The sequence below is a fragment of the Lepidochelys kempii genome, chromosome 6 (assembly GCF_965140285.1).
Source record: "Lepidochelys kempii isolate rLepKem1 chromosome 6, rLepKem1.hap1, whole genome shotgun sequence".
Classification (NCBI taxonomy): Eukaryota; Metazoa; Chordata; order Testudines; family Cheloniidae; genus Lepidochelys; species Lepidochelys kempii.
Window position 1 is genome coordinate 83,998,954 of NC_136385.1, and position 128,307 is coordinate 84,127,260.

Below are 128,307 nucleotides of genomic sequence, written 5' to 3' on the forward strand. Positions count from 1 at the left end.
AATTTTTCAACTACCTTCTTTTGTAACATTAATTTTGTTCAAAGGGAAATCCTTTTCTGATACCAGTGAATTCTTAGAAATCCCCACACAAGTAATGCATTTCATCTACTCCTTAAAACATGAGTACAAAGTAGTACAGGAAAACAAATGCATCATTTAGTGCCATTTTATCCATAGGAAATATTGGAAATAAAAATCAACATATGCACTCTTTCATTTTCTCAACTCAGCAGTCTGTCTAATACAGGGGCAGGCAAACTTTTTGGCCTGAGGGCACATCGGGTTTTGGAAATTGTATGGAGGGCCGGTTAGGGGAAGCTGTGCCCCCACCCCCTATCTGCCCCCCCGACAGGCCCCCCCAGGACTCCTGCCCCATCCACACACACCCTGTCCCCTGACCGCCCCCGGAACCCCTGCACCTGACTGCCCCCCACTTCCCCATCCAACCCCCCCCACTTCCTGACTGCCCCTCTGGGACACCTGCCCCCATTCAACCTCTCACCCCACCAGCTCCCTGTCCTCTGACTGCTCCAACCCCATCCACACCCCCGCCCCCTGACCACCATCCCAAACTCCCCTGCCCTCTATCCAACCCCCTCCCCCCCCCGCTCCCTGCCACCTTACTGCACAGCACAGCACAGAGCACCGGTGGCTGGCAGTGCTACAGCCGCACGGCCCAGAGTGTTGCCCGGCCGCCCAGGGCGGTGTAGTGTAGTAAATTGCTCTCCGTAACTGCTACCCATAGCACACTCCTACACGGAGCAGTTTAGTACACTACACTGGCAGCATGGCGCGCTGAGGCTGCGGGGGAGGAGGAACAGTGGGGGAGGGACCAGGAGCTCAGGGGCCGGGCAGGAGGGTCCCACGGGTCGGATGCGGCCTGCGAGCAGTAGTTTGCCCACCTCTGGTCTAGTACCGGTAACTACTGGCACTCCCCATCTTAAAAAAAAACTCTGTTTCATTCCAATTTTTATACTAACCTCATCCGAAGTGAGGGATAGCTCAGTGGTTTGAGCACTGGCCTGCTAAACCCAGGCTTGTGAGTTCAATCCTTGAGGGGACGACTTAGGGATCTGGGGCAAAATTTGGGGATTGGTCCTGCTCTGAGCAGGGGGTTGGACTAGATGACCTCATGAGGTCCCTTCCAACCCTGATATTCTATGTTTCTACTTAGGCGCCTAAAGTATATGAGCACCAGTAGTGCATAGAGCAACATGACTAACATCTGTTATAAAAAGAAAAGGAGGACTTGTGGCACCTTAGAGACTAACCAATTTATTTGAGCATAAGCTTTCGTGAGCTACAGCTCACTTCATCGGATGCATACTATGGAAAATACATCCGATGAAATGCATCCGATGAAGTGAGCTGTAGCTCACGAAAGCTTATGCTCAAATAAATTGATTAGTCTCTAAGGTGCCACAAGTCCTCCTTTTCTTTTTGTGAATACAGACTAACACGGCTGTTACTCTGGAACATCTGTTATGTGTATCTCATCCTTGCTCTCATTCTCTATCCAGAGGGGAAATTGCACGTGCAGGTTTTGTTTGTTCGTCTGTTTTTAATAAATTATATCTATGCTGTGCTATGTGTTTATACTAGTGAAGATTAGTGAAAACGAGGTCAAAGTAGTACATCTGGCACCTGGAATGGAAGGGAGTGAGTTCTGAGGTAGTTCTTAATTCCTGTGGGAGTTTGTTCCAAAATCTTGGGCCAGCCTTTAAGAAAGCTCCATTTCCTGCACAGGTGAGCTTTGCCCTTCTGGTGAAATACTTGAGTGCTTGAGAAGCAATGTTGTTGACCACATATTTCATCCCAGCTCTTTTGGCAATTTCTTAGCTATCCTGAGCACCTTGAGGAAAAAAGGACCAACATCTTGAATGGACACACTATTCTATAGGAAGACAGTGTAATGAGCAGAGGATAACTCAGGCTCACTGTAGCCCAGATTGCTGAGGCTATGTGCTTCTGCATCCAACAGTAACTGGAGTGTCCTGATAGCTGAGGGTTTCATGCAGAAGTAGATGTGGTTGTGTTCAAGCCAGGACGTGTATAATGGAGCCTGGGTGATGTGGCTGACAAAGAGCATTATCCGTGAATGCTGTTATGTGAGCACTTAGCATCAGCAAGGAATCCAGGAGTACTCCTAAACTGTGGACTGAACTGACCAATTGTGGGTGTGTATATTCAGAGGACACTGCACTGTTACTGCAAAATGCCTTCCATTGTCAAGCAGCACAAACTCTGCTGTTTGCTTGGGTTCAGTGTCAAATGTATGGGCTTGAATCTGGTTAAGACTGTTTTCAATTTTAATATGTGCCAGGTGGCTTTTCTTACGGATTTCAAAGTTTGTTCAATATTTAAAGCACAGTTTAGGCAGATTTAGTTCCATTTCACATGTTCTGGAGTTATGTATTGCTCCATGTGTGATTCACATTGTCATTTTTTTCTGGTTAACTTGGGTTAACCAAGTTAACCAAGCTTTCACAACCAAATTTACCATTCCTTATAATTACCACCCCTTTTTGCAGGCCAAATTGAGTCTGATTACCCTCTGCTACACCTCTTCAATTTTTGCAAAGTCCTTTCCACAGTGCAGTGACTAGTACTGTATAAAGCATTATAGTTGTGCTTCCACTTGTTACATCCACTGCTCTCATACCTTTTTATCTCTCATGCAACCTTATAAATTCTGATTTCTCTTTGGTTGCTCACTGGGATTAATAGAAATCAACCATATGGGATATCTTATTGTGTCATCTGTTCTCTCCTTAACTTGTTTCTCTCGCTTGTAAAATAATAATAATAATAATTAATAATAAACAACGTTTCAAAAAGGGAGAATGTTTAAATCTTTAGACATGGGACATATTGTCAAATACTCAGTAAAATTCATTTGCTATCTTCCAAGCATCTAGAGGCTCCTTAAAGCTTTGCTGTATGTACTTCGTCATTTGCTACTTGAGCAGTGCATATATTTTATTATTAAATAAAGCTTTAATATATTTCTAAATAAATGTATAGTTCCCGCACAACACACACAGTTTGATTTTCATGTTTGATACATTCCATACCTCATATTTTGTGTCAGCATCAAAACAAAGTACAATAGAGTCTCAGAATTACAAACATGTCAGGAATGGAGGTCGTTCATAACTCTGAAATGTTCATGACTGAACAAAATGTTATGGTTCTTTCAAAAGTTTATAACTGAACATTGACTTAATACAGCTTTCAGTCTTTACTATGCAGAAGAAAAATGCAGCTTTTAACCATCTTAACTTAAATGAAACAAGCACTGAAACAGTTTTCTTACCTTGTCAAATCTTTTTTTAAACTTTTCCTTTATATTTTTTTTAGTAGTTTATGTTTAGCACAGTACTGTACAGTATTTGCTTTTTGTTTGTTTGTTTTCGTGACTGTTGCTACCTGATTGTGTACTTCCAGCTCCAAAGGACCGGTCAATTCGTAACACTGGTGTTCATAACACTGAGATTCTACTGTATTTCACTGGGGCATCTCTTTGTGAAAATTCCTACAGCATTCACTGGTCCTTTCTACCATCACTGGAATATTACATGTTCCTGTTAAGTGGCCTTTCTCCAAAAGAGATCAGCAGTAGAAAAGGAATGCAAGAGATCATGCAGGAAAATCTTTAGCAGGACTGTCTCCTCTGTCATTCTAGGGGCCATTGAGGTTAAGAGAAAGCACAAGCTCCTTGGCAAAGTCAGTCAGTTTTCATCCAGTGACCTTGTCCTTTACAGTCTCAAAGCCCTTTATGTAAAAGACAGATTTGGGCCATGTGTGGATCAGACCCTGAGACTTTAAACCAAGTATCCCAGCACTTTTGATGCTGCTAATTATGCTGATGCTGAGTGGCAGCTGAGGCTCAGTAGATGGTAGAGCACTGTCTTACCTCCTTGCTCAGCTTCCTTTTTTGCACTTCCCACATAGTTGCTCCTGCTGTCTTACTAAAGAAGTAAGTATCCTAGTCTTGCTAAAGAAGAGTCAAAGACGTTCTGTGAGACACTTATTTAAAAGAGAGCCAGAGAAATAGTTGCATCTACGACTGTGTTTTCTGAATCAGAACTTTCCAGAAGGTGAGAGAGTGGTGCTGATGGACAGCTCCAGCTTATTGCACAGTAACAAGTCTGGTTTTGCTGTCTCAGAGGATTGGGAAACCATCATTGGGGTTTACTTGCTCACGCTAGGTAAGTGAAAAGCAAATTCAGGCTGTGTTTCAAATTTTATTTTCTGTTCTTTGCTCTGAAGAGAGATGTGCAGTCGGCTCATCATGAGTGTGGAAAATCGGAATACCTGTGTCTTCTCCAGGGTAAAGTTGAATCTTATGTATGTTTAGAAATTGCAGTTACTTAAAAACAAAGGAAATGGACTTTACTTACCATAATGCTTGTATATTTGTTATGCAAAGACTAATTCACAGTTTGACACTGATCGTTTATTTACTTTTTGTTGCTGCTGCTGCAGCTGTTATACTTTGTTGAAGATATTTCAGGTTAATTTATCATTATAAAAATCCAGCTAAAAATAAATGAGAAATTGGTAGCTTTCAGAAAGAGTCTAGATTTAAAACATGAATTGAATAATGTAAAATGGAAACTGGAATTGGGGTAGGGTGGGAAATGAAAAGTGAAGACCAGTTCTCTACATACATGCCCTTTATAGCATAGTACTACACCATCCTAAGGAATTCACAACGATACAATCAACATTTCTTTCTTTCCCTTAGAATTAGAAGATGTCAACTCCAGGAATTGTTCCACATTATTTGTAACAATCTGAGTAGATTATCAAAAACATCTGCTCTTTTTTGTCCAAAATACAAACCGCAAACTTACAACGCTGTTAAAAGGAAAAAGATCTTTGTTTATTGTTATAGATATGAATCAAATATTTTTGATACTGAAAGCCCTACTACTAAAGCTGAATTAAGTAGTTTTTACATTCTGTTTCAATTATATATAATAAATGATAGCTATGTGCATGAATGGTTTCATAAAATAGCAAACACAAACCTACTTTAATTCATGGAGTGAGTGAAAATCACAGCAAATTTAACAGGATTTTGAGACTATGAATAATACACAGGACAACTCCCTGTCTCCTTCCTTCATATACTGAATGAAGAAATCTATTCATAGTCTTTAGACATACATTTTTTTATCAAATTAGTTTACTTTTATATTTTAACTTCACATGGTCTATAATAGTGAATTGGAATTGTAGGATATTGTCTAACTCGTGAAAAAAATACTTTCACATCTGGAATATGTGTGAAGCCATTTTTTCCATCATGCCTCCCCCGGGCCAAATATGACTGAGTTGGACTCGAAATAACCTTGAGAAGGCCTTTTAGAATCTTAATTAACTTTGACCAGCCCTGTTTTGATTCTGGAGACTCTATGCCTATAACTTATGTTCCCTAGAGCTGCTTCTACCTAGCCTAGCCATGTTTACTTTTTTACTGTAGTCTGTTTTCATGACCAAGGTTTGTGTCGAGGCTATTAATATGGCTTCACTGGTTTCCTTAAACAGAGTCATGCTAGGGACATGATCTCTAAAGAAGTTTATTAATTTTTGAAGTCCAAAACTGGAACAGTTTTGACAGTCACTTGATCGGGTTTGGGAGAATCATACTTTGGCCATTATTCTTTAATACACTTTGCAAGCAACAGCAAACAGACAATTTCCAGTTTATGGAAGCCAGTATCTTCTGCAAAAATACATAATACATGCCTAAAGATTTGGATTTAACTGCCAGCTGATAATGAGGCAAGACTAAAAATATACCCTTCCTAAAACCCCAACAGTTTCAGACACGGCTAGAATATGGTATATAGAATCATAGAATCACAGAATAACAGAGTTGGAAGGGACCTCTGGAGGCCATCTAGTCCAACCCCCTGCCCAGAGCAGGACCAATCCCAACTAAATCATCCCAGCCAGGGCTTTGTCAAGCCTGACCTTAAAAACTTCTAAGGAAGGGGATTCCACCACCTCTCTAGGTAACGCATTCCAGTGTTTCACCACCCTCCTAGTGAAAAAGTTTTTCCTAATATCCAACCTAAACCTCCCCCACTGCAACTTGAGATCATTACTCCTTGTCCTGTCATCTGCTATCACTGAGAATAGTCTAGAGCCATCCTCTTTGGAACCCCCTTTCAGGTAGTTGAAAGGAGCTATCAAATCCCCCCTCATTCTTCTCTTCCGTAGACTAAACAATCCCAGTTCCCTTAGCCTCTCCTCATAATTCATGTGTTCCAGTCCCCTAATCATTTTTGTTGCCCTTCACTGGACTCTCTCCAATTTCTCCACATCCTTCTTGTAGTGTGGGGCCCAAAACTGGACACAGTACTCCAGATGAGGCCTCACCAGTGTCGAATAGAGGGGGACAATCATGTCCCTCGATCTGCTGGCAATGCCCCTACTTATACACCCCAAAATGCCTTTGGCCTTCTTGGCAACAAGGGCACACTGTTGACTCATATCCAGCTTCTCGTCCACTGTCACCCCTAGGTCCTTCCCTGCAGAACTGCTGCCTAGCCATTCTGTCCTAGTCTGTAGCGGTGCATTGGATTCTTCCGTCCTAAGTGCAGAACTCTGCACTTGTCCTTGTTGAACCTCATCAGATTTCTTTTGGCCTAATCCTCCAATTTGTCTAGGTCCCTCTGTATCCTATCCCTACCCTCCAGAAATGGGTCACCAGAAATCATGTGGGGTTACCCATTATTTCTGGACTGCAAAGAGCTGAGAAGTTGACCCCCTTTTCTCATATAAACAACCACCTCTCAAAGTTGCAATATATTTTGAGATTCTCATGGAACATTCCAGGTGTTGTGCAATAGCAATTCTGGCTGTGGGTCAGAGTGTAAAAACCTGTTCTGTGTATTCAAAAGCCCAATTCATTTTGGTCAAACTTCTAGAAACCCTTTTCTCTTTGTATTTTGGGAGAGTGACGGTCCATTCTAGATGTTTCAGCCTGATGGAAAGGCTTCTTGTGCTGTTTCTAGATTCCTCATAAACTGATTAAAGTGGCTTTGATTCTTTCATTGAGGTTAGATATGTGGAAAGCCCATTCGGGGTATTTTGCAGTGCTGAGTCTCCAGGTAGTTCCAGGTTATGGAAAGCCCATTAAGTACTGGAAACTCCTCTCTGAGTATTTCATTGTTACAAAAGAGCTGTTTTAGTAGCAGTGAATTCTCTGCCCCAAAACGGCAGAAATCAGAAAGACAATGGCAGTTTTCTGATTTTTTTCTGTTCCTTAATTCCTGGGCAAGGTCTGATCAACTGCTATTTTGTATGTGAACCTGAAAAACAGGCGCTTTTGTGAAATGTCCAATGTAATATAAACTATTCAGATCTGTTCCAGCTTCATTCAAAAATATTCTTATGAAAATATGTTATGTACAATGGTCACATGTATTACTGGTGAGATGTGTGCACTACTGGAAAATCCTGACAGGACAGCGGTCTTAGGGAGATTATCCCAGTCTCTCCATATTCAGTCAACTTGTCTTTTGAATGTTCATCACAAATTGTGAATTAATTAGGAGATTATTTGCAATGAAAGTTTAATTTTAATAATGGCAACCACCTGAGGCTCTCTATGCTCTTGTCGGACTTCTGAGATTTCCTCCCATTATTGCTCAATATATTTGTCTAACTTCTTCTGTCACAGCCATCATCCTGTAGTTCAAAATTGATGGGGCTCCAAGACAGTGTCAGTCAATGCCACAACTTATGGAAAGTGGCGAGCCAATGGCATGACCCATTTTGTCCTGCAAAAGAGGAAGTGCAAAATACCAATTAGTATTTTTCTTTCAAATTGTTCTCCAGTTGTCCTACAGCACTGACTTTAATTGCATAGGTTGGCTTTCTTGGCTTGGCAACGGAGGGGTGATCTTCATCATGTACAACCAACGACATTCCCTGGACCCTCAGGACTATCTCACCTTCAATCTTGCTGTCTCAGATGCAGGCATTTCCCTCTTCGGCTATTCAAGGGGCATTCTAGAGCTGTTTAATGTTCTTAGAGATGATGGCTTTCTAATCACTTCAGTATGGACATGCAAGGTAACTGCATTATTTACAATTCCAGATTCTTAATCTTTTTCTGAATACTTAGACCCTAATTTAGTAACAGGAGAATGTACAGATTCCTGTGACATTGGGTTTGTTTTAGTCTTTCTCCTGGATTTTTCCCCTGCAAAAAAAAAAGTAATCGTTTTCAATTGCTGTCCTTAAGTTGTTTCTGTGCATGCAAGATCAAACACAGCCTAGAATTGAAAGTGTGAATAAATATTAAAGAGAACTCTTTCAGAATACTTAGTAGAAACATATTCAATATTAATAAATGTCATGTTTTTTCTGTGTTCTCTACCTTTGAAATATGCCCTTTATACCAAGAGTTTGGATTTTTTTTCTTCTTCTCTCCACTCTTTCCTTGTCAGGTGGATGGATTTATAATACTCTTTTTTGGTCTAATCAGTATTAATACCCTGACAGCCATCAGTGTCATCAGATACATTAAAGGATGCCAGCTCCACCAAGGTATGTCTGCTTTCTTTGCCAAACATCAAATCACTACCTCAAAGGTATTTTATTAAATGTGTTGACAATATTATACACTTGAAATCTTTAAAATCAAGCCAAAGAATTAGATTGAAAATATACAAACAATTGTCTATTTTACTTTACTAAAACTCATGTTTCCAGTATAATTAGAGGTGCACTTGTGAATACAATACTAAGCTTTGTTCTTTTACGAAAATCTAAATATTTGTCCCACTCCCAAAAAACACTTTTTATAGGACCTATGGTAGCAACTGATATATTAAGGTCGCCTAACACTTCCCATTAAAAAAAAATTTCAAACCACTTTTAAGAGCTCTTGTGCCTCTGTTTTGAAACAGGAATCCGAAATTTGCCAGGGAGATAGTTCTGGCGTCAGAGACTTCTTGCTGTGTCTATGAAAACCTGTTCAAATTTGGCCAAGTTATAAGCTGTTTAAAAATCTTCATTTACCTAAGATTAATACAATTTATTGTAGGCTTGCTGCTGAAATCTCTGAACATTCCCTACACTACACTTCCCCCCCCCCAGTGGTACTGAGCATGCTCCCCAGTGACTCCCTGAATCATTCTGAAGCAGCTCCCCTGAGCTGAAACTCCAGATGGGGGACACACAATATTCCTCCAACCCTTGCAACCCTGAGCTGGGAGTCACCATCCCATGAGTTCTTGACTCACCTCTTCTACTGACCAGTGTTACTAATTCTGTGTCCTTCAGAATCCTTATTTATTGAGCTAGGTCTCCTACTCCAGTGCAAGGTTATAGAAGCTGTCAATAAAAAGAATCCAGGTCTCTAATATATCATATACAAGTCTTATCAAGTTTGCTGCCTGGCTTATCAGACAGTGTGCAGTATGCTTGGTGTCTGTAAAATGGGGCTACTCGTTCAGTCCGTTGTGTGTTGTGTTGTCCTCCTAGTGGCTTGTCCACATAGGACACCAGCCTACTCATGTTGCCATCTATTGTAGATAGTCTTTTAGCTCAAGTGGTAGAGGTCTGAACGGCAGTGCTGCTAGGTCCAGAGTTCAAATTGTGCTGATCTGTGGTTGCGATGAAGAGATCCTATGACAGAGTATGTCAAGTGCATAACAGAATGTTCTTTTAAAAACTTGGGAAATTATATATATATATTTTTGTATATTGAAAGACTGTTGTTAGAGTTGCAAAGTCAAACATTGTAAAGTTAGAATATTACTACTTTCATAACATAGTTTAAACATAGGGCTTTTGGGTATGTAATTATATTGCACTATACCTGTGCATGATGTTTTACAAATGCAGAATACAATGTGGAGTTTGATTCTAATCCCATTGACGTTAGTGTAAGCTATGAGTTAGTAACTGTATTGATTTCAGTCCAGTTTATAGCAGCGTGAAATCAGAATCTGAACCCCTAGTCTCTGCTCCTGAGAGTGTACAGGCTAATTTGAGAGTGTGATGGTTCTCAGGGTACCCAGAATTGAGAGTCACCTTGTTACTCCCTGCCTCTAGCAAAAGGGAGTCTGTCTTGTGGTAGCTGGGTCTCCGCTCTCTGATGCTGCCAGCCCTTCAGCCACTCAAACATTCTCCTCTGGCCTAATACCATCCCTTTCTTCGCCTTACAGGTTAACAATAGGTGCACCCTCTGACATTCTGTACTTTGGGGGAGCACCCTGTAACCCCCATGTTCCTCATTTATATATGATTGTGATCTTGCATATAAAGCAGGCTGTGTGAGGTATCAGGGAAAAGGTTATGATCTGCTGAAAGTGATTTTTCTATCCATATATGTATATTGTTAATGCATATGAAGTTATGAGAATCGTGTTGCATGGTGGTCACTAAAATATGCTGTAAGTTGGGGAGTCCGCCAGATATTAGTTCCCCAGAGGCAACAGCAAGGAAAGTAACCAGTGCCTGGGCGGGGTATCAAACAACTCATCAAGAGCCATTGTCCAGCCAGGGAGTTATAATTCAATGACTCATCTGCATGAGGCCACACCAGGGGAATTGCTCAACCTTGCCTAGAGACTCTCTAATGCCTACCAGGCATTCCTGGACTTGTGTGTTCCCCAAGCACATGAAACTGGGGGTATAAAACCGAACAGAGCAGGCCCATGCTTCACCTTTCTCCTGCCCCCACCCATGCTGCAAGCAACAAGTCACTAGAAGACTTAAGCAGAGGAGACTGGCCCAGGTTTCAAGGGTGAAATCTGCATACTATGAACTGCAATATCAAGTGGGGTGAGAAAAACTGCTTAAGCTAGATCTTGGCCAGTCTAATAGGGTGGAGAGTTTAGACTGCATGCTTATAATTTATTTTATTTTGGTAACTAACTCTGACTTTTTGCCTATCACTTAAAATCTATCTTTTTGTAGTCAATAAATTTGTTTTACTGTTTATCTTTACCAGTGAGTTTGTATGAAGTGTGTAGCAAAACTGCTCAGGTTTACAAAGGCTTGTGTATGTCCACTTTCCATTGACGAAGTGGTGAACCAATTAATAAATTTGCAGTGCTCATTTTGAGCAGTGCAAGATGGTATATTCCTGGGGTACAGTGCTGGGAGCTGGGGGGATCTGGCTGATGCCTTTTCCTGTGTGATTCGTGAGTGGGTCTGGGAGCATTCATGCAATCTAGCTGGGTATGGGGCTCCACGTGTGGTTGTGCTAAGTGATAACAGCACCTGGGGAGGGTCACTAGCAAGACATTGTCAGAGACAGCCCAGGCCGGAGAGAGTTCAGGGGTGCACAGCAGTGCCACAGTCCCAGACTGCACCCCGGGGATCCCGTCACGCACCCCAATCCCTGAATCCCTTTGAATCATTCCCCTGTGATATCCAGCCTCTGTAGCCCACATACTGGTATGGTAAAAGATAGGAATAATATTGCAGAAACACAAGAAACCTATAGTACCAAGTCTATAAGAGATTAGCGTAAGCAGTTAGCATAACAGAAAGGCCCAATAGCCATAGTAGAAGTACACTGTTTAATAGAATTAGCATAAATACATAAGCCAGCAGTGTCCTTAAGTCACAAGATGGTGTAAGATATTGTTTTGCTTGTTTTGCAATATTCAGAAGTGCTGAAACTAAGCATAAAGTTACTGATTGATAACTGCAAGAAGTCAGTCAGTACCAGTTCGGGGTATTTTTGGAGGGAAAAACATCAGCAGATTTTCAACCATAGGTAACCATAGTAACCAACTGACATATGCTAATAAGCTTAAATGAATGAATATACTAACCTATAGGATAAGACAGCACAACATTATGAGGGTGAGGAAGTTGTGATATGGTAAAAGAGGGAGGAACCTCTCATGTATATGCATGATGAACATCAAGACCTATAAAACATCCAGTTATGGGTTAGGCCACTGGAATTGACCCTTGACTCAGACTGGGATTTGTCTCAACCTTCGAGTCCTCCCCAAGGATAGAGTGAGTATGCATATGTGATGGTGCTGGGCATTATTACATTCCTGTATCACTTCACCTTATTTGTTTGGATTGTTTTACTTAAAGACTAGTTATAGTAATTATAAACATTTTACAATTTCAAAAGGCCTTCCCTGAGTTTGGGTGTTGTGGCCATTGCCGTACACATAGGGGCTTCCAACTAAAATGTAATTCAAATAATACTGGGCCCGATCTTGGGAAAAGAACCTATCAAACCTCAAAGTGTTAATTGGGGTTTATAAGTAATCGATATAACAATACATAATCAATATATCAGACAACACCCTGAGACTGGCTACTCACAGAAATTCCAGATACCATCTATCCAGAGCTGCTGTGTACCCCAGTTTTATCTTTAGCCACGACTTCTCTAAACTAAACTGCACTTGTGAGCACTTACAATAAAACAAATGTTTTAAAACAAAGGATTATTTAAGAAAGAATAAAGATTTAACTAGAAATGAGAGAAAGATGGAAACAACTGATGACAACACAAAACAAAATCATAAAACTTGAACTTGGATCTACACTTATCAATAGTTACCTTGTCTATGTAATAAAATAGGTTTTCCTGAAAAAGCTCAGTCTTTTGCAGAGCTGGCTGGGTTAACAAGGAGCAGGGCCCAAACATCAGGAAAGCAACACAAGGTTCATAAAACCTCCAAAAAGTGGATCCAGAGTGCTTCTCCCTTCTCTGTGCTATACTGAAAACAGCCTTTACTTTCTAATTACAGCCAAGGCAAAACTCTGTCTGTTGTAACATTCCTTTTTCACCTCAAGGAGGCTTCATTTGTTTGGTGGTGCCTATGATGGTTTTCCATTGATAGTTTTGGGAGGGAGCAAAGCTGGTCAGTTGAGTCTTGCATTAGCTCGCCACCTAATTAGGGAGGAGTGACAACTCCCTCTTGCTTACATGGGCCATCCCCTAGGCCAGGGGTGGGCAAACTTTTTGGCCCTACGGCCACATCTGGGAATAGAAATTGTATGGCAGGCCATGAATGCTCACAAAATTGGGGTTGGGGAAGGGGGTGAAGGCTCTGGTTGGGGGTGTGGGCTCTGGGCTGGGGCCAGAAATGAAGAGTTCAGGGTGCGGGAGGGGCCTCCAGCTGGGGAGGAGCGGGGGTGGAGGTGAGGGCGCCAGCTGTGGGTGCAACTGGAGATGAAGAGTTTGGGATGTATGAGGGTGCTCCAGGTTGGGATTGAGGGGTTCAGAGGGCAGGAGCAGGATCAGGGCTGGGGCAGGGGTGCAGGCTTCGGCTGGGATTGCGGGCGCGGGGGATGAGGGGTTTGGGCTGCAGGAGGAGGATCAGGGCTGGGATTGAGGGGGTCAGAGGGCAGGAGGAGGATCAGGGGTGCAGGCTCCATGCAGCGCTTACCTCCAGCAGCTCCTGAAAGCAGTAGCATGTCCCTTCTCTGGCTCCTATGCAGAAGCACAGCCAAGTGGCTCTGCACACTGCCCCATCCGCAGGCACCACTCCTGCAGCTCCCATTGGCTGCAGTTCCTGGCAAATGGGAGCTGCGGGGTTGGCACTTGGGATGGAGGCAGAGTGCAGAGCGGAGTCTCCTGGCTGCCCCTATGCATAAGATCTGGGGGGGGGGGGGCGCATGCTGTTGCTTCCAGGAGCTGAATGGAGCTACCCCCAGCCCTGCTCCCTTGCTGGAGCTGGGCCATGCCACTGCTTCCGGGAGCTGTGTGGAGTAGCCCCTGACCCTGCTCTCCAGAAGGAGTGCCAGAGTGAGGCAAGCCCCAGACCCCACTCCCCAGCAGGAGCTCAGGGTTGGATTAAAATGGCTGGCAGGCCGGATCCAGCCCACAGGCCGTAGTTTGCCTACCCCTACCCTAGGCACATCAACTCCTGGTCATAAATTTCTACTCCAAGTCCATAAAGCATACTTTCAACATAAACCCATTATTCCTTCGATGTTAGCTATACACACATCTTGAAAAGATTTGAGTCTTGACAAATAATGAGCTTTCTGTAGACACCTCATATGACATCCCTTATGGATAAATACCCTGCAAGATATGTGTTTGTCAGGTCTGAGGTGAAACCTGTTCACAAAGAACAGAGGACCCATTGCCAAGGTGCCTCTCTGTCACACAGGGTTACCAAGGAAACCATGGAAAGCACACAAGAGAACAGATGGAGACATAAAACTAGGAGAAAGATGTAAAGCTTTTAGGGAAAGATGTGAGGGAGGAACATTACACGATCATCCATTACCAAAGGAAGTAATGAAGAAGAGGACTCTTTCTTTCAAATAGAGTCAAGCAGTTTTCTGATACTTTCCTGCCAGAGTTAGGAGCCTGAGTTCGTCCTCATCACCGCCACAAGAAGGTTCCTATTCAATATATGACAAAGACAGTATGTCCTTCATTTTCAAAAGAAAAGGGTCCTCAAGTAGTCAATGATACTGATAACACCTGGAAATGAAGCCAAATCTCTCTTTTGTCAAGCAAGTTCCCAGAAAATTTCTCCTAAATGCTATGCTGGCATGAGTTAAAATTCACTGGTTGCTACCAGCCAACCTCACCACCTAACAAGTATACCAGATTTAAATATATCAAAAGGTACTGTTGCCCAGTGGGCTAATTTGCCTTTGTCATATTCACTGCTACTGTAGCCAGTGGGCAAGCTTGCCTTTATTATATTTACTGTTTTACATTATATTTAGCAGTAATGCAAGAAACTTACAGGCCTGTATCCTGTAAGACATTAACTTCAGCAAGTTAACATAAGGCTTGAGGCCTATGAACTTTGGACAGATAAACGGTCTAACAAAAAACCCCAGATATTTGGGGAGCCAAAAACAGAGTTTAAGGGGAAGTTCTGACTATAGGTACATGAGATACATCTAAGGGTAGCCTGCTTACTTCCCTATATATCTTTTCTTATAACTACCTTATTTTCTTATGGGTTTGATTATTTGTTTTATTATAATAGATTTACAGGTTTACATTAGAGTATATTTTAACACAAGGAACCTGCAGGCCACATGCTGTATGTTACCTAAGGCAAAGTTAGCATACATATGTTTGGGATCTTTCACCTAGATACATGGTAATGAGCTAAAGCATAAGGTCCATGTGTGGCTGCAACCTTTAACATAGAAGATGCGTTAAAGCAGGTTGGCACAGGGGCTTTCCTAAGTGCATACCCTTTTAAACTTAACAGGTACATCACATCTTGGAACTTGGAAAGAACCGAAATAACCAATTAGGACAAAAATAACAAACGTGATACCTAATCACAAAAGGGCCATGGTAACAAACTGACGTATGTGATGATAAGTTGAGATCATTGATATACTAACCTATAGGAAAAAGACACTCCAACATTAGTAAGGTAAGGGCATACAAATAAGGAAAAGGGAGCAAATCCCCTCTTGAATATGCATCAAACATAGCAGTGCTAGTGTAACATATAAAAGTGGCATCCCAGCCTAGGGCGGTAGAAGAGAGAGATGTAGTCCTTGGGAGGTGCCAGAATGACGGGTATGGGTGATGGTGATGAGGAAGATGATGGCTACATTTCAGGTTGTGCTACAAGAGATGGTGTGAGTATATGGGTGTGCAGGTGTATATTCTGTAGTATATCTATCTACCTTACTGACTTGGGGTGTTTGTGCTAAATGTATTAATAAACTACATTTGTAAATATAAAAGAGTTCCTATAGTGTGAGTGTTACAACTGTGCACATCAGGGTTCCCAACTATCTCGGGGGAAGAACCTGGCAACCCTTTCAAAGTGATAACTGGGGATTCTTAAGTAATCAATATAATTAATACGTATTCTACAGATCAGGCAACAGTATTAAGAAGTAAATCTTTGCAAGTTCAGTCAGAAAATTCCTTTTTACTTATTTATTTGTAAAGCAAAGGAAACAAATATTTGTAAATGTTTATTGTAAATTTACCCCCACATTAAGCCCTCTTTATACTGTCAAAGCAATGTAGAGGGGCTTCAGTGTAAATGGGAATATGGACCTAAATTTCCTCTAAACTGAGAGGCCGTGTGGCCGTGCAGCAGGATATAAGAGCCACACAAGTGCACAGGTGTCTCTCCCCCAGCCCTTGCCGGAACTGCCATGGTTGGGGAGAGGCGCCTCTTCCCCGGCCCCGCCGGAACTGTCGCGGCCTCTCTCCCTGCTGCAGCCTTGGGGCAGCCTGCACCCCAAACCCCTCATCCCCAGCCCCACCCCAGAGCCCACACTCCCACCCCTCTGAATCCCAAACCTCTTCCCTCCCATCTTGAGCCTCCTCCCACACTCCAAACCCCTCGGCCCCACTCCTGCCAGACATCACCTCCATATTGGTGCACATAACAAAATTCATTCTGTACACAGATGTAAAAAATTAGAGGGAACATTGATCTGAACTATTGTATTTACAAAAAAGGCGGTAACAGTATTTCATTAATGGAACTGCTCTTTTTCATATAATCTATTAAGTGAAGAAATATTTCCGTCAGCTCTTAACATTTGTTAGATTGCACAATTCAATATACCTATTTTCTTACAACATTAATTTTTTTAAACATTTTCTCTTCTAAAATTCAGGTGTAGCTGCAAACAATCTTTCTTGTTAATCTATTTTGGAGATCAAATTTGTTATCTTTATCTTTTACTTACAGCTCACAAAATTGATAGAAAAAATATTACATTAACCATGATTGTGATATGGGCAACTGCTCTTTTCTGGGCCAGTGCACCACTTCTAGGGTGGGGTAGCTATACAGGTGAGTGTTCATTTCTACAGAATTACCTATATGGAGAAAAATCTTATCCAGCATCTGTGTCCATTAAAAACAGTAGTAATCATTGTGCAATTCTGCAGAATATTACTGGACAGTGTAAGAGTGAGTAACCTAGATAATACTGAAACCAATAGTTACTTTATTTCCTGCATGCTACATTCCTTTGATAGTTGAGTAATGTGATTGATGAATGGCAAAGCAAGGAATTAATATACATTTCTGTACATAATATTCTATACATAAAGACAGAAATGTCTGAATCTCATTTGCAAGAAGTCCCGTCTAGAACACTCTGGTAGTTTAAACTTAATTTATGCTTACTTTAAGGCCTTGTTACACTGTTAGAGTGGAGTAAATACAGCCTTCACGTAAATGAGAATTTTGTTTTACAAACAATTTGTCAATTGTAGAAAATAACATTTTCTGTACATCTTAAATGGGGAATCAATTTTGTTTTAAATAGGTGATATAGAAGTGATGAGAAATGCAGATTTTTCTTGTATAAACCTCTCTAAAGACTTTGTAAAGTGCACATCAGTTAATACAATCCATAACTGTTTCGGATAAATGGATTTGTTCATACTTAATCTGTTCAATTTTTCCAGACCACAAATATGGAACATGTGAAATAGACTGGATCAAGGCAACATTTTCTGTTGTCTATAAGTCCTATGTGATTGGAGTCTTTATATTTGGCTTCTTTATTCCTGTCTCCGTCATGGTTTTCTGTTACGTGTCCATAATAAAGACTGTTAAATCAAGTCACAAGACCACAAGAGGTAAAAAAATTAGCCAAAGGCAGCGGCTCATGAAACGAAATATTACTCAGGTAACGGACAATTCTTTGCCTACAATATAGCAGGTTATATACATATATGTAATTTAACTCTTAGAACAATGCTAGATTTGAGAGAAAAGAAAATGAAAATCCCTTTAGTTATCCCTGGAACAAGCACACCACCGATATTGCAAAATTTCCCCCATGTTTCCTTACCAGCGTACCCTAAGCATTTTAGAGATGAGAGGACAGTTTGGTCTCATTGCTCATTCCATCTTCAGCCATCCTCCTGAGCCTGCCAATAAGGATATTAATAAGCACCAGTTGTGATGTGGAGTCCTGTCTGTGACCTGAATTGAAACCCACCACCTCATTTCATCTAGACTATTGAACACCCCTGGTCCCCACTGAGTCAGGTCAGTTTTGAACTGGTGACCTAGAGGAAAGGTGGCTTATTACTAAACCCGCTAACCCATCTGATCCCTTACATTTGTAATGTTTGTAAATGACACAAATGACATAAGGTCTTCCTTATCTTATATATTAAAAAATAAATACACTTGGACTGAGTTTGAGATGGAAATAGAAGAAAGATTTGTTGAAAATCTCTGGGTAAGGATAAAAGGGGTAAAAAACGAGGGTGATGTCATGGTAGGGGTCTACTACAGTCCACCTCACCAGGAAGAAGAGGTGGATGATGCTTTTTTAAAACAACGAACAAAATCATCCCAAGCACAGGACTTGGCGGTGATGGGGGACTTCAACTATCCAGATTTCTGTTGGGGAAGTAATACAGCAAGGCACAAATTATCCAACACGTACTTGGATTGTATTGGAGACAATATTTTATTTCAGAAGGTGGAACTACTAGGGCAGAGGCTGTTTTAGATTTGATTTTAACAAATAGGGAGGAACTAGTTGAGAATTTAAAAGTGCAAGGCAACTTAGGTGAAACTGATCATGGAATGGTAGAGTTCATGATTCGAAGGAATGGCAGGAGAGAAAACAGCACAATAAAGATAATGGATTTCAATAAGGCAGACTTAAGCAAACTCAATGAGTTGGTAGGTAAGATCCCATCAGAAACAAGTCAGAGGGGGGAAAAGTTCAAGAGCGCTGGCAGTTTTTCAAAGACATTATTAGGGGCACAAGAGCAGACTATGCCACTGCATAGGAAAGACAGGAAGTATGGCAAGAGACCACTTTGGCTTAATCAGGAAATCTTCAATTATCTGAAACTCAAAAAGTGTCCTACAAAAAGTGGAAACTAGGTCAAATTACAAAGGATGAATATAAACAAATAACAGAGGTATGTAGGGTCAAAATTAGAAAGGCCAAAGCACAAAACGATTAAACTATCTAGAGATATAAAGGGTAGCAAGAAAACATTCTACAAACACACTAGAAGCAAGAAGATGACCAAGGACAGGTAGGCCCATTACTAAATGAAGGGGGGGAAACAATAACAGAAAATAGGGAAATGGCAGACGTGCTAAATGACGTTTTTATATCAGTTTTTCACCAAAAATGTTAGTGGTAATTGGACATTTACCATAGGGAATGCCAGTGAAAATGAGGTAAGATCAGAAGCTAAAATAGGGAAAGAACAAGTTAAAAATTACTTAGACCAGATAGATGTCTTAAAGTCACTATGGCATGATTAAATACATCCTAGAATACTCAAGGAGCTGATTGAGGAGATATCTGAGCCATTAGCGATTATCTTCGAAAAGTCATGGAAGACGGGAGACATTCCAGAAGACTGGAAAAGGGCAAATATAGTGCCAATCTATAAAGAGGGAAATAAGGACAACCCGGGGAATTATAGGCCAGTCAGCTTAACTTCAGTACCTGGAAAGATAATGGAGCAAATAATTAAGCAATCAATTTGCAAACACCTAGAAGATAATAATATAAGTAACAGCATGGATTTGTCAAGAACAAATCATTCAGACTAACCTAATTGCTTTCTTTGACAGTGTAATATGCCTTGTGGATAGGGAGGAAGCAGTAGATGTGGTATATTTTGACTTTACTAAGACTTTTGATACTCTCTCGCATGGCCGCCTCATAAATAAACTATGGAAATACAACCTAGATGAAGCTACTATAAGATGGCTGCATAATGATTGGGAAACCATTCCCAAGAGTAGTTATCAGTAGTTCCCAGTCAAGCTGGAAGGGCATATCCAGTGGGGTACGTCAGAGATCGGTCCTGGGTCCAGTTCTGTTCAATAACTTCATCAATGATTTACGTAATAGCATAGAGAGGACACTTATAAAGTTTGCAGACGATACTAAGCTGGGAAGGGTTGCAAGTGCTTTGGAGGATAGGATTAAAATTCAAAATGATCTGGAGAAACTGGAGAAATGGTCTGAAGTAAATAGGATGAAATTACATAAGGACAAATGCAAAGTACTCCACTTAGGAAGGAATAATCATTGCACACATACAAAATGAAAAATGACTGTCTAGGAAGGAGTACTGCAGAAAGGGTTCTAGGGGTCATAATAGATCACAAGCAAAAAAAGCAAACATCATTCTGGGCCATATTAGCAGGAGTGTTGTAAGCAAGGCATGAGATGTAATTCTTTCACTCTACTTCGCACTGATTAGGTCTGAACTGGAGTATTGTGTCTAGTTCTGGGTGCCCATTTCAGGAAAGATGTGGACAAATTAGAGAAAGTCTGGAGAAGAGCAACAAAAATTATTAAAGATTTAGGAAACAAGACCTATGAGGAAAGATACAAAAAACTGGGTTTGTTTAGTCTGGAAAAGAGAAGACTGAGAGGAGACATAACAGTTTTCAAGTACATAAAAGGTGGTTACAAGTAGGAGGGAGAAAAATTGTTCTTCTTAACTTCTGAGGATAGAACAAGAAGCGATAGGCTTAAATTGCAGCAAGGGGATTTAGGTTGGACATTAGGAAAAACTTCCTAACTGTATTCAGCCTAAATTTTCCTTCACTAAAGTGTGATACCATTATTCCTATTGTTTGGACCCTTCAACAACCCTATCCATAGTAAACCCCTTGAACCATGAGCTATCATGGTCTTAATGTTCTTCAAATACTTTTAAATGATTATATTCCTCTCCCTCCTCTATCCTGAATCATAATTTTAACCAAACTACAGTAAGCACATTAAGGGTATCGGAGCTAAGATAGCTTTGATCCAGCTTGCTCAAATGACAGGAGCAGTGAAGCCATGGGAGCATGGATAACAACATGGAATAGATGACTGAGTACCTCCCCAAAGTCCTGGGTGGGGCTATACAGCCCGTGCTTCTGCAGTTTCACTGCTGCTATTTGAGCTAGCTAGATCAAAGCTAGCTTGGGTATAGCTACGTATGCTGCACTCCCATCTCGGACGTCTGCATAGCCATACCCTGAAATGCACGGAACAATCCTTTAACTGCATGAGGATAAACTGGATGGTTTAATGTGTCTCTAATCTCTGATTCCCCATATGAAGGACAGCCATTATCTCTTCTTTTGATCTATACCATAATTAAGGCTGCGAGTTTGTCAAGGAAGTCACAGCCGGTGTGGCTGGTGCCGGAGCTCCCTGAGCAGTTCGGGCAGCCCCCTGGGCCAGTCGTACCTGCCACTGCTGGGGCAGTCTCAGATCACTGCCCCTCTCCCCCAGCAGCAGGAGGAGTTTGGGTGGGGGAGCTGGAGGTTGGGGTATGGGAGGGGCAGCTCTTACCTTGAGGGGGTTCCCCGGAAGCGGCAACATGTCCTTTCCTCAGCTCCTAGCTCCACACGCTGCCTCTGCCCACAGGTACTGCCCCCCACAGCTCCCAGTGGCCGTTGTTCCTGGCCAATGGGAGTTGCAGGGCTAGCAGTGCGCGGCACGGAGCGAGGAGCTTAGGGAGGGACATGTCACTGCTTCCAAGAAGCCGGGTAGGGAGCCTACCAACCCCCACCCCCACCCCCACCTCCGTAGCACCAGCATGGGTCCCGGATGGCTCGCACCTGCAGTGCCCCCGGGACCACCCCTTTGAACACTTGCGGTGCGCACCAGACCACCCCTGCAATGCCTGTAACCCCCGTGCATCTAGGGCACCACCCCAGCACTTGGGGCACCCCCCAGGCCATCCCCCAAGCATGCACAGTCGTCCCCCCAACCCAGTCCCCATGAGCACTGCCAATTTAGTCAGGGGTATAGTACAAGTTGTGGACAGGTCACATGAATTTTTGTTTACTGCCTGTGACCTGTCCATGACTTTTACTAAAAATACCCATGACTAAAATGTAGCCTTAACTATGACCTATTCTTTTCTTAAGATACTACACAGAGTGTTTCAAATAGGAACCAGCCAGATAGTCCAGCGTGTAGTTGCAGCTATAGAAGCAGACAAAGCAGGGATAGTTGCACTGGTTGGAGGGATTAAAATGGGGTTCCTCCCTTCTCTCAGCACCACCTTGGACCCAGAACTGTTCAAGGGAGATCTCGCACATGCTCTGTGGGCACCAGGATCCAGCTGGTGCCTCCCTGACTCCAGGTGACCTTGAGGAAAAAGTGCAGTGGAACCAGTCAAAGACTCCAATGGATAGGAGCAGAAGCAGCCAAAGCAGGGACTTCTGGTCATTCAGAGTCATTTCTGGTTTAAATTAGACTTTTCAATGTTTTTTGTACTTGATTAAAGATTTGCTCTCCTCTTATAACCACCATATTGCATGTTAATGTATCTCCTGAAACATTCCTTAAATGACAGCAAAATTTGCTGGCCGTACAACATTACTGGCAACAACAAAAGGTCTCCACTGTAAAATTTTGTTTTACTATTTCCAGTCCTGTAGGATAAATCATTTTGATTATGAAATATAGTACATTTAAACAAAATAGCTTGTACATTTGAGTATTCACATTGGCCTACCAAAATCAATGTACTTTATAAGAGTGTCAATGGTGTTCTATCTAACTGATGCATACAGTGCAAATTATTCTGATGGAAGCTTTTCCTTATTCACTGGAGTTAAAACTTAAATTGTCCTCCTTTTCCAAACCCATTTTCCAGCCATCAGAATATGAATGAATGACCAAAATTATAGTCCCAGTGTGTTTGAAGGAGACCCAGACTCTCTTCCATAGCTTCTTAATTGATTCTATTTAGCTGCGAGAAAGTGAGGAAGACTTTTCCTTTAATTTTGGTAGATAATGGCTAGAGCTTTGTGAAAATGACTTTTGGGTGAGTAGCTCTTTTAGTAGTTACAAAATGCAGACGCTCTTCCAAAAGCTGAAGTAGTTCTAGAATCGTGACATTAGAAATGTGGTGTTTACAGTTTTGATGATCTCATGTTATTTTTCCTTCTCAGGTGTCATTTGTAATTTGTTTTGCCTTTTTCCTGGCATGGTCTCCTTATGCAGTAATCTCTATGTGGTCAGCATGTGGGTTTCAAGTGCCAGCACTCACCAATGTCCTAGCCAGCCTTTTTGCCAAATCTGCCAGTTTTTACAACCCACTCATCTACATGGGAATGAGCTCTAAATTCCGTAAGGACGTCAGAAACCTTTTCCAGTGTCTCAACCGAGACAAGGATTCAGCCCTACAAATGCCAGTACAGATGTTCAATCAAAGAAATGAGGCAGCTATCCTCCTAAAACCACAGAGAGAGTTTGCGTCCAAAGTTCCTGAGGCTGAAACACCAGGCTTAGACATGGATTCAGTGCCCAGAGACAATCCAAACCCTGCATTTTGTTCTCCTGTTTCTAATCAACTTACCACTTTTGGAGTAAAAACAATTCAAAGGAAACAAAGTGGATCTGGCTGATTTTGATCTGGAGAAGGTGAAATAAGGACTATTTTTTTCTCTGAAGATTAGATTGCCACAGCAAACAACCATTGTCTCTTGTCCTCATCAGTCTGCTAATATTTCACAGATGTTTACGAGTGTTCTCATGTACAATTTCCCAATGACTATAAAAAGCATAGCAAAACTTAGAATTGGTTCACGGAGATTAGTTTTTGCCTATTTTCTCTTTTTAAAATTAAATTAGCACATTACTAAAATGAAGGTATTTGTTTATTTCTGACAAATTGTGCATATCAATGTATGCGTCCTGTACATGGACCCAACTCTATTTCTATTTTACTCTATTTCCCTATATAGCTTGATTACATACTGGTCCAAAATCCAGGCTCTTATTGTATACAGTCTAAGGCTTTGTATACGCTTACCGGGGTTCAACGCGCAGCGATCAATGCATCAATGGTCAATTTAGCAGGTCTAGTGAAGACCCGCTAAATTTACCGCAAATCACTCTCCCGTCGACTCCTGTACTCCACCTGAACAAGAGGCAAAAAGGGAGTCTACGGGAGAGCATTTCCAGTCGACATTGCGTAGTGTGGACCCCGCGGTAAGTAGATCTAAGTACGTCAACTGCAGCTACATTATTCACATAGCTGAAGTTGCATAACTTTTATTGATCTCCCCCTGTAGTGTAGACAAGACCTAAGACTAGTGCTAAAGAAGCCCAGCTATGCTAGTGACCAGTGACAGTTCCAGTGTCTCCCAAACTGCCACAGCTCTATGCACGCTTTGTACCACTCCACAAGAGGGAGATTTTCAGCGGAATAAAGCATATTTTACTAGCCTCACTGGTCAGGGACATTCCTTCTTAGGTAGTTTGTTACCTGGTGCACAACAAGAATTTTCCTAAGGAGGAGGCCCAGAGCTGTCCCTCCACGGCCCTGCATGCAACCCCACATATGCCTCCCTCCATCACCTCTGCACACAGATCTGTGCTCTCCACCCTTCACCCAGTCCTGTGGTCTCCCCATCCTGCGCCCAGCCCTGAGCTCTCTTACCCAAAGAGGCAGACAGGCTGAAGAGCACCATCACTACCAAGGGCCAAGTAGTTTTGCAAGCCCCAGACCCTCACCTCTTCCTGCATTTCCACTTGCCCAGGAAGTACCAAAAGCCTGGATCCTATCCTCCCACCCTTCTGGGGACTACAGTTCCCTGGTGCCCCTGCTCTGCTTCTCCCTAGAAATGGCGGTGTCTGGTGCCCATAGTGACAGAAGGACTGCAAAGGTAGGGGGCCAAGCAGGAACACAGGGTTGTAATGCCACTTAGCGTCGTGATGGAGGGGCAGCTGGGCCAAATTTCCAGCTCCAGTCAGGGGCCAAGAGAGGAGGTTGGGCCCTCTGCCCCCCATCCTTGATGCACCCCTACTTGCTATTTTAAATATGTCAAAGCTAATCTCAGTTTCCATTTCTGGACAAGTAAGCTTTGAGCCCTATCATTGCAAAGATAAAGTAATTTATATTGAAAGTGTAAACCAACTGCTTGGGTTGAAACTTTGTCATTAAGTTTTCCTAAAAACCTCTACCTGTTGCAGACATTCCTGCCTCAGCCTTTGGGGTCCATGATCCATACAAGGGCCATGATCACTCTGATTATTTATTATTATTATTATTATTATTTTATTTGGAGGAGAACATGAGAGCAGTTTCACAGACTAATTAATTGAGCTACCTTCTCTGCTACTGTACAGCCAATTTGCGCCCCTCTGGTGGGGGAGCAGCACATTAGTATGAGAAGCAAATTGGCTTGGAATGCATCACTTATTTTATTATTTAGTGAGAGAGATGGGCGAGGGTTGTGGGGGGACAATAGGCTACAGGGGGAGCCAAAGGGAAGAGAGAGAAGCAGCAGTAGTGGAGGTGGGGAGGAAACAAGTGCAGACAGAGTGTACCGGGGGGAACTGCAAGAGAATGGACAACGGCAAACAGGTTGTAGAAAGAAAAGGAGATGCTTTTTTTTTTCCCCAGGGAGAAGAGACAATATTAGACACAGGCAGAAATGAAGGGGTGAGAATTGGGATAGAGATTATTAGAATTTTCAGATGAAGGAAATAAAAATAATGGCTGAGGAAATGCATTCCCATATTTGTTAGTTTGAATTTCTGTTGTAGTGAGGTTTTTCCCTAGCATTTTGCATACAGATAATCTAGTTGTGTAGCCACAGTAGAGTTTGCCATTGTTGGCACAAACAGCAGGTAAATGACTGATGTGTCACTAAAATTACAATATCCTTCATGGGAGAACCTTTCTCCTATGGAATGAGAAAAAGACCCTATTCTCCTGGAATTAAGCACAGGCTATTTAACAAGCCTTTTAAAAAAGAAGGAAAAAAAAACACATACCCTCATCCTAGAACAATGCATCTACTATACGCTTGTTTTTCAGCAAATGTTTTGAGATGACATTGAACAGCTTAGTAGCTGGGTGTTCTGCTCTAAAGATCATGCTGTGAATTGTTTCAGAACAGAGCTATTTTGGCTACACTGGTTAAATTATCATTTTTTAAATATACTTCAGATCTTAAAATATGTAGCTGAAGACTTTTTTGTTTAAGGAAAAGCAAGGTAACCTCCGAAAGCAAAACATGCTTCATTTCTACAGACTGAACAAAGAGTGCTAGCCTTATCTGTTTTCATACATTGGTCTGCAGCCTTAGCGAACTAATGTATTTCACTTAAATTCAAAACCAACATTGCTAGGACACAGAAGAAAAGCTTTTGCTTTACGAAAATATTTTTGCAACAATCAGGTGTCTGAATGGGCTTCCTGTTGGACTTGCTTTCATGAGATGAATGATGATGTTGTGAACTGGAGGTGACCTCTTGATAGAATTCATTTTAAACAGGCTTGTACTAACACAGTGGCATGGTCCATAATGCGGAAATCTGCTTTATCTGTGTATGTTAAATGAAGCCATTGGATTAACTGAATTCTTCTTCGAGTGATTGCTCATGTGTATTCCACAATAGGAGTGCATGCTCACCACGTGCACCGGTGCTGGAAGTTTTTCCCCTAGCAGTACCCGTAGGGGGGAAGTGCCCCACGCGACCCCTGGAGTGGCGCCTGCCTGGCGCGGTATAAGGGGAGCTCTGTGCTCCCACCACCCTCCGTTCCTTCTTGCTGCCAAACTACTCTGTTCCAGCTTTGCTGTCGCTCGTCCCCAGATCCGTTGGTTCGTTCAGTGTTAGTACCTGTAGTTAGTTAGCTGTTTAGTTAGTCAGTGAGCCCAGGCCAGGGCATGCCCCGCATCCCGGGATTTAAGTTGCGTGGCTCTTGTAGGCGTTCTATGCCAAGAAGTGACCTGCCCGCAGACTGTTTGCGCTGTTCAGGAGAGACCCATATCAGCGAAGGGTGCAAGATTTGCAAGTCGTTTAAGCCTCCGACCAAAAGAGAAAGGGACATTAGGCTCCAGGCCATCCTGATGGAGTTGGCACTGACCCTGACTCCAGCACGCTGCTCCGAACCAGTACCCAGCACCACGGCATCAGTGCACGGCGACTCTCTGGTGCTATCGACCAATTGGCACCATTCCCTGTCCACGGGGCATGCCAAGAGGGCCACAAAGACTCCCACTTTGCAGCAGCAGTGAGGGAAGTCTGGGACAGAGGCTAGACCCATGTTGGGCAGTCCTCGATCCCCACCGGGCCCCAGGCCTCCAACTCATGTTGAGTGGAGTAGCCCGGCCCCTTCGGAACAGGCCTCTCTGGATGTCCAGGTGCCATCCACACCTGAAGCCCTCCAGGCGGCCTGGGACGTTATGTCCATGCCGGTGCCTGGAGCGCCACCAATGTTGGCCTCACACTCCAGAGGCAAGTTGCCTCTGGGATCTCCGCAGTCGCCTCTGGCCTGGTACCAGTCTCGGACGAGGGAACATTCCCGATGCATTCACTGTCCAGTGACCATTGGGGGCAGAGTCCATGTGGGGGCAGAGTCCAGAGTCCACCCTCGACACTGACCAGACTGTCTGGCCTCTCTCAGCACTGCTCGTCCTCAAGGAGCGAATATTGATGGGACCGCAGCAGGTGTCGCCAACAGTCCTTGTCTCGTAGTGGGTACCGCAGTCGGTCACAGCACAGTTGTCGACGCCATTCCCGCTCGAACTCCCACTCCAAGTCTCCGCCAAGACACCGCAGCCCCGGGCATCGATTGCTGGTGTCTCGCCATCGCAGGTCCACCCATCGAGGCCATTTGCAAAGCGGCTGTTACCGTCAGTACAGGTCCTCCACGTCGAGATCGCTGTCCCATGGCCAATGTAGATCCTGACAATGCCGCTCCTCCCGGTCCAGTGACAGGGGAAGAGTATCTTTGCGAGCAGGCTGGCTAATGTAGTGAGGAGGGTTTTAAACTAGGTTCACTGGGGGAAGGAGACCAAAGCCCTGAGGTGAGTGGGAAAGCGGGATACCGGGAGGAAGCACAGGCAGGAATGTCTGTGAGGGGAGGGCTCCTGCCTCATACTGAGAATGAGGGGCGATCAGCAGGTTATCTCAAGTGCTTATATACAAATGCACAAAGCCTTGGAAACAAGCAGGGAGAACTGGAGGTCCTGGTGATGTCAAGGAATTATGATGTGATTGGAATAACAGAGACTTGGTGGGATAACTCACATGACTGGAGTACTGTCATGGATGGTTATAAACTGTTCAGGAAGGACAGGCAGGGCAGAAAAGGTGGGGGAGTAGCACTGTATGTAAGGGAGCAGTATGACTGCTCAGAGCTCCGGTACGAAACTGCAGAAAAACCTGAGTGTCTCTGGATTAAGTTTAGAAGTGTGAGCAACAAGAGTGATGTAGTGGTGGGAGTCTGCTATAGACCACCGGACCAGGGGGATGAGGTGGATGAGGCTTTCTTCCGGCAGCTCGCAGAAGCTACTAGATAGCACGCCCTGGTTCTCATGGGTGACTTTAATTTTCCTGATATCTGCTGGGAGAGCAATACAGCAGTGCATAGACAATCCAGGAAGTTTTTGGAAAGCGTAGGGGACAATTTCCTGATGCAAGTGCTAGAGGAGCCAACTAGGGGGGGAGCTTTTCTTGACCTGCTGCTCACAAACCAGGAAGAATTAGTCGGGGAAGCAAAAGTGGATGGGAATCTGGGAGGCAGTGACCATGAGTTGGTTGAGTTCAGGATCCTGACACAGGGAAGAAAGGTAAGCAGCAGGATACGGACCCTGGACTTCAGGAAAGCAGACTTCGACTCCCTCAGGGAACAGATGGGTAGGATCCCCTGGGGGACTAACATGAAGGGGAAAGGAGTCCAGGAGAGCTGGCAGTATTTCAAGGAATCCCTGTTGAGGTTACAGGGACAAACCATCCCGATGTGTCGAAAGAATAGTAAATATGGCAGGCGACCAGCTTGGCTTAACGGTGAAATCCTAGTGGATCTTAAACATAAAAAAGAAGCTTACAAGGAGTGCAAGGTTGGACATATGACCAGGGAAGAGTACAAAAATATTGCTCGGGCATGTAGGGATGAAATCAGGAGGGCCAAATCGCACCTGGAGCTGCAGCTAGCGAGAGATGTCAAGAGTAACAAGAAGGGTTTCTTCAGGTATGTTGGCAACAAGAAGAAAGCCAAGGAAAGTGTGGGCCCCTTAATGAATGAGGGAGGCAACCTAGTGACAGAGGATGTGGAAAAAGCTAATGTACTCAATGCTTTTTTTCCCTCTGTCTTCACAAACAAGGTCAGCTCCCAGACTGTTGCGCTGGGCATCACAACATGGGGAATAGATGGCCAGCCCTCTGTGGAGAAAGAGGTGGTTAGGGACTATTTAGAAAAGCTGGACGTGCACAAGTCCATGGGGCCGGACGAGTTGCATCCGAGAGTGCTAAAGGAATTGGCGGCTGTGATTGCAGAGCCATTGGCCATTATCTTTGAAAACTCGTGGCGAACGGGTGAAGTCCCAGATGACTGGAAAAAGGCTAATGCAGTGCCAATCTTTAAAAAAGGGAAGAAGGAGGATCCTGGGAACTACAGGCCAGTCAGCCTCACCTCAGTCCCCGGAAAAATCGTGGTGCAGGTCCTCAAAGAATCAATCCTGAAGCACTTACATGAGAGGAAAGTGATCAGGAACAGTCAGCATGGATTCACCAAGGGAAGGTCATGCCTGACTAATCTAATCACCTTCTATGATGAGATTACTGGTTCTGTGGATGAAGGGAAAGCAGTGGATGTATTGTTTCTTGACTTTAGCAAAGCTTTTGACACGGTCTCCCACAGTATTATTGTCAGCAAGTTAAAGAAGTATGGGCTGGATGAATGCACTATAAGGTGGGTAGAAAGTTGGCTAGATTGTCGGGCTCAACGGGTAGTGATCAATGGCTCCATGTCTAGTTGGCAGCCGGTGTCAAGTGGAGTGCCCCAGGGGTCAGTCCTGGGGCCGGTTTTGTTCAATATCTTCATAAATGATCTGGAGGATGGTGTGGATTGCACTCTCAGCAAATTTGTGGATGATACTAAACTGGGAGGAGTGGTAGATACGCTGGAGGGCAGGGATAGGATACAGAGGGACCTAGACAAATTGGAGCATTGGGCCAAAGAAAATCTGATGAGGTTCAATAAGGATAAGTGCAGGGTCCTGCACTTAGGACAGAAGAACCCAATGCACTGCTACAGACTAGGGACCGAATGGCTAGGCAGCAGTTCTGCGGAAAAGGACCTAGGGATGACAGTGGATGAGAAGCTGGATATGAGTCAGCAGTGTGCCTTTGTTGCCAAGAAGGCCAATGGCATTTTGGGATGTATAAGTAGGGGCATAGCGAGCAGATCGAGAGACGTGATTGTCCCCCTCTATTCGACATTGGTGAGGCCTCATCTGGAGTACTGTGTCCAGTTTTGGGCCCCACGCTACAAGAAGGATGTGGATAAATTGGAGAGAGTCCAGCGAAGGGCAACAAAAATGATTAGGGGTCTGGAACACATGACTTATGAGGAGAGGCTGAGGGAACTGGGATTGTTTAGTCTGCAGAAGAGAAGAATGAGGGGAGATTTGATAGCTGCTTTTAACTACCTGAGAGGTGGTTCCAGAGAAAATGGTTCTAGACTATTCTCAGTGGTAGAAGAGGACAGGACAAGGAGTAATGGTCTCAAGTTGCAGTGGGGGAGGTTTAGGTTGGATATTAGGAAAAACTTTTTCTCTAGGAAGGGTGGTGAAACACTGGAATGCGTTACCTAGGGAGGTGGTGGAATCTCCTTCCTTAGAAGTTTTTAAGGTCAGGCTTGACAAAGCCCTGGCTGGGATGATTTAATTGGGGATTGGTCCTGCTTTGAGCAGGGGGTTGGACTAGATGGCCTCCTCAGGTCCCTTCCAACCCTGATATTCTATGATTCTATGACAGCAGCAGATCTTACTCCAGCCCGGTCTCCATGCGTAGCAGTCCTTCAATGGGCCAGGCCAGCCACCCGAACAGCCGACCCCGCCAGTGCCACAGAAGGTGCAGTGGCACCGAGCATCGTGGCCGGCCCAATGGTACCAGTGGGCACTGTGGCCTCTGGTGGGAGCTCGTTTGGTGGCTGACGCTTCGGAGGCACCGTCAGCCTCCCTCTCCAGACCCCCGAGAAAGGAATCGGTGGGCCTTACATCCTCGGCACCGTGCCCGGAGTCCGACCAGGTGGTGGACCCTACGGTGCCGGCCAATATCCAGAGCACCGCACTGGCCTCCTTGCCACGCCCGGAGGAGGTGATTGCGGCCCCGCCCCTCTCCGCCCCGCAGTAGGACTTCAGGGCCCATCAAGAACTCTTAAAGAGGATGGCAGCAAGCCTTCACCTCCAGGCAGAGGTGATGGAGGAGCCCTCAGACTCTCTGTTTAACGTGCTGTTCCCATCGGCACCGGGTAGGGTGGCCTTGCCCCTCCATGAAGGGGTGGTTAAGAGTTCAAATGCCTTGTGGCAAACACAGGCCTCGTTGGCCCCCGTCTCTAAGAAGGCGGAACACAAGTACTTTGTACCCACTAAAGGGCATGAGTACTTGTATATCCACCCGGTGCCCAACTCCCTAGTGGTCCAGCACAGGGAACGGCAGGGTCAGCCAGCCCTGACCCCAAAGAATTAAGACTCTCAGAGGCTGGACTCTTTCGGAAGGAAAATTTATTCGTTTTCGAGCTTCCAGTTACAAGTGGCAAACCATCAGGCTCTCCTGGGCCGGTACGAATTCAATCTGTGGGGCTCCCTGCCCAGGTTTGGACTCCCTCCAGGAGCATGAGAGGAAGGAGTTCAAGGCACTAGTGAAGGAAGGGGCAGCAGCCGCTATGGAGTCCCTGCAGGCAGCCTCGGATGCTGCGGACATGGCCGCACAATCCATGGCCTCCGCGGTATCCATGAGACAGGCGTCATGGCTCCTGCTCTCTGGGCTGTCCAGCGAGGCTCAGTCTTCCATGCAAGAGTTTTTCCGTCAAACGGGAGATCCGTTTGTGGCAGAAACAGATACAAGGCTGCACGGCATGAAAGACTCCTGCATGACCCTACAGACTCTGGGCCTCTATGTCCCAGCCTCAATGGGCACACCCGTGATGGTGAGATGCCAGCGAAAACCTAAGTTCAAGCCGCAGCAGATTCCCACCCAGGCCGCCCTCCTGAAATATGAGACCACCCATAAGAAGCAGCGGGACTATAAGAGACGCCCGCAGAGGCGGTCTCTGCCTGCCCCCCAGCCTGGGTCCTCCAAGGGCAAGCAGGCGGGGAAAAGGCGCTTTTGACGGGACACTCAGGGGCACCCTGCTGGTCGTCCTCAGGGATCCACCCCCAATAAATCTCCTCTTCTCCAACTGGTTGTGTGCTTTCCTCCCAGAATGGTCTCAGCTAACCTCGGACCAATGGGTCCTCAACACCATCTCCCGCGGTTACACCCTCCAGTTTACTTCCTCCCCTCCCCCTCCGCCCCCATCCCTCTTGGGAGACCCCTCGCACAAAGCTCTGCTCGAGCAGGAGGTGGAGCGGCTCCTAGGACTAGGAGCTATAGAGGTGGTGCCCGAGGAGTTCATGGGCAAGGGGTATTACTCCCGTTATTTCCTTATCCCGAAGGCCAAAGTGAGGCTCAGGCCCATCCTGGACCTGCGAGGTCTGAACCAGTACATGGTGAAACTCAAGTTCTGCATGGTTTCCGTGGCCTCCATCATCCCCTCCCTGGATTCCGGGGACTGGTACTCTGCCCTTGATCTATAGGATGTGTACTTCCACATCCACATATTCGAGGGGCACAGGTGCTTCCTCCATTTTGTGGTGGGACAGCATCATTACTAATTCATGGTCCTCCCGTTTGGTCTGTCCACTGCTACCAGGGTGTTTACAAGATGCATGTCGGTGGTAGTGGCCTATGTCAGATAGCGGGGGGTCCAGATATTTCCCTATCTAGACAAGTGGCTTGTCAAGGGCACCTCCCGGTTGCAGGTGAGGGATCATGTGATGCTCCTCCTGTCCACCCTGCTCCTCCTGCCTGTTGGTAAACAACACCAAGTCCACTTAGTCCCGGTCCAACGCATAGAGTTTATTGGGGCACTCCTGGATGCAGTATCGGCCAGGGCCTCTCTCCCACCGGTCAGATTTGAGACCCTGAAAGATCTCATTGTCTCAGTCACAAGGTTCCCAGTGACAACAGCCAGGGTTTGCCTGCAGCTCTTGGGTCACATGTCGGCATGCATGTACATGGTCTGTCACGCCAGAGTCAGGATGAGGCCCCTCCATCTCTGGTTGGCCTCAAAGTTCTCCCAGGCCACAGACAGGATGGACAAGGTCCTCACCATGCCAGACTCTGTGATCACCTCCCTATGGTGGTGGTCCACCCCAAACAACATGCTTCAAGTGGTCCCGTTCAGGGACAGGGCCCTATCGCTGGAGCTGGTATCCGGTACGTCGGACCTGGGTTGGGGGGCCCATGTGGGGAACTTTCAGACCCAAGGCCTCTGGTCAGCTCAAGATCTGACTCTACACATAAACGTCAAGGAGCTCAGGGCAGTGCAGCTGGCGTGTATGGCCTTCCGCTTGCACCTGGAGGGCAAGGTAGTCTGGATCCACATGGACAACACTGCCTTGATGTTCTATATCAACAGGCAAGGTGGGGCCCAATCCTCTGCCACGAAGCCCTCAGGCTGTGGGACTTCTATTTAGCCCACGACATCTATCTGCAGGCCTTCCACCTACCGGGCGCCCGGAACGAGAGGGCGGGTTGCTTGAGCAGGGACTTTTCCTCGCAAGAGGAGTGGCCCCTCCACCCAAAAGTGGCCCACTGGCTCTTCTGAAGGTGGGGAACTCCCCAGGTGGACCTATTCCCTCTAATCAGCAGGGTCCTGGAGAAGATAAAGACGGACAAGGCTCTGGTCCTCCTGATTGCCCCAGCATGGCCCAGCATTGGTACTGGTCCCTCACAAGCCTGGCGGTAGCTACGCCAATGACTTGCCGCTCTGCCTGAACCTGCTCTCTCAGGACCAGGACCGCCTCCTCCATCCCAACCTAGTGGCTCTTCACCTCACGGTATGGCAGCTCTGTGGTTAGGTGGAAAGGAAAGGACGTGCTCAGAACAGGTTCAGTGTGTTCTCCTCAAAAGTAGACAGCCCTCCACTTGCCGTGCTTATTTGGCGAAGTGGTCCCAGTTCTCTCGGTGGAAGGTGGACAAGGGTGTCTCTCCTGTGGCCGCCCCTATCCAGCTTATCCTTGATTACCTCCTCCACCTGAGAGCCCAGGGCCTGGCGCCCTTGTCAGTCACGGTACACCTGGCAGCCATATCGGCCTTCCATCCGCCAGTGCAAAGGCACACGGTATTTTCCCATGCTATGACTGGCCAGTTCTTTAAACGTTTGGACCGTCTTTTTCCATATTCTAGACCCCCAGTCCTGCAGTGGGACCTAAACCTGGTGTTGGCTCGTCTCACGGGGCCCCTGTTTGAACCACTGGCCACGTGCTTCCGGTCTCACCTCTCATGGAAGTTGGCCTTCCTGGTTTTAATCACATCAGCCAGGTGAGTCTCAGAGCTCAGGGCCCTGACCTCTGAGCCACCATACACAGTATTCTATAAGGACAAGGTCCAGCTCCGCCCACACCCCACGTTCCTCCAGAAGGCGAGCTCTGCCTACCACATGGGTCAGGACATTTTTCTACCTGTCCTCTGCCCCAATCCTCACACGTCCAGTGAGGAGCGCAATCTCCACACGCTTGATGTGCGGCAGGCTCTGGCTTTCTACCTCGAGCAGACCAAGCCGTTAAGAAAGTCCTCGCAACTCTTCATCACCTCAGCTGAGTGCATGAAAGGCCAGCCGATTTCCACTCAGCAGCTTTCCAATTGGATCACTTCATGCATCTGCTCCTGTTATGAGCTGGCAGGTGTCCCTCTGCCACCCATTGTGAGGGCACACTCGACTTGGGCGCAGGCCTCATTGGCTGCCTTCGTGGCCCACATTCCCATTCAGGACATTTGTAGGGCCACCACATGGTCTTTGGTTCATATGTTCACCTCGCACTATGCAATCGTCCCCCAAACCACAGATGACACTGGGTTTGGCAGGGCTGTCCCTTGTCCTGGGAACTTGTGAACTCCTACCCACTTCCAACAGATATAGCTTGGAATCACCTACTGTGGAATACACATGAGCAATCACTCAAAGAAGAAAAGACAGCTACTTTTTTTCTGTAACTGGTGTTCTTCGAGATGTGTTGCTCATGTCTATTCCACGTCCCGCCCTCCTTCCCCTCTGTCGGAGTTGTCTGGCAAGAAGGAACTGAGGGTGGGGGGAGCATACAGCTCCCCTTATACCGCACCAGGCAGGCGCCACTCCAGGGGTCGCGGGAGATGCTCCCCCCATGGGTACTGGTAGGGGAAAAACTTCCAGCACCGGTGCACGTGGCGAGCACGCACACCTATTGTGGAATAGACATGAGCAACACATCTCGAAGAACGCCAGTTACGGAAAAGGTAACTCTCTTTTCCCACGTGAAGCCTGAACAAATGGGCTTTGCCTGGGGGAAATACAGATGGGGTCTGCTCAATCTGGCTCCAGGCCACAGGGCACTTGTATGGCCAGTTTGTGGCCATTACTGCAATCCGTAGTCTGTAGAAGTGTCTGCAGCTTCTTCCTCCTTACACGTGGGCGGTAACACCATGCAGTTCGGAGACCACAGGCCATCCTAATGGCAGTGCTGCCAAGACCTCATGTGCGGTTTTTCCACAACCTGTCCTGCTCCCCGTGGACCAGACCTGAAGTATTTCTACTGATTTGTGACTCATCACAGCTCAAAATGAGGGGAGGGAGAGGAAGAGGATTTTTACTCCCTAGCGCTTCTGCACAACTAGTGTTTTTGCAGGGTGAAACCAAAAAACTTATTTGGAATCTCAACCCAGGCTAAGCAGCAGTTGGCTTATAAATATTCAAATGCATATTCTGTATAATATTTAAAATGCAGGTGTCTAGTTACTAAAAATTGCTTAAGAGTAGAGATGCAGGTTTGTTTATTTTTTTTGTCCCTGGTAAAAGAGCCCTTTCAAGCTTATCCTGCAGTTGGCCCAGTGGATCTAGTTCTTCAGTGTGAGAGTGAAAGTACCCATTTGTGTCACAGTGATAAACATGTCCAAATACCGAACCTTGCTGAAAAATCCTATCCTCAATTTACAGGGGTGTTTGTGAAGGCATTTAGCGACTTACGTGAAATCCTAAACACAATACTGTAGGTTTGTTAATGACTACAAGAACACTATTCCTTTAATTCAAATGTAGTAAAATCTAAACTTAAAGGTTCTGAAAATTATGAATTAGACAAATAGATTTAGCCAAAAAATCCTGAAAATAAAAATTTCAGAATATATATTGACTTTGATAATATTTACCATGTGTGTCAATATAAAATACACCATAAACTGATCCCTTGCTTTTAGGAAGTCATTTCATTCCACGTCTAATTACAAATTTTAGCAACATTTAAAGTATATTAACAAGTGCACCAATTTTTTTAAATCTTGAGCCTAAAAGTAGATATTCGTACTATTGGGAATAATTATGAAAACAACTCAAAGACTGGTTTCAGAGTAGCAGCTGTGTTAGTCTGTATTCGCAAAAAGAAAAGGAGTACTTGTGGCACCTTAGAGACTAACACATTTATTTGAGCATAAGCTTTCGTGAGCTACAGCTCACTTCATCGGATGCATTCAGTGGAAATCCACTTAAGTGAGCTGTAGCTCACGAAAGCTTATTTTCAAATAAATTTGGGGTGCCACAAGTCCTCCTTTTCTTTTTAACTCAAAGACTGACACCTACAGTGATGGCTTTACAGATGGTTCCGCAGTCAAAGCAGGTTACATTTTTGGCCTACTAACCTTAATTATGTAACATCTTTAAAACTATGTATATCTCATGTCTGTTTTGCATTTCTTTTCATCATCACTTAGTCATGCAGTTTCACAGTGTTCTAAATGTTTGCAAGGAAAACTCAAAGCATTTGCAGATGGCTTAGTTGTTTTAATTAAAAAAAGTGTATATCTATGCATACACTGGATACTATGGGTGGAATTTTCAAAAATGCTCACCATTGGCTCACGTCTGCTCCCATTGAAGTTAATGAAACATAGGAAATAGGAACTGCCATATTCAATCAGACCAGTGATTCATCTAGTCCAGTAGCCTGGCTCTAGTAGCCAGTACATGATGCTTTGGAGGAAGGCATAAGAAATTTCACAGGATAACCTGCCCCTAAAACAAAATTCCTGCTAATCCACAGTAGTTAGAGGCGGGATTCATTCTTCAAGCATGAAGGTTTTATAACCCTCCCGACAACAATTTCTTTTTTTTAAGCGTTTACTACTCTGGATGTCCTTGTTCTGTAGATGAATGTCCAATTATTTTTCAGATGCTAATTGTGGAGTTTTACAATTGATTTCAATGGGAGCAGAGTTAGGCCATAGTTATACGGTGAGTTACAATGCAGCAAACTGGGCTGTGAATCTACAGTCCGCCAGCTTGCCCGGCAGTAACATCCATGTGGACACTGCTACAGCTCAGTGAAAGTCCCACAGTGTATCTTCGCATCCTGTACATGAAAGCATAGTATACTAAACTGTACCCAGTAAGTCTCAGTGAGCTGTAGTAGTGTCCACACAGGATGTTAGTGCACACCGAGCTGCTGCGCTGTCAATCCACATCTTGGCTTGCTGTGCTGTAACTCTCTATGTAGACAAGCCTATAAGCCAATACTAAGCACCTTTGAAAATCCCACTTCATGTAATGTGGGTGCACAGCTGTGCACAGGGTGAGATGTTGACCCTCACTCTGGCCCCTTTATGCTGAATAAAAGAAATAGCACAGAATAAAGGGGCCCAAAATCCCATTATGCATCATCCAGCACACAGGCAAAGTATACCAATTTGAGTGTCCACAGTAAGGATTTGCACTGGTTTAACTACATCAGTTTAGAAATCAATTTTGTTAAACAGGGGCAACTTCTATACAGAGATAATGCCTTTGAGGCAAGATTTTTAAAGGGGCCTAAGGAAGTTGAAAGCCTAAATTTTTTAGGCCCCTTTGAAAATCCCAGCCCACAGTAACAGAGTGTCTGCTGTTGGCCTTCAGGTCGTACTGGACATGTGTAGAAGACCACACTGGTGGAAAGGAAGCTAATTCAATCCCAGAGAGAATCTAGTGTCTTTAAAATTAAAAAAACAAAACAAAATACTATGACCCCATGTATACACTTATTACTCATAATCTGCTGCTGTAGCTTTTGCACCTAATTTGGTTACCTTTATTTTCTGACATCTAGGAAATTAAATTAAAAAAACAGGTTAAAACAAAGCCTCTGTTAGTACTGAGGGTGTCCACCCTTTGCTTATGAATTTGCTCTAGGCAGGCCACCCCACCACATTCTCATTTTCTGCCCTAATTCCTTCCCTCTCAGCTTGTTCTCTAGTTAACTTTTTTTTCCTCACAGATTTAATTTCTCATTTACAAATCTTTAGTCGGCACTCATCAAAAATGGATCCACCACAGTTTAAAACAAGGAGGAAATCTTGTTTCCTTCAAATCACAGTACAAACGCAGAAGCAGAATAAAATAATAATCCTAAAAAAACTAATGCAATGTCTATTTAAAAAATAATATACATTTGTTATGAGTCACCACTCTGCCCTAATGATTTCAGGAGAGTATGCTAGTATCAACAGCCATACCAGGGAATATTTTGACTTGATCCATCAGAAGATTCTTAAAAAAATTTATAACATGAACTTTACAAACAGAAACTATCAGTTGTGGCAATAGCCTTTTAAACTAGGCTCTCACCCTTTAAATACATGGTGTAAACATACATAAATAAAGGCTTTTATACCGGCCTGAGACATTACAGGATCCCTTTTGTTTATCTGGGGTTTTTTAATGTTGTTTGGAAAAGAGATCATCTTATTTGTTGTGGAGCCAAGAGTCTCTGCTCCACATCAGAGGAGTTGGCTGCACATTTCACTGGGTAAACTTATGCACTCTTGGTATTATACATATAAATGGGCTCCACTGTAATTAGAACATGTGGGACCACCACCTGAATCATACATCTCCAGGATGAAGTCTGGTGTTTGTGAGTGATAGGAGACCAAACTGCTTTGTTACCAATATTGGGGGGAGGAGGGGGCTTAAACACAACTTTTGTAGGAAAATAAATACATTGATTCACAGCCAAAAAGAAAAAACCTGAATGAAGCTGGAGTTCAGGAGAGACTATCAGAGAGCTTTTCGCTTTTCTCAAAACCGACAAATATTAGAATGCCATAAAATTAAAAGTTAAGGTTACAGTTATATACCCAAACACTAGAACGCAGGCAAGTGAACAGTTCAGATCACACAAGCTGCTTGCTCCCTTGCCGACCTTTCACATAATTGCCTCCTGGATCAGCCTTCTCCACATGTCGTTCTCTCCCTACACCACCTCCAGACACAGTGTGGTTGTCTTTTTGACATTTCCTCCATTGAGGACTGCACAAGATTTAGAGTTCAGAAGTTAAACAGTTGTGACCTGTTAGTCCAGTTCCAAACTTGTTTTGTTGTGCTATCGTATTTCCTAGTTGCTGTTGCTATAGGGATTTTATATCAAATGTTCCATAAATGGATGACATAATATCATCTTAAAACCTTTCACCCAGATAAGACCACACCATTGTCCTCAAAGTCGTGTGTGGAATTTTGATATTATGGGGGGTTCACAGACCAATGAGCTCTGATATGCAAAACACAGACTATTATTTAAATTGCTGGCTTAAATATGACTGGCTTTAATGATAATCTAATTCAAATCTGATTGGACCAAGCTGCGTTGCTCCAAATTAGCAGCATCTGATTTATCCCAAGACCTTGAAGGGAGGTGCTGCAAGGCAGAGGAAGAGAAATTCATAAACCATAAGAACCAAGGGTAAGGCCAAGACATATTACCTTTCTTGTCAACAAACCACCTGAGGAAAGACCGACACCAACATTCCAGAAGCTCCAAAACAGATCAACTTGGGGCCAGGAAGTCACAACATCAAAAACTGGGCCACTCCAGCCTTTAACCAGTCTCTCCCTGCACCTGAAGGAGGCCCACTGACAAGAAGCACATCAAGCACTGACAAGAAGAACATCACTTTGTGGTTCCTTGACTGCACGTCCAGTTCCTACGTCACAGGCATCCAGAAGACTGTGAGAGCTGAAGAGTTGCAAACCCCTCATTTTCTTAAGTATCTTAGGCTACGTACGCACCACAGCTTATGGCGGTCTAAGTTTATGTTGCTCAGAGGTGTGAATAAGCCACCCCCGAGTGACATAAATTACACAGCCTTAAGCGTCGCTGTGGACATAGCTACCTGCCACTCAAGGGGGCTGGAGTAATTAAGTTGATGGGAGATCTCTCTCCTGCCGGCTTAAAGAGGCTGCACTAACAGTGCTACAGTGGCGCAGTTGCATCAGTTCAGTTGCACCGCTGTAAGCTCTGCAGTGTAACCAAAGCCTTACTGTTCCTTTTCCCCGTCTCTCGTCTTAGGGTTTTTTTATTAACTGGGAGGTATCCCCAGCCTTTTTACTGAGTGCCAGAGAGTGTGGTGTGTCCATGTCATGTGGAAGGTGCCAGAAAGAAATGTTCCTGAGGTTTAAACAGCCTTAAATATGGTTTCATAAAGATATTAATTAAGTGGGTTCTGTGTCGAAAAGTCCTGAGAGATTGTCATCTACAATTCCTGGTTAATAAGAGTTGTCAAACTTCAGCTTATCAAGAGTCTGGATTGTAATATCACTGTTGAGGGAAGACTGGAGAGAGCCATCACATAAGAATTAAAATCTAAGAAGGAAGCTTTATACTTTGTTCTGAGGTTGTGCTCCAGACATTAAATAATAATTTGGTTTCAGTATTAAGATACTTAACCATTCATATTATAGATTTGATTGATTAGTAAAATTCTTTATTTGGGATTTATAATCAAGCAGCCAGCCAGCCATCTTTTCAAATGCCTTAGAACATATAAAGGGGGATGCTCTAGGAACCATTTTGTTGTGTGGTGTTGATACTGTTCCCTGGCTACCGTGCATTTACTAATGGCACTTCCTGATCACGTCACTCCCTCACTTTTGTTCCCTGCAAAATTCAGTCAAACGCATGGCTCAGTTGTATAATGATCTGATCCTGCTGCTCATTATTGCAGGACTAATGTTTATGCAGTGGCGTAGGCTCTTGACAAGATGCTGGGTGGAATGTGTTAAGCATTTTCTGACACATCAGAAATGTTGGCCTTTGCAAATCAATGAGAATTCATTCATGTCACAAATGTTGAATGCTGGCATTGACATGGTATGCCCTTTAGTTGCCTGTCACTTCTGTTGCAGGAGAACCAGCACAGTGTGGAGGGATCACACTGGCTTGGAAATCTGGATTGACCAACAGTGGGTTCATAATTCTAGCATGAGGAAACAGACCTTCATGAAGCTTTGTGAGGCGCTTGCTCCAACTCTCCAGTGGCAGGACACTTGATTCATAAAAGCCATACTGATTCAGAAGCAGGTTGCGATTGCCCTGTGGAAGCTGTAGGTGCAGGACAAAGCACTTTAGATCTGCGGCAGTGCAGGTGTTTGAGGCAATCAACACTGTGGTTTACTCATGGGTGGTTAGCATATGAAAAGTTCTAGAAATAATTGCAGTTTTTTAGAGATTGGGGTTTCTGTACTGTGTAGGAGCTGTTGCTGGCACTCATGTCCCAATGGTTTGCCCACCACAAGGGCCAAGTGAGTATGTGAAACAAAAAGATTACCATTCCATCATTCTGCAAGGCTTACTGAACCACAGAGGCAGATTCAGGTATACTAACGTGGGGAACACTGGAAAGGTTCATGATGCGAGTATACAGAGGAGATCAGAACTGTACTTAAAGGGAGGGAAGAAGGGACTTATTCCTCAGAAACAATATTGCAGCGTATGATGGAGCTGTGACAATTGTTATTTTAGGGAATCCTGCATTCTCACTCCTGCGTTGGCTTACAAAACCATACCCCAGCATCAAGGGTCCTGGGAAAAGGGCATTCGATTTAAAACTAAGTCGCTGAAGAATGGTTGTGGGATGCATGTTTGATAGGTTGAAGGCTTGTTGGTGCTACATACACACCCATCTTGATGCTAAGGTGGCAAATGCAGTTCATATGTTTGTCATCTGATGTGCACTGCACAACATTTGTGAGGGTGAAGGGGAAAAAAAAGAAAGTATTTCCATCCCAAGTGGGCTCAGGACATATCTGGTTTGGAAATGCTGGACAGCCAGCCAGATCTCCCACACATGAACACAAGTCTTAGCAGGCCAGGGAAATGAAGGATGTCATATGTGCATGCTTCATGCAAAAGGAGATCTGACCCATGACTCCCCCCCTCTTACCTCCACCAGAAAATCCTGCCCCTGTGCCTGCCTAATGATGGTGAAATGGACAGGGAAGGAGAGCTACACCACAACTTTCTTAGGTGTCCTGAAAGTCCAGCTCAGCACAAGTCTTCACCTCAGACAACTGGAAGGGGACACAGCACTGCATTTTCTATAACTGGCACTGGCACCCCCCACCCCACTTTAGCAGCATGTTTCTCTGTGGGGATAGGCCAGAGAGCAGAGACAACCACTAATTCTGGAAAGTTCCCAGGGACCAAGCAAAGCTCTAAAAGCCTTTGCTAAACACAACTGGAGAGGGACACTAAACAGTTTTTACTCCTTCTCTCCCCACTCCCCCAGTTTACTCCTCCTGGCTCTCTGCGGGAAGAAGGCAGAGACCAGGGCCAGACACTGTTAGGCTGTGTTTTCACTACAGACTGTTGGCTAACTTATGTCACTCAGAGGTGTGAATAAACCACACACCCCTGAGCAACATATGTTATACCCACATAAGTGCTTGCGTGCACAGCGCTAGGTCAGTGGGAGAACCTTTTCCCACCTGCCCCCCGACATAGCTTCTGCCACTCAAGAAGGCAGTTTTATTGTGGTCTCCCGTTGGCATAGAACGATGCTGATGTTCACCTCCCTGTCATGATCAGCACCCAGGTGTACTCAGCAGGCTGAGCATCTGCTCTCGGTACTGGATCCATTGTCACCTGTATTGATCTGTCACGTGTGCCGCTGAAAGTTGTTCTGCTGTGCTCAGTGTAGCATGCTACTACCGGTGAAAAGAGCAAGCAGGGAGACCCTTAGAGATTATGTAAGGGTCTGGAAGATAAGGGTTCAGGGCACCGAGGGACTGGGGGTAGAGGATTATTGAAACTCGAGACCTGGTACTCACCCCTTGCCCCTGTCCATGCTGCACACTGGCATGGATACAGGGCTGTGCCACAACTGCCATATGTGCTTACCCACACGGGCATGCTAGCTTGTTTGCTGTCTATTCACCTTGAGACCATGCTTCGGAGGGGTTCAGTATGCACAATGGGGAGGGGTGATGGCAAAAAATCACACATGAGCACGTGTACAGTTGGTAGTGCAGATGTACACCAAGTGTAACTAGAATACGGCAAATATCACAAATAACTATTCACAAACGCTCAAATTAAAAACATCAGCATCACTTCTGTGACATCTGTGAGCCCCCATTATTCAGTTTTGGCAAATATTTAGACTCAGGACATGCTGTATCTGCAACTGCATTCCTGACAGAAGTGTTCAATGGCTAGCTTGAAAGCTCTTTGTGGGTTTGGGAGTCATCCAATCAGGAAGCAGAAACAAGAGCACATGACATAGTTAGGCGATAAGAGGCACAATAAGTAGTCCATTGCAAATAGTGGAAGCACCAAGTCCACTGGAAGCAATAGTAGCAGAAAAGAGAAAAAAAAATTGCAGAAGAATTTTGAATAAAAAAAATTCATATAAATGAGTGTCTGGTTAATTCACAAATAGAATGAGTGACTAAATTCATTGAATAAAATTGTTCACTGAAACTAGGTTATCCAGTTCTAAGTGGAACTTTAACTTTGAATGGCCAGTCTCTCTAACAATTGCTGTTTTAAAGAAAACCACAGAGATAGAGCTCTTAAGATTTTTTTCCCCTTAAGTAACTGTCTAAGGGCCTTTTGTCCCAGACCCCCAGGAATTTATTCAATTTTAAAAATATGTTTAGGTATAGTGCAGTGCCAGGAAACTCTGTAGCCTGAAGGCTGCTTAAGGATACATTAAACTGCTCATCGTATCTCTCCCCAGATAACCTCCTTCCCGATCCCCAAAGTGGACCCTCTGATCTTCACCTGGCCCCTTACCTCCCACTCTTCTCATCACAAGGAGAGTGCTATGTGGGATGGGTAATCAAAGTGGGTTTATTTGGGGAGCCATCACTATATAACCAATGGATATACTGACCTTGTTTGTGAGCTCTTATAGCCCATAAGTACATGGAAACTGCTTTTAGCAACTCAGTAATTCCACCAACAGCTTAACTATTGCCCAGTCAAAATCACCAGTACTGGCCAAGACCAACAGAATAAATCAACATATCAATTTGGAGCTTCTATGCAGGGCTGTTTTGGAGTTATGGTGAGCCAAAAAAGTTAGGAAATGTTCAAGCAGTGAGATCACATCATTTTTTCTGGAGCTCTAAGTTCTCCCAAAAGAGTTTTTTAATTTGATGCCTATTTTCCAGAATAAGCCTGCCCTGGCAGAAGGTGAAATATCAGATGAAATATTTTAGTTTTGGTAGCTGTAAAGGGTGAAAATCACCTGTAATTCTGGATAAATGAGCATCTATCTTACCATAGAAAGTGAGGAGAAAAAGAAAAGCATATTTTAAAAGTAGCATTCTAAAATATTATTTTAGAGCATTCATCATACTTCAACACTGTAACTCATCGCTGCTAACCCATTTTACACCATCCCTGGTGTCTTTTGTTGCCCACTCCATCACGCAATCTATTGCTAATGAAAAGACGATTGGTGAAAACACACACTTTTTTCTAACTCCACTCACAATATTGAGCCACTCACAAAAGCCTATCTCTAATCTTACTGTGCTTCTACTTCCATTATATAAACTTATTATGTTGATTAGCTTGTCTAGTATCAAGTAGCTTATAGCAATATTCCACCAGATCTCTCGCAACAAAATACATTATGGGTGGCTTACAATGGGTTAGTGGAGACAAGTTACACAACCAGGACTTTGTCAATGACATTCTTTTACTAAATATGACATTGTGTGACATGACTGCCCTTACATCAGAGGTAGAACAGGAAGTGGGATATACTGGATTGAAAGTAAATGCAGAGAACACCAATATGATGAAGGTTGGAAACTGAACAACAGATGCAAAGATGTACATGGATGGAAGAGAAATTGAACAGCCAGAAGAGTTCAGCTATCTGGGGAGGGTGATGACATTTGAAGGTGGCTAAGCTAAAGTTTAGGAAAAGCAAACATCACTTTTGGCAGGATGTACAACATCTGATCAAACAGAGGTCTCCATGCCAAAATAAAGGTCAGATTATACCACTCAACTGTACTGAGCACACTCCTGTTTGGAGAAGCGACTTGGCCAATGACAGTTGATAACGAAGACTGGAAGCTGCCCAGCACAGATGGTGATAGAAGATATTACATATTTCATCGAAAGGCTAAATAATAAATGTGAGAGTAAGGGATCTAACAGAACAGGATATTTTATAAAATATCATCAAAGAAAGACTGCTCAGGTAGTTGGGACATGTACACTGTATGGAAGCAGGCATTGAATTGGGTACCCAAGAGAGGACAGAGAAATTGAGGCAGGCCAAGGAAGACCTGGCAGAAGATAGCAACACAGAACATTGAATGTGCTGGCATCAACTGGAAAGTACCACCAGAGTGACCATGCTCAGTGGAGGACCTGCAGTGCCTGATATGTCAGCAGTACAGGAGGAACTAAGGTTTAAGGTGGTACTTTTATCTAGGATACCCGGCAGCATCCTGACTGAAGTCTTCAGAAAAACCTTGAAATGGGTTTAAATATTGTAAAATTACAATTCTCTTAATTGGACATAAAAAGAGTGTTGACAGCCTTGAGACACGTTAGTTTGCATAAAACAGTAGTTAGAACCTTAATCTTCAAACTAATTAAGTAGAAATTAATGTTAGTTTAAATTTAGAAAATCCAACAGCAACATGGCTGGCCAAAATGGAGGATATAGGGATGATGTAATGAAAGATTCCATCCCTGAAAGATACTGAGTGGAATAGTGGAAAATTCTGTTAACTGATAGGGAATAACTCAGCAGGATCTTCTAAAATCCAAGGTGGCACTAGAGGTGGTGTTTTCCTACCTAAGAATAGGTAGGACATCATAAGGGTGAGGCTGTCCTACCTAAAATAGGTATGACATCATAGGGAAGGAGCTGGAAAGCTGGAAGTTGATTGGCTGAGCCTGAGTGAGCAACCAGTATATAAAGCTGACAGCTAGCAGGCTGAACTTGCTGTGGGCTTGGGATCCTTAAGACACTTGAGGAGAAGAACTGAAGGTTCTGAAGAACAGCTACCTGCAAGAAGCAGCAGTAGCAGCATTCTAAAGTCACTATGGCAATGGCTTCCAGACCAGACCAGCCAGCAGCAACCACCAGCAGCAGCAGTAACTGGGAAGACCCCAGCCTCAATCACCACAGCGATCACCAACTCAGCAGCATTAACAGAGCAAAAGGACCAACAGATGAATCAGTTTGATTGAGAGAGTGTAAGTCTGATTTTTTCCTCCTATTTATTGTTAAAGAGCATATGGGTTTTGCCTGTCAATAAAGCTGGATGCCTGTGTATGAGAGTGATCTCCCCTACCCATTCTGTGACAGCCTGATCAGACCTCACAGGATTTTAATGTCAATATTAATGTAAATAGCTAATGCATTAAATGTTAAGTATCAATGTTAATAAGTATTTGTTTTAAATTGTGAATGTGCTTGTGTGTGTGTATAGAGGCCAAGCATGTTACACTGTGTTAAGTATAGGATTAGATTGTATCACTAGAACTAAAAGCCTTTCTGTATGCAGGTCCTCTATATGCTTGTTACATTGAAATCACTGTATTTCCTGTACATAGTCTGTGTCTTTTATTTTGCTGTGCCATTCGACTGCATGTAATTCTACTGTGTTTTCTTATGTTCTATGCATTATTTCTTCCTTTACTAAATTTCCTGTAACTTCTGATCTCTTTTAAATAAATATTTCTTTTGTTTTCGAAGAATTGCTGCTTGTGTGTCTATTCTTAAGTGGACAGTTGTATCCGTGTCCTTTCAGGGGTTAGCAAGGCAAGCTTGCTCTGGGGAGCCCTATGCAGTTCAGAGACAAGCCCCCTGATAATACTCTGGCAGTTCCTTTAGGGCGGGTCACACCCTTGTTTACCCTTTAGTTAAAATTAGACAATTTTGTAGGTAATACCCTAAGATTTTGACATCAATTATAACATCCCCTCTGTTCAGAAACCAGCTGGCTCATTTTTACAGTGTTTGGAACTTAATTACCACAGATAACTAGATACTAAGCATTGTTAGATTGGGTTATGCTATATAGTTCTTCTCCACCTATCCTCCACACCCCCAACCTCGTCCCTCTCCAGGGACCCCTCTCACAAGACACTGCTCCTTCAGCGGGTTGAATCTCCGCTGGCTCTATGGGCTACAGAAAAGGTTCCCCCACAAAGCACTGAAGACAGGGGTTCTACTCCTTGTATTTCCTGATCCCCAAACCTAAGGGAGGGATGAGACCTAACCTTGACCTCCACGATCTCAACAAATACATCAGATGTGTGAGATTCTCTATGGTCACCAGAGCAACCATCCTCCCTGCTTTAAGTCACAGTGACTAGTTTGCTGCCCTGAACCTTCAGGATGCTTGTGTCCAGATAGCAATCTTTATGAACCATAGGAGGTTCCTCTGGTTTGTTGCAGCTGGCCCGTACCTTTTGGCCTGTCTTCCACTTCCTGAGTTTTTTACCAAGTGTATGACTGTGGTAACAGCATACCTCAGGAAGAGGGGAATTGATATCTTACCATATCTGGATGATTGGTTATTGAGGGACAAGTCCAGAAAGGAAGTCTTCTCTCATGTTTGCTTCACACTACACCTACTCAATCATCTAGGTCTCATCCTAAACAGCAGAAAGTCAATGTTGGTTCCAACTCAAAGAATTCAGTTCACTGGAGTCCTGCTAAACTCTGCAAGTTTGAGAGCATTTCTGCTGACCGAGTGATTCCAGGTGGTTCGCCACCTCTGTCTGGAACTGCAGTTTCAACTTTCAACCACAGCCTGAGGCTGCGAGGCCATATGGCTGCATCCACACAGGTAGTCCAGTATGCCAGGCTGCTCCTGTATCTTCTTCAGAGGTGGCTGAAGTTAATCTATTGTTCAATTCATCCCTAGGACAGGTTGGCCAACTCCCCCCACTAATTCTGGATGCATTCTGGTGGTAGACAATTCAGGACAATGTGTCCCAGGAAATTCCTTTCACTCAATCCCCACTGACCGGGACTATAGTCACCGATGGGTTTGGAGAGCTCATCTGGGATCAATGAAAGCTCAAGGCCTGTGATCAGAACAGCAAGCTTTTCTGCATATCAATGTCTTGGCGCTTCCTGCCATCTACAATGCCTGTCAGACCTTTGAAGAGCACATCAGGGACTCAGCAGTTCTCATACTCACTGACAATGCCATGGAGAGCACATTCCAACTTGCTGTGTCAGGTGTAATCAGGCTCTGGCAGTTTTGCATTGGGGAAAACATTATCCCTGTGGCTGATAACTTACCTGGGATCCATAATCACATGGTGGATCACCCCAGAAGAAACTCCTCCATTAATCACAAGTGGTCTGTGAAACCCAGCATCCTATAGACCATTTTTGCAGTCTTTGAGGCATCCTGATGATTGACCTGTTCACCTTGAGAGATAACAAGAAATGCCAGCTGGGATCATAGACTGGGCTCATTGACCAATAATTTTCAACTGACCTCTATCATATCCCTCCTTAGTCATCTCTTTCCCAAGCTGAACAGACCCAACAAAGGAAGTATTGGACTGGGAGAGGGATCCTGACTGAAAGGAATTCAGCCAGTAAGATTGCTGAAACATGTGGTAAGAGAGACTTTGCTTTGAATTTACTCAGACAACGTCTACACTACAAAATTAAGTTGACTTAAGTTAGTCAATCTACAACCACCAAAATAATTAAATCAGCTCTTTTTGTCAACACTCGGTTCTTTCTGTCTGCGGTGCACATTCTCACCAGGAGCACTTGCACTGATTTAAGTGGGGCACTGACAGCCAGAGCCCGCCGCCCTGGGGATGACAGCCAGAACTGTCAGCCCTGGGGCAGTGGTGCTCTGAGCGTTAGCACTGCACCTGTTTGCTAGTACTGAAGTTAAGCTTACCTGATTGCGTCTGGAGCCTTTTTTTTTTTTAAATCGACATTAGGTACCCCCCCCAGTCATCTGGTACAGAGACTAATTTAAGTGATAGGTTACATGCCACAATTATTCATCTGCAATTTCATATCTGAGATCCTTCAGAACTCTTGGTTGATTACCATGTGGTCCTGGTGACTTATTACTGTTTAATTTTATTGATTTGTTCCAAAACCTCCTCTATAGACCCTCAAGCAGAGACAGTTCCTCAGAATTGTCACCTAAAAAGAATGGCTCTGGTGAGAGAATCTCCCTCATGTCCTCTGTAGTAAAGACTGATGCAAAGAATTTATTTAGCTTCAATACAATGGCTTGTCTTACTTGAGTGCTCCTTTAGTACCTCGATCATCCAGTGGCCCCACTGATTGCTTGGCAGACATCCTGCTTTTGATCCTCTTTAAAAAAAATGTTGCCGTTAGTTTTTTTGTCTTTTGCTAATTGCTCTTCAAATTCTTTTTTGGCCTGCCTAATTATACTTTTACACTTGATTTGCCAGTTTGTGTTCCTTTCTATTTTTCTTGGTAGGATTTGACATCAAATTTTAAATGATACCTTTTTGCCTCTAACCACCTCTTTTATTCTGTTGTTTAGTCATGGTGGCTTTTATTTATTTATTTTTTTTGGTCCTCTTACTGTTTTTTTTATTTGGGGCATACATTTAATTTGAGCTTCTGCTATGGTGTTTTTTAAAAGTTTCCATGCAGCTTGCAGGCATTTCATTCTCGTGACTGTTCCTTTTAATTTCCATTTAACTAGCTTCCTCATTTTTGTGTAGTTCCCCTTTTTGAAGTTAAATGCTATTGGGAAAGGCTTCTTTGATTTTTCCCCTCCCCCAGCCTTGCACAAGGATGTTAAGTTTAATTACATTATTACAGAGTGGTTCAGCTATATTCACCTCTTGAACCAGATTCTGTGCACCACTTAGGACTAAATCAAGAATTGCCTCTCCCCTTATGGGTTCCGGGACTGGCCACTCCAACAAGCAGTCATTAATGGTGTCAAAAAATTTTATCTCTGCATCCCGTCCTGAGGTGACATGTACCCAGTCAATATGGGAATAGCTGAAATCCACCATTCTTGAGTTTTCTTTTTTTGTAGCCTCTCTAATCTCCTTGAGCATTTCACAACCACCATCACCATCCTGGTAGGTAGTATGTTCCTACTGTTATACTCTTATTATTTGAGTATGGAATTTCTACCCATAGAGATTCTATGGTAGTTTGATTCATTTAAGATTTTTACTGCATTGGACTCCATGCTGTCTTTCACAGCCAAGTGGAAGTGGTTCGCGATATGGTCATTAGCCTGGGGAGTCCAACCAAAACTAGCTTTCATTCAAGACATCTAGGAGTACCTGTTACACCTTCAGTCTTCTGGTCTTGCACTTAGTTTATTGAGAGTCCACTTGGCAGCGATTTTGATATTTCAACTGCCCATCCAGTGTTTTCAAACTCTGAAGCACTGAGGTTTTTGAAAGGAGTCACTTTCAAGAAAGTTAAAGAGCCATTTCCTTTGTGGGGACCTTATAGTGTCTTAGTGGCTCTTCGAGGGCCTCTGCCAACTTCTTTTTTCTTGCTTCTGTGACAGAAAACTTCCTTCCTGGGGCGATAACGTCTGCAAGGAGAGGGATAAGTTGCAGGCTTTAATGATGCAATGATACTTCCATGCAATTTTCTAAAGACAAAGTAACCTTGCCACCAAACTCTAGGTTTTTCTCCAAAGTGGTTTCCCAGTTTCTCTTGAACCAAACTGTCTGCTGCATTCAACCCTAGAGGGTAAATCTCTTCACAAGATGGATGTCAGGTGATGTTTAGTTTTATTCTGGATAGGACCAAACCTTTCCATTCCTCATCTTGTTTGTTTGTTTCATATGCTGACCAAATGAAGGGACACGCAGTCTCTTCACAAACTGTCTCCAGATGGATAGCATCTGTATCATGACAGTATATAAAGTAGCCCTGGCTACACCTCTTCAAAGGGTGCAAGCTAATTCCATGAGAGCCCAGGTGATGATGATGGCATTTCTAAGTGACATTCCTATATTGGACATTTGCAGGGCTGCCACTTGGTCCTCTGTACAAACCACTGTGCCATTACTGCTGCATCCAGGTCAGATGCAAACTTTCGGAAGGCAATCCTGAGTCTTTGTTTGAATGGACTCCAAATCCCACCTCCTCTGAATAATGTCTGTGAGTCCTCTCAGTAGAATACACAGCTGCATCGACTTGAAAAAGAAAATAATGGTTGCCTACCTCTAACTGTTGTTCTTTGAGATGTGATGCAGATGTGTATTTCGGACGCACCTTCCATCCCCTTTGCAGCGAGGTCTGTATTTCTGGTTTTTGGTGGGAGGGGTTCAGTGTGGTGCTGCCCTTATATGGGCAGGGGAAGGGCTAGGGCTGCAAGGTGTGAGTGCCACCCCACGGGTACTGCTAGGTAAAGTTCTCTGGCTCCAGCGCACTGCATGCGTGTACACCTAATACACTTCTACAATCACATCTCGAAGACCAATGGTTACAGCAAACACCTACCTGTATGCTTAACTTTGCCTGCTCGAGCAGCACTACTGAAGTCAATGGGACTACTTAATGCATAAGTGTTTGTAGGATCTCGGACTGATAGCTGAGATTTAAAGAAAGTTATACTAACTTTTTTTCATTTGCTATTTGTGAGGTTGTTAATTTTAAGGGCCAAATTCTGTCCAGACTTAGACCAGTGCAATTTCATTGCTTTCAAGGTGGCTTCATGGACATAAATGAGGGCAGAATATAATCCAGAATTTCCCCATTTTTTTTTTCCAAATAGACTGTGCTACTACTATCTTCCAACATCACCAGGTAAAGCACTGTCCTCTTCCCCCTGGTTCCTGGTAGCTGCTTCAGTCTGGCTTTTCCAGATTGATTTAACTTCATAAATGGACAACAATAATCAGGACAACAACAACAAGGGTGAAGAAAATGAATAAAAATATAATTTTTAAAAGTTATTTTAGATTAACCCTGTGCAGACATTGAAGCTGGAAAAAAAAGAATCAGCAGAGGGGCCTGCCTGAAATATGTACATGCTGACTCTGAATAGGCTCAGCCAACCAGCAGCTCCTAAATCTTAATAAATGCTGAATTCTTTATTGCTTTTCTTGGCAGATCATAAGAGTATACAGCAGCCTGCAATGTCACTCAGTAATATAGACACACACCTTATTAGTGTTTAGGTATCGGCAGTCCACTCAGGGGTTTTTCAGAAGAGAAAGCAGAGACCTTGGAACTACATAAACCCCAGAAAACTTCAAGTCAAACTTAGAGGGTTTCCAAGGAGCTGTATACTATACCATTATCACCTGCGCTTTCCAGTATTTTCCCCTGTTCCAAACCCCTTTATAAAAAGCCAACCACCTCTAATACACTCTCCCATACATACTCTCATCCTGCTAACCAAGTCAGTTTTAGCAACAAGCTGTACTTCATCACAAGTTTAATACATTGAGTACAGTAAAAGGTGGCTTGGGTGACCAGGTTCAGCTGTACAGACAGTGATACTAGCTGGCACTTTTCAAGTTATTAAATCCCTATCAGTTCCCTCCAGCAACAATAAATTCCCAATACTTCAAACCTCTCCTTGATGACACAATCCTCCTAATCACAAAATCCATCTATGGGCTCTTGCCCTGTCAGCAATAACTGTACTTCCTGGTGTGCCTGGCTGGTTATTACAATGGTTGCCAACAGGCATCACATTAGTTAATGGAAGCTGATTTGCAACCTTATCACCTTCTGTTTCAAACTGCCAACTTTCTGAAAAGTTCACCAACAGGGCTGAAATTTCCTACACTTTATCTCTATTTAGAGGTTAATATTTTTGGAAAGGCTCAGTGAAATCTCTTCAGCTATATGTTCATTGTGAAAGGATGTAAACTGAATTTATTTCATAGCAAATGAATTGTTCTTTTTATTTTTAAATGGCATGGGAGTAGGAATCATACAAAATGACTAACCCTTGTCTATAATGAGTAGCATTTGCTCTGGGCAGTTTGAAAATATTTGGCTAGTTGTAGTACTAGTCGTGTAACTAAGAAGGGCTAGATTGTTCCTCTTAGTCACAGCACCTGTGTTGGGTGGAGTGCAGAGCTGTACTGCTGTATTGGGAGGCATCATAGTCCAGAGAGATAGAACACCCTCCACATCTCCCTGGAGCAGTGGGAGGGGGGATGGTAATCTATGACATCGCTTTAAAAGATGCAACATACTCATCAAAGTGCATGGAGGTGTAGCCATGGCTCTGCCTTCTCCCTGCTCCCTTTCTTGTACGTAGTCGGTCTTGTGCTGACTTGACTGCTGGCGCCGCAATTCTGGATCACAAGTATATGAGCCACACAAGAAGGGTGGGATGCCCCTTGCTCCCTCCCTTTCTCCTGCCCCATCTTAACTGCACAGCTGGTTACAGGGGGCTATAATCTAGCCCTAATTTATTTACTGTTGTCTTAAATTCCCCCCCTCGCCTCTCCCCAAACACACTTGACATTCTCCACTAACTTTAGATAAATTTTGCTGGCCTGGGAAACTTAACAAGGAAGGCACAGATTGTGTGCTAGGTAGATTTTCCAGAATTGTCCCAGTTAATAAAAGTCCTTTAATCTTCAGAATAACATAGGACTGTTTCTTGGATCCTTCCACGGCTTCTGTCCACAAGTGGAAAGAGCCCATTTTCAGTGTCTCGCTCTTTCCAACAATGATCTGTATTCAGCTTCATTTCACCATTCCTTGGACTTGTTCTTGCTGAGAAACCTGAGCTAAATTATGCAGCCTTTTTTCTTTCAGGGAGAATGATACATTCCTCAGCTGCTGCTTCCAGCTAATGGTCACACGGAGCTCTAAACCACTGCTAGAAATTAGGTTTTGTATAAATGAATATTCCATGCAAAAAGCTACATTAACCCTTTGTGTTGCGATTCACTACATTAACAAAAAGTTAAAATACTCTGCATGCCAATGAAGTCAATTTACAGCAGCTGAGGATCTGCCCTGTCCTTGCTAAGCAACCTAGAGAAGTTTCTGTGCAGACCCCCACCAGCTGCAGCTCATCTCTTGTATAATTTCATAGCTGGAAACAGAACCCTGATATTCGGAGCCTCAGTTGTGTAGTTTAGCTTCCTCACTCCTCTGTATAAATATCAATGTTTGCCCTGGTTGTGATATGAATCTGATGAAACCCAGACTTTTTCTATTCTGGCAAATCAATCATTTAAGCTCTTGGTTTGTATCTATCACCAAACCACCACATATGTGGCAGCTGATGTTGCATGATGTTTTCTGAATTGTGTCTAATTTTTGTAGTAGAATATGTCTATACTGTGGTTGAACAGCCTCTTAGTAGCATACTACAAACTTTCAAGCATTATTTCTTTCCAGGTCCCAGGCAACATGATGGGAGAATTTCACTTAAATGTAGCATTGCTCTGCCAAGTCTTTCCCTCTAGGGTGAAGCGCTGGCATTTTGGCAAACAAAGGTCAGATTAATAATGAGAGGGCAACTGTGTATGAATCTGTCTCCATTTATCAAGACTCAGAGGAGAAGTGCTCATGGATTTTTTTTTTAATTGAAAACAGGATGCAAAAATTTTCAAAGAAGTTGAGAAACTGAAGTAATTTTTTTTATTTTAAGTTTTTATTGCATTTTATATAAGCAAGCCAACAAAGCGCATATGTAGCTCTTCCAAAAAATGAACTGAAGGGGGAAAGAAAGGAAGATGCAAAGACGAAAGGTGGGTGAGAGGATTTAGTGACAGAAGAGCACATAAGGTTGAAGTGTGATGCTGGGGTTTACAATATAATGAATCATTACCATCCATACTGAGGAATAAAGAAAATCTGCTTTCAAATAGAATCAGTTAAATATTTAGTATGCACTCCTTTCCAAGGAAGCCAAATCATGAAATTCACACATCCAGTACACTATGGGTAGGGTTATTGAAGTCTTCCATCTCTGTAGGCTCTAGGGAGGCATGGAGAAGCCAGTGTTCTTGATAGTCCTTGAGATTTAGAGGGTTGCCCACCATATCAATAACTGTGGAGTGAATGAGACACTTGGAAAATGAGGGAAATCCTAGAAAACATTTCCCAAAATCCTTTACATATGCAGTATTTCCACAGCACATTCATCAGTGTGTCTCCTGGAATCTGACAGTAACAGCTGGCACTGGTGTCTTTAATGGTCTTAAACATTCTTGTTGGAGGCCAATGGAGATGGTATTTTCTGTTGTATAAAGTCCAGGGGGGGATCTTTTAATAGTAAAACCAAACAGTTCATAGAGTGTATGAGACTGTAAACTTTAGGTCTCTGCCCCATATTGTTTTGAAAGGCTGGTCTACGAGGAACTCATAAAGCTGCTTAAACAATTTAAAGTTGAGTTCTTGGGCACCCAACAGCATCACTATAAAGTGTATTTAATGCATGCGACTAATGCTATATAAATCAATAAATTATATAATGGGATTAGGTAAGATCTCTTTAAAGAGAACATGAACTCTTTCATCAGACAAAAAGTCTGTTTTAAAGACAAAATTATTCCATTTACAGGCTGGGAGAAGAAGAGCTCAACCCAACTGTAAACACTTTCCAGCTGCTCTTCCTCTTCCTAGTTAATTATGCATTACCTTATTTAAACAAACAGGCAGAATCTTTTCAGAAGCCTCATATTAGCATTTAAAACAAACCACCAACTAGTTCATATTTGAACGGCATTTCAACAAGTTTGTCTTGTGTGACCAGAAAGCCTACCCCTCAGCTGAGCTATTCCTACATTACAGTGTAGCTTTCTTCTAAGCTGCTCACAGGAACCAAGATTTCCATGTGTTTTGAATGCATCTTTATAGTAGAGTCCAGCTGAGTGCAAAATATGTCCCTGGCTTGTAACCATTCCTGGTCACAAGGACTCCTTCTTGGGGTAGGTCTTATCACATTCTGGTGACATCTTAAGCAAGACATGGATATTCATGAGTCCCTTTTTCCTCTCTAAAATCACCAGAATCTGTCCTTTACTCACTATCTTCACTGCTAAAGCTCTTAGTCATCTCTCACCTTTTCTTCTCCATCTTCCAGTGTATCCAAAACACTGAAACTAACATCATTTTCTTCATTCTTTGCTCTTAAACCTCTTACTGGATTCCTATTTACTGCATGCAATTCAAGCTCCTCAACACTACCTCCAAGGCGTTAAATAATTTTCCCCCTCCCTCATCTGAGCTTTCTCCCTCTCTCAGTCCCTCAATTCCTCCCAGTCCTTTTACCCCATCTCTTTCTTCCAGTCTTGGTGTTGTACCTTCATGCTGCCCCTTACGTTTGAAACATTCTCCCTTTCCTTGTTGCAAATGACCCCTCTCCTTCAAGTCCCTCACTCTACAGTCATGACTGACATAGCAAAAATGAGTGACTTGAATCTAATGGTCACTGGAGTTAAATACTAACATGAGAAATGGAGATTCTAACGGTACTGGGGGCTTTGTTTTATGCTCATTCATAAAATACCAAGCAGCTGCACTGTAACTGTTGGGTCTTCAGGTGCCACCCATCTTATACTGTGTTTTGCGTACAATAATGGCAAGAACAGTGAGCGGGCTAATGGATGAGTACAAAGGACACACTGATGAAAGAAAGGTAGGATACCCTGTCCTTCCTGTAGAAGCTTCCTTGAAATGAGTGCTGCTATTCAGAAGATTCATCTATGAAGTTTAGTTTTGTGGCCAATACAAAACAATGGTAATATATGAATGTGCTATTCGTTCACATATTTATTCGGAAATCTTGAATACACATTTTCCTATTCACTGCCCAGAACCTTTCTGGGTTCAGGTTAGCAGAGGGTTCGTTTATATATAGAACCAGATTTTTTTATACCCTTGCTCAGGATGAATAGTCCCTTACATCACTAGAAATCAGTGGGGGTCACTTGTGAAGTTAAGGTACCACATATCAAGGACAAGTGTATGCGAATATCGCCCATAGCTATTTATGTGCATGCTTTCAAACGTACTGTAGATTTTAGCTTGACTGTACTAATTATTTGTGGCATGGCTACATGCATGTGGATGTACCTTCAGTAACTGGAGTTACAGTTGAAATTAAGCACCTGTAAAGTCAGCATAGGAGGAGTAACTGCATGTGAATTTCTGTGGTCAGCAGTTAAGACACGCTCCTACCCTGAAATATCTTGGTGTGACTTTACATCACATACCACCATCACCTGAAGAATACCCATGACAGAATAAAGATGCATGTAAATCTCATTCAGAAACTCAAAGGAATGACCTGGGGAGCTGCTGTAAAAACTCTACAGACCTCTTTACTGGTCCTTGTATACTCCAGGAGTGGTGGAAGCCCCCAAAAGTGGGGGGGGGCCACCGGGGACTGAACAGTGGCCCTGCCCCTCTGCACTGCCCCTTCTCCCCGAGGTCCTGCCCTCAGACCTCCCATTCCCCCCAAAGCCCTGCTCCTACACCACATCTTTCCCCAAAGCCCCACTCCCCCCTCTCCCCATTGTCACTCGCCCTTACAGTGAGTAAAAAGTGATGGGGCCATGGCCCCCTAGTTTCCCCCTATTCCAGTGGCCCCAGTATACTCTATTACAGAATACACCTCAGAATACTACAGGATCACCTGTCTGGACACATAGCTCCCATACAACACTTGTCATTTCTCAAATTAATAACAGTGTGCAGATCATTACAAGCACAGTAAAATCAACCCCACAACCATACTGGTGCACAGCCACCCAAACTCTTCAAAACATGCAAATCCCTTGGGAGATCCATCGTATTCAAGAGAACAAGGATCTTCCAATACATGAAGACCTAAATAACATACCAAGACTCTGACTCAAATCCCGGAAACCTTTCTGGCTTGCAGCACAAGTACTCAAAGACTTGGGATTTCCCCCATAATATCAATGACAAGCAAGGTGGAAGGATGCCAAAGTCCTGAATAAATAGCTCCTTAAAGACCCCGCTGAGATCACAATGACTTTTCACTCCCATGGAAAATATGGTCCATTTTGGTAGATGCCCCTATTTCATAAATGGGGATTGAGACACAACCCTGTGTGTGACTTCAGTAATGGACTTCTCATCAGTCGATGTCCCAAATGATCATATCCTGGAGGAATCTGTGCCATCCACTCCGCATCACCTGTAGCAGTCAAATGGATCACCAACCTAGACTTGTACATCTAACAGTGCTGTTTTTAAGACACATGAAACAAGAAGTACGGGAAACTTATAATCAACATGTTAAGCTAATGGGCCAGACTGTCAGGCCCCTGCATAATAAACTTTGCAGCAAATGCACACAGAAGGCTAGTTATGTGTCACTACATTAAGCCTCATTCTTCACCTCACATTTCTTGCCTTTCCTCTGTGATTTAGCAAAATGCTTAAGCACATGCTAACTTGAAGCCTACATAGTCCTACTGAAGTCAATGGCACTACTCCTGTGCTTAAAGTTAGGCATGTGCTTACGCGCTTTGTAGAATCAGAGCCTTAATGACTATTTCTGGCTATATTTATAAATTGCAATAATGCCTTAACCAGCATTTGATCTGGTCAGACATGAAAAGGGGAACACTGATGGGTGATATTAACCAACTTAACGGAACAATTCCTTGATGTTTTTGACAGCATGAAACCATCAAGATTCAGTAATGATCTCTAGAAAAGAGACCATCAGAGTTTCAGAGTAGTGAGGATCCCGTAACAGATACAAAACACTACTCTTAAGAAAACCTCCACGCTGTCCTGGGTGAATCAAAACTGTGCCATAGCTGAAATTGTTGTAAAACTCTGGCAGCAGTCTTAACTGGGGAAGACCCTGGGAACAGAATAGCTCAGGATCAGGCCAATGTAATTTACTGGATTATTAATAGAAGTCCTGATGGGATTGGGATCAAGACCTAAATGTGTACTTTAAACTACAAAATTGTAATATAAATAGTTAATGAGAGGATGATGACTTTTCCAGTTTCTGGCTTTCTAGTGTTCTAAAGGGTTGGTATCACTGTATTTTGATCTATGAATACCCCACTCCCACCCCAGATTTGGTCCTGGAGGCCCTCCTACAGTTTTGGCTCTCCTACTGAGTTGTTCCCTCTCCACCCTCTGCAGATGGACCCATTGGGAAAGTAGGTAGGATCTTCGCATGACTTTGGATTTACCTGATATGACATCCCAGCTATTGGGACACAATGTTTCATCTAAACTGCTCTGGTTAGCTGTTTGCCATCTCTGATAACAGGCATTTTCCCAGTCCTTACCCCAAACCATAAGGTAATGATAAGGGTACAGAAATTAAAATTTAAATCTAAAAGGAAATATAAATTAAAATTTTGTAAAACTATTGAGCAGGGCATGTTATATGTTTATAGCCAATCCTATTGTGTTTTATAGCTAAACTTAATTCCATACTGCACATGCTAAACAGTGATATTTTAACTAAACAATAACTCTTAGTGGCAATTTTTTTCCCAAATATGCAAGAGATCCTCTCTCATTGAGAGCCAGCAGATATTTCCATCTTTTAAAGTTCATAGTTTAGGCTATCCATGTACAAATGGGGAGGGGCGCACCTTCAGCTGCTTTTAAAGCCATATTAATCTCACACCTGGTTAACTTTAAAACACCCACATGAATTTCATTCATTCATTTAAAAAAAATTATCCTTCCAAATTTCCAGCATTCAAATATAGAAAGTTTCAAATCAAAAGAAGAATGTTTTGAGATAGATATAAGTATATACGAAGCCAGGGGAGGGGACAGAAAGAAATCTACATGTAGCCTTAACAAAAGCAAATGCTACCATGGAGACTTGTTCTTTCAAGAGCAGACTAACTGCTGAGCCCAGATGTGCTATCAACATTCCACTACAGAAGTTCTCAGAGGAGGGACAAGAAAATGCAGTTCATATAACAAGCTCTCGTTAGAGAGAAATGAAAGACAAATGATAGAAAAAAGTGTAGGGCAAAATATCCATTGACTTCTGTGAAGTTATGCTGTAGCATTATATAATTAAGCTTCTAGATTAAATATATTGAAATGGGGAGAAGCAGGGTTGAACAGAAAAGCATATGTCTGAGAAAGGGGATGGAGAGGGTGGTCATCAGGTCCCCTGCAGTGAGAACAGCATCAGTATACTGTATATGCTTAATTGTCATGGTATTAAGGGCCTTCTAGTATTCTGGGGGCCCGCTTTTAGGTGTCTAAAAAAAATCCAAAATCTTCTCTCTTATTGAGTACTACAAGTTACCTATATCACAGCCCCTGGGATGTAACCATAACCTTTCAATCCCAGTGAACTGCAAACAAGAGAGATTTTGTTTATATGGTAGAAAAATGTTCTGCCCAAGGGGAACTCATATTACCCCTAAGAATAGTGCTTTTATGCTTATATATATATATATATATATATATATATATATATATATGCTGCTTCTGCTGCCCATGTGTTTTTCTGACGTATAAAAAATAAAGAAAAGGACACTTTAATCCCATATTTTTAAAATCAGTGTAAATAAAGGCTCAAATTAAAATGGATCTATGACAAATTTTTAAAAAAGAAGAAAAACAGGATCTAATTAAGTGTAGCAAAAAAGCTATTCCCATACCACATAATAAGGATCCCTTTTTACAATAAATACCGTTATTAAACTTGCTCTTTATGGAAGGTTTTCTGAAGTTCAGAGTTTCTCCGAAGTAATTTGCAAGGTTGAAATCAGACTATTTTAGTTGGACTCAGTGTCTGGTGCTGGTTTGAACAGAAAAATACACTGTTAAAAGATATCTGTTTTTAAGCTGCAGTGTTTTATAACTGTGGTTGCTGGCTATTCATTTTTGTATATGTGTTGACAGATTATTTTTGCAGAGATAATTTGCACTGCAGCTGTGTCATAACAGCAATATCATAGAACTATTTTTTTTGATCAAGCTGATAATTCTCTTAACTCACCACTTTTCACTGGCTTTTTCCTCTGTTCAAACATTATTTGAAACGTTTGTTATTTTCTACCTAAAAGCCTGGGTAAAACAATTGGATTTCAGCAGTTAGCTTGCATTTGCCTTGAAAAAAATTAGAAAAATTCCCCAGCGTTGCTCTAGCAGCTGTAGCTGTGCTGGGGTGTATTCGAAATGGTATTTAAAATGACAAGCAATCACGTTAAGTGTGAAGGATTTTCTGGTTCTGCTTGCAAGTGGCAGGGAGCTCTGAGGAATTTGTGTGATCTGAGTCATCTGAGCCAGCCTAGGGAAAGGTAGGGTGCATTGGACCTTTCTGTTTTTATGAAGCAGCCTGCTTTCTCTCTCTCTGCTTTGGGATTCTTATGTGTTATCATTGTGAATTCTAAGAAATAAAGTATTGTTACATTGCAATCTTCCAGCAAGAGTATTTATCTAACTTCTCTGTATGTATGCCATGAACATAACAATTGTGTTATGATAGACCTGGCAGCAGCGTTTTTACCACAGAATCAGCTAACACTGCTTAGAGCAGGTCTAAGTGACCTATAATAAGAACACCAGCAGATTTAGGCTAGAAGTCACTCCATTGGTAGCACTTGTGGGGCTGCACCCGAGTGTCTGTGGAAGGTTTTCAGAAAATCAGCAGAGTAGACAAGGCTTCATAGTGCAGGTGTATTATACAGCTATGGATGCATGACTATACAGTTTCTCACACACGCACACACACACACACACACACACACCCCAGCTATTCAGTTACCTGCACTCTGGTTGTGGGTTGTGATTTGCATCAGCTTTCTATAGTTATTCTCGGTAACTGTACACAGTATATGACTCCCAGTATTTTGACCGGCCAATAAAAGTATTTGCATAACTGTTCAGTTGCTTCTTAATAACTATATAGTGAACGCACAAGTGCCTGTATTCACTCTGGTTATTGTAATTTCTCTGCTCTGATTGGGTCCTCGACTCAGAAGTGTGACACTGCTTGACACAGTTGCCACCTCAGTTTCCCACTGTTGATTCAAAAACTAACTATATTAAGTGGGATTAAAAGTATTCACCATCAGCCTTGGTATTTTCTTCCAATATATACTGTAATAGTAGCCAAGTGGCAGGAATATAACCTTTTGTAATCCTTGTCATATGAGTGACGAGGAAATAAAAACCAGTCTTTTACAAATCACGCTTTATTACAAGTATCTCATCCTCCAGCCTCCAAGTTTATTCAGCCCTGGATCTGGTTATTGCTTTGCACAGAGGAAGCATCCTCAAGTTATGATTATAATATATTCTGTAAAATCCATATTTACTAGAGATAGAATCCAAATTCCACCCTCAGTTACACTGGTGTAGTTCCAGTGATTTCAACCCCAATTCACATGGATGTCAACAGAATAAAGCCCAAGCCATATAGAAAGGAATTTAAACACACAAGGCCAGATCTTCAGCTGGTGTAGATCAGCAGAATGCCATTGAAGTCAATGGAGCTACCCCAATTTACACAAGCTGAGGATTGGACACAGTTAATTTGGGATACATAAAAATAAAATAAGAGCCTTTAGTAAAAGTACTAGAAATGCTAGTCTTTACTTTTGATAACACTAAAATATAATGATCTGATTAATAACTGCTGAATTACAATGGAAACGCTGTTGAAGTGGTCTTGACACCCACATTAACCTCGCATGAATTCTGCATGCTTAAGGTTTTCACAGTAAGGGCCACATTTTCAAAAACAGCCTTTCCTGTGCTGGGTTTTGTGTGCAATCATTTGCACGTGTAAACTGAGTAGTTAGACATATAGCTACTCTGTTAACTTGCATAATGACAGGTTTCAGAGTAACAGCCGTGTTAGTCTGTATTTGCAAAAAGAAAAGGAGTACTTGTGGCACCTTAGAGACTAACCAATTTATTTGAGCATAAGCTTTCGTGAGCTACAGCTCACTTCATCGGATGCATACCGTGGAAACTGCAGCAGACTTTATATATACACAGAGAATATGAAACAATACCTCCTCCCACCCCACTGTCCTGCCCCTCTGCCATGTACATTGGTCAAACTGGACAGTCTCTATGTAAAAGAATAAATGGACACAAATCAGATGTCAAGAATTATAACATTCATAAACCAGTCGGAGAACACTTCAATCTCTCTGGTCACGCAATCACAGACATGAAGGTCGCTATCTTAAAACAAAAAAACTTCAAATCCAGACTCCAACGAGAAACTGCTGAATTGGAATTTATTTGCAAATTGGATACTATTAATTTAGGCTTAAATAGAGACTGAGAGTGGCTAAGTCATTATGCAAGGTAGCCTGTGTCCTCTTGTTTTTTCCTCCTCCCCCCCCCCAGATGTTCTGGTTTAACTTGGATTTAAACTTGGAGAGTGGTCAGTTTGGATGAGCTATTACCAGCAGGAGAGTGAGTTTGTGTGTGTATGGGGGTGGGGGGGATGTGAGAAAACCTGGATTTGTGCAGGAAATAGCCCAACTTGATTGTCATGCACATTGTGTAAAGAGTTGTCACTTTGGATGGGCTATCACCAGCAGGAGAGTGAATTTGTGGGGGGGGGGGTGGAGGGTGAGAAAACCTGGATTTGTGCTGGAAATGGCCCACCTGATGATCACTTTAGATAAGCTATTACCAGCAGGACAGTGGGGTGGGAGGAGGTATTGTTTCATATTCTCTGTGTATATATAAAGTCTGCTGCAGTTTCCACGGTATGCATCCGATGAAGTGAGCTGTAGCTCACGAAAGCTTATGCTCAAATAAAGTCTCTAAGGTGCCACAAGTACTCCTTTTCTTTCTGTTAACTTGCACCATTCTCAGCTACATTCTAAGTACCCACAACTCTGCTTGCAGTGGTGGGAGCTACAGGAGCTCAGAAGGTGTGAAATTCCCCCGGAGTAGGCCAGCACTAGGACTATGCACCAAGTCTAATTTTTAATCCCTATTGTTAGTTATTACAGCTTTTCATTTATAACAGATGTTTGTAACAGATGTTTGCAATCAGTATTCTGTTTATGGTAATTTAGTCTGCCTGAATACTTAGGTTAAATGAGTCAGTAGAGAAGGACACAGATTGCAATCTGGCTTTGTTTAATATGTGCATTTAAATAAGATGCTTATGCTTCTGTTTTGTGTTTTTGTCTAACAGTTTTGTATTTATACTTCAGTTTCTAAATCTCTCTGGCTGCACTTTTGTTCTGAGACAGCCAGGGTTGGGGGGGTGGGCATGGTTTTGTTATTTTGTGCATCCATAGTAAGCTGAGTGCATTAGGGTTTCATGTCCTCACATACCCTTGCAAGCTTTCTGTTCCCAAGCTGCATATCTGTGACATATGATGAGAGAAAACATTGCAGTAGGATTATCAATTCCAATACTATAAAGATGCTCTGTCTTGTGATACTTCAGTGAGATGAGAGACCGAGATTTCTAACATAAGAGCAGAATTATTTCATTCAGTTTGGGTTTGTTAATTTAAAAACAAAAACAAATAAAACACTGGATCTAAGTGAACAGAGCTCTTCACAGAGAATTTCCCTTGTGCTAAGTTAACTTTGCGCTTCAGGGAAAAAAATAAAACTATTATTGAACTATGTATATAGGTGTCTATCAATATAATAAGGAGTCTGGTGGCACCTTAAAGACTAACAGATTTATTTGAGCATCAGCTTTCATGGGTAAAATCCTCACTTCTTCAGATGCATGGAGTGAAAGTTACAGATGCGGACATAAATATACTGACACATGAAGAGAAGGGAGTTACCTCACAAGTGGAGAGTCAGTGTTGACAGGGCCAATACGATCAGGGTGGATGTAGTCCACTCCCAACAACAGATAAGGAGGTGTCAATTCCAGGAGAGTCAAAGCTGCTTCTGTAATGAGGCAAAAAGAAAAGGAGTATTTGTGGCACCTTAGAGACTAACCAATTTATTTGAGCATAAGCTTTTGTGAGCTACAGCTCACTGAGCCAGCCACTCCCAGTCCCGATTCAAGCCCAAATTAATGGTGTTAAATTTGCAAATGAGTTTTAGTTCTGGTCTCTCTTTGAAGACTGTTTCTGAAGTTTTTTTGTTCAAGTATAGCTACTTTCAAATCTGTTATAGAATGTCCAGGAAGATTGAAGTATTCTCCCACTGGCTTGTGTGTGTTACCATACCTGATGTCCCATTTGTGTCCATTTATTCTTTTAAGTAGGAACTGTCCGGTTTGGCCAATGTACATGGCAGAGGGGCATTGCTGGCACATGATGGCATATATAACATTAGTAGACATGCAGGTGAATGAGCCTCTGATGGTGTGGCTGATGCGGTTGGGTCCTCTGATGGTGTTGCTAGAGTAGATATGGGGACAGAGTAGGCAGCGACGTTTGCGACAGGGATTGGTTCCTGGGTTAGTGTTTCTGTGGTGTGGTGTGTAGTTGCTGGTGAGTATTTGCTTCAGGTTGGGGGGCTGTCTGTAAGTGAGGACTGGCCTGTCTCCCGAGGTCTGTGAGAGTGAGGGATCATTTTCCAGGATAGGTTTCTTTATCTGGTGGTGATGGGCACTATCAGGACAGGATCATCTTCCTAACAGCCCAATACTACCTTATTTCAGTGTGGCTGGTTTGGGATGTGAAGATGTGACCATACACTTCCTAGTTTAAGGCTGCCTCTGCTATTTAGCCAAAGGCCTTAGCCTAAGAACAAGGCCTCAGACTATCCTAGTGAGAGAAGGCCCATATACAGGCGGACTGGGATTTTGATTCTTTGTTTTATACCTTTATAATTAGCTAAGTGATAAAAATACACTTAAGTTCTTAAAGTATAGGCCTTTACAGGCATGCCTGAATATCTATATTCTAACACCCTCCCTTGTGTTAAAGTTTAATACAGTTAACTCTTCTATTTAAGATCTATCAGACCACGAGAATACAGCTCATTCTCCCATACCTATGTTGGGTCTGCAGTACTAACATGATTAAAAAGCATTTTACACCATGTTTTTTCTGACTGCAGTCAGCAGACTCTGAACACAAAGACAACTGGGTAGTGATGACATTCATTGGAGCAATTTCTTCCAATCTTTACATGCTGTTCTGATGCAGTGAGCTGTAGCTCATGAAAGCTTATGCTCAAAAAATTGGTTAGTCTCTAAGATGCCACAAGTACGCCTTTTCTTTTTGCGAATACAGACTAACATGGCTGCTACTCTGAAACATGCCAGATAATGATACCAAACGTACTTGGTTCCAATGTCAAATGTACTGACATTTCCTCTCTATAATTCACACTCTACTGTTGAGTGATACCATCCCTGGACACGTGGGCACTTGCACTGGCAGTCACTCAATTACTGAGATAGAAGAAAACATATATATACACACCCAAAAGAGCTTGCGCTGAAGGGATGTGTTGAGTGACCATAATGCTGAAAGGCAAGAGATCTATTCTACATATTTTCTTTTCTTTTTTTTTTTTTTCAGCTGTTGGCCAAACACCCCATGCAGACAGCCTGTCTGCTGAAAAAGCAAGGATTTTACTGTGGGAGCTCCCACACACAGAAAAAGTATCAATGTTAGCTATTGGATTTTGCAACGCTTTATACTCTTCGAATGTGGCACGTTGGATTTAAATGTTGTTGACCATTACCTGTACCAGGATTTGGGATTATGCCCAGACCTGACATTTTGCTAGGATTCTATGATCAGTTAAGTAATGAAACCGAGGTTCTGTCTGCCCACCTCTGCTGGTAACTTCTGGCTGGACAGCACTGGATCCCATAACACTTGAGAAGAGTAAGGCAGGGGCCTCAAAGGATGAGCTCTTATTTGGCATAGGACTTAGCAACAGTCTTAAACCCAAACATTATTCCCTCATTCTGTCCTCCTCTCTCTGCCATCTTTCTTGGCTCCCTCACACTCTGCCTCCTTCTTCCACCTATTCTTTTCTCCTTCTGTCCCTTCCTGATTTACCCCAAGCCACTCCTTTCTGGTCTCCCAATTCCAACTGGCCCTTTCTCCCCACCAGGCATATACACATTCACTGCACTTCAATCTCTTACAGAGAAGCTTAAATTTGGCCTCCAGGACCTCTCTCCTATCCTTCCCTAGGTCAGTGGTACCTACATGTACCACGACCACTGACTCCTCCCCAGTACTTACTCAAGTCTATCTAGACGTCTCGAGAGATCCACAACCTTTGCGCCAGGCAGGCAAGTCACCATGTGGTTCTCCCAGTCATTGCAAACCCAGCTAGGTTTCTAATGATCGAATTGCCCATTACTAGTACCTGTCTCTTCCTAATAACTGGAGTTCCCTCCCCTGGAGAGGTATTCTCAGTGTAAGAGAATACCACACCATCATCTGGAAGGAGGGTCCCAACTATGAGATCATTTTCCTCTGCTCCAGTTGAATGTTCTTCTTCCCTGAAACATTCATCCTCCTCAACAGCACAGAAGCTGTGAGACCAGGGTGGGACCATTCTACTGTGTCCCAGAAAGTCTCATCTGTGTGTCTCCCTTAGCTCCTCCAGTTCAGCTACTCTGGTATCCAAAGCCCCTACAGGGTTTCTGAGGGCCAGGAGCTCCTTGCATCGAATGCACACATATGCCACCTGCCCATAGGGCAGGTAATCATACATGCTGCATTGGGAGCAATAAACTGGATAGCCCCCACTCTGTTGCTGGACTTCTGCCGGCATTCTCTTTTTACTCCTGCAGCTGGTTTCTTTGTTGATGTTTTGTTTTCATCATGGGGTGGTTTTGGCTTTAAGTTTAAAGAATGTTAAGTGTATCTAGCTGCCCCCCCCCCGGCCCCCAGCACACACAAACACACACACACACACACACACACTCTAAACTCCCTTGCAAAACTCCCGTTAGCTGCTCCTGTTCCCTAGCTCCTCTGGTCACTTAGGAGCAGACTTTTTAAAGCCCTGGCCTTCCTTAGGAGCCCACCCCCCGGTTAACACATGCATATGCATTTGTTTTTTGAGTGTATCACAGTTTACCATGTTTCCCTACCCAGCCATGGGACCGCTGGGGGTTTACTTGTTGCTTCTGAAACTTTGGGATACCTATTATGTTAATGACACTCTATGACACCACACGGTATTCTGTTCTAAATATTGTGACACAGCCACTGTTACTTGTGTTTCCTAAAGAAAAAAAAACCACTGTTCTGCACAGCCTTACCTTACACATGTCCCTAGCCACTCCTGTTCTCATTTGCAAAGTCCCATGTCATTCGTTGAACTCTAATGCCCTTGAATGAGCAAGGTCAGAAAAGAGATCTACAGGATCTGAAAGCTACAGTGAGGAATGTTTTAAACTAGAATACATATTTTGATCCCTATGAAAAATTCTTTAACAATAAAGAAATAAAAGGTTAATACTTGAGGGGGAAAAGGGAACCCTGGACAAGAGACAGCTGTAGCACAATATATGTTTACTGTGATGGGGGGGGGGGGTTGTTGTGTTTTTGGGGTTGCTTTCTTTGTTTTGTTTTTTTGTCCACTATCAGGCACTTTTTCCTCTGGAAAATGAAGGAAAAACAAGAGTTAGATATAGCTCTATACATTCCAGCTGTGATGGCGATCAATCCCCCCTTGGTCAAAGGGCTGCTTCACTTAGCGTTATGTTATTTCCAAGAGCAAGTATTCACTGTCTCTAAGCTGTGCTGACCTATCAATAAGTGCTGGCATCAATAGGACATTTCTCTTTTGGAGGCAAGGATGCAATATGCATCCTAATTTAGAGCCAGATCCTACAAGCGTTACTCACACTGAGTAGCACTTGCTCACACAAGCAGTGAGATGACCCACATCATTAATGCTACTCAATGTGAGTAAGCAAAAGGGCCAGAGTCTGTAATCCTAATAGCCACTTCATTTATTAAAACTAATATTTGAGATCTAATGTGTGTTTTCATATCATTGGAATACATTTCAAAGCCCCTAATGCATTATTAAAACCTTATTCTGTAATACAGTATTCACTGGTAGCAGCTTAAATCTACTTGTATGTTTAGCCTAGCAAACTTTTTACAGCACATTTGGTTAAATGCTTCTTGGGGGAATATGCTCTCTATCTTGGTTGTATTTAAAGTGACACTGTCACGTTAAAAAGAAACACATTTTTAAAAACCAAATCCCCTTGGCTATGTTACTAATATACTTTTGATTTTGAAATCTGGATTTTAAAAAAATAAGTTACCTGTTGGTTCTTATTAACTAGCACAATGCTGCAACATTTGTGTTACAAAGGAATGTTTGCGAACTATTTGTCAGTGGTCTTTTAAAAAGAGCTTCCCCTGGTATTTTAAAAAAATATTTCATGGATGCCTTTAGTTCTACAAAAGCTTACCACCAGACCCCTGGTATTGGTCAACATTGACCTTAAGTCAGATTTTACAGCCCTCACTTGAGTACAGCTCTCATTGTTTATAATGGGACTTTTGTCTAAAAAAAAATCTTTTGCACAGCTAGCCCAATAGTGGCCATTTAAGAAATTACATTCAGTATGATCTTTTTAACAAGCTTATACTTTTGCATTAAAAAAAATTCTTTAGCAGTTTTGATCTTTTAACACTGTGGTTTCCTGGAATACATTTTGTTATTGACCAGTGAACTTCTATCTTATCCACAATATTCCTATTTCTGGTCAAAGTGGTGCAGTGCAAATGTTCTTAAACTTTTATTGAAAATTGTTTCATTTATAAAGATCAGAAAGAAATGAGTATTTACAAAATATAACAAGTCTTCCTGGCAGGAGGCACCTGCAATAAATCAAGAGTGGGTCACACAGATTCTGCAGGAGTACTCTGTGACATAAACAGCAAATTTGAACATGAAGTATTGCTCCTGGGGAGAAATTTGACAAAACTGTAGCTGGGGTCACATCATTACAATGAGATCAACTGTTAATAAAGGCTGATGCCTTTAGAAATCCAAATCCATGGGGAAAATGTAAGATTGCTGAGCCTGCCACTGGCTACTGAAAAAGAGGAAAATTGGGCCCTACAGATGTTAAATGTAGATGAATCCATTTATATTAAACAGTCCTATTGCCTGCTCAGAAAAGCCTTGGGACCCATCCTATAGTCTTTACTCACTCAAAACTCTCATTGATGTCAGGACTGGGATCTCTTTGAGTAACGAAGAATTTTCAAGTAATTAATATACAAGTCAAGAATGAAAATAGAATGAAATATTTATTTTATTTATGAAAATAAAAAACGAACAAGAACATTCTTTCCAGGACACTGAGCAAAAACGTGTTTTGTTGTTGTTTTTAGGAGGATGCTACAGTAATTGCCAAAGTCAGGAGAATAGAAGCAGTTACTCTCTTTCACGTAAAATACTCTAGCAAGGGACACTAGCTCTAGGATGAGTAGATAGCCACAAAAATTACTGGTGAAAGCACAAAGCATGTCAAATGAATTAGTGACAGGCAGACTTGGAGATATAAAATCTAAAGGATTCGTGTATACCTTGTGTCAAGGTTCCTTCCCCACTCTGAACTCTAGGGTACAGATGTGGGGACCCACATGAAAGACCCCCTAAGCTTATTCTTACCAGCTTAGGTTAAAAACTTACAAGGTACAAACTTTGCCTTATCCTTGAACAGTATGCTGCCACCACCAAGTGTTTTAAACAAAGAACAGGGAAAGAGACCAGTTGGAGATATCTTCCCGCAAAATATCCTCCCAAGCCCTACACACACCCTTTCATGGTGAGGCTTGAGAATAATATCCTAACCAATTTGTTACAAAATCATCAAAAATCCAAACCCCTGGATCTTGGAACAATGGAAAAATCAGTCAGGTTCTTAAAAGAAGGATTTTATTAAAAAAAAAAGGTAAAAAATCATCTCTGTAAAATCAGGATGGAAAATACTTTACAGGGTATTCAGATTCAAAACATAGAGGATCCCTTGCTGGACAAAACCTTAAAGTTACAGAAAACAGGAATAAAGCCCCCCTCTTAACACAGGGAAAATTCACATAAAACAAAAGATAAACTAATCCGTCTTGCCTGGCTTACCTATACTGGTTGCAATACTGGAGACTTGGATTAGGATGGGTTGGAGAAGATGGATTTCTGTCTGGCCTCTGTCAGTCCCAAGAGAGAACAAACACGTAAACAAAGAGCACAAACAAAAGCCTTCCCCTCTCTCCCCCCCCCCCCCCCCAAAGATTTGAAAGTATCTTGTTCCCTTATTTGTCCTTTGGGTCAGGTGCCAGCCAGATTAGCTGAGCTTCTTAACCCTTTATGGGTAACAGGATGTTGCCTCTGGCCAGGGGGGATTTTATAGCACTGTATACAGAAAGGTGGTTACCCTTCCCTTTATATTTATGAAACACCTTGAGTTAAAAGCAATTTGCTTTCATTAATTTTCTTTTAGTTGGTAATTTATAAAATCAGTTTTATTTTCCTGTCTACATAGGTGTATCATAATGGTGCTTGAAGCTAAAAAAATACAGGATTTTTAGATATGTACTCTGACACTTCAGTCTTTTTGAGCAATATGAACAAGTGAAATACAGAATAGCTTTTCCTTAATAAATGGTTGATAGTCTGATGCTGAAAATGGAGTTAGTGACTACTGCAGATGGACTTAAATTGAGTTATTTTTGTTGGGTGTATATGGTTTGCTGTTTATTTTCTCATAGTGCACTGATTTTATATTATGTAAACAAAGTATAATAGTATTAGATAATATTGTTATATGAACACACCAAATATTTTAAAAATCCCACTTCATTCTATTCTCTGTCATATTGGTATCACTCAGGAGCAATCACTTAATTGAAGTGAGTGGAATTAATCCAGGTGTGAGCAGAATTTTGCAGCTATCTTTGTAGTATCATAAAATCTTATCAGCAGGGGTCCAACTCTTTGGACAAGGACCTGTATTTGGTGCTTGTATTCTTACATCAGGCACTCAGGAACCCTCAGTATTTGGCCCTATTCATTTGCTGCTTAACCTTTATGTAGTTCAAACTTTGTCCAAGATTCCACTATCAGTATCCTTTACCCTTTCTCCCTTTATACTTTTTCTGAAAATATTTTGTTGTTTCTCATTTTTAAATACTCTTCTAGAGGTTTTAAAATATAATTTCTCTGTTTTTGTCTTTCTATTTGACAAACATTATTTCACCCATGTGAATAATGCAGTTCAAAATTAATGAAGAAAATCAATATGGCTGTGTTTTCTTCACTTGTGCATCAGAATCACCTGTGATGTCAGTCAGCGTATTTCTTATTCAGATAGGACTTCAGGATCAGCAGAGATTGCATAAAACCCCAAGCCAGTGTTCTTGTGCAGTTAATATTTTGAAAAAAAAAGAAAAAAGCCAATACCATGAAATCTAGAAATAGATGAGTAAGACAGGAATAGTGAACATTTTTTATATTTCAGAAAATATGAATTTAGACTCCACATGCCACTTCCACTAATTATAAGAATTTTAAATAAGGCAAAAGTTGGCCTAAACTGTCTGGCAATGTTTCAGCAAGAATGACCCTGTCGCAGTTGTCCAAGCTGAATAACAGAATCAACTTTCTCCTTCTTGATTTAGCAATCTGGCATAAATTGTCGTGTCAGAAGAGGGATATAAAAATCAATGAAATAGAGATCTTAAGAACAGGAATAAGAATGGAAACAGACAATCTTAGGTCCCAATCCTACAAACCCTTCCTCACATGAAGCCGGCTCCTACTCCCATGGAAATCAATGTTAGAACTCCCTTCCACAAGCAGTTCTAACTCATGAATTGTCATAACTCATGTTATTGTCAGCACATTTTCCCAATAGCTCAGCTTTTGAGCTAACCAGTTAGTTCCTAATCTTGCAGGAAGCAGTGATTCATCTTGGCTACATTTGATTAAAATTTCTTTAATTTCTGTATATCTGTGGTAAAGAGCCATAACAGCATCTGCTCTTGCCAACCACCTGGTTGAAGAAAGGTAAGCACAATATTTCCTTCCACCAAAAAACATTGTTTAACTTTCACAATAGTAAGTGGATGCTGACAGAAAAATGTATCTGTCTTGATCAGAGTCAAACTATGTACGTAAAATCCACAGTACAACATTGTGCAGTGCAAGCAGAGATGACCCATACCTGTCGACCGTTGCGGGGGCAGGGTAGAGTGATGGCAACGGCTTCAGCAGATGTTAATGGGTACACTCAGTCAGTGTGAGCATGCTCAGTACAAGCCAAGAAGCAATTTGGTGGAGGGCACATGACCCTGTATGCCCCTGTCACATGTTGCCTCTGTGTGCAATGATTCGCCACATTTCGTAATCACTAGTCTGAAGCACTTAGGACCTAATCCAATGCCCATTGAACTCAGTGGAAATCTTTCCATGGACTTCAATGGACTTTGGATTGGGCCTTTAGTCAGACACTTTATCGTACTTCAGCCATACTTGGAGACAGCAATATTTTCCACTCACGTTTGAAGCATTGTCAGCATGTTGACCAATGAAATTTTCTTTTATATTGATGCCCATATTTTCAAGTGTGTCCAAATTTCTCATGTGTGGGCTGGTGTGTAAGAATCCTAGAAATCTCTTAATGGGCTGTCCATCAGATGACTAACACACTTTAACTGATCAGTGTTAGAGAGGTCAACTGTTGCTATTGATAACTGGGGCTGAAAGGGTGGAAATACTCTATTTTAGACATGAAATAAACATTTTTATCTCTCATTTTTTAAAAGAATTGTTATTGAAGGCCTGGGCCTGGTGGATCTATGCATTAATCTTATATCACCCACCCAATTTTTAAGTGATTAACTTTTTCACTGTGAACACCCAGCATATATGTATAATGAATCACTCCCCTTTAGATAGCCAGCCACTGAAACTTGGGTATAGGCTTGTTACTAACTGTTATCCTCTTAGACACTCAGTTCTCATTTGTAGAAGCATCTGTGGGCTTCTTTCCCCACTACCCCTGCTCAGGAATTGGAGTAATCTCTTCATTATGCACCTAAGTTTCAGTTAGACCTCTTTATGCTGCCAGAGCAGTCCTTACTGTAACTGAGAGTCATACCCAGTGATTTAATATGGAGTTCAGAAGTATAATAATACACTAATGCATCTACCAATCCAAGTTTTTAAGGTTGTTGATCACTGTGGTATCCAAGAGCCAAGATAGTCATTTATTATTAAATGGACTGCAGTAGCATCTAAGATCCCCAGACCTGTACCATGACATGTGCTAGGCATGGTACAAGTACAGAAGAAAGACAGTCCCTGCTCTGAAGAACTTACAAGGTAAATATAAGACAAGATGCAACAAATGTTGGGGGAGCATAAGTGTTTCTTTGTGGAAGAACTCCCACCTCTACCCCCAGAATCCAAATAAGGAAGCAAAGGTTTCCAAACCTAGTCGTAACAAAAAAAATTGCAGTTAACAGAGAAAAGATTAATTCTATTGACACTATTAATCAAAAACACATATGGCAGAGTCAACAGCTGAGGGTGGCTTTGAAATTATTAAGCAAAGTGAATAAGGGGGCACACTTACAGTTGTCTCTGACCCAGAGAAAACAAATGTTGTAGTGTAGATGGACCTAGCAATGGCTTTGTAAACGTGCGGCCCAAGACTCGAGCTGGTTACGGAGACACAGCTAGGACCCAGCTACACAGAAACCATGTTGTAACCGGTTTCCCTTAGTGGGTTGTAGGTATAGTGTAAAAGGGGGCAGGGTTATTAATGCAGAGCCAAAACCTGCCCAAAGATACAGGAATGGAGCTAGCAGTCTAAAACTTGTATATATAGCAGCCAATCCATTACCTCCCTTTTCTTGTAAGCCAAGAGTCTCTTAAAGACAGACTGGTGATAGTATCCTTACACAACTCTACATAGTATAATAATTCACACTGCAGGTGAGTGAGAAATAGAGAGCTACGTCTGATAATGAGAGGCCTGAGGAAAGACAAAACAGCCTGTCAATATGCCACAAGAAAACCTGTTTCCTGGAAACAAAAAAACAAAACAAAGGAACTCATGAAGGGCTGTCCTAGACAACCTTGAAAATATCCCCCTTTTTGTCTGTGTTTCCAAAACTTAAGTCTCTAAACATATTACTACTCTAGGCAAACACCTGTTTGGCCTACAGAGCAGAATTATCTGATTCAATGGTGTGCACCTAACCATTTGGTCTCTGTGACCATTCAATCCTTGGCCTCTCTGCTGCAGTTTTGAGAAGACCTGTCAACTCACCTACAGGTTTGGCACCCATGACAGACATCCACAATTGAAGCAGAGCTGACCAGTGACTCAGATTAAAGATAGATTTCTGAATCCTTCCACCTTCAGGGCACCCTTCCCTCTGCCTCCTGCTGGGAGTCCCGAATCTATATGGCTGTGGGGGAGCTAAAGTCTTGTTTTAGGCTGATTGAAGCAGAACTAAAGAAGCCCCATCAAGTGCTGTGCTCATGTTCACTTATACATAAAGCCAGGAGCCCTGGGCCGAAGCAGAAGCCTTAGCAGAAGGTAGATCTCTTGAATGCTGCCAGCTTTCCACAGCTCCTCATCCTAATCCACCAAAACAAGAGGATTTATTTCCTTCAGAGGAGGGAAGGATCAAGTAATTTCCCTTCAACTATCCCTATCCACTAGCCAATGTATATATATTTGAAATGTAGATGCTGGATTTTTGCATTGTTTCCAGCATGGATGCCAGGTATTTGTGGATTTATTCAGTATATCCTGCCCTTTCTTTTTTAAAAAAAGAAAAAAATGTGCTGGCAGATATGCCTCATGCTATAAAGTGTATTGGAATAATTGTTAATGTGGGAAATAGATGGGTTAAGAAATTAGTAACAAGGAAGAAAAATACACATAAAATGTGTAACATCTCATTTTTGCTGAGGAGGGGTGGCAACTCAAGAACAGAGAGGCTGAAGGCCTTATCCAAAGCCCAGTGAAGTCAATGGAAAGACTCCTATTGATTTCAGTCAGCTCTGGATTGAGCTCCAAGTGATTTGCTCTTGAACTGTCTTGGGGTACAAATCAAATTCAAGCATACAAATCAGTCACTAAGAAAACAAATACAATGAGTCTTTTGGAAAATAGCTCCACAATAGTCAAGGTTATGCAGTGAGTAGTCAGTGGCAGAGGCAGGGACAGAACCCATATTTTCTGACACACAATCTTGTACTCTAACCGTTACAATAAAGATGCTTGACCATTTCTCAGTGAGATTATAAACTCTTCTGGGCCAAGACAGTGTCCTTTTATAAGATTGTACAGCATCAAGCACAATGGGGCTCTGATCCTGACTGGAGCCTCTGAGTACTACCATAATCCAATAGTCAATAAGAATGTTATACAAACAAATTTTGTAAAGCTTTTTCCTGCTTAAAGTTATTCAAAGATATTCTCTGTTGCAGGCCAAATTCTTTTCCTTTATTAGAACTAAAGAAATCATTTGTCTAATATTTTATTCAAAATTTTCGATTGATAAATTATTCATAGTTTCCCCACTAATCAGGCAGTTCTTTAGGTGATTATTTGCTGAATATTTTTTAAACTATTCTTGATATTTCCCCCCCTTAATAAGGATGGGACCTGTCTTACAGCACCCTCTTCCAGCCGAGCACAGACTTGCTCTTGCTAAGCCAGTGCCCACCCTGGGGGAATTCTGCCTGGAATCTTCTCACAGATTCCAGGGAAAGTAGCTTCCAGCAGAGTTAGTTGTTATGGTTTCTTTTCTTTTTTTCCCCCAAGTCTCCTCAACACAACAAGATCAAAACTTTCCCATGTCTACCCCTCACACGTGTAAGTTCATCACCCCAAAAGGCCCTGGTGCTTACCTCGGAGACTTTGTGATAACAGCATTTCCCATTGTCTCCCTTCTGTTCATTTGTTTCTAAGAGCAGTTCTTCCCAGCAGTTACTTCAGCCTCTGGCAGGTATTACAGCTCACTTTGCCACTTCCTGCTCCTCCTTTTATGAGCATCAGCCAGTTAAGCTGCAGGTCTTTACCCAGGTGCAGCAGTTGAGGCTAATCAGCCAGCCAGCTCTGACCTCAATGGGATGGTATCCCTTGTACCTTCACACCCCTCAATGAATTAACTGTTCCCAAATAATATCCCTCAATGAATTAACTGTTCCCAAATAATATTTTCATTATTTTGTTATATTGACAATAAATAGTCTGTCCTAAATTTTCAAAAGTGACTAGTGATTTGGGCTGCCTCAATCTTTGGGTTGCTCAACTTCGAGATACCTGGAATAGGCCTGATTTTTTAGAAGTGCTGAAAACTTGCCCTCCAAAAATCTGGATCCTTCAAGATGTCTCAAGTTGAGCACCAAAAAATTGAGGCACCCAAAGTCAATAGTCATTTTTGAAAACATAGGCCTATAGTAATCCCAAACCTTTCTCCTTGCCTCAGATGGCCTGAGCAATGATTGTGTTAACTACTATGTACTTTACTGAAGTGTCATTATGGATCTTAGCATGTCACCCATCTTTTCATCTTGTTTCTTAGCTATCTTCACTTGTTTTGGTTGCCCCATATTTCTCTTTTTCAGGAGTGAAGAGAAAAGATAGCTATCCAAATTCTAATCTAGTGCCTGCTATAAGGGATTTCCCTTCCACTGTCCCACTCTACAACTAAAGGTTAAACTAAGTAAATATCCATCATTCTAGCTGTCCTTTTATAACTTGTGCCAGAATACGCATGAGTGGGTGGGTGGTCCCCTGCATTATCCTCAGAATGTGCAGATGACCATTAGCAGAGGAAGTGGAAGGAACAACATGTTCACCAGTAGCAGAGCCAGAAATAGCAGATGCTGTATATTCAAGAACACCAATAGGACTGGAGGCAGGCTCTGCCAGGGCACTCTCTATTCAAAACATCCTTCCGCAACATTTATAGGAGCGGGGAATATTCTATATTAATCACCGGAAGCTACATGCTTACCTAAGATTTTGCTAAGCCCTTAAAACAAGAGGTACTACCTGAAAATTGATTGGAGAGATAGACCCTCAGACTATCGGTGGCAGCTGCCGGAAAAGAATTTTAAATGGTTGGAAATCATGATTTATTTCACAAAGCACAACTGTGCTCCAAAATACTGGCCTCCCAGCACCAATGAATAAAAAATAACTTCCATGGGTTGGCAGTTCACCCTTTCTTACAGCACGATTCCCATCCAAAATGAAACAGAGAAGCAAGTGTGCTGCAGCAGGAAGTGTGCTGGCCTTGTCTTTTCTAATTATTTACCAGTCCTCTATATTTGCATGAAAAATGCTTTCAAATAGTTGTAAAAACTACAGTGTTATTTTTGTTATAAAATCTATATATTTTCTAAAAAATGCAATGTTGCTCATTATAAACAATGACTACGGTGGTCAAAAGTGACCTGTGATTTGGTGTGCCTCAGGTTTTTGGGGGATCACCTGAAAATGCCTTAAAAGGACTGATTTTCAAAAAGTGCTAAGCACTAATTCTCTGTAAATCCGGCCCCTTCAAGGTGTTTCCAATTGGGCGTCTAAAAAATGAGGCACTCAAAATAAATAGCCTACTTTTGAAAAATCTTTATATTTTTCATTTTATCCTTGTAAAATCACTTATATAAATGAGATTAGTCTATTTTCTATGAATCTGTCCTTTCTCTGCATGTTTGTCCTTTTTACTACAGTAAAATACATACAATTATGTCTTAATACAATAATAATATTTAGCTCTTTTCATCTGTAGCTCTTAAAGGAAGATAAATATCATTATCTGGGGAAACTGAGACTAAGCGAGGTTAAATAACTTCCCAAAGCCACTGAGTCAGCAGAGGCAGGGACTGGAATAAAACCCAGCTTTCTTAATGCTCACACCACTGCCCTATTCTCTGGGTCATAGTGAGTATGTCTACACTACAATTAAATGCCACCTGACTTGTGTTCACAGGATTTGAGCTAAGAGGCTGTTTAATTACATTGTAGACTTCAGGCCCGGGCTGGACAGCGGGCTCTGGGAACCTGCTGGGGGGGTGTCGACATACCCAGTGTCTTCTATCATTCTCTTTAATAGAAGGATACATACATTGGTATTAGTATCATCCTGCTGCTGTTTTGCTAATTAATAGTTGATACTCAGATAGTTCTTTCAACATAGTACAAAATACTTTGTTATTGATATAGAACCCAGAATGAACTGTAGGCATTTGATGGCCAGTTTTGGTTAATAAAATTAAAACGCTGAAGAATACGCAGAAGATTGGATCATATGACAATATGCAGTAATGTTTTTACAAACAGTTGTACTGTGCAAGATATTGTCTGAATCAATATTTTCATTTTTCTCTGAGTAGCCATGTTTATATTTAGAATTTTACTAACATGCCAAAATATTTCAAGCACAAAACAGCATGAATGCTTTGCAAACAAGACATTAAAGCAACCAGCACAACCATATGAGTTAGCAAATTAGGCTGGCTGGTGACAAATTGTGTGCATCATCTTATTCTAAATATTGTGAGAGAACACAAAAGTGAATCAGTCTGTACAATCTTCATGCACTACCAATAGGCAGTCAGGAGCTTCCTTCCAAGTGCTGCTAAGGTAACATTTGAAGAGTTTCTAAAGACAGGCTCACATTGGTGCCACAATTTCAGAAAGGACAGGAAGAGACATGATTTATGGGGAAGAAAGGCTGAGATTGTATTAAACACACAGACAAAGGTGCAGTCAGTCATTGCTTTGCTAAATTCAGTGGCTTCTCGCATGAGGGCTCCAATGCAGGTTGCCAGTGCCCTCAGAGGACCCATCAAATGACTTATCCCTGCTGGGGCATCATGGCCCCACTGGGAGTCCATATAACCTCTCTTTAGGTGCCTCTCTTTGGGGATCCAACCTGGGGTGATGACACAGCTCTGTTCTTGCTGGTTCTTAGTCATTTTGGCCCCATGCCACAGGTATGACCACAAACCATGCAGCTGCTGGAGCCTTAACTGCTTCCCTCGTGCTTCCAGCCTCCTGGCTCCTGGCTCCGAACGGTCTGGACTCCCCGAAACATGTGTTAAAGCTAAAGACTAAAGATGACATTTAAAGGTCAGCATTGACCATTTCATTGCTGATCATTTTAGTGGATGGAATAGGTTGGGAGTGAGTGGGACTGAAGCTCCAAGAGTCAGGATTGGGAGTTGCTGCAGGGAAAGAAATGCAGAGAGAAGAGGAGAGACACAAAGTCAGGAAAGAGGGAGAAAAATAGAGAAAAGAGAATGGGAAAGAAAAGCAGCAAAGTGCATGAATAGAGGTGGGAGACCTTATTTTCTGAGTGAAAGAAACTGAATGGAATAAAAATTAAAGTTTAGTTAATAAAGGCCTTATAGATAAAGCCCAGATAAAAGAGGATGCTTCTGCAGTTGGGTTTGCGCCCCACTCAGGTAAAACCCTAATGCAATAGGAACAGTTTGGTTAAACCAAAAATTGGAGGACAGTAGAGGCAGATGGAGCTCAAAACCCAAGTTTGACAGAGCCCAGGGAAAGCCAAAAGGAAGCTGAGAACTCAAGACATCCTATTCTGATCTCTACAAGAGTAGGCACATGGCACATACATACTTTGTGTAGTATGGAAAAACTGGCACAGGTTTCACAAGAAATGAAAAAATACCATCTGAACATACTTGGCATCAGTGAGATGATAAGGCCAAGATGTGGCAAGATGGTGTCTGATGGTGCTATAATCCGATATTCAGGAGCAGGAACACATGGAAGAGATATAGGAATTATTTTGAATAACCTTATAGCAAGACCCTGCTGGCTTGGGAGCCAGTAAACAACAGAATAACAACAGCCAGGCTGCAAACAAGATGTGTCAAGTGTACAGTAATTCAAATATATCCACCCACAAATGCAGCAGGTGACAGTGAATTGGATATATTCTATGAGCAGATGCTGTCAGCCCCAGGGTGGGATGAGGGGCTCCAGTTGACAGCCCCAGAGTGAGGAGGAGCTCCAGCTGTCAGTGCCCACAATGCCCCAGACAGTTAAGTTGGTGGAAACGTTCCTAGTGCAGATGCACACCCCCAACAGAAGGAGCATAGTGTGGACGTGAAACATTGATTTAATTACTGCAGTGGCTGTATGCTGACGTACTTAATTTTGTAGTGTGGACATGAGTGTAACCAAGGGACAGGTGTCTATGTGAATCTGCAGAAATTCTGGAATAATTGCTCCGAGAGATGTGAACTGACTTAATCATCTCAATCAGGACTTTACTCAGAGGCCAGTGATGACCATAGTGTAAATGTCAACATTGTTAAATATTTCATTTCTTATGTGGGAACAGATAGGGAGGATCACAGATCTGCACAATTTACTGAGCAGGCCTCTCAACAGGTAAATTTGGGAGATACCACCAATTCCCTCCTTCCCATTAAGAAAAATGCAAGCTGAAGGAGCCTACCGGGGCTCATGGACATAGTGAAGCCTCATCTAGGGAAGTCAAGATCAAGGATCCCAGTAGAGCTCAGATGAACACATGATCACATTTTGAACAATTACACAGCCTAGTCAGCAGTATCTGATTTTGGTGACTCACATAGGAGGAGCTTATTTTGTGGTTGGAACTTTGTAGAGTACTGCCTCTTCCTCCCACCCCCCCATCTGATTCCAGACTGCAACCTTGGAAACACAGAAATATGTTTATGGAGTGATCAGAGCAGATGGCAGAGACAGTCCCATGTTTTGACAGTCAATACACACAATTTCAATTTAACAACTGACAGCAGAGTTGAACAAATAATTAATGATGAATCATTTATCTGATAACATTTTCCTTTTTTTCTATTTGCAAAATGTTAGTGAACAGATTGTCCTTTTCTCAGATATATTTGTTATTCAGAATTATTTAATGTATTTCACAAAACTCAATTATTTTGCAATTTGTTATTCAGAATCCAAAATTGGATATGTGTTGATTAGATTGATCACAAAAGAACCATGCTGCCATTTCTGTTCACTGACTGGATAAGTGTTATAACACAATCAATTTGCTGCTACAAACGCTCTGGAAAACCAATTACTATATTAATTTCTGTGAATACTCACATGTGCAATGTTAAATTTCACTTACCAGGAACAATTGCGCTAATAACAGTCAACCACATGGGTGTTTATAGACAGCAACCGCTAAAGGAGCAGGAACGTGTCTGAAGTCATTACAAAAAACCAACCTCGTACAAATATCCCTGAAAATATGCTTACAGGCTAGTATTCACTCCTCCATATATAAGTAATATGATCATCCCAAACAGCGATAGTATCTGTGGTGCCCAACCATCATCAGCATTTCACAAAGAACACTCAGAGCAGAACAAATGCAAAACAGATTATAAGGAAAATTTACGGTTTTGTACATATTTTCAATAGTGGTGGGGGGAAACGACTATCCAGTCAACACGCATGGTTCATGTGTGCTTGGGTTCAGCATAGCGGCTCATCGGTGGGGATGAAGTAACTAGATGTATATCAATGATTTAAACCAAAATCGGATTCGATTTTCAACAAATCTAAACGCAAACAGCAATTTTAGGGACCACTTAGTCTAATTAGGTTCAAATTAATACAGTATATGTGGCGGCATGGTATACAGGATTTGTTGGCATGAGTAGACATCTGTGGCAGATTCTATTAAAAACGCAAATAGGCCACTTATAACCGGGCGAATGCCACTCCCTTGCAGACCTGACGGGGCTTTTGCCTTGTGGATTTAAGGAGACCTGCTACAGCAGTTCATTTTCCGCCAGGCTACACCCTCCACGCTGCTATTGTACATATAGATGCTGGACCTAGGGATGCTGCTGCACCCCCCGCCCCCCGCTTGAAATTATTTCCATTATATACAGGGTTTGCAGTTTGGATCAATGATTGTGCAAAGAGCGAGGAAAAAAACGTGCCATTTTCCTATGAAAAGACAAAGAGCCCCCGTCATTTGTTTATCCACCTAAGATATCTCCTATTCGGAACAAAATGTGACAAGGTAACCGAAAGCCCAGCCGACTGACATTTGCTTAAAACGTTATGTTACCAAAGATTTACCTGGAACATCTAAATAACCAGATAAAATGACATGTAAGGAAAAGGAACAACAGCTCCCCTAAACCTTTAAAATCATACAGACAGAGGCTTGAGAGGCTGTTGCAGAGGGCAAAGGTATCTCTACAGTGTAACAAACTGAAAAGGGTCAGTAGACTGTGTGTGTGTGTTGTGATTCCAATTCACTCACAGACTATTAAAGAATTTTACATCTGCAGAGCTCCGAACCTGGTCTGACTACAAGAATCAATTCAAACACTTTAAGCCTGTTCTGCCAGGATTTTGCCCTGGAAGGGAAGAGACCTGCAGAAAATGCCCAACAGGCTGTGGGCTGCGTATTGCTAAGTGTCAGGCATGAGTGGAACTCTGCTGATGGGAGAACGGTGACTCCACGGAGCCAGAGTCACACCCAAGTGGGCACATGGCAACGGAAAAACTACAGGATGGGAATCAGCTGAGTAACCCAACGGCTTTGTCTTGGAGACTCCTGTGCCCAAAGGAAAATGTCCATCCCTTCCATCAACGGGAGAGAAGGGGAGGCGAGCTCCCTCCTGCCCGGCAATGAGCTGTCCTTGCACAAGGTGCAGCTCACTGCGCTAGTCCACCAGACGGTAAGGGACTGTCTGTGAACTTGTACCCGATCCCCCAAGGTTTGGCCCGGATGGGCGGCAGGGCTGTTTGCCTGTGTGTCCATCGACCCTCTGGGTGCAGAGCAGAGCTCCCGGGGCCAAGTTCCGGTGGGTCTCACTTGTCCCGGTGTGACTCCGGAGTCACTCCACAGGCGGCCGGGTTTACACGGGTGCCTGGGAATCCTGGCGGCGCCCCGCGCATCTGCTTGCTGCTGCCCTCTGGCAATTTAGCAGCGAGGCCGCCAGCCTGGCGCTCGCTCCCTCCCCGCAGGGTCGCCCGCCCAGGCCACCCAGGCAGCGCGGGCCTGCCCAGTGCTCACGCGCTCGCGGAAGGGTTTAAAGCGCGCGCGGGGCTCGCGGCGCTGTCACAGGCACCAGCCGCAGCAGCAGCGCCGCCAGCCAGGCCCCGCGCTGCAGCTCCCCGGGGGTGGGTTGTCTTCCCCCGGCTCCACCGCCCCGCCCCAGGCTCGTCCTTGGGCCCCGCCGGGAGCTCCCGGGGCTGGGCCCCAGGGGTCCGTGCCCGGGCGCAGGAGAGCCCGCCCTCCCCACGCGAGCCCCGCGCAGGTGCCCCCGGTGCCGCCCCTCCACCTGCCGGCCCGGCGCCAGCGACACCCCCGCGGCTTGGCCACCGACGCCCCTGGCTCCTGCTGACCACACAGCGGGCCGCCGGCGGGAGGGGGCGCCTTGTTAACCCTGCCGCTGCCGAGCCTTGCGCTGAAGTTCTCTTCCCTCTCCCCAGGTGCCCCTGTGCGCGGCCGCCATGGCTCCCGTGCTGATGCTGCTAGGTGGGTAGCGCCTTCGCCTTCCCCCGGGCGCCGCGCCCCGCCTCCCCGCGCGGCCACCCGCTCCGAACCCCCCGGCCAGGCGCGCCCTGCACCCGGTTACAGTGCTCGGCCCGGGGGCCGCCCCTGAACCCCGCTGTGTCTCTGATTACAGGTGGCTTCCTGCTGGCCAGCCCGGTGCGGGCAAGCGACGGCTCGGGTGAGTTGATCTTCTCCGTTATTTCTCAAAGACTCCGTTTTTTACATAGGACCCTTCATGGGTCTCCAACTGATGGGGCCTCTAAAGAGGGTCTCTGCAGGGCTGAGCCAGTTCGACCCATTAGCAATCATCTCCCTATGCAACCCCGGACGTATATTTCCAGCGTAGGGCTTCACTAAAGGGAGCTCAGCAACTGCTAAATATAAATGTGTGCTTGGTTTTTCCAAGTGAACAGTAATTTTTGTATTTAGCTTTGTTTAAAGCGTCTAATAGTGGCGCGTTCAAGCATCTCGGGAGCCGCTTTAATAGTCACACACCGAGTGCAACTTAAACCAAGTACAAAAGAAGCATATCTTGCGAGTGTAGTATCCTTTTCTATCTCACCTGAAAATGTCTTACTTTAACTGTGATAGGGAAATAATTCTTTGTGTATGGGTTACAGGGAATTTGTTTATGCTGTGAGTCTAAGGTAAGAAATGACTGAACACACAGTAGCCTTTTCTCTTTTATATAAAGACTAGCACCAATGTGTGGTTGCTTTTTGCATAGTATTAGCAGATTCCGTTAAACACGCAAATATTCAAACTACAATCACATTGACGGGATCACATCTCAGAGCTCATAAGACTATTTGTTTGCTGAATCTAGCTGCTAGCTGCCTCTCTTTACCCTTTCATGCTGTCCTTAGGTTACTGAGCCATTGCTAGCTGCTCCCCACTTAAGGCTGCAGCAGCATTTCTGTTCAAAACTGTATTTTCAAAGTGCTCTGAAATCCCCATGTATAAATTGAAGGAAGAAAACAATGCTGTTTCCATCGGGGATGGAACGTAGCACCAACCTTTCCTTCCCTGCATACTCTCTCTCGGGTTGTGAAACAGAATTTTGTGATAGGTAACTGTTAACTAATACTTCCTTGTGAACTTACATTATCCTCCTGCCCTCTAGCCAAAAAATAAAATAAACAAAACATCTTGCAAATGGGATTATCCAGATACAGTGCTGCACAAGAAAAATATTGGTATTTTATTTTCATTATTTGGTACCAATAGTGTGCTACGTGTTTAACAGACAAGATACCTGGTCCAAAAAGCTAATAAACTAAACAGATCAAACATGGGAGATAGCATACATCAAAAAGTAAAATGATTAAGCAGTGTTGTATAGAACGTACATTTGTTTAGTTGGTTCCATATTATTTTGACATAATTCTTTGAGGGGAGAACATAGGTTTGTAGCTATATGACAAGACTTGTCTTTTAAAAGTGAGAAGCATAGAAGGAGATGGAGAGGGTTGGTATTTCCAGTTTTTTCTAAAAAAAAAAATCAGTACAGGATAGGTTCAAAAACTTTCAGAAGGCAAAGGTATCAAACTTCTCTATAGTGTAACAAATTAAACGGTAAATGTAGTCGTGTATGGATATGAGAGAGTAAGAAACACTCACAGAGCTTAAAAAGAATTTGACATCAGAGAACCTCCAAACATGTTATGACTATAAGAATCAATGCAAGCACTTTAAGTCTGTTCTGCCATGATTTTACCCTGGAAAGGAAAAGACATACAGAAAGTGCCCAACACACCGTGGGTGGCATATTGACAAGTGTCACGGATGAGTGCAACTCCACTGTTGGGAGAACGGTGACTCCATGAAGCCAGAGTCACACCCAAGTGGACACATGGCAGTAGAAAAACTAAAGAAGGCAAATCAGTTGAGCAACTAAGGAGTGCAACCACGGTCTTGGGGACCATGTTGCCAAATGAAACTCTCTCCATTCCCTCCATCAATGGGAGAGAAGCGAGAGCAAAAGAAAGGAGCATGAATCCCTCCTGTCCAGCAATGAATTCCTGAAAGCAGAACTCTGTCCTGACCCCAAATGGTGAGTGACTTCAAATTTGTATGTATAATACAAGAATTTCATTTGCTATTTTTGTTTATTTGTTTTAACTTTTGGCAAACTCTTTAATGTTAGTATGATGGCCTGATGTCCAATTGCTAGACACAAATCTTTACTGAGGACCTCCTAACTAGGCAGCAATGCAGAAACTAAACCAGGATCAATTTTGCCCATTTCTTTTGCAGGTACATTTAAAGAGAGGGAATAGCTTGTGACACTGGCAGGGAACAATAGAAGAACTCTTTAGGATCCTTCCTAACTAGGATAAAGTCCTGTAAATTAAAGGTATCTGTCAAAGCAACTAAAGAGATATTAAAGGGACACTGGCAATTTAATTTATGCCCTTAGGTTTTCTTTAAATGGCTTTCCATAAGAAATTTGCATTCATTTAAAAAAATGAAAATAAATTTAAAAAATATTTCCCCACCCACACTCACTCAACAACATGACATTAGCGCATCAGAAGTTTGGGGCAACATTTTCAAAACCACCTACATCCCATTTTCAAAAGTGACTTAAGAACCTAAGTCTCACTGAAAGTCAAAGTGATTTAGACTCCCAAATCACTTAAGTGCTTTCAAAAATGTTTACTTTTGATCCTACTCCCATTTAAATCCATAGGAATATTTCAGATTACTTCAATAGGAGCTGGATTAGGCTCGAGAGGCCACAAATGGAACTGACCGTATCTGCCCAATCCTAGAAACACCTGTGTGTGTTGATAATTTGTTAGCTGGTCTTCGTTAACCCTAGACTGTTCAAAAGGAAACAAAAAACAGTATAAATGAAATGTCAAAACAAAATCCAGCCAACATAGCCATGACCATCTAACACATTTTTAAACCCAGTTATCCTTGTCTGTGCTCAGGGCAAAATTGGGTTTAACGTTGTATTAGTATAAACCTGTTAGTTAACACATTTTCCAACATGATGCATTTTCCCAGTATAGACAAAACCAGTGGGACTATTTATCTGTGTAATTTAAACACATGCTTGTTTGAAGGCTCAAGGCAGAAAAGGAAAGTGAATACTTCAGTTTCACTGTCCAAGCAGTAGAAAAATGTCAAAAGGAAAAAAAACAGCATAAGCAGTGACATGACTCAAAGCTATTTTACTCTTTATAATCCCTGGCTTTATAATAGTTTACAATGAAACTGTTCTTTAAATATATTGGGACAGATTCTGCTCTCTCCTATACCCAAGTAACACAGGGCAACATAGCCCAACATTTGGTTGTGGCTTTTACCTTGATAAGACTCCCTTTAAATGTTTAGTGACTCTTGCTCGAAAACTGTGTGAAAGTTGTTCATTTTTTGCAGTAATAAGTAGCAGAACTGTATAGTGAAAAGATGGTAATTTAGGAAAGTATTGGATAGAAGAAACTCATAGACTTTAATGTCAGAAGGGACCATTATGATCATCTAGTCTGACCTCCTGCATAATGCAGGCCACAGAATCTTACCCACCCACTTCTGCAATAAACCTCTCACCTATGTCTGAGCTATTGAAGTCCTCAAATCATGCTTTAAAGACTTCGAGGTGCAGAGAATCCTCCAGCAAGTGACCTGTGTCCCACGCTTCAGGGGAAGGCAAAAAATCCCCAAGGCCTCTGCCAATCTGCCCTGGAGGAAAATTCCTTCCTGACCCCAAATATGGCGATCAGCTGAACCCTGAGCACGTGGGCAAGATTCACCAGCCAGACACCCAGGAAAGAATTCTCTGTGGTAATTCAGATCCCACCCCATCTAACATCCCATCACAGGTCATTGGGCCTATTTACCATGAATATTTACAGATCAATTAATTGCCAAAATCATGTTATCCCATCATACCATCTCCTCCATAAACTTATCGAGCTTAATCTTGAAACCAGATAGATCTATTGCCCCCACTGCTTCCCTTGGAAGGCTGTTCCAGAACTTCACTCCTCTGATGGTTAGAAACCTTCGTCTAATTTCAAGTCTAAACTTCCTGATGGCCAGTTTATACCCATTTGTTCTTGTGTCCACATTGGTACTGAGCTTAAATAATTCCTCTCCCTCCCTTGTATTTATCCCTCTGATATATTTATAGAGAGCAATCATATCTCCCTTCAGCCTTCTTTTGTTAGGCTAAACAAGCCAAGCTCCCTGAGTCTTCTTTTGTAAGACAGGGTTTCCATTCCTCGGATCATCCTAGTAGCCCTTCTCTGTACCTGTTCCAGTATGAATTCATCCTTCTTAAACATGGGAGACCAGAAACTTCACACAGTATTCCAGGTGAGGTCTCACCAGTGCCTTGTATAACGGTACTAACACTCCTTATCTTTACTGGAAATACCTTGTCTGATGCATCCCAAGACCGCATTAGCTTTTTTCACAACCATATCACATTGGCGGCTCATAGTCATCCTGTGGTCATCCAATACTCCTAGGTCCTTCTCCTCCTCTGTTACTTCCAATTGATGCGTCCCCAGCTTATAACTAAAATTCTTATTCATCCCTAAATGCATGACTGTACACTTCTCACTATTAAATTTCATCCTATTACTATTACTCCAGTTTACAAGGTCATCCAGATCTTCCTGTATGATATCCCAGTCCTTCTCTGAATTGGCAATACCTCCCAGCTTTGTTTCATCTGCAAACTTTATTAGCGCATTCCCACTTTTTGTGCTGAGGTCAGTAATAAAGAGATTAAATAAGATTGGTCCCAAAACTGATCCCTGAGGAACTCCACTGGTAACCTCCCTCTAGCCTGACAGTTCACCTTTCAGTATGACCCGCTGTAGTCTCCCCTTTAACCAGTTCCTTATCCACCTTTCATAATTTTCATATTCAATTTTAATATCCCCATCTTTTCCAATTTAACTAATAATTCTGCATGTGGCACCGTATCAAACGCCTTACTAAAATCAAGGTAAATTAGATCCACTGCATTTCCTTTGTCTAAAAAAATCTGTTACTTTCTCAAAGAAGGAGATCAGGTTGGTTTGGCATGATCTACCTTTTGTAAAACTATGTTGTATTTTGTCCCAACTACCATTGACCTCAATGTCCTTAACTACTTTCTCCTTCAAACTTTTTTCCAAGAACCTTGCATACTACAGATATCAAACTAACAGGCCTGTAGTTACCCGGATCACTTTTTTTTCCTTTCTTAAAAATAGGAACTATGTTAGCAATTCTCCAGTCATACGGTACAACCCCTGAGTTTAGAGATTCATTAAAAATTCTTGCTAATGGGCTTGCAATTTCATGTACAAGAGCTATGGAATGTGTGAAGCATCCTAGGGGTATCCAGGCATCTCACGACTGCCTGCCCTTAGCATGAAACAGCTATGTCTGTGCCTGCTGTGGGTCAGTTCTCTGACACCAGTGGCCTCTAGCAGCAAAAGTACTGCCTTCCAGACCCCTGCAGGCCTCACTCCCTCTGTTCAGGCACAGACCCATGCCCGAATACTCAGTGTTCCTGCAGTGTCCAGCCCCTTTTCCACTGAACACTCACAGGATTACCAGGTCTCCTGTTCCCAAAGGAACAGTGTACACCATCTTGTAACTCAGGACAGCACTTTGCTTAGCACCACTGCACCTAGATATATTTATAGTGAAAACAGTAAAACATTTATTGTCAAAGATTAGAGATTCAAATAATAGCGAATAAGAATTTTGGAGACAAATGGTATAAAACATATATAAAAAAACAAAATAACTCACTTTCTAGAGACTAAACTAGCAAGTTACTCTTTTATCTAAAGAAACTTAACTCACCCTAAATTCTACAGCATTTTAAACCAAGCCTGGCCTAAACCCCTCATTTATGAAACAAAAGTGCTGTCCTTTTTCTTCCTCAGGGGAGGGTGTCTGTTCAGGCTCTGCTCCACCCAATATACTCAAACAAACCTCCTGTATGGACCTCAAGTTAAAGTTCTCTCTCTCCACTGTGTTTCCCTTTCTGGCCGTTCTTTTTTACATCCTTCATTTGTATTAATTTCAGACTGGTGATAGGGGACCAGTTCTGAATGAAACAATACTCAGTCCACATGTAAACAGATAGATGGATAAACATTTCCTGTCTAAAAGATCATCTGTTTTTCACCTTTGCTGGTGACTAACACCTTGATGCAAACTTTAAGAACATATATTCTAAATATATTAGGACTGTCAATTAATCACAGTTAACTCACAATTAACTCAAAAAAATTAATTGTGATTAATCACAGTTTTAGTCTCACTGTTAAAAAAGCAATGCCAATTAAAATGTATTACATATTTTTGCATGTTTTTCTATATTTTCAAATATATTGATTTCAGTTACAACACAGAATACAAAGTGTACAGTCCACACTTCATATTTTTATTACAAATATTTGCACTGTAAAAATGATAAAGAAAAGAAATAGTATTTTTCAGTTCACCTCATACACTACCTTAGTGCAATCTCTTTATTGTGAAAGTGCAGCTTACAAATGTAGATTTTTTTTGTTACATAACTGCACTCAAAAACAAAACAATGTTAAACTTTAGAGCCTACAAGTCCACTCAGTCCTACTTCTTGTTCAGCCAATCACTAAGACAGACAAGTTTGTTTACATTTACAGGAGATAATTCTGCTCACTTCTTATTTACGTCACCTGTGAGAACATGCTTTCGCATGGCACTTTTTTAGCCAGCATCGCAAGGTATTTACGTGCCAGATATGCTACACATTCATATGCCCTTTCTTGCTTCGGCCACTATTCCAGAGGGCATGCTTCCGTGCTGATGACGCTCATTAAAAAAATAATGTGTGAATTACATTTGTGACCGAACTCCTTGGAAGAGAATTGTATATCTCCTGCTCTGTTTTACCCACATTCTGCCATATATTTCATATTATAGCAGTCTCGAGTGATGATCCAGCACATGTTGTTCGTTTTAAGAACACTTTCGCTGCAGATTTGACAAAACACAAAGAAGGTACCAATGTGAGATTTCTAAAGATAGCTACAGCATTCAACCCAAGGTTTAAGAATCTGAAGTGCCTTCCAAAATCTGAGAGGGATGAGGTATGGAGCATGCTTTCAGAAGTCTTAAAAGAGCAACACTCTGATGTAGAAACTACAGAACCCGAACCACCAAAAAAGAAAATCAACCTTTTGCTGGTGACATCTGACTCAGATGATGAAAGTGAACATATGTCGGTCTGCACTGCTTTGAATCGTTATCGAGCAGAACCCTGCATTAGCATGGCTGCATGTCCTCTAGAATGGTGGTTGAAACATGAAGGGACATATGAATCTTTAACGCACCTGGCACGTAACTATCTTGCGATGCCGGCTACAACAGTGCCATGTGAACACCTTTTCTCACGTTCAGGTGACATTGTAAACAGCAAGCGGGCAGAATTATCTCCTGCAAATGTAAACAAACTTGCTTGTCTGAGTGACTGACTGAACAAGAAGTAGGACTGAATGGACTTGTACATTCTAAAGTTTTACAGTGTTTTATTTTTGAATGCAGTTATTTTTTGTACATAATTCTACATTTGTAAGTTCAACTTTCATGATAAAGAGGAGATTATATTACAGTACTTGTCTGAGGTGAATTGAAAAATACTTCTGTTTTTTATAGCACAAATATTTGTAATCAAAAATAAATATAAAGTGAGTACTGTACACTTTGTGTTGTGTGTTGTAATTGAAATCAATATATTTGAAATATAGAAAATATGTAAAAATATTTAAATAAATGATATTCTGTTATTGTTTAACAGTGCAATTAATTGTGTGATTAATCACACAATTAATTTTTATTAGTTTCACAGCCCTAATATATATATACATAATTCTTTACATAGCATCTGTACAAACATTTCACAATGACGTTGATGTTGGGTGTGACACTTGCTTTCGTTTGAGACCTCACATGGCATTCTTTGGTGAACCAGAATGCACATACCAGAATCAGGAGATTCCTGTAACCCTTCTGCATTCCCTTGCCAGTTGGCATTAAGAGGTCCTGGGGTCACAAAATGTTGAAACCTATGGCGTGGTTATTTGATGGATGTCATAGGAGAGAAGACAGACTTCAACGCCTTTGTAATAGGTTCTCCCTTGTCTTTTGTAGGCCCAGCATTGAAGCAAGACATCCATCCTTATCTTTCTACATGGAACTTCCTCCATTAAATCATGTTTAAATCAGGAAGAAATACAATGTGTCTCTACATGATATTCTGAGGTGTTGTGTTTCTGTGAAGTATAGAGAGTGTGTGTAAGCCACGATAGAGTGGGAGTGTGATCATTTTCTTGGCGTTTTTAAAGCCCAATCCTTCATTCACGGTGCACGCCAAACACCACTGAGAGTCTATGGGAGTTTAGAATGGGCAGGAATGGGTCTGTAATGATAAATTACAAGATAAGCTTTTCTCTTGCAACATACTTAGATTTAGAGTCTAGGTTTTCAAATTCCCATCACAAAATATTTTCATGAAATTAAGGGAAAGTTCTATCAAGTTAATTCAGAAATAGAATGAGGATCAAGTGAAAAATACTAAGGGGTGTAACTTATGGGTAACAAATGCTAATGAAAATAATTATCTACCACATCTGTTATTTGCAATTAAGCTAGGCACAGGTAAGTCAAACCACTGAATATTTAAAAGGACCTCTCTATGTTTCAAATGTTTTAATGCATTGAACAGGCTTTATCCTCCGTGCTGAATTTGGATGTGTACTTAAGAAGGTAAAAAGTTTAGCATCAAGCCAAAATGATTATTAATTTCTAAATTATTATTAATTATGCAAATACCAAATTGCTGTACTGGAGAAGAACACTACAAACATAACAGTAATATTAACTGTAACATGGGGAGACTGGTGGAGGTCTACAAATGAACATTTAAAAGTAGAGGAAAACTTATTAGACCATACAAATATGGAGAGGGTGAGAGTATGAATCAAATCCAGCTCCTGTGTCTGTGGCTGCAGAGTTCTTCCTGGAAGCAGAACTGATATAGTTCTGCTGAACTAGGAAAGGAGTTGGATTGTTTGGGGGAAGGGCTATGCAAGAAATGCATACTACCATGCGGCTGAGAGAGAGATTGGGGGGGAACCAGAGGCTCTTGACTCTTTGGCCCTTCTTCTGTTCCCAGAAACCACGACTGTGATGCACGTGTGGGGGTGTGGCATGTTATCTCAGCCACCAGAGCTGAGATACCCTGTGCAGTGGCTCTGTAGCTGCACAGCAGTCTGTGGAGAGGTATCTCTTAGAGATACCAAGTGTACACCGCACTATTTGGGTTGAATACGAGGTTCCTGAATTAGTAAGTGCACCGGGAGCCAGTTTAACTGCTTGCAAATATGAGTAATGTGAATTTCAGAAAGTCAATTAAAATCAGAGTTCTGAATTTTCCATAGATTATGAAGGCACATGACAAATGAAAGAGGAAAGCCAGGCAAGGGACTGTCAGGATACATCAACATTGTGGCAACAGGCCCCGTTACATAGCCATGAATTTATGAAGATTAAACCAATAAGAAGATGTCACTAATTCCCTGAGATGAGCTTAAAATAACAAATTTGAAGCAAAAGGAAAATCTGTTTCTCTTACCACAGGGACAGACTAGCTCTACAGCCTTGCACACAATGGGCTGGTACGAAGCAGAGAGTAGACTATATGGTAGTCAGAGGAAAGGATCTTTAGGTTGCTTGCTTGTAATGATGGGTACAGTGGCATCTTTACATAAGTAAGATCATTGGGGAAGGGAGACTGTGGGAACCCTATTTAATGATAATACAGAGGATATTTATAAGCACCTTATGGGTTCAGAGTTACTTATAGACTCTAACTACTTAATCCCCACAACACTCCTTTGAGCTTGGTAAGTATTTGTCCCCATTTTATAGATGTAGAAACTGAGAATGAGAAGTTAATGGCCTGAATTTCAAAGATACTTCATTTCAGTGGGAGCTGGGGATGTATTGCTCAGCACCTCTGACAATCAGGTAATCCCATGATTTATTATCCAGTCAGCAAGGGAAATGGGAATAGAGCTTTGGACTTCCAGACTTGTACTTAAACCATTATACCATGCCCCCTGCCTCATCTGCTCTTGGAAGTGTACACGGTTCCTATTGATACTAATGGGATTGGGTAGGAGTATTGTCGTGACTGTAACAAAAAAGGGGGAATCTCTTAGCCTGAAGACACTTCCTTACATAATTTATAGAAGAGGAGTTATACCCTCATTGCCAGTATGCTCTTGATTTTATTTTAGCCATTTGTTTTCATGGAAATATTTAGTAAGATTTTTGGACCTGCTACTTTTTAATCTGAAAATCATATAAAACTATTTACATTAAAAAAAAACCCAGTCTGGATGAAACGTAACTTGTTTGTTCAAGTACAATTGCCTTACTTACTGGAAATATTTTTGAGGCATGTGGCATGATCTTTCTGAATAATAATACCCTGTGGCTTAGGCTCTGACCCAATGTAAGTATTATATCTGAAAGCAAGTAGTACCCAGAGTGTAGTTCAGAATTTAAGCGCCGTGGCTGTCACTTCCAGAGAATGGGTGCACTAACAATTTGCTTAGTTCTGTATAAGACACAAATTTTAAAAGTCCCTGTCCAACTATCCAAACAGAAAAGTGTTTTTTAAACAATTTCACAAAGCTTAGAGTTCCTCATTTCACTCCTTTCCGCCCATTTTAAATCTCTCATATTATGCGTTTAATTTTCAAAATATCAGATGCCAAGGCTCATCTGCAAAACCACGTGCACAATTGTATGCCTATCTGGTACACACAATTACTGTGATTAAATGTATAATTTGGTATTTGCACACAGAAATATTCAGAAAGTTGTCTCACAACTCCTGCATTTCTGTTCCTACCACTTCTGCTATTTTGAAAATAAGGCCCTTACTGGCAAGTGCATTGATAAAAATCTAGAACACATTTATAAAATAGTAAATGAGATAAAATGTGACTTTTTGGTTGGTCTCACTGCCATACATTATGTTCAATATGATAATGAAAAACAGAATTGTTTGCTGTGATCCCAAGGTAAAACACTTTTAGTGATAGTGTCACATGTGATCTCTGCTGCAAGTATGAGTGATATGGGCAGGGTCGTCCCAGAGGAGGAGAAGGGGGAGTTTGCCCCAGGACCTCCTATTTGAGAGGGCCCCAAAAGTGAGTAGTGTTGCAACCTGGTGCACCAGGTCACAGCAACACTCACTGAAATTTGGCCCAGCAGCCCCTCTGTCATGATGGCCAGGTCACAACGCTCAGAGTAGAGTCCCTCAGAACATGAATCAAGCTGCTGCTGCTGCTGCAGGGTGGACCCCCGACTCCCAACCCGGGCCTCCTCTAAGGGTGAGGGGGCCTCAGTTACAGAGTTAGTCCCAGATCCCCCAAAACATCTGCAGCCCTGGGTATGTGAAGTTGGTGAAGAACTATTTTATACGCTCTAGGAAGTTACTGGGCAAGTTCAATGGCCTACAGGAGGTCAGACTACATGACCACAATAGCCTCTCTGGCCTTGAAATCTATTCAGATCCAATTAAGATGTTTTTGTCTTCATGCTGGTAGAATTTCTACATTTTAGGCCTATAGGCTGAATAGCTGATGATACAGTAGTTAACAGAGAAGAAAAAAATCTGTTGCGAAGACGTCAGGGGCAAGATTTGTTCTTAGAAGGTCACTGACGGTATTGAGTCAGGGGTCAGATTGTGAGGCAGAAGCGATGTTAGCCTTGAAAAAAATCCCAAATTTGCCACGCTCGCACACTAGTTGGATGTGCTACATTGACTGGGGATAGAATAGTTAATGATGTTGCACATTTAGTACCAAGTTCTCATGCAAAAATGTGTGCACAGGAGTGACCCTACATTTGTGTGCCGTTACCATGTGTATATTTGCCTATGATAAGTCATCTCAAGTCATTGTATGACTAATTGCCATTCACAGTAATTGTTCATACAGTGTACATGCAAGGCTTTCAGATTTTCAGTTTTGAAAACTTGCCCCTTATGTAACCATCATTATACTTCAGAATTAACATAATACAGCATATTGAGAGAAATAGAGCAGTTCACACATTTCAGAAGTATTGGTTCTATCTCTGAAGATGAATTATGACATAGGTTCATATTTGAAAAATGTCTTCACCAGTTCAAGAATTTACCAAGTAATAATTTTGGTTTTTAATAAAAAAATAAAATGTGTAGACATTGATGGAGATAAAAGAGAAGTGCTAATATGGCATACTGCCTCAACCAGACGCCCTACATCCAGTTAAGTCATTTGACTATCCATTTCCTTTATGTCGAAATATCTTGTAAAATAACTTGGCTTTCCTTTAGTATACTTACATAATAGAAAGCCTTTCTGGAAAATAGCTTTAGGTACTTGTGATATGCACAGCTGTATTTGGGAATCTCCAAGAGTGGGAATATATTTGATGCAGGGAACTGTCTACAGTAACTGAAGTAGTATATTGGATGTTGTGATTTCCTTTCAACTTTATTTATTATTTAAATATTTAAGTAAAGTGTCTTGTAAATGCTAATCTTAATGATGGTTTATGGTATATTTTAACTACTATACAAAATGTAATGTACTGTCTGTTAAATAGTGATTGTTGCTAAAAAGAGAGAATAATATGCCTGAGCTAACAATAGAAAAAGAAGAAGTAAGAGACAGCAACTTCCCATGGGACAAAGGCATGTGACTCACTGAGGTGCTTTTCAAAATCCCAGCCAAAGACAAACATGAAGTTTTCACTTTGCCAAGTTACATTTTATCCGTGTCTATTGGCCACATGGTTGACTTGTTTTCACTGAGTCCTTCATCATTAAGGATGACATTTTTTTTAAGCGACTGACTAAAAGCAGCTTCAGTTACTTGCACTAAGCTTTCTATACTGTCCATGAAGACTAGGGTGACCAAAAGTCCCCATTTTATAGGGACAGTCCCGATAGTTGGAGCTTTTTCTTATATAGGTGCCAATTACCCCCATCCCGATTTTTCACACTTACTATCTGGTCACCCTAATGAAGACAAGCTCTGTGAAGCTCAAAAGCTTGTACCTTCCACAAACAGAAGTTGGTCCATTAAAATATATTACCTCACCCACCTTGTCTCTCTTATACTCTCCATGGCAGTGGTTTACATGTCCTAGAAATAGGTAGTATTGCAATAATAGACCTAATTCACTCTTGCTGGGGCAGACAGATGAATATCTAACCTCACTGCACTGGCCTCAATTTTTGTGATAGTCTTACTGGGATTGAAGTGAAGTGAAGATGGTACCATTGTCACCTTCTCTTATAAATTCCATCTTGGATGGTGGCTTCAGCTTCTGCTGAGAGCTTCTTAGGAGCTCTGTTGGTGGAGCTGTCCAGGGGATGATCTGAGTCAACACATTCCTGACCCCCTTCCTTTCACGGACAGTGCTGGCCACTTTTAAGATTCACTGGCTCTGAGCAGCAGTAATAGAGAAAGCTGCTGCCGCTGCTGCTTTGAACTGCTGTTGCCTTTCTCCTCCAATGCCCACCAGCTTTCCACCATCATCTGTGTTGTCCTCTGCTGAATGTAGTTCAGTGCTTGCAATCATTTCTTGTTGGTTCTTTTTCCAACATGACTGTGAAACAAGCGTGTGTAATCTTTCTTGTCATTGCCCATGAAATATGCTGTGAGCAAATCCTTAAAGCCAGACTGCAGTACAAAACAATGTTGTAGCTTAATTTGAAATTAAAATGTGTGCTTTAAGCTGAGATATGGTGGGTAGATTTAAAATGATCCTCCAGATTCATTTCAATAGGCTGTTCAAGCCTCAGAGCTCAAATTTTTCTTTTCCTCTTTAGCCCCCACTACCATCACATGCCTTACAAGGGGAGTTGATCTCAGAAAGGAGAGCGCAGATGTCCTCTGTCCAGCAGACTGCCCGCTATGGCAGTTCTATGTCTTTGGGAATGTAGTTTATGCCTCCCTTTCCAGCATCTGTGGAGCTGCCATTCACAGGTAAGCTAGAAGACCACTAATCAAGATGACAAGGAAACATATTTTAGAAAGGAACTATATTTTTCAGTTGTAACCTTTGGCTGCCATCTGAATTATAGATATTCCTGACAATTCTCAAAACACACCAACAGAATGTCATTAAAAGACTTCAGGTCAAATATAGCTTGGAGTAAGTGGCTGTAACTTTCATGAAATCTCTGGGACAAATTCAATAGTGATGATAAGGATCGAAAGGTGCTCTTAAAAGTAGAACAACTTGCACTAGCCTGGCAACTGGTGCGCAATGAGTATAATTTATAGGTATGGGAGGTAGAAGTGAGGAGACTATAGCCTGAGAAGTTACTAGTTGGAAGGTGTAAGATAAAGCAGGCTTCCTCTCTCTCCTACTTTCTTATGCCACACCATTCAAAACACTGCTCAATTCAAATTCAGCCCCAGTGTAAGCTGACACAACAATGATCAGGATGAATTTACTGCAGGCAGCATACAAGCTCAGTGTTAATCAATTGATATTACATTAATTTACCAGTTACATTTGTTTTCATGACTACAATTTACACTTGATGTGTAATTTACACCACCAGATATGTCACTGCAAAATTTTGCCCATGAATCTAGGTATTTGGATAGCAAGCAAGGGATTTTGAATATATTTTTAATTACGGTCACTATATGGGCCATCAGGTATTTAGTGTGGGTTAGAAACGTTTAAGTATTTTGAATATAATTTTTAAAAGAAAGAATGTGTTTTCTTTTAAGGTTAATTAATTATGGAAGTTCGGCAATGTGGCATGTTATGACCTTAAAACAAAATTACTCAAATTATCGTGTAGTTTTTGTGCACTCTGTGGCTCTTGGCATTAAAACTTGGGGGATCATCTATGTTCTAAAGCTTTTGAGGAAGGATTTGTCCCACTGCATGTGATTAACAATGCTTGTAGCATAATTTTCAGTCAAAGATTCTGCAAGTACATAAAAAGTACTTATTTTGTTAAGTTTACAGGTAAACCAGCCTCTTACTCACTTCAGACCAACAAGTAGTATTTGAATAGTAAAATTCATCACTTGTAGTCTAAGGGACCAGTCCTGCCCACAATTACCACTGAACAGAGTACAGTGAGAGTTTTACTGACTTCAGTGTGAGCACTCAAAGTAGTAACTACTACACTCAGAAGAAAGTTTGCTGGAACACAGTTCTGAATTTTCCAGAGTCAAATTCTTGTTTTTCGGATGATCCCAAATTATTGTGGTTATCCATACAGCAATATGTTCTTACCTGGAGTGACTAATGCTAATTAGAAATGTATTGGGCCTTGACTCCAATTATGCACTCACATACTGCAATGATTAGGCAAGTTAGAGTAACAGTAAAGTTCTTTTGCTATTTCCAGTAATATGATTCTTGAAAGCAGCAGTTCTCAGAGGCCAAAAATATTGTGTGGGTATAGGACTCTTTTCCCCCACAGCTTAATACATTTTATTTGTTTTTATCTGTATACTCTTTCTTCCCTAAGAATGAATTATGAACATGTGGATCTTTGTCCCTCCTAGTAGCTGGTCTATAGAATATGTTAATAAGTCTGCCACTTTTCCAGCTATGCAATATAGTCTTTAGCTCAGGCTCATACTATTAGCCTTAGAGGTCTCAAGTTCAAACCCCACTGCTGGCAGCAGTAGTGTCAATTACATAAGCAGAAAACTTGATAAAAATTTGCGGCTGTCTCTGTGCATCATAAAGGAGCAGATCTAGGCACAACCGAACTTGTTCATTCTTGGTTTTGCTGCACAGTTCCCTTCTTTAATGCTGCATAACTCAATCTATAAATTCCATGTACGTAAAACTTTTAAAAAAAACCTCCTCACTACATCTCATATTGCATACTAATGGCACTGCATAGTTTCAGGAGAATAATCCAGCTTTAACCTCTGCTTTAAAAAGAAAAAAAAACCCAACACCTAAACTTTTTTTTTTTTTTTTAAGAAATTATTTTTTCTCTGGTATTTTTGCTTATTCTTTTAGTGTAAAAACTGCTCCACCTATGTAAAGCATGAGCATGGGGAGGTTGTGCTGCAGAAATTCAAACTCCCACCACACTCCCAACCAGGGTTAGGCAATGGACAATATACTACCCTCCACCCATGCACTGAACTCTTTTTCAAGTCCCAGTTTGTAGAGACATTTATTTGCTGTACAATAATATTGTGTATGTTTCTTGAAAGCTACCCAAATAGTTTGTATGCTTTTTAGTGAGTACAAATACAATACATACAGTACAGTACTTTAGATTTTAAAAAGTTAATAGCACAAGAATGTGCTGGTAAAACTTTTAATGCAAGTTATTAAAGAACTGACTTCACAACCAAAAAAGAAAATTCTTCACAGTAAAACTGTATTTGAATAAAAAATAGGCCCACGTGACAGAGTTTAGATACAAATCTGGATTCAGGATTTGGAATTAACCCATCACTAATTCAGGGCTGGATTCTCCAATCCTTCCTCACATGAGTAGTCCCCTTCACTTCAATTGACTACTTGCTAGAGTAATACTATTTGACATGTTTAATGACTGTAGAATATGGCCCCACAGAATTCCCTATACTGTAACTGATGTGAGGTTTTGTGCCCATTTTGGTTAGAGTATTAAATCCTTCCTTTCTTTTTAATGTGCCTAATTACTGTTAAGATACAGAACATCACCAGCCTTTTCCTAACTAGACAATAAAAGGTATCTCTTTGTCATGGTGAGTGGAAGGGAATCTACTGAGGATGATTATGCCTAGGCATGAGGAACTGAGTTAAAGCTACCCTTGAGACATTAATTGGATTAATAATCAGAAGGCAAAATTGAAGACCAGATCCTCAGCTGGGGTAATAGTAGCCTATGTGCCAAATTACACCAGCTGAAGATCTGGCCCAATATGTTAATTTTTAGGTGGTAGATGCTAAACACTTTAACTTTTAAAGCCTAGTCAGAGGTGGGACATGCCTCAAGTCTGACACTGGACTCCCACACTGCCAGTGTCACAAGAAATGTCACACTTTTCACAAGTTAGCTATATTAGTCTTTAGGACACAGGCTAATCCCAAGGGGTATGAGAATTTCCTGAGTTGTGGTGTGCATTAGGAGAAAATTGACAGAGAGTTTGTTTGGCCAGAGGAATGCACTTCTGAGCAGATAGGTCTGTTGGGAAACTTTGGGCCACTGCCTGCTCCTGCTGGGTCTTGTTCCTAAGTCATGCCAGAAACAGAGTGCAGTGGAAGCAGAGACAACAGAACCTGTGGGGGGTAGGGAGAAGCTGGCATTGAACCCAGAACAGCTGTGGGTCAAAGATGGAGAATACAGACAGGCCAGCAGCAACAAGCTGCAGTTGGGAAGGATGCAGTTTCTTGTGGGCACAGGGGAGGAAGGAGATGGAAGGAGTTGCATCAGCAGCTAGAAGTCAGGGAGTAGGGAGAGAAAGATAGGAGCCAAGTTAATTCAGCTGTCATTGCTTGGGGTTCTGTTTTCATCCTTGGGTTCCATCAGAAATGACATCTGTAATTAACTGCTTACAAACACATTTTACAGTGTAGTCATGCTGAAAAGTTTCAGCGTAACAGCCGTGTTAGTCCATATTCACAAAAAGAAAAGGAGTACTTGTGGCACCTTAGAGACTAGTCAATTTGAGCATAAGCTTTCGTGAGCTACAGCTCACTTCATCGGATGCATTTCATCGGATGTATTTTCCACAGTATGCATCCGATGAAGTGAGCTGTAGCTCATGAAAGCTTATGCTCAAATAAATTGGTTCGTCTTTAAGGTGCCACAAGTACTCCTTTCCTTTTTGTGAATACAGACTAACATGGCTGTTACTCTGAAACCTGTTGGTAATAGCTTATCTAAAGTGATCACTCTCCTTACAACGTGTATGATAATCAAGGTGAGCCATTTCCAGCACAAATCCAGGGTTTGAACCCACCTTGATTATCATACACATTGTAAGGAGAGTGATCACTTTAGATAAGCTATTACCAACAGGAGAGTGGGTTTGTGTGTGTGGGGAGGGTGGGGTTGGGTGGGGAGAAAACCTGGATTTGTGCTGGAAATGGCCCACCTTGATTATCATACACATTGTAAGGAGAGTGATCACTTTACATAAGCTATTACCAGCAGGAGAGTGGGGTGGGTAGAGAGAAACCCTTTTGTAGTGATAAACACCCATTTTTTCATGGTTTGTGTGTATAAAAACATCTTCTGTACTTTCCACAGTATGCATCTGATGAAGTGAGCTGTAGCTCACGAAAGCTTATGCTCAAATAAATGGTGAAAAGTGCTTCTTATCATGGAAACTTTCAGGGCAAAATTCCCTTCTCAGAGATGTCTCTTTATCCCCTCCCAGATCCTGACTTCTGTATTCTGCTCTGTCCCTGTATAGCACATGTAGATTTCCCATAAACATCAACCGTAGAGCAAAATTATTAGCATCGAAGTATGCTAGGAGAAGTTTGCCTTTAGATTTTTGGACTGAGTCAAATGAGTACACACTTTTGTTAAGGGCGCAGCCTCAGCTCTGGACTCCTTGATGTTTGTGTCTTTCCACTGGACTATTGACTGTAGTTAAAAGGTAATATCAATTTGCTTTCATTTCGACATGTTTTTTCCCGTCCTTGCATAACATCATTTCTATCCACTTGCATAGATGGTGTTTTGGCATCATCTTGTCCTTCCCCAGACAATTGCATCAATCTGAACATTACATTACTCTGACAGTGCTAAGCCTAGTCAAGAGAACAGGCACTTGGCATCATCTGAAATAACATTTTTTTTTAAAGTAAGTAGCTTATGCGCTGCTGAGGAGAGCTGTGTGGAGCTGCTGGGCCCCTCTTCACATGAAAAGCCTGTCAGAACCATCACAAATTCCAAAGTGACTGAACATTTATCCAGAGGAAAACAATTTTTATGAGGCAAAAATCTGTGATTTCCCTTTTCTTTGAACTGTAGAACTGTTTTTGCTTACTTCTGGCTGCTCCAGCAGATGTTAATAGTTTGATTTGATTTATACATGTATCTGAGAAAATGGCTTTTCTCAGATACATGTATAAAGCCCACTTCTACCATCTGGGGGAATAGTTTAGTAATCTAATAATTTGACTTGATATGCCAAGACCTTCTGGAAAGAGACATGCCAAAAATTTGAGAAGTTCAAGCTGGCCCTCCATCACCTTCTGAGATACGATAGGTAAATTGAGTTCCATGCCTCTGAAGGGGAAGATGAGTCTTTAAAAACCTGGAGTCCTGTCTGCTTACCCAGGGCCTGGTCTAAAGCTAGTTGAACTTATTGAGAGACTTCAGGGGATTTTGGACTAGAGTTATACCTTTCATAATAGTGAAGTTTGTTGAGTTTGTTTTGATGTCCTGGACCAAAATCCCCCCTCCCACCCAGTACTGTGCAGTGAGATATTGGATGGCCCCCTCTGTGTGTCTGCATGTCAGTGATTTACCTGTAATTCTGTTTTGTTTGAGAGTGCTTTGGAATGAAAAGAACTGTCTAAATATAAACCATGGTTACTACTAACAGTGCAGCTGGTCAAGAGAAAGGGCTGCCCACTTCTGTGGATTGTCACTGTCAGGCAATGATAGGACAATAGCAGAAAAATGTCGTGACCATTAGTTAACCAATAGTCAAAAATTACTTAGACAACTTAGATGTTGTCAAACCACCGGCACCTGATGAAATGCATCCTAGAATACTCAAGGAGCTGACTGAGGAGATATCTGAGCCATCAGCCATTATCTTTGAAAAGTCATGGAAGAGATTCCAGAGGACTGGAAAAGGGCAAATATAGCGCCCATCTATAAAAGGGGAAATAAGGACAACCCGGGGAATTACAGACCAGTCAGCCTAACTCCTGTACCTGGAAAGATTATGGAGCAAATAATTAAGAAATCAATTTGCAAACACCTAGAAGATAATGAGGTGATAAGTAACAGTCAACATAGATTTCTCAGGAACAAATCGTGTCAAACCAACCTGATAGCTTTCTTTGACAGGGTAACAAGCCTTCTGGATAGAGGGGAAGCGGTAAATATGGTATATCTTGACTTTAGTAAGGCTTTTGTTACTGTCTCACATGATCTCAGAAACAAACTAGGGAAATACAACCTAGATGGAGCTACTATAAAGGTGGGTGCATAAATGGTTGGGAAATCGTTCCCATAGAGTAGTTATCAGTGGTTCACAGTCATGCTGGAAGGGCATAACGGGTGGGGTCCTGCAGGGATTGGTTCTGGGTCTGGTTCTGTTCAATATCTTCATCAATGATTTAGATAATGGCATAGAAAGTACACCTATAAAGTTTACGGACAATACCAAGATGGGAGGGGTTGCAAGTCCTTTGGAGAATAGGATTAAAATTCAAAATGCTCTGGACAAACTGGAGAAATGGTCTGAAGTACATAGGATGAAATTCAATAAGGACAAATGCAAAGTACTCCACTTAGGAGGGAACAATCAGTTGCACACATACAAAATGGGAAATGACTGCCTAGGAAGGAGTACTGCGGAAAGGGATCTGAGGGTCACAGTGGATCACAAGCTAAATATGAGTCAACAGTGTAACACTGTTGCAAAAAAAGCAAACAGCGTTCTGGGATGTATTTGCAGGAGTATTGTAAGCAAGACATGAGAAGTAATTCTTTCGCTTTACTCCACACTGATTAGGCCTCAACTGGAGTATTGTGTTCAGTTCTGGGAACCACATTTCAGGAAAGATGTGGAGAAATTGGAGAAGGTCCAGAGAAGAGCAACAAAAATGATTAAAGGTCTAGAAAACATGACCTATGAGGGAAGATAGAAAAATTGGGTTTGTTTAGTTTGGAGAAAAGAAGACTGAGAGGGGACATGATAAGTTTTCAAGTACATAAATGGTTGTTACAAGGAGGAGGGAGAAAAATTGTTCTTCTTAACTTCTGAGGATAGGACAAAAAGCAATGGGCTTAAATTGCAGCAAGGGGGTTTAGGTTGGACATTAGGAAAAACTTCCTGTCAGAGTGGTTAAGCACTGGAATATATTGCCTTGGGAGTTTGTGGAATCTTAATTACTGGGGATTTTTAAGAGCAGGTTGGACAAACACCTGTCAGGGATGGTCTAGATAATACTTAGTCCCGCCCTGAGTGTGGGGGACTGGACTAGATGACCTCTCGAGGTCCCTTCCAGTTCTGTGATTCTAATAGAATGAAAGGCATTCCTGGAAAATGTATAAAGTTCCAGTATAACCAAAACAGCCTTGGCATGCAAGGCATTGGCCCCAGAGTAAAATACAGTGGTTCTGTAAAAATAAAAATCAGGTTTTGATAGCAAAAGTTGTTTTTTTCATTTAGGCAGAAATTCACAAGCCCTTTTTCACTGATTAGCTCCCACATGGACCTTCTGTATAAGGTGAATTTCACCTTTAAAGGAAATCCTGAGCTATCATGAAAATGAACTTTCCAAATTCATTAAGAAAGGAACAAAAATAGAGACCAGAAATATGGTTATTTCATTTCAGCTAATATTAAGTGTGCATTCTGCTTATACAACATCAACCTCAGCTTTGTCAATAGTCTCAATGAGGTCCAAAATGGTAATACCCACTAATACATCCCAAACAAAAAGAAAGAACTAATTTAACAAATTACAAATTAACTATTTACATATGCATGGTGTCTTCTGTCAGGACAATTTCACATCCCCAACATAAAATAATTTTATTCCCACCTAAATCTCTTTGAGGCTTTTCTCTCCCTGGTTTTCGTTTCAGTGCACTTTTGAGACACATTTGTTGTTTCTGTGGAACTTCCTGGCTGGAACAAAATTCCTGCCCATTCTGTTTGAGTGGGGGACTCATCACTGTCACAACTTTTCCAGCTTCAGCATCCAGTTACAGTCTCAGATGTGGACAGTAGTCATGCTGAAACACTATACCCCTTGATACTGCTTTAGGTAGTCCTTATGGATAACTTTGGCTTTAGTCCTGGGACCAAACTGTATCCTACACACCACTTTGCTTATTTGAGTTACTATTGTGAGGGTTCTGCCCAAGTTTTATCCAGCTGAGAGCTCCTACCCCCTTTTCTCCTAGGATTGTGGAACCAGATTAGCTTCCCCTCTTTTAAAAGTTTCCCCATCTGACTTCAGGTCACAGTCTTTTCATTTTTATCAGCAGCTGTTCTCAAATTTTTCCTAGCAAAGATGTGAACTTTTTCAGTTTTGGATTGTAGGGTTTCTGCATCATCCAAATGGTTGAAACCCTTTTGTTCCTCTTCAGAAGCTCCATACAAAATGTTTGCTGGGAGGGGGCCCAAACCTGAGGAGTGCTGTAGTACACTTTGTACCCTCATTGACTGCTGTTCTATAAGCCATCAAAAGGAATGGGATATGCTAGTCCCAGTCCACTTGGTGCTCTTCTACAATGGTAGCTAGCTGAACCCCCAAAGTCCTGTTGAACCTTTTGACCATCTCATCAGACTGGATGTGCCGGGCTCGTGCGAGTTTTGTGGACCCCTAGAATCTCACAACTTTGTTGAAATTCTTTGGTTTAAAGTTTCACCCTGATTTACGTGTAACTCACCCAGGATCCCAAATCTGGTGAAGAAATCATTCACAAGGACCTCTGCTACTGTCACAACCTTTTGATTTCTTATTGAGTAAGCCTCAGGCAATTTTGTATAGTAGTCCCATAGCTACCGGCAAATATCAATTGCCAGCCTCTATCACAGGACAAGGGCCCAAGAACATCAATGGCAATGCACTACATTAATGCCCCCACAAGATATTGCTACAAGAGGGTACTCCCAGTTTTAGAGGAACCCTTCTTTGTAACACAAGGATCAGATTTCCTGCACCAACTTCCTACATCCTGCTTGTGTTATCCAATAGAAATTCTCCCTTAGCTTAGCTAAAGTTTTTGTAACCCCAAAATGTCCAGGAGTTTTGAGAGCATGACATAACCTCAGAACCCCCTTTTCCAATGTATCTGGTACAACCAACTGGTATCTGGATCCATCACCCACTAGTTTCACCCTGCTCCTATACAATATTTAATCCTTAAATTCCAAGCTTTCCCACGGTGACTAGAAAGCTTTGACTGTGGTGTTCACTACATTCCATGGTCGCTGCATTTGCAAGATGATTCTCCAGTCACACACTACTCTACAATCAGGATCCTCTCTTTAGGAAGTTTTGAATTGCTCTTGGTCCATTCCTGCAACCTCACCCCATGGTTCAGTGGATGAATCAGAAACATGAGCACTTCTGTGAATTAGAGGAAGGGAGTCACACCCATTCCTTTGAGCAACTAATTCCTTGCTCTCCTTCTTAGGACAGGGTTTGCAGCAAGGCTGCATTAACAAGGCATCGTCATTAACATGCATATGGCCAGGGCTGTGTGCTATTTTGAAATCATAGCACTGCAGTTTCTCCAACCATCTGGCAAGCTGTCCTTCAGGATTTCTGAACCTAAAGAGCCATTGCAGAAAAGCTTGGTCTATCCTGATCATAAACTTCCTCCCACACAAATAGGGATAAAAACATTCTATAGATTTAACCACTGCTAGGAGTTCCTTTTCAGGTGGGACAATAATTTCTCTCAGGAGAACGTAGACTTTTGCTACGGTAAGCTCTCAAGTCCCTGGAGTTCTTGTGTCAATACTTCCGTCAAACCATAAGCACCAGCCTTTCTGTCCAACAAGTTTTGAAACACAAGTAGGCCAAGACAGGAGCAGTAAGTGGAGCCTTTTTCAACTCTGAAAACACTCTGAAAAACACTTATCACACTCTGCTGACCACTGAAATTGTTTCCCTTTCTCACCCAACTTATGCCATCATTTTTGCAATACTGAACCTTCTGTAATAGCAGAGCCGTGCAAAACTGTGTACATCTATAAGTGTCTGGGAGTTGGCCAGCTCTGTACCACCTCAATCCTCTTTTGTCAGTGAAAATTCCCTCCCCACTAATTGTGTGCCCAAGTAGATTACCTTTATTGGAACATCTCACATTTCTTTGGCTTCAGTTTCAAACTGGGTGATTCAGCATCTCACAGACCTTTTGTAAATGGTTTGGTTCCTGTTCAAAGGTTTTATCATGCACCAGGATATCATATAGGGATAACAGACAGACTGTGAGGGACATGCCATGTACTACCCTCTCCATTAGCATTTCAAATCTGTCTGGTGCACTGCACAAGACCAAAGCCATCACTTTATATTGCCACAAGTCTTGTTCTCCTGTGAAAGCAATTCCCTCCCCCCTCTTTTGGATCCATTTCTACTCACCAATACTCACTGTTAAGATCCAGTGTGGAAACCCAGGCTGAACCTGCTATAGCATGCATGGTACTATCTATTCATGGTAATGGATAAGAATCCTTTAAAGTGACTTCATTTAATTTTCTATAGTCCACCCAGAATCTGGTGCTGCCTTCCTTTTTCTTAATCAGAAATATGGGTGAACCCATAGTCAAAGGTTCAAAAATGTCTTCCTGGTACATTTCCTCAATGTCCTGTAGTGCCTCTTTCCTTTTTTTTTTTTTTTTCTTTAACTGGTAACCAGTGAAGTAGCTGTTTAATTGGTTGGTTTCTCCTAGTATCAATCTAGTGCTAGATCAGTGCAGTACAACCTATACCTTTGTTGGACCGGGAGAACAACTCATGATTCCTAACCAGAAGTCTCTTAAACTATTCTATGGTTCCCTATTTAAGAATACAGCACTGTGCTGGAACAGGTTCAGTAGAAATTCTGGGAGCTTACCTTCACCCCATCCCCCTTATAGTTTTCTTCTTTAGCTCTTTTGACCAGAGCCATTGATTCTTCTTCAAGTTGTGTCCCTATAGGTGCTCCATGTCAGGTGTGCATGCGTCCCAGGCACCTTCCGTCTGAGATTTTTAGGTAGCAGTGTCCAGTGGGCCTGCACATGTGCTCTACTCTGCCTTGTGCTTTGCACCATGGCTATATAGAGCTGCATGGGTGAAACAGCCTCAGTTCCTTCTCAAACACCTCGGCCTGAGATGGAGTCTCAGCAGTATCCATCCTTGCTTATCTCAGCTGTAGGGTTTTTTTTCCATAGTTTTACTTAGCTTAGTTGGTTGTAATAGTAAAATAATTTTAAAAAATTAAGGACCTTGTCCTTTCTGGGGGTTTTTTAATGCCTCTTAAAAAATGTTACTTTATACTTGTGAAGTATTTAGTTGGCCTTGTGGTAAGACCATCCTCTTTTATCCCAGAGGCGTGATCACCAGTGCGGGAGGAATTGTAAGAGTACAGACCCTGCCAGGACAAGAGAACTACTCTGCCATATATGCCAATGGGATCCAGTCTCAGGTGCTCACTAGATGGGCTTCATCTTTCTCAGTGGCTGGTAGGTGGATCAAGTATTTATTATTTAGTAACGTATATTTGCAATGTTAACAGAAATTTGTCCAGGCCTTTCAGTGGCCTGTGACTATACAGTATGCTGTAGAAATAATGACCGACTTTCTCCTTTTCTCGTTGTTTTATCCTCCATTTTCTTATAATCACCTTACCTTACTATTCCATTTGGACTATTCAGTCAATGATTGCTGCTGACTCTCATACATAAAGCAAACTTGAGTTACTCAGACCCAGATCCTCAAAAGGTATGTAGGCACCTAACTCCCACTGAATTCAATTCCCATTGAGGATCTGGGCACCAGTACCCATTGACCAGTCTGTTACTGTTCTGAGTGTACCAAATGCTACAGCCTTCATCCTAGGAAAATGGCACAAAAAGCAATCTTACCAAAGGCCTCCAGGAAAATTCCTATCCTCATTTTGTGAGACACTGAATAAAGATAGGGGATTATGTAGGTCAGTAACACCACATTGTATGTTTTTTCATTTAGGGCCCTGTCTTGTCCAGTGCTCAACTCCCATAGGGATTCAGTACCTCACAGGATCAGGGCCTTAGTTAGGTATAATGTGCTTAAGTGTCTCCTTTGAACCTCTACACTGCAGGTTCACATATCCTTAAAGAAAATTTTGTCTGTACAATCAGTTAACTGGCATTTGGTGATCTACCTTAATCTTAAAGGATGGACAATCAAGTTTTTTCCTCCTTTACCTTCCATCACACAGACAGATAAAACCTGGTCTTCTGTGAAACTTGTTCCTTGTCAGGATTTCAGTATATCCAGTAAATCTGCCTGTAAGGAGAGACTCAGCTATGTGTCTATTTTATCATGCCTAGGGCTTTCATTCTCTAAAGAGTATTGGGACAAGGAATTTTATAAAAGGGATTTTTGGCAAGCAGGGTCACAGGTATCACAGGATCAGATGGAATATATCTGAGGATGACCCTTAGCAAAACTGTGGTTGTTCATTGGGGCTTTGGTTTCAGAAATATACATCGACAGAAGAAAGCTTCTGTAGTTTCTGGACTATTATTTTACAGGAGAATTAAAATTTTCTGTAGTGCTTCCAAACTGTTTACATAAATTCTACCTGCCAAGTCTATGAGACACTAGTAATTCCCATAAGGTGGCCACTACAAATGAAGGCCTTGATTCTGAGTGGTGCTGACTGACATCAAATCCAGATGGCTTCAGTGGGAGCCATAGCTGTTTGAGTCTTTTACAAATTATAAAACGTACCTGCCTTAGCTCACAGGCCATTATAAACTAGATGTGCTGTAATTATTTATCAATTGTACATTTTTCAAATTTGATTACTTTTTAAACACCTGCAATGTAATTTGACTGCAGTGAGATGCAATGAATTCATCTTTTCAATATTATACAGGGACCAAGAGTGGAGCACTTGAAGCAGCTGGACGACCACTATCAACAGCACGCCCCTCTAGAGGTTGGAAACATTTCTAATAGATGATCTTCCCAAGGGAAGGCTTCCACACTATATGAGAAATGTACCCTCATGTGTGAATGGCTGCCTGATAGGGAAAGACTCAGAATCAACTCATCTTTTGAATAAAGTTACTTTTTACCCAATATACTTAACAGGCAATATGAGGTAGCATTTGTAATCTATGAGGCTGATTCCAGTCTCAGTTATGCTGGTGTAAACTGGTAGAAACTTGAGTGAACACAGTGGCGTCATACAGATAACTCAAGGAGGAAACCTGTTGTATGCTCAGAGGCTTTTTCATTTCCATCAAGTGATTGATATGAAAATGAAGAGAATGCATTCCTTTTTAGAGAGGGAATTTGAGAGAGAGTTGTCTGTCTGATTCAGTGTACTGGTGAAGTTTAGATCCTCATACCATGGTGACGGATGCACTGTCAAGGATAGACTGGAGAATTCTTGTCATTCATGCAGTTGTACTCAGTCTTGATTAGATCAGACATAGAAACATTGAAAAGGAAATAAGTCAGTACCAAGTCATCGTTATTACACATTGTATTCAAAGTCAAGATGATCCCATAACTGCTCAGATGACAGTAGACAAAGCTATAGAAATGGTTTTCATTCTCCCAGGTTTGCCTGTGAGGAGGAATGACTGATACTCACTACCACAGGTTTAAGGTTGCCATAACTTTACCAGTATTTGAGCCTGTGTATTTCTGAAAAACAAAGATGAATATAAAAAAATTAAGTGCCTGCTTTTCCCCCCACCAAATTTTACACTCAGCCATGTGTTTGTAGTTCAGCTACTGCACTTCAAAGAACCAACAGCAGCAGCCACGATTTTGGTCAAAGTCAGGAAAGTATGGAAAAATTCTGGCACAATATTGGAGTTGGAATGGATACATTGGCAATGGACAGAGCCAGAAAAAAGATGGACAGTCTTGTATGAATGCACTCTTGGGTGTAGCTAGAGGGTGTAATTCCTTGTCAGGATTTTCACTGGTCAAAGAATCAATCCTTGCTGTGAAGACGTCTAATCCCCAGTCCATCTTGCCCCTCATGATAATTGTTAGAAGCCCACATACATAAAGGGTTTGATGAAACTCAATCTACAGATCAAAACAAAGTAAACTCTTTACCAAGCTGAGTTTCTAGCAACCATGAATCCCTCCTGGCTCCTGGAGCAACTCCTTTCTCTTCACTTCTTCCTTTGTGGAAGCAGCAGTATCAATTTTCTGTTGTGCTGCAACTAAATATTGTTACTTCATGTTGTCATAACTTGAGTCTTATATTCACAGAGTGGCAAAGACAAAGGACCTTGCTTTAAATTGTTTTTTGAAGAGATGAAGCAGTAACAATATTTTTCTCTGTCATAGTGTGTGACGAGTAAATAACATAGGGCCAGATTGTAGCTGGTCCTTCAGGACCATACAGGAGGGTAAGACAGTATGAGGTATACCTTACTCCAGCGCACCAGCTACCTGTGCTGTGGATGGAAGCACAAAGGGAGGAGCAGCTGCTACAGGGGCACTACACCCCTCCTGCACCAGTCGGCAAGAAGGGATGGGGGAATGGACAGAGTCTTGCCTCCTCTTTCCTGCCCCCCAGACAAACTAACTAGTGTAATTGCGCCAGCATCCTGGGGGAAGTGTGCTGCACCACTATAGATCTGAGGCAAGGTATATCTTTCCTGAAGGCAGGGAAAACTAGGAAGCACAGGACTCTGAGTTTGAGTCCTGTTTTGCTCCTGGGGCAGTATAGGTACGTACTCTTCCATATCTGGGGCAAAGTTACAACTGGCCCCATATTAACATTTGGGTGATGGAATGCCACTGTGGGCCACCAACCTGTCTAACATTCATGCCCTGCAAAGTTTCTTTCTTCTGAGAGCTTAACATTCTTTTTTAAACTATGTTCACAGTTACAGTTGCCACCTCTGGCAGAATCTGTCCTACATATTACTCTGTGTTAAGACCTTTCTCCTAAACTCCTTCGGAGGTAGAGTGTCACAGCATTTAGTTGTGCAAGAGAGACTATGAGTCTGGTTGTGGGGAGGAGAGCAGGTTATTCACTTGCTACTCTCCATTGGGAGTAGCCCTGACTCCTCTTCCCACTGTCCACCTCAACCCCTAGCCAAGTAGCTGGTGCATAAAGGGGAGTTGAGATACACCATGAAAAAAGGGGCAAAGAGTCCTGTGGCACCTTATAGACTAACAGACGTATTAGAGCATAAGCTTTCGTGGGTGAATACCCACTTCATCGGATGAATGTCAACATGTATTCATCCACGAAAGCTTATGCTCCAATAGGTCTGTTAGTCTATAAGGTGCCACAGGACTCTTTGCCGCATTTACAGATCCAGACTAACACGGCTACCCCCTGATACATGAAAAAAGGATGGAGGAACTTCTCTCCACCCCAAGTGAGGGGAAATCAGGGCTGGAATCCCAAAGAGCATTCAGAAAATTGTAAGGCTCACATACGTGCCACCTCTCACACAGGACAGATGGCAAGGTTAGAACCTAGCTTTTAACGTCCTGACCTCTTCTAGCTTCAGTTTAAGCAATTCAGCCTCTTGTTCCCTAAATAACCCTGCTGTTTCCTACATTCTAGATAAACGACTGAAGAAACTTCTTGAGAAAAAGGTTGGGAACAAAGGTAGGAACCCACATAGCCAACTCATGCAAAGAAAATTCCTGTTCATTTGCCTTTCAATTAATCTAATTATCTTGGGTATTCACAGACTGTAAAACGGATATTGCTTTTCTGATTGATGGAAGCTACAATATCGGGCAGCGTAGATTTAATTTGCAGAAGAACTTTGTTGGGAAAGTAGCTGTGATGCTGGGAATTGGAACCGAAGGACCACATGTGGGAGTTGTACAAGCCAGGTATCTGCAATGTTATAAGAAAACTCTAGAAACTGAGTTATTAAAATGAGAAAGCTGAAGCATATAAAAATATCCTATTCAGCAGACCTCTACTTGAGTAGTATAAGTTATAACATTCTGCTTAGGAACTGTTGTAGTTGAGACATCCAAATAAAATCAGTTTATTTGGGGGGACTGGATGGTTTAGGACAGAGGTTTCTAAAGATTTTCCTAATGTGAACAATATTGTTAAGAGACAGCAAGTCTTACAGACACCTCCCTTTCTACCGATGATCCAGTAGTATCCCCATGACAACAGGAGCAATATTAAGGAAGTATTACTTTTTTTTAATATGAGTTAGCAGTGGAAAACAAGAAGAGCCAGCACCATGCTACCAGACAGGCCTATACATACTACCAGCATGTTCTCTCTGGACCACTCTTGGTCCACAGACCTCAGGTTGGGTACTACTTGGGCTAGGATAATAGTAGTGGGACACAGAGCCTTTCTTTTCCAAGTCCCTAGTTCATACCCAACCCCAATAATGGTACATAGTGAATGACAGTTTGAACCACTTCATGGTAGTTTCATCTATATGAAGTGTGTTTGTGGTTTCAGTCCAGTTCTGATTGGACTGGTGTCCAGTACACAAAAGCACAACTGGGACTAATTGACAACCACAATGAGAGACTGGGCATAGAGAGCAAACTATCCTCTGATCTCCAGCAAGCATTCCTTTATGTTAGTTTTGAGGTGAGTTGATGTGGAAGGGTTAGAGAAGTTTGTCTTGCTGCCTGCCCTGTCCTTGATCTGAGGGGAGAGGACTTGGGCCTCCAGGGCTGCCAGCACCATTCACGGTCATGTAGTTCATCTTTTAAAAAAAAAAAAAAGATGAAGATCTCAGCAAAGTGGGGATTCTAAAACTTGGCCATTTTTGATATTATGGTCAGTAATTTTTAATACCACACAAAATGGAGTATCCTTGATCAGCTTATAGCAACTGATACTTCCAAACATGTTAATGAAAACTGAAAAAAAAAAAAAGACTTAACATTGGGTTGTATTTTGGCTTATAGCATAAAACTGTCAGGTACCGCAACGGCCAACCCAATAGCCTAATGCTCTCACCCCCCACTTTAAAAACACCTCTCACAATTTTGTTTCTCTATTATCAGGATTTAAGTCCTGGGCAGCTGGTTATATGAGGGGACTATTTTCCAAAGCCCAACCACTTTGGCAATTGCTTCTGGTCTAAAGGAAGTTTCTTCTAAACACGGAAATAGCTGGTGGATTAACAAGTGAGGTCTCTCCCACATCCTTCAACAAGCCTGTATTAAATTATAGGTACCAATACAGTCAACAAGAAACAATGATAGATATTGTGTGAATGTTGTGCAAAAAAGATACTAAACATTATTAAAATAGACACTGAACAAAAGGATCCAAAAATTTCGGGGCGGGGGGGGAGGGAATTGAATTTCTTTTTATCAGGATGATGATCAACTACCATGTCAGCTTTTCCAGTTCAGTTGAAAAGCAAATTGTTGCAACATTACTTGCTGGTCACATTAGCAAAGACAACTTTGCTTCCTGGAGAATTATTATTGTTTGACTTCATTTATTTGTAATAATTTACCTTCCAAACCATGGGATTTGTCAGGAAATTTATAAATAGCCAAAACAACTGTTTGAACTGAAAGGCTTGGAGAAAGTCTTATGTAATGGGTGTATGGAATACTGAAGAGAGATTAAGACACAGGGCTTGAGTCCTTCACTTAAAACAGGAACTCTCCTGGACTCAATGGAGTTACATCACTGCAAAATGGGATGAGAGGAGAATCAGTCCCAAAAAGTAGAGTAATTATCTAATGGGCAAACATGGCTGTCTTGGGGCTACATCCCCTAGAGTGCTGAGCAACTAATGTCAGCTGGAGTTGAGTACCTTGATGAATCAAGCCTTTAATGGTAATGGATCATGGCAACTGCCCTCCAATGATCCTCATATCTTTAAAAAAAAAAAAAAAAAAAAGCAGCATTAGGTCCTCGTCCTGCACTGGGATCCTCTTATGCAGATCCCACTCTGCATAGGCATAGGGGTCCATCTGATGCTGCATCAAGACCTTGACTTCATAACACTTGTCCTTTTCAACTGCAAGTGAGACCAAATGTACTTCTTACAGTTCACATGACAACTAGTTTTTAATTTAGTGTTTTGTTCCCCCTAGATTAGGAGTCAGAGGGTGAAATTCATTGCAGCTAAAATTTTCCTTATTTTAAATAAAGAGTAATTAGCTAGCATACAAATTAAATTACTCTGAAACTATTTTCATTTAAAAGAAATTTAAAATATATATATATATTTAGCAAATGTTTAAGATCCAAATTCAACAATAAAAAAAGTGGCCAAATTCATTTCTCACTTACTCCAATGTGACTCAAAAAGTAGTTCCATTTACAGAGGTATAACTGAGAGCAAAATTTGTTCCTATAACAGTATACAAAAACAGCAAATGAATACACTTTAAAATGAATGAAAATCATTCCCTTCTTACCTGCTAAGACCTCTGTTCTGAATTTGATTCCTTCTGCTGTCTTTGAGATAATCACAGATACTGCAAAGAGTGAGGGTTCCTACTTTGTTTTAAGAATTAATATCATTAAATGTAGCTGACAAAACTCAGAACCCTGGATTCTGCTCTTAAGCAGGCTAAAAGGCATTTCATTTCTATTTTAAGATTTGTCATGTATGTCTGTTTTTTAACTGATTACTTTATTTTTCACATAGTGAGCATCCAAAAACTGAATTTTATCTGAAAAATTTTACTGCGGCAAAAGATGTTTTGTTTGCCATAAAGGAAATTGGCTTCAGAGGCGGCAACTCCAATACGGGTAGGTACAAAGCTGATCAGAGACTGGATAAGAACTAATTGTACCCAAGGAATGTTATTGTTGTCATTTTGTTTTGTATTAAAATGTTGGCCTGTCCTAAATTCAGTTTTTAGAAGATGAAGTTCCACATAACATTGCCCCACAATACAAAAGTGATAGTAATTTCCACTGTTTAAACAGTCACGGATTTCTTCACAGGGAACAGCTTTGTTTCCTGAAACAAATATGTATCATTTATAGTAGAATGATTTTCAGACTGTTTGGGGTAATCAGAGCATATCAAAAAAGAGTTTCTGAAGGGAAATGAAATACGAGAAGAAGAAAGGAGAATCTCTCAGATATATACACATTAAGTCATGAAGCAAAGTGGAACAGTGCCCTCAGTTCAGTGGTGGTAGTAACCGGATACAGTCAGGTACACCGTACCATTAAGACATTTATTGCTGGTACGCCATACCAGAAAGATATTTTCAAGAATGAATTGTAGAGCCCTGCGCAGATACAAACTTATACTCGTGGCTGCGGATATCCACAGATACAAATTGGTATCCGCTGAACCGCAGGGCACTCCTGGGAACTGCAGCGGTGAAAAGAGCAGAACATGGGGCTGCCACTCCCAGGAGCCAACGCCCTTCATTAGCAGCTCCTTTGGCACGGCTGTACTGCCTCCCAGCCCCACCTCCAGCCCTTCTACACAGCTGCATCTCCTGTCTCGGGTCTGTACAGCCCTGCCAGAGTACAGGGCTAGGGGTGGTACAGCCATGCTGGAAGAGCTGCCAGTGTGGGGTGTTGGCTCTTTGGAGCGTCGGCCCCAAGTTCTGCTCCTTTCACCACTGCAGTTCCCGGGAGAGCCCTGTGGTTCAGCGGATACCAATTTCTATCCACAGATATAAATTTATATCCGCGCAGGGCTCTAGTCACAGAACATTTTTTGTGAGAGGGGGCGGGGTAGGAACCGTACTGGTAAGAGTTAAAATCTACTTCCACCACTGCCTGAGTTTCACCCTTCCACTTCAAGTGAGCTTCCTTGGAGTATCTATTTCCACAGGGCTGACTAGACCTACACGTAAAGTTCCACTTACTTTTGGTCAGTTGGAAATTATTGCACTTTCTATTGATTTGTGAGTCACAGGCCACTCAAACTTCAGTGTTACCTGGAATTCCCAGAAGAAAATTTTGCTATTACACTGGGATAAATCCACAGTAACTTCATACATGGCAGTGGAGTAACTCCAGATTTACACCATACCAACAGAGAGGAATTTGTGTCTCAGTCTTCTAAGGTCCTTTTGAAAATTCTACATTTTAGAAAGATCTAAGTCCTCCAACTAGGGTGGCCAGGTGTCCGGTTTACGACCAGAAAGTTCAGTCAAAAAGGGGACCTGATAGTGTCCAGTCAGATCTGAACCACACAGGGAGAGGGGAAAAGCAGCGAGTGACAGATGGAGGAGGAAATAGGAGCTAACGGGGGGGAAGGACCTCAGGGGGAAGGGGCAGGGCAGGAGCGGGGCCTCCAGAGAAGAGTTTGGGCCAGCGGTGAGGCCTGGGGTGGGAGGAGGGTGGGGGGAGAAGAGGGCAGGGGCAGGTCCTCAGGGGGAATGGGAGATCCGGCACTCCTGCTGGCGTGTCCGTTTTTTAAAATATTACAAAGTTGGCAACCTTACCTCCAACCAGAGTAATGGAAATTATTCTGGAGCAAGAATAGGGATGTTTCTAGGTCGGTTTATTGTTTTGAAGGTCAGTGTACTCATGTTTGTGTGTTACTCTCCCAGTCAAGTTAGTGTGAAAAACAATTCAAAATGTTTTAAAAAATCCTTTAATTTATAATCCTGGCAGTACTGCCAGGAAAGTTCTGTCTGATTAACTAAAATTACGAATCCTAGAGGTCTATTAAATCTTTCCACGAGATGTTTTTAAATTTCTCTGTAGAGAGGTGGCATGCCCAGTGTCTGGTGTTCCCCTCAGTTTGAACAGACTTTACCCGCTATAGAAAGAGTTAAGTCCAGTACTACTCAACTGGTACATAAGAACATAAGAATGGCCATACTGGGTCAGACCAAAGGTCAATCCAGCCCAGTAGCCTGTCTACCAACAGTGGCCAATGCCAGGTGCCCCAGAGGGAGTGAACCTAACAGGTAATGATCAAGTGATCTCTCTCCTGCCATCCGTCTCCACCCTCTGACAAACAGAAGCTAGGGACACCATTCCTTACCCATCCTGGCTAATAGCCATTAATGGACTTAACCTCCATGAATTTGTCCAGTTTTTTTTAAACCCTGTTACAGTCTTAGCTTTCACAACCTCTTCAGGCAAGGAGTTCCACAGGTTGACTATGCACTGGAGTGAAGAAGAACTCTCTTTTATTTGTTTTAAACCTGCTACCCATTAATTTCATTTGGTGGCCCCTAGTTCTTATATTATGGGAACAAGTAAATAACTTTTCCTTATTCACTTTCTCCACACCACTCATGATTTTATAGACCTCTATCAAATCCCCCCTTAAAGTCTCCTTTTTTCCAAGCTGAAAAGTCCGAGCCTCTTTAATCTCTCCTCATATGGGACCCGTTCCAAACCCCTAATCATTTTAGTTGCCTTTTCGGAACCTTTTCTAATGCCAGTATATGTTTTTTGAGATGAGGGGACCACATCTGTATGCAGTATTCAAGATGTAGGCGTACCATGGATTTATATAAGGGCAATAAGATATTCTCCGTCTTATTCTCTATCCCCTTTTTAATGGTTCCTAAAATCCTGTTTGCTTTTTTAACTGCTGCTGCACACTGCATGGACATCTTCAGAGAACTATTCACGATGACTCCAAGATCTTTCTCCTGATTAGTTGTAGCTAAATTAGCCCACATCATATTGTATGTATAACTGAGGTTATTTTTTCCAATATGCATTACTTTACATTTATCCACATTAAATTTCATTTGCCATTTTGTTGCCCACTTAGTTTTGGGAGATCTTTTTGAAGCTCTTCACAGTCTGCTTTGGTCTTAACTATCTTGAACAGTTGAGTATCATCTGCTAACTTTGCCACCTCACTGTTTACCCCTTTCTCCAGATCATTTATGAATAGGTTGAATAGGATTGGTCCTAGGACTGACCCTTGGGGAACACCACTAGTTACCCTTCTCCATTCTGAAAATTTACCATTTATTCCTACCCTTTGATCCCTGTCTTTTAACCAATTCTCAATCCATGAAAGGATCTTCCCTTTTATCCCATGACAACTTAATTTACATAAGAGCCTTTGGTGAGGGACCTTGTCAAAGGCTTTCTGGAAATCTAAGTACACTATGTCCATTGGATCCCCCTTGTCCATATGTTTGTTGACCCCCTCAAAGAACTCAAATAGATTAGTAAGACATGATCTCCCTTTACAGAAACCATGCTGGCTTTTGCGCAAGAATTTATGTTCTTCTATGTGTCTGACAATTTTATTCTTTACTATTGTTTCAACTAATTTGCCCGGTACTGATGTTAGACTTACCGGTCTGTAATTGCCAGGATCACCTCTAGAGCCCTTCTTAAATATTGGCATTACATTAGCTATCTTCCAGTCATTGGGTACAGTAGCTGATTTAAAGGACAGGTTACAAACCATAGTTAATAGTTCCACAATTTCACATTTGAGTTCTTTCAGAACTCTTTGGTGAACGCCATCTGGTCCCGGTGACTTGTTACTGTTAAGTTTCTCAATTAATTCCAAAACTTCCTCTAGTGACACTTCAATCTGTGACACTTCCTCAGATTTGTCACCTACAAAAGACGGCTCAGGTTTGGGAATCTCACTAACATACTCAGCCGTGAAGACTGAAGCAAAGAATTCATTTAGTTTCTCTGAAATGACTTTATCATCTTTATGTGCTCCTTATGTATCTCAATCGTCCAGGGGCCCCACTGGTTGTTTAGCAGGCTTCCTGCTTTTGATGTACTTAAAAAAATTTGTTTTGTTATTACATTTTGAGTTTTTGGCTAGCTGTTCTTCAAACTCCTTTTTGGCTTTTCTTATTCCATTTTTACATTTAATCTGGCAGTGTTTACGCTCCTTTCTATTTACCTCACTAGGATTTGACTTCCATCTGTTAAAAGATGCCTTTTTATCTCTCGCTGCTTATTTTACATGGTTGTTAAGCCACAGTGGCTCTTTTTTAGTTCTTTTACTGTGTTTTTTAATTAGGTGTATACATGTAAGTTGAGCCTCTGTTATGGTTTTCACTCTAGTCACTATACCTTTTAATTTCTGTTTAACTAACTTCCTCATTTTTGCATAGTTCTCCTTTCTGAAATTAAATGCCACAGTGTTGGGCTGTTGAGGTGTTCTTCCCACCACAGGAATGTTAAATGTTATTATATTATGGCAGATTTCAGAGTAGCAGCCGGGTTAGTCTGTATTCGTAAAAAGAAAAGGAGTACTTGTGGCACCTTAGAGGCTAACAAATTTATTTGAGCATAAGCTGAGCTGTAGCTCATGAAAGCTTATGCTCAAATAAATTGGTTAGTCTCTAAGGTGCCACAAGTACTCTTTTTATTATATTATGGTCACTATTTCCAAGCAGTCCTGTTATAGTTACCTTTGGACCAGATCCTGTGCTCCATTCAGGACTAGATCGAGAGTTGCCTCTCTCCTTGTGGGTTCCTGTACCAGCTGCTCCAAGAAGCAGTCACTTAAAATATCGAGAAATTTTGTCTCTGGTACAGAAACCCAATTTCCCAATTGTGAAATAGCTTCCTCAAATTCTCCTTTTCCTGTTCAAAACTAGGAAAAGCCTTGAAACACACAGCTCAGAGATTCTTCTCTCTGGAAAATGGAGTACGCAGAGGGATTCCTAAGATCGTCGTAGTTTTCATAGATGGCTGGCCTTCAGATGATATAGAAGAAGCTGGAATAGTGGCCAGAGAATTTGGCATTAATGTATTCATTGTGTCTGTAGCAAGACCCACAACTGAGGAACAGGGAATGGTTCAAGATGTTGGTTTTGTTGACAAGGTATGAGAGAATGTCCTCAATGTATTTGTAATTTACTCTTCACTCATGGGTATTACATACTTCAAATGACTAAGTTTCCTCCAGCCTGAACTCCAAATGAAAAAGTCATACATATGTAATAGAGTTTAAAAAGAGTTTGTCAACCGTCTTGTAGAATAAGTGAATTATAGCCCCAGTATAAAATTCTAAAGGATGGTTAGCACTCTGTAGGAAAAATGTCACTATTAAATTCTAAAAGGTTTTTGCTATAATTTTTGTATAGCCCTCTTTTTGTATAATTTTGTATAGCCCTTTAATGGTTTTATACCATTAAATTATATGAGACTCCTCCATAAATGTTGAAAAGGCCATTTAAAAAAAAGTTATTTAGAGCCAGGTTTTCTACTCATTTTTGTGGACACTGTTTTGCCTCCCACAATTTTATGCCCATCCTTGCTTGCTAACAAAAATAATAGTAACTAGATACTTACCTGATTTTTGATTTCATATAGACATCTGACTATATTTGTTGGTATCTACAATTAACAGTACATACAAAATTGTTTTTGCAAAATCAGAATCAATCACAGAAAATTAGGTAATTATACTTTGAAGCAAAATCTAGATCCCTCCATGCTTTACATACTTGTATGCCCATTAATTGTCTCTTTGTTCAACATTTGAAATGTATAATTAGAACTTCCAGCTTTTATCCTTCTCTAAGAATTAGCAGTATTCATAAAAAGATGAAGATCAGCATCTGATTTAATGATGATTTAACTGGGAATTGATGATTTAACTGGGAATTGATGATTTAACTGGGAATTGATGATTTAACTGGGAATTGATGATTTAACTGGGAATTGGTCCTGCTTTGAGCAGGGGGTTGGACTAGATGACCTTCTGGGGTCCCTTCCAACCCTGATATTCTATGATTCTATGATCTACAGCTCCCATTAACTTCAACTGGAGTTCCAGGTGGTCAGCATTTCAGGGAGGCTGGTGGGGGGAAGTCAGACCCTAGTTTCCTATCAAACTATTAAATTAAATTATTTATATACACCTTTAATAGTACATTCAACAGAAATCTCTGTATGCATGTTTTGTTTTTAAACAGGCTGTCTGTCGAAATAATGGCTTCTTCTCTTACCATATACCCACCTGGTTTGGTACTACCAAATACGTAAAACCTCTTGTCCAAAAATTGTGTTCTCATGAGCAGATGCTGTGTAGCAAAACTTGCTACAACTCTGTCAATATAGCTTTTCTGATAGATGGCTCTAGCAGTGTTGGAGACAGCAACTTCCGCCTCATGCTTGAATTCATCAGTAATGTTGCCAAAGCCTTTGAGATCTCCGATACTGGTTCCAAAATTGCAGCTGTGCAGTTCACCTATGATCAACGCATGGAGTTCAGCCTCACTGATTATGCCACAAAGGAGAAGGTTCTCTCTGCTGTGCGGGGCATTCGTTACATGAGTGGTGGTACGGCTACTGGTGATGCCATTTCTTTCACAACCAGAAACGTGTTTGGACCTGTGAAAGATGGACCCAACAAAAATTTCCTTGTTGTTTTGACTGACGGTCAGTCGTATGACGAAGTTAGAGGTCCTGCTGCTGCGGCACACAAAGCAGGTAAATGACTGAAACACAACAAAAGAAACTGGAGGTCAATAATTCACACTCCTGTAGTATCTTTCACTGGCCAGGGTGTGTGTGGCGGGGTGGATGACAAAGAAGTTTGTAGGCATTAATTCAATCTCATTTTGCCCCCGTGAGCTAGTGAAGTGTTGTTGCCCCTTTGGCCCAGTTAGCCACAATTCAGGACCTTGCAAAGGTTGGTTGTTAGGGTGAGAAATCAGTGATATGAGTTGGGTGTATTCTTGTGCAATCTTGTTTATTTATAAAATAGGCACACAAAGGCTTGTTTCTCTAAACATAGTCGCAACAAACAGCAGCAGACAACTTCCTTACTCAGAAATCCGCAAGCTATCTGCATTAGCTCTGGCCGGCCACACAACCTATTGCCTTGGGCCATCACCTCCACTGTCTACAGCTGTTTTCAATACATGAAGGAGTTTTATTGCTCCTTCTGTAGAACCTGAAAGAATACCTGGCACACCCACTGACTCTCTTTGGATCCAAGAGCTCCCTGATGGCAGCCATTACTAGCACTTTTCAGCATAATATATTAACTCCATTGTACAAAGATGCTAGCTGAGGTTAAATGTTTTCCTATAGGTCACAGAGCTAGAAATAGAAACTAGATTTCCCCATTCCCTGTCCTCTGCTCTAAACACCAAACAACCCAACCCATTTTAAATAATTTTATACGACACTTCTAAAGAAAATTATCTGAATCAGTTGACATTACAGTATTTGAACCAAATAGCCTGTTTTCAGACTGGAAAATTTCTTGCACTCTACTCACCAAAACTACAGATGCAATGTATTGGTCCTTTTCTAGTCATTGCTCTAGCTATTTTCCTGTCTCATTATGTACGGTATAAATGTTGTAAATTTACATAAGTAAGTAAAAGCAGGTTATTACAAATTCAGAATCCGAAAGAAGAAAATACCGTCAGCTCAAACTCAAGGCCTGTATGGTATTAAACTAGACTACTACCATCATTTACGGGGGAGGAAAGTGGTTTGGCTAAAGAGCCTCCCTGAACTACTGTCACTTGAGAGAACTGACTGAGCACAATAATGATTCAGTCTTATTGTTCAGAAAATCTTTCAAGTGATTAAATTGGTGTCTAGTACACAGTAGATCAGACTTCCATTCCCTGTGTCTAATCAAAGTTTAATGATATCATTACTTCTTTCATAGGCAGTATTATAAAATATCTAAAATGCTAGCTTTATAAGTTGCCCCATGCTTCTTACTATAAACTTGTTTAAGTTTAAGCAAAAAACTTCTGGTTCCAAACATTTAGGACCCAATGTTGCTCCTGCTGAAGTCTAGTGGAAAGAGTCCCATTGTCTCTGGCCAGCTGCATGTACTGAAACACGCTTTTTTTTTTTCCGGGGGGGGGTCGAAATTAATCCAGCAAATGTAAAGCTGGAGAGCTATTTTCCTTGTACCTTGTATCCTTGAAGTTGGGCTTACATGTGGTCTCTTTTTATTATAACACTATAGATATTACAGTCTTCTCTGTTGGTATTGCTTGGGCACCATTGGATGATCTGAAAGACATGGCCTCTGAACCAAGAGAGTCACACAATTTCTTCACAAGAGAGTTCACAGGATTGGAGCAGATTGTTCCTGATGTTATTAGAGGCATTTGTAGAGATTTCTTGAACTCTAAACAGTAGAGGAAAGGCTGTTGGTCACTTCGTTGAAACTAAATCAAGAAAGCTGGGAAGGTCTTTCTACAGTGCAAACATCCCATTCTTTTAATATTCAGTCAAAGTCTTGGGATAAGATACAAAGAATCACACTCTGCTTTCTAAACTCAAATAAAAGCTTCCAGTGACATCATTGCAAGTTTTGCTTGATTAGGGACTGCAGGATTTTGCCAAAAGCAATTTTAAATGTATATTAACTTGAAATATAAATCAAGGGCTGTTAAGCATACGTTACATTTAAGGTACCAGATATCAGCTGTATGTATATAGAGAAAATACAAGGTAACTTAGCTCTGACATTTGTGGGCTGTCATTTGCTGAATGTCTCCTCACAAATGAAAATTAATATACTTTTAGGTATCTAACACCTTGTATACAATATATACAGTTGAAGTTTCTTGAATTATTCCAAAAGGCTCTCTCACTATTGTGATGAAAAGACAAGACTGGGAACATGTAGTTTTCACAGAAATGTTTTCAGTGTTCCATTTGTGTAACAGCTACTTCAGCTACTATTACAATGGATGGTTTGTAAGAGGTTGTGTGTCAGATTAAAGCAATCTATTGGATGAGAGCTTTCTACAGCAATGACACTAATTTGGCTGGTAGATCTGGTTTCAAAAGAATACCTGGTCACTTTCATCAGCTCCCAAGGAGTAATCCTATCAGATGTTTAGGCCTAGATCCTCAAAGGTATTTAAACACCTAATTCCCATCAATTTCAATGGGAGATAGTTTTGCCCAAGGCACAGATGGTCAAAGCTATTACACATCTGTCTTCCCACTCCTATTAAAGTCGATGGCAAAATTCCCAGTAAATTTGATGGGCCTGATTTTCTCCACTAACTTGCATGTTGGGTAGTCATTTACACGTGGAAGTAAAATGCTACCATACTTATTCAATAGTGTTTTACATTGACATTTTACAAGTGCAAATGACGAGACAAAGTTCCAGGCAGGGCCTTAGAGACTTCAGTTGGAATTGAGGGCATACAGACTGACATCCAAAATGAGCTCAGATCACTAACCTTAACTTGTCTATAGTAACAGGTTTCAGAGGAACAGCCGTGTTAGTCTGTATTCGCAAAAAGAAAAGGAGGACTTGTGGCACCTTAGAGACTAACCAATTTATTTGAGCATGAGCTTTCGTGAGCTACAGCTCACTTCATCAGATGTTTACCGTGGAAACTGCAGCAGACTTTATATACACACAGAAATCATGAAACAATACCTCCTCCCACCCCACTGTCCTGCTGGTAATAGCAGTGGGGTGGGAGGAGGTATTGTTTCATGATTTCTGTGTGTATATAAAGTCTGCTGCAGTTTCCACGGTAAACATCTGATGAAGTGAGCTGTAGCTCACGAAAGCTCATGCTCAAATAAATTGGTTAGTCTCTAAGGTGCCACAAGTCCTCCTTTTCTTTTTGTCTATAGTAAGTTACTCAACCATGTGGAGGGGAGGTAAGTAGGAAGAAAGATAGAGGATATCATAGCCAGCAGGTGATAACTTTCAGAGTAATTCTTTATGAAGCCACTTGAAACAGATTTAAACCCTCATTGTTTTTAAAATATGAAAAATAGCTTTTGAAAATCTCTTCCATTTGATTGTGTCTATATTTGCATCCATACATGTGGTTAAAATTATTTAAAAATTCATTGTAAGGCATCTGTCAAGTATCTGAAGTGGACAATACGTTTTGGCCCAAATATTTTTTTCTAAGCTGGTTCCTAGGTAGTAAGCTTTTGTTACCAAACCAGAGCACTTTCCTGTTCAACTATCAGGCTGGGATTTCTTTCATTTTTCTCATTTTGTGCTCTTGGTTGTAAAATGCTAAGCAGTTACGAATGATACAGAAGGGATCCTATTTATCAGGCTTTTTGTAGTGTATATTTTTAATAACTTATGACTGGCTATATATTACACTAAACATGAATGGCAAGGATGCCTTGTATTTTTCTATTAATTGTTATCCTTAATTTTGTATATGTTTATAGATATACAGTATTCAGGTATTCCTGTATGAATCAGCCAGGTATTCAAAGTAAAATATCAACATTGTGAAGACTATAAACATTTTAGCTCTCTTTTGATATGAAAATACACATACTGCAAGTAAACTTTTAGACTGAGATTGCAGCTAGATATTTTAATATTCAGTAATGCAAAAAGCATTCTATGTTGAACCCCCATAATACATTTTGAATACATCAATAAAGCAATCATAAAGAATCCAAACATCAGTATTGTTTTAAATTATTGAATTGCATTAAAAAACCCCAAAGTGAAAGGCTACTAGTAACATCTGTCCATGACTGTTGAGTCTACTAATAGCAAAATTATAACAATATTCCATGCTAAATATGATGGTAAATGTAAATAACTGAATACAAGCACACTCACCAGTTAGTGAATTCACAAGTTCTGTGGTGCACAATTTTTTTCTGTTTATTGTTGTTGAAGGGACAACCACAAAGCTTTTCACAGACACAGCCCTTGAACACAAAAACAGGTCAAGTTTGGATCTTTAAAACAATGAAATATTTAACTGTAAATGTCTAAAAAGGTACGAAATGTGGCCAGTCATGCATATGACCTTCTCCACCCTAGAAAAAAACTTAGCCATTGTT

At 41.9% G+C, this 128,307-nt stretch overlaps 2 protein-coding genes and 1 long non-coding RNA gene across 5 annotated transcripts; 2 read left to right on the forward strand and 1 right to left on the reverse strand.

Annotated features, from left to right (window-relative positions):
• Positions 1–7,262: 7,262 nt before the first annotated feature.
• Positions 7,263–77,178, reverse strand: LOC144930661 (uncharacterized). 2 transcript variants are annotated; one of them, XR_013635963.1, is made up of 4 exons: positions 77,041–77,178; positions 64,995–65,103; positions 7,974–8,224; positions 7,263–7,799 (listed from the first exon to the last, which is right to left on the reverse strand). It is a non-coding gene; the product is annotated as an uncharacterized LOC144930661 (long non-coding RNA). The 2 variants fall into 2 exon arrangements; XR_013635964.1 differs by lacking the exons at positions 7,263–7,799; positions 7,974–8,224 and adding an exon at positions 54,936–55,285.
• On the forward strand, positions 7,868–23,454 carry LOC140913133 (opsin-5). The gene is made up of 5 exons (XM_073348925.2): positions 7,868–8,094; positions 8,472–8,571; positions 16,662–16,766; positions 17,390–17,613; positions 22,884–23,454. Exons 1-5 carry the CDS (start codon positions 7,930–7,932, stop codon positions 23,337–23,339), a joined length of 1,050 nt encoding a protein of 349 aa, XP_073205026.2. The 5' UTR covers positions 7,868–7,929; the 3' UTR covers positions 23,340–23,454.
• A 6,573-nt stretch (positions 77,179–83,751) lies between the features above and the next one.
• Positions 83,752–126,720, forward strand: COCH (cochlin). 2 transcript variants are annotated; one of them, XM_073348926.2, is made up of 12 exons: positions 83,752–83,874; positions 84,632–84,677; positions 84,829–84,873; positions 98,599–98,755; positions 109,998–110,131; positions 111,532–111,594; positions 114,208–114,252; positions 114,338–114,485; positions 117,251–117,354; positions 122,124–122,350; positions 123,447–123,963; positions 125,471–126,720. In XM_073348926.2, the coding sequence occupies exons 1-12, from the start codon at positions 83,767–83,769 to the stop codon at positions 125,644–125,646; spliced, it is 1,770 nt and encodes a 589-aa protein (XP_073205027.2). In that variant the 5' UTR covers positions 83,752–83,766; the 3' UTR covers positions 125,647–126,720. The 2 variants fall into 2 exon arrangements, with proteins under 2 accessions (XP_073205027.2, XP_073205028.2); XM_073348927.2 differs by lacking the exon at positions 83,752–83,874 and adding an exon at positions 84,245–84,319.
• Positions 126,721–128,307: the final 1,587 nt, after the last annotated feature.

Coding starts and splice junctions, on each gene's coding strand:
- COCH (XM_073348926.2), top strand. CDS start 83,767: ATGTCCATCCCTTCCATCAACGGGAGAGAAGGGGAGGCGAGCTCCCTC. Junction 84,678..84,828: donor TCCCGTGCTGATGCTGCTAG/GTGGGTAGCGCC, acceptor CTCTGATTACAG/GTGGCTTCCTGCTGGCCAGC. Junction 110,132..111,531: donor TTCATCTTTCTCAGTGGCTG/GTAGGTGGATCA, acceptor AATATTATACAG/GGACCAAGAGTGGAGCACTT.
- LOC140913133 (XM_073348925.2), top strand. CDS start 7,930: ATGTACAACCAACGACATTCCCTGGACCCTCAGGACTATCTCACCTTC. Junction 16,767..17,389: donor AGGGTGGGGTAGCTATACAG/GTGAGTGTTCAT, acceptor CAATTTTTCCAG/ACCACAAATATGGAACATGT. Junction 17,614..22,883: donor TGAAACGAAATATTACTCAG/GTAACGGACAAT, acceptor TTTCCTTCTCAG/GTGTCATTTGTAATTTGTTT.